A 143,806-nucleotide genomic window follows, 5' to 3' on the forward strand; every position below is an offset into this window, starting at 1 on the left:
CCAGAACACCAACTTCCTGGCATTGTTCAACAGCTAGTCACACTGTTAAGATGCCACCCTTTGGTCTTTTTGTATTCTACAGATTTTGGCTATTTAACGATAATCCCTCCCTCTTCATTAAAGGGTGGGAGGAAATGCTGTTTCATGCATACTGAGCTTTTTACACTGTTAAAGACTTGGATTCCCATCCTAGACATGGACAAAGTTTCAAACACTAAGTTGGACGTTTGATGGAGTATTTCTGTGTCAACAATACTCCTTCCAGTTTCTCACAAGTTTCGGAACGTTTTTTTTCAAGTATGGGTCCGCTTGACGTCAACAGGGCGGAATGTCCTTGTACGGGCTGCATGGGCTCTTCTCCCAGAAGGGTGCGCGTGCAACCAACCAGAGCGAGAGAGCAAATAAATCTGAATAAATAATAAATAGAGCCCATAAATGCTGCACTCATTGCAGTCACAGGACTTCACCAAATCAACAATGTCACCAAAGAAGTGTGTTTTTGACGGAGCGATAAAGGTTCACGGCTGTGCTTTGGAAGCAGGCGGTGAATAAAACTGCTTCAAATGTCTATGTTTTTGGCTATCGTCGTGTAAGAAAACATCAGTAAACAACATGATCATATATAGTTAATTTATCAATGGAGCATGCGATCTATGGTGTGTGTTTAAATACATTTGTTTAGCTGACCACTATAGGTGTCTGTTTGTTTATTAAACCACCCCAAACATAAACCTAGGGGATGTTCTCACAAAGCGTGCTTCGTCATTCAAATGCGCTACTCCATTGTTGTTCATTATGTATATTGTGACAAGTCTCCCAAGCTCTCATCAGCGTCGCCCTGGCAACTAACTAAAAACACCTGCACGCAATCAGCACGGGCCGGACCGTCACAGCTGCAGGCCATCACCATACTCTATAAAAGCCTTCACTCTGGGACACCAGTCTGAGCACGATCTCCATGCAGCACTACGCTAACGCTTGTCTCTCTCTCTCTCACCCAGACAGCAGCCTGTGACGCTCCAGCCACACCGCGCACCCACGTCACCACTAGCACCAGGGCACCCGGAAGGAGGACACCCACAGCGCACCTGCACCACTATCATATCCCGTTTGTTCACTGTTTCCCCAATAAATCCACCCTCTGGGGGTTTTGCACCAATTTCATTGTTGCGTGATCCTTCACCCTGCCAAAATATGTATAACATTACACTAGTCTGACGTGCAAAACTGTCTTGCTTGCTACTGCTAAGGTTTAGTCACATACAATAGTCCATAAACCAAATCATGTCCTCATAAACCACGAAGTAAACCCACACAAATGTTGACAAGCCACTAAATACAGTACATACCACAAAGATGGACGTCCTGCTTTTGCTGTTTCTCCTGTTTAATTTATTACAGCCTCCGGATCTGATTCTGGATCATATATGCATGGTTAAATCTGATTGATAGCCATGGTTTATTTGGGTAACTTTTTTCTTTTCCACAGTTTAGGATGTCACAGCTTTCAGACGCTCTCAATGCAACAGCTGCGCACGCTCAAGATTTTTTAGCTCCGCCCACACGATACGCCTCCAGCCACTCGTTTTTTCCGGAAAGATTCGGTACAGCCTATCTTTCTTTTATAAATATAATAAAACTAAAGACTTTTCGGAGATAACATCTATATACATATAGAATGCTGCATTAAACAATTTCGTAAAGGAAAACAATAAATAATGAATCAACTCCATAGTGGTTTCCAAGTGATCAAGGGCTTAGGACATTACAGTTTAGTCCATTGCAAATGTTCCACCAGTAGTGGGCACTCATGCAACGTAAGCAATGACACACATCCAAATGAACGAAACGGAGGGAAGTTAGCGTAGTGAAGGGGATAATAAAAACAAACTGGAACACAGGAAAAGTCCGATCTGCCCTAAACTTTACATGTTTTTATCTGCCCTAAACTTTTACATGTTACATGTCGTGGCAGGCGAATTAATCTTCACTGGAATACCGGTTTTGCTTTAGAAACATGGAACACGGGGTGAGTTCTCCCGTACACGGGATGAAGTTTGAGGCGGACTGCCACCGGACTAAGGATCTTGGTGACAGGGAATGGGCCAATGAATTTAGGAGCAAGTTTATTGGAAACGGAATGCAAAGGAATATTCTTAGATGAAAGCCATACTTTTTGACCTAGGACGTAGATAGGAGGCTTAGACCGGTGGCGACTGGCTTGCGCCTTGGTGCGCGCTCCCACCTGGAGCAGAGTCTCACGGGCTCTGGTCCATGTGCGATGACACCTCTGGACAAAGGTGTGAGCGGAGGGGACCGCGACCTCGGATTCCAGACTAGGAAGATATGGTGGCTGGTAACCTATACGAGGCCCGTTGACGACACTGGTAACGAGTTATGAGCGTACTCAACCCATGAGATCTGTTGGCTGCAGGAGGAAGGATTCTTGGACACCACACATCATAACGTTCTCTCAAGGTCCTGGTTGGCTCGCTCAGTTTGCTCATTGCTCTGAGGGATGGAAACCCGAGAAAAAACTGACCGTCGCCCCCAGTAATTTACAAAACTCTCGCCAAAATTTGGACAAATTGGGGCCCCCTGTCGGACACCACGTCTATCGGAAGGCCATGTAAGTGAAAGACGTGGTCTACGACAGTCACCGCTGTCTCCTTAGCAGAAGGTATTTTGGGTAAGGAAATAAAATGAGCCGCCTTCGAGATCCAGTCTACTACTGTCAAAACGACGGTTTTCAGAGGGCGGTAACAAAATCTAGTGCGATGTGAGACCAGGGTCTCGAAGGGACAGACAGCGGTAAGAGTAACCCATCTGGGGGACGATTGGAAGCTTTACCAGTGGCACAAACCGAACAAGCCAAAACAAAATCTTGAATGTCCCGAGCCATACCTGGCCACCAGAATCGTTGTTTGGTTCATAAAATTGGTTCGACTGACCCCTGGATGGAACAATGGCCCCATCTGATAATGTCTAGACCACCTGAACGCAGTTCTGGGGAAGGTCAAGGCTGTCAGAAGCACGGCTAGTTGGCTGTAGTTACGAATGAATCGTCGATAAAAATTACCGAATCCTAGAAACCTCTGCAGGGCCTTGCGGGAATCTGGGCTTGGCCAATCTATCATAGCCTTAACCTTGTCGGGGTCCATGCGCATTCCCTCGATTTGCCTACGATATACGATATACCCAAGAAACGGAACAGACTGTGCATGACGCGCATTTCTCCGCCTTGACAAAAAGCCCATTCTCTAGCAACCTCTGGAGCACTCGTCCGACGTGCTGGACATGTTCCTGGAGAGACGAAGAAAAAATCTATATGTCATCCAGGTAAACATATATGAACTGATCTATCATGTCTCCCAGCACATCATTGACGAGTGCCTGGAAAACAGCAAGTGAGTTGGACAGGCCGAAGGGCATGACCAAGTAGTCAAAGTGGCCTCTGGGGGTGTTAAATGCTGTTTTCCATTCATCGCCCTTCCTGATGCGAACCAAATGATATGCGTTACGCTAGTGCAACTTTGTGAAGATGGATGCTCCCTGTAACCTCTCGAAGGCTGAAGACATCAGTGGCAAAGGATAAGTATTCTTTACCGTGATGTTATTCAGCCCTCGCTAGTCAATGCAAGGTTGCAGAGATCCATCCTTCTTACCCACAAAAAAGAAACCCGCCCCCGCAGGAGAAGAGAAAGAACGGATGAATTTGGAGACTAGAGAATCAGAAATGTATTTCTCCATGGCCTCCCTCTCTGGTGAAGACAGTGAGTATAACTTGCCTTTAGGCAGAACCGTACCTGGTTGTAACTCTATAGCACAGTCATAGGGACGGTGTCGATCATATAGTCTGAGACGGATCGGTTATTGTGACGAAGATTCATGAGCCTGCGGGCCACCTCATCAAAAAAAAAGACCCATCTCAATTTTTTCGGAGAGTGAAAGGAACGAGAAACAGCAAGGATCTGTATTTTCCCACACCGCCGTTCCCCACAGAGCTGCGTGTCCCGAGAGCAGGGTGAGTACCAATGCCACTCTGGATTCCTCAGTGGCGAATGTACGTGGCTGCAATGAGAAGAACACAGAACATCGGGTAAGGAAAGATCTACATAGATCAAGCTCACCCGGATATCTCTCCGGTGTGGGAATGCGTGGCTCAAGCTGGAAGTTAGTGTTGATGGGTTCATGGAGAACGGCGGGTAGGGCTGGCGCAGTGGGTGAAGTCAGCTGGCGAACTTGAGTGGTGAGCTGTGTCACTAACGCCTGCACCGCTCGTGTAGTAGCATGAACCTGTTCCTCCTGTTGATCCATACGCTTGTGAGTACTGGAAAGGTATTCTTGTAACACTGATGCTTTTGCTGGATCCATGTTGGTCGATTGTTATGTCACAGCGGAATGAGAATGAAGACAGATGTGACGGATCCAACAGCGAATGCAAAAGGTCTCTTTTTTACTGATACTGGTAGGACAATAAATGACAGCAAAAGCTCATTCTTAGTAAATGACAGCAAAAGCTCAGTCTCTGGTGGTTCGTGGCAGGTAGATGTAGGAAGCTCTAGGAGACGGTGCAGCAATGTGACACAGGGATAAATTGGGCACAGACCAGGCAACGGGAAAATCCAGGACGGAAGAATCCACACAGACACAGGACACCGGGAAGACGACTGCACATGTAGAACACTCAGGGACAACTGCAATGATCGACAAACACACCCTGTGTCCCAATTCGCATACTATCCATACTAAATAGTATTCGAAAATAGAAATAGTCTCAAATCTTAGTATGTTGAAAAGAGTATTCCAAAGATACCTAGATGGTTTACTATTTCCGGTCCGAATTCGAAGTATGGAAGCTAAGAAAACAGCTGAAGCATTGAAAATTCCCATCCTCTGGGAGAAGTTAATTGAGAAGTAATTGAGAAGTTTCAATCAACTAAAGATGTTACAAATCTGCTTGGAAGATGGTGTATGTCTAAATTGGATCAAGGAGAATAGCTGGAGTGGCCAAAGACTCTCCAAGGATCACAGATGGAGAATTGAAGCGATTATTTGAGTCTTGTGATCAGAAAGCCTAAAAAAAACAAAAACAAAAACACACACATCGAACAGCCCCAACATCATCATCACCGAGGGTTTCAAGAAAAATCCTCACAACTCCAGAATATTCATTTGTCAGACCTGGTTAGCTTTTTGGCAGCAAACTCACCAGATGGCTTTGATGCAATCAGAGATTAATAAGAACCCCATGCCTGCTGCTAGATCTTTATTGTTGTGGGCCTATTTTTTAGGTGGAGGTCCTGGACTTCTTGTTCAGATAGATGCCATCATGGATTCTAGCAAATATCAACATTAAAAATCAAACCTTGACAGCCTCTGCTAGACACCTTATAATGGACCATGTTAGGATCTTCCATCAGAACAATGATTCAAAACAAACATTAAAATCAACAAAAAAATTAGTCATTGAGAAAGAAATTAAGCTTCTGCCATGATCATCCCAGTTCCCTGACCTGAACCCTATAGAAAATGAGTACAGTGAACTGAAGAGAAGCAGCAGCAACAAGGAGCTGGTAATCAGAAGGATATGGAGAGATTCTGTATGGAATGGGGTAACACTTTACAATACGGGTGCACTAATATGCATTAATTCATGCTTGGGGGGGGGGGGGGTACTCAATCTTGAGTACCTATAGAGTAGTATTGCATCCTTCATATCTCCGAAAAGTCTTTCGTTTTATTATATTTATAAAAGAAATGTAAGCTGTACCGAGTCTTTCCGGAAAAAAACTAGCGCCTGTAGGCATATCGTGTGGGCGGAGCTAAAGAATGACGAGCACACACAAAGCGGTGACATCCTCAAGCGTGGAAAAGAAAACGCTACCCTAAATAAACCATGGCTATCAATCAGATTCAACTAATACATATATGATCCAGAATCAGATCCGGAGGCTGAAATAAACTGAACAGGAGAAGCAGCAGCAGCAACAGCAGGACGTCTGTCTCTGTGGTATGTGACTAGTGGCCTGTCAACATCTGTGGGTGTTTACTCGCAGTTTATGAGGACATGATTCGGTTTATGGACTATTTTTATGCGACTAAACCTTAGCAGTAGCAAGCAAGACAGTTTTGCACATCAGACTACTGTAACGTTATACATAGAACAATGGAGTAACGTTAGCGCATTTGAATGACGAAGCACGTTTTGTGAGAACATCCCCTAGGTTTATGTTTGGGTGGTTTTACAATAAACAAACTGACACCTATATTGGTCAGCTAAACAAATGTATTTAAACACACCATAGATCGCATGCTCCATTGATAAATTCACTAACGTTATACACGATCGTGTTGTTTACTGATGTTTACTTATGCGACGATAGCCAACAGCATAGACATTTGAAGCAGTTTTACTCACCGCCTGCTTCCAATGCAGGACTGTGAGCCTTTATCGCTGGGACCGCTCCGTCAAAAACACACTTCTTTGGTAAGTTAACTGTTGATTTCGTGAAGTCCTGACAGCAGTGACCGTGGAGATCCTCTTTTGCGACACGACTGAAGCGATGTTGTGACGCTTCCCATCATTTCTGCGTTCAGATAGGTTCAAATGCAGCGCTGCCTTCCCGGAATGCTATGCAGCTGCGTTAAAGTCGTTTGAATGACACCCATAGGAATAAAGTGGAGCGTGGCGTGACTGAAGTGTTCACAGACGAGTAGGGATGGGTACCGAAAACCGGTATTAAACGGGCCCCGGGGGTGAATTTTGAAAGACCGTAGTATCGATAAGCTCGGACGTTATCGGTTCTGCTGTCGGTACTTTTGATAATACACGTGACGAGAGAGAGAGAGAGAGAGAGAGAGAGAGAGAGAGAGAGAGAGAGAGAGAGAGAGAGAGAGAGAGAGAGACTAATAAATGTGCGGAGCCGCAAGAGATTTAGATTTTGTCTTCCAAAGATTATAATAATAATATTTATGTCTAGCGCAACTTAATTCCCTTTGTAGCCTACGCCGCCATTTCTCCCTAAAACTCAAACGTAAGACAGAATCAGCACGATCAGTGATTGTTGTAAAATACAGTCTAGCTACTGTTGGTAAATTGTGGGATGCGTTTAATAATAAAAAGAGCGATTAAATGCACAAAAATGGGCGCAAGAGATTGTTCCCAAGTCGGCGCGCGCTCTGAAACAGCCGCAACGAGACGAGCAAATTACACTTTCGGTTTCACACTCGCGTCTAAACGATCAAATGTACACAAACATCTATCTCAAAATGACCGGCTTGGAGAGTCTCTTAAACACAACACAGTTTGTGTCTAAAATGGACGTAGTTATATGGATATAGTCAGGAGAAAATATAGTGCATCTGCCTATTATCAGTCGCCTATAGAGCTGCACATCTGTCTTAAAGAGGCAGCGGTGTAAATAAACATGCTGACGAATTACTGCGAATTAAACAACCAAATGCAAAGAGAAAATCTCTCACAGCTCTTGATTGAATAACGTCAGCTTTAACAAGCATTATTTTGGCTATTTATGATGAACTATGCAGTGTTATTTTACTAGAATTCTTCCTGAAATTAAAGCACTGCATGTGTAGGCTGTGTATTTTTGTTAATTGTTCGTGTTTGTATATGTATGTATGTATGTATGTATGTATGTATATGTATATATATATATATATATATATATATATATATATATATATATAAAATCTCAAAAAGTACCGATAAGAATACCGTTAAAGTACCGGACCGATAAGCAGTATCAGTAAGAGTAGTAATACCGTTAAAACCTTAACGATACCCATCCCTACAGACGAGTGGATCTGCAGCTGAGAGTGTTTATGGGCGCCGTGCATTTGCTCTCTCGTCTCTAGTCACGCGTGCACGCACCCTTCCGGGAGAAGAGCCTGTACAGCCCATACAAGGACCTTCCACTCTATCGACGTCAAGTGGAGCCATTCTCGAAAAAAACTCTCCGAAACTTGTGAGAAACCGGAAGGAGTATTTTTGACACAGAAATACTCCATCAAACGTCCAACATTAGTTTTTGAATCTTTGTCTATGTTTAGGATGGGAATCCAAGTCTTTAACAGTGTAAAAAGCTCAGTATGCATGAAACAGCATTTCACCCCCCCTTAAATTAATGCAGATAATCATGAGTTAATGTATTACTAATGGTGAACACCCATTTATTAATGATTACTGCATCAGCAACTAATGAAGATTCTACATGATTAATAAATAATCATTAAATAGTTATTAGTTAAATGTGTCATAATGTATTATTCCTTAATAATGTATTATATTAATTAATAATTTAAATGAATCCCACCCAGCAAAAACTCGTTGAAAAGACGTCGAAAAGACGACATTGCCAGACGTTTAAACAACGTTAAAATTTGGTTGAAAAGTGAAAGGTGAAAAGACGTCTTTTTCAGGTCGTTGAAAAGACGTCTATACAAAGACGTCCCACTTGCGTCTAAATCTGGTTGTAAAGTGAAAGTTGAAAAGACGTCTTTTTCAGGCCTAATTTCAACCGCATATTCACGGTTGAAATTAGGCCTGAAAAAGACGATTATATAATATTTTAATTAATGTCAAAATAAGACAATACACAAGAGTGCACAAACTATGTGTTTATTGACATATCAAAAACAATTTTCATCAAACAGTGTAAAAACAATAATTGTGTGAACTATTATTACAAAAAATAACTTTTCTATATGTAAAATCAAATTTATACCTGTTATCAAAGCTGAACTCTTCAGTGTCACATGATCCTTCGAAAATCATTCTTGATTTGATGCCTTAAGAACAATTTATGATTAGTATCAATGCTGAAAACAGTTGTGCTTCTTCATATTTTTGTGGAAACCATGATAGTTTTTCAGCATTCTTTAAATAAAACTTTCAAAAGAGCAGCATTTATACACACACACACACACACACACACACACACACACACACACACACACACACACACACAGTTTAAGCATTTACTGTAACTTTTGATCAAATTAATCCATCTTTTCGGAATATTTTTTTCTTCAAAATATTAAAACTTTATAAAACAGAACAATGACCAATTATAAACACAAAGAACTCATTAAAGATTGTTCACCCAACAATTAAGATTGTCATTAATTACCCCTGTGTAGCTCCAAACCCATAAGACTTTTTTGCAGAACACAAATGAAGTTTTAGCATATGCCTTCTGTGCACAAAAAACAAAACATTTTTGTTCACAAATGATGTATCTCTGAAGCATGTTCACAAGCATGCCTCAAGCCAACACAACACGGATGCAATTGTGGTGCTCTCATGAACATGCATCGGATATATATATTTTGTGAAAAAATATGCTGATTATTTTTGCACACACAAAGCATTCACGTTGCTTTATAAAATCGAGGTTAAACCAATGAAGGCATGTGGATTACTTTGATGTCTTTACTACCTTTCTGGGATAAACTGAAATGGAAGGACAGAAATCTCTCAGATTTAATTAAAAAGAAGATGAATAAAATTCTCACAGTTTGGAACAACATAAAGGTGGGTGATGAAATGTTTTGGTTAAATGTTTTACATTAGGTAAATCAGTCAACATATCAATAAACCGCTTGTTCTTCTGCTCCTTTCACCATCCCAATCTGGATTATTGAACCACGACAGAAGCTTCCACTTTGAATACTTTAGCCTGGCTGTTTTTCTCCAGCATCTAAAGAGAGAAAGAAAACAATAACCCAAATGTAAATGTTAACACAAAACAAAACAATGGTTGTCTGTTAGTTTCCACCTGAGGGCACAAAAGACTGAACATGATTAATAGCATGAGAATAATTTACTAAAATTTTCAACACAGTTTTGTTACTTTCTCTACATTGCAAATGTTGTACAATTAAAATAACTATGCAAGTACTACAAAAAAGTAAACTACTGAAAAGGATGGTACACTGGAAATATGGTCATCTTGTACTCACCCTCATGTCATCATCAAAAATTGAAACTGGGAACCTGCACACACTGTAAAAAGATGCAGTGGCCTGTGGTTTTATTTAGCTGTACAAACAAAAGGGAAACAATATGACAACATCACTGATTATTCCAAAATATTTCATATTTCTGTGCAAATTAAAGTGTACTCATTCTTCATCAGTGATTATTGACTAATTAGTATGTGAGGGGTTCTCAACTCTTGACCCTCAAGGTCCAGTGTCATAAAGGATGCGTCTCAATCAGCTTCATAGTTTCCTAGGTTGTGAATTAGTATATTGTGTTTATGAATTCGGGCACTGGTAAGAACAGTGGCTCACTACAGATCGTTGACTATATATACACACTACTGATATTAATGAACTAGATAGATAGATAGATAGATAGATAGATAGATAGATAGATAGATAGATAGATAGATATTAATATACATATATACATAGATATTAATTATGTATTTCTAATGCTATTTACAGTACATAATAATAAATACTGTTACATAAAAACCTTCCCTTTATTCAAAGAGATAGGAGCTGCTCTTGCATACCCGAGTAGCATTTTAAAGATGACCACTGTGCGAAAGGACTTGTCTTAAAGGGACTTTGGTATAACTTACCAGTCATATGGAACATAATGTCTAAAGATGTTCTTCGACAGGAGTATGCTCCAACCTTAGTGCACGGCCATCAGCAAGGAAGAATCTACGAACATCTGTCACAGAGACAAAAATATTTAGTAGCCTATTCAATGTAAGGTTTATTATAAATAAATTATAGCAGCACAAACGCAGAATAGAAAAAGTAATTTACAGATATATATAAAAAAAAAAATAGAATGAAATTTTTTTGGTTTACTTATTTAATAATACTAACACAGTGTCACTTATGTTTGTACATTAATGCCTTTTTTTAAATAACTATATATATATTTGCAAAAGAAATTTACAGATGCATGGTGATATAGATGAAATATGATGTATATTCATATTTGATATAACGTTATATTGTGAAAAAATGCATATGAAGTTCAAAGTGCTTTCTCAGATCACCTGTTTCCTTCTGTCTGTACTTCCCATTGGAAATTATAAAATATATGCGGTAGGTAGAGGGTTTTTTCTTCTTCTGGAATCACAGAACAAATTGTATCAGTATTAGTGTACAACGTAAGATCATAACGTGTATGAAATCAGCTTATTTTCATGCTGTTTAAATGACGTCACCGATTAACCGTACAGTTCATATTTTAGGTTAAATTAATTAGCTTACTTCCAAACAAAACTATCAAAATATCTCATCTACACATAAGATGTGATTTTAAAAGCCCCAACTTCCATTAACAAGAGCTTTAACCTGCCTGTAGTTAACGTTAGCCTAACGGTTAAGATGCTAACGGACTTTTTCCAAAGATACTAACGTTAACTTAAACCATTTCTATAACGTAATATTCAACGGAAGCGTGTCATACACATGAAAAGTGTAAGGAACATTTGTATGTACTATTTGTGTAATTATAGGCACTAAACTTACCTGAAATTATGCAAACAACAATGAGAGACGGAGTTTTGCTGCTTGTCAGTTGAGTTGCGTAGCTCCGTTTCTATGGTAACGCCCTCTGCTCCAGTTCAAATGTGACGCGAATGTTCAGCGCGCGCGCCCATTAAAACACGCAGAAGTCACGAAGCATTTACATAAATGCATAAATGTCGAATTAATAAAGTTAATAATTTGATAACCAGATAAAATGTCCTGAAACTTGATACATTATTAAGTGGATAGCAGGCCTAATTCTAGCATCAACCTGTAAATGGAAAGAGAATAAAGCTGTATTGAGAATGAAAAACGATCAGTTTATAATATAAGTCAGTTTATAATATAGCTAATATAATATAGCTTTTGAAATGTATAGGCTACGTGTAGAAATAAAATGCTAAATGCTGATTAAAATCTATACATAAGACATACAGCCTACTGTTGCAGATGTAGCCTAGTAGAACAACGTTTATGTATTTTTAATTATATATTTTGAAATGGATTTCAATATATTTAACAGTGCACTTCAAATATAACCTATGTGAATAAATTACGGGTGCAATTAAAATTAATTTATTAATAGGCTATAAGTGTGGTTTATTGCAGTCTAAACTGTGATATGTAGGCTAATATGTTTTTAAGGATGCATTAAAGGCTGAATGTAGTGATTGTTAACAAAAGTTCAGAAATAGATGTAGCCTATAATATACAACAGTCTATTTTTTCACTTGCTTTAGTAGACTGATTAATTATGTTTATGTTTATGTGGTCGAAACAGACGCATTTACTTGGGCTAAATTTGGACCAAACAGAGCCCATGTTCAACGTCTTTTTTTGGGCTAAATTTGGAGCAAATCAGACGGACCAAACAGAGCCCAATGTGCAACGTCTTTTTTGGGCTAAATTTGGAGCAAATCCGACGGACCAAACAGAGCCCAATTTTCAACGTCTTTTTTTGGGCTAAATTTGGACCAAATCCGACGGACCAAACAGAGCCTAATTTTCAACGTCTTTTTTGGGCTAAATTTGGACCAACTCCGACGGACCAAACAGAGCCCAATTTTCAACGTCTTTTTTTGGGCTAAATTTGGACCAAATCCGACGGACCAAACAGAGCCCAATTTTCAACGTCTTTTTTGGGGCCAAATGAAGGCCATGACGGGCCGACTTGAATTAGCCCAAAAAACAACGTCTAAAAGACGTCTGGTGCTGGGTGGGATGTGTTAATTACCACAAGGGGTCAAAGCCATGCATTTCAACTTCCGGTTGTCTGTTTTAATTAATCCTTAACTAATGATTTATAAAGGTATCATTATGTTATGACTTTACTTGTTGGGGCACATGACTATTAACTAATTCAAAATTAATTCAAAACCCATAACCACAATTACATATTACTTAATCAATGAATAGTCATCATTAACTCATGATTATCTGTTCATTAGTTAAGCATGAATTAATGCATATTAGTGCACCTGTACTGTAAAGTGTTACCAGGCAACCCGATCACACATAAATGCGTATAAATAGTACGAGTGTGCAATGTCGTGGAATGTATACGCCAAAACTCATTTTGGCGTGCATATGATACGCTGTTTTTCGCGTGCATATGATACGCACTTTATGGCGTATATATGACACGCGCTTGGGTAGGTTTAGGGTAGCGGGGCGTATATATGATCTCTTGTCCAAACTTAGGCATTATAATATGATGACGATATATATATATATATATATATATATATATATATATATATATATATATATATATATATATATATATATATATATAACATATACACACACACACACACACACACACACACACACAATAAAAAAAATATTTAAATGAATTAAAGATGTTTGCTCATGTTGAAACCTTTTTTAAAGTGTTTGAAATGAAGATCAAGTGAGTTTTAATAGCTTAGCATAATGCAGTACCCTGTAACAGCTTTTGAATCAAATTAATTCTTGATCAGATGAATTTATGTGTTAAGAGGGCCTCTCGTGAATAAAAATCAGCTAATGATACTTACAAGTTTTTTTTTTAAAGGGGACTAAATCTCTTCTTAATTGGCTCTGTCCTAATAGTGAGAACTCAGATTCATTTCACTGGTTAAATAGTCTACATTTTTCTGAAGTGTGTTTGTCTGAAATGTTTTTTTCTTTTCTTTCTTTTCTCATGTGTACCATAAATAATCAGCCTGGATGAATGTGTGTGTATAAACATACACATACAAGTATTTTAGCCATGTTTAAAAATGAAGAAAAAGTGCTTCAGGTTTTTAATAATGCATTTGATGATGCTGTATATGATGCTGTATATGATAGATAGATAGATAGATAGATAGATAGATAGATAGATAGATAGATAGATAGATAGATAGATAGATAGATAGATAGATAGATAGATAGATAGATAGATAGATAGATAGATAGATAGATAGATAGATATAGATTCTTTTGAACTGATTGTAGCAATGGAAGATAATTGTATGGGAATGCTTCTTATGGGAACCACCTAATTGTTTTGGCAAATGGTGATAAATAAATGCTTACGTACCCGCGGTGCGTTAAACCGCATCCGACATGGTGCACTAATTAAAATCCGCACCCGACCCACTTAAAATAGAACCGGCACCCTACCCGCAACCGAAATAAAATCAGTTTAGCATATAACATTATATAGGCTTACACATTTATTGCCAGGACATACAAAAGTAAATACAGCACCGTGCCACTTCTTTAAAATTCGAACACATTATTTTCAATGAGTGCACGCACACCGGCAGCGGCATTCGGTGCCTGTCCGCGGCGACTCAGGAAGTTGTTCAAAATCCTGCTGCGCCACAGAGCGCCAATGTATTCTACTGATTTCACCTTGTGCTACAAGATACACACATCGGGCAGCTCTTCTGTCAGAAGATGTAGGCCTATATAAAAAAGACATTTTTGTAGATGTGTTCCTAAAAAAATGAACACATTTTTACATTTGCATGTGACTGTTTTAAACCTGTGTTAGACCCGTGTTTCTCCCTTGTCCGACCCGACCTGCACCCATATCCAACACAGTTGAATGTTTTTCACCCGTTTCCACAAAATTTGCGTGTTCACCCGTCGGGTACCCGACGTGCAGGACTCTAAGCCACGGTGTGGCCTACCCTAGTGTGGAACTCATTTGCATAGCATAAAGTGGCATGTTAAAACAGTGTCTTAAATGTTTTACCTATGCATTATTTATTTACCAAACCTCTTTTAAAATATAAAAAGCATTGTATGGAACAGATAGAGACCAAACATGAAAAGAAACGTTTAAGTCATCGTTCACGTATTCGTTTATCTGTTAATGGATCTGTCCCATGAACTGTTGTGTTTACAGTCAATAACCATTGACATTAACTGTACTTTGTGTGAAGATGAAGTAGATGAGTTGCAGTTCATATACATTTAAGATCTCCAAACATGTTTATGAATGGATTTAGATAGACCTCTGTGGCCTCTCTTTTGCTGCTGCTTCCAGGAGGTCCTGAAGGAATTTTTATGGCAGCCACTCGCCTAAACCTTAGGAATGAATTTGGTGGTTAAAATCAACTTTTAGACCAATGAGAAGTCCTCTCCTTGGTGGTGGTGGGTGCAGAAGTAAGACCCCTTCCTGCCATGTAAGAGGTGTCTGGCAGTTGTCTTGGCATCTTATCTGATGTTGCTGAACATTTGTTTATGTTCATTCATTGATTATGTTCATTCAAGGGTCCAATCACAGTATATGAAGGTAAAGTAATGCCTTAAAGAATCGCAAGCGCAGGGTAAGATTTGTGAAAGTGTACATAAGATTGCAAGCGTGTATTAAATTTGCATGCGCAAGATAAGTTTTGTAAAGGTGTAAATTGCCTTTCAAGTGTAAGAAAAAAATATTTGCAGCATTTTACTGTTATTCATAAGTTTAATTAATGTATTGTTAAACTGCAGCTTCATGTTAACGCAAAATAAATACCTTTTGACACGTTTCTTTTGCCAAAATACGGCCAAAAGCATTGCACGCCTGGAACTGCGAAATAGATTGACCATGTAAAACCAACCTTTGTGTAAAAAAAATAAACTGTTGCAAATGTCTAAATGACTTGTTGTGTGCGTATAGGGCAAAAAAGGCTCACGAAATAAACCAATTTGTACAGTTCCGTCTTTCTTTTAGCTGCGCTTACAGTTTTGGCACGATTCTGTCACTGACTGAGTTTTTCAAGCCCGAGGCGGAAGGCGGGTCCACCTTCTTCTGGTGCCAATCAAATTAGCTGCTCGATTTACTGTATCTGATTGATTCAAGAAAAACCTCAGGCCAGAACACATCTTTATCTTCATTTGGCTCAGCATTGTTCTCGCTGCCAAAATGTTACTTTTAATGCACACATACATGTTAATAAATAAATAAATAAAGCACAATTGCTTAATAATCTGTGCACCATTAGGTTTAAGACTTATATGTTTCCATCCTGAATTCCAAACTGGTGTGTTAAGAAAGAAAATGTATGTGAATTCAGTGCATTTATCATACAAGTCATTCTTTAAAAGGAAAGATGTGTTTTGAGTTTTGCCGACCGGATATGGCGAAAGTTTATTCTGTCACCTAGCTCCGCTTCACCTTCATTTCTCTGGTTGGTTGTAGTGCTATTGTTGGCTATATATCCTATTGTGTGCAGAGGGAGTTTAAAGGCGACCGTTTATCCCGCCCCTCGGATTGAGCCCTGCCAATGGTGAGTTTCCAGACCAAACATCTTGATGTGGGTCTGACTTGTCAGGCTAAGAAAAGGATAGATTCTGTCATATTTCCATCTGACTAATGGAGGCATATAACCGGATATTATCTGGATATGAATGTAAATGGGCACAGAGCTTACTTATTGCAAAATTGAAAACACTTTTAATAAAATATCTGTTGGATCTTGTGCTGTCCTATATAGAACAAAAAAAATATAGAAATATGCTGCAAAATATAATGCAATATATTACATACATTTCCATATATGGGGAACTAGTGCTTATATTTTTCAGTATATGCAGTGCCATTAACCATGTGTAACTATGTATATAAAATATTTAGAAATTAGACAAAAATAGCATTACATGTTATGTTTATAAACCAGCAGGGTCACAGGTCCAGTTCTAAGCTGGACGGGACCAGCTGGGGACAGACACAGGAAGTTCTGGATGGGGACCATGGAGGTCAGGGGTGACTGTGGCTGAGCGGTGGTGCTGTCCTCAACCTCAAAAAAAAGTCAGGGAAGAACTATTTAGCAATAGCACAGTATTTTAGAGTACCTTGTGAACCACATGCTGGTACATGGAGAAATAGCAGGTCTTCCAAACCACTCCAAAATCACTCCAGTTTTCAACATCCCATCGTTCCATGGAACCTGGTGGGTGAGCTGAAGGAACTCCTTAGCATAACTTATTGGCTGGTGGTCCTGGGAGATGGAGAGTAGTACATCAGCTGGGTCTTGTGTGATAAAAAGAAGGCCCATAATTCTGCAGTCTGAATATGCAGTTCAACAGGGGACTCAATAATATATATAGGTGCACTGGAATGGCAGTCATACCAGTCACTTCCCACCCGTGAACTCGTACTAGATCAATGTACTCCCAGTTACTAGTGTTTATTTTGACAATTATATATTTAGACAATATGCAGTTTAACAGGTGACTCAATAATAAAATGTACAATGGCTGAGGGAGTGATAGAAAATTCGACATCTTTCTCTCTGCTGTCCAACATAATCTATCTATCTATCTATCTATCTATCTATCTATCTATCTATCTATCTATCTATCTATCTATCTATCTATCTATCTATCTATCTATCTATCTATCTATCTATCTATCTATCTATCTATCTATCTATCTATCTATCTATCTATCTATCTATCTATCCATCTAAGTGCACTGGAACGGCAGTCAAAGCTGTGACTTCCCACCCGTGAACTCGTACCAGATCAATGTACTCACAGTTATGAGCTCTGACGTCACAAAGTCTGCGAAACAACAATGGCAGCCCATACAGATGTGGTGTTTATGAAAGTCGCACATTAAAAACCAAATCGTTTATTAAAATAAGGTATCACTACTGCTTCTCTTGCTTAATGCGCCATTTTTTCCTCCTCCGTTTCCCTCAATTAAGCAAGGAGTGTAGCCTGACAAGCCAGACCCATATCAAGATGTTTGGTCTGGAAACTCACCATTGACAGGGCTCAATCCGAGGGGCGGGATAAACGGTCGCCTTTAAACTCCCTCTGCACGACATGCATGCAGTTGGATAGCGGTACAACCAACCAGAGCAACGAAGGTGAAGCGAAGCTAGTTGAAAGATTAAACTTTCGCCGGATCCGGTCGGCAAAACTCAGAACACATCTTCCCTTCTTAAAAATGACTTCAGTGCCGTTCTTTGTTCTTTTCTCAGAGAAAAGCTTAACTCCAAGTCTTCCAGAGTCGTGGTCAAAGCTGATTCGAAAGACCGCCATTCGCTAGTTTCAGTGTTTACTAGAAGCATGCAAGCGCATCTCGGCCGTCAATATGTTAAGCCCCGCCCACCTACACTATACATGATTTGATTGGCCTGACCAGAGTTTGGCGTTTACAGGTCAGAAGTGTATTAAGAGTTGCTAGACGACATTCGCGGCAAATTAGATTTGCTGCTGCTAGGGTGCACCTAGATTTCTAGGCTACAACGAGTGAGCACCTTTGGCGATAGAAATGATTGTAAATGAGCATAAGCCCTGTACGGTCTGGCATGCTTTTAGCTTTTATCTAGCGGTCACAATTGCTGGCGCTCAGGCAGTTTGGCGCAACTTTGCCTGGAACACTACAAAGTCGTGAGTCATCGTTTGAAGTTGTAAGTTACAGGCTCAAAAACCTACCTGGAAAGCAGCATTAGTTCCTGCCTGTTTCCTGTTCATTGTCAGTTCGTATACACGTGTTGGTGTGTTGCATGTTATGTATTTGCCTGCTATTCCTTAAAAACCTTGTTTCTATTTGTGAATCCGCCTTCGTCTACCTTCATCCGTGACACCCGTAAATATGAAAAAGACCCATATTAGAGAGTTTATTTTTTTACAATCATTTCAGTCCAACCTTCACAGTTCACGTGGCACATCTTAACATAATTTAAATCATAATTTAAAGTAGGCGTTGCAAAGTAAATGAAACTGAAGTTAGCACTCATATTTAATGTTTTTGTGAATACTGTCTGAATCTGTTTTTAAGTTGTCACTCTCTTGCTTCAGCCTCTAAAACCATCTTACCCACAATGTTTTATCCTCTACAGTCTAAAATCGTGCATGGTTTTGTGTGACTTCTGTTTCTCTGTCTCCCACAGTGCTCACTGTCGCTAGAATAATCACATTAACCACAGAGTGCCATGTGCACAGATGCGGCATACTCACAGAGCATGTGGCTGTGCAGCTGAGCTTGACATTTGACTCAACTCAACTCCACAACAGTGCATTTACATTTGCCACATTCCATCCATCCCCACTGGGCATGAGGAGACAACAAATTAACATAGATTCCCAGTGGTGAGCCAATGAGGCGCGAAGAGAGCAACATTATTGTGAAATGACACTGGGGCAACTAGGGTATCTGTATCTGCCTTTCTGTTTTTCTATTTATAATGAGGAGATAAAGATGGAACACATGGCTTAGCTAAATGCTGAAGTAAACTAATAAATTGGGAGCAACAGTGCAAGGGATTAAAAATAGCAAAGACATCCTAACAGAACTGGGTATTTGGTGGACGAGGGAAGGGAAATGTGTAATAACCTTTAATCATGTGCTTTGGATTCGATTTGAAAGCCTTACTTTGATCAGCTCACTCATAATCCCTTGGCCACTGGTTTCTGTGAAGGAGCTTCATAATCTACAGCTCAGCTGTGCTTAACCACTAGAAGGAAGTGCCACTGAAAGGCACAGCTTAGTGACATGAACTTGGTAAAAGTAAAAGTGTGTATAATGTATTATGCAGTTTGTGCATCTCAGTGATGATTCTTTTTTTGTCCTGTCTACTAATATATTAAAAAATGCAATTGTACTGTATATATACAATGAATCTTGAATGTGTCACAGGTAGTTGCAGCCAACAGATGAATAAAGTTCCAAAAAGTTGTAATCACTTTAACATTCTCTACAGGACAGGCAGGAAAACACATAAACAGACTGTAACTCACACAATACATGGACGATGGAGATATCGTAAGGGAAACAATGAGGGAGAACATAATCAGGAAAATCAGAAACAGGTGTAAATAGTTAACTAATCAGACAAACTCAATGAGGGCAAATTAACCAAATAAGACAAAATACAAACAAGACAATAGTTCATAGGTGTTACATTACACCCCTCCCCGGAAGGTGCGGCTGTCACGGAGTGACTTAATGCGGCGGAACCTAAAATGGCGGAACCTAAAATGGCAGAAATTTTGCTGTCCATGAGACACACAAACAGTTCCGGTAACTCCGGGCAACTGAAATGGGGGATTATTGAGAACAGGTGTGCGAATGGACGTGGCGATTGGTGGTTGGGCAATTCAGAGAAAAGGAGGCATATAAATAAGGTATCCGGAGAACAGCAAAGCGTGAAGTTGATTCTGGCAAAATGGGGGGGGGGGGGGGGGGGGGTGAAGTTGATACCGGCAAACGCTGTGGGTGAGATGGAGCGGTCGGTGTTGGAGGGACGTAATGAGGCGGATGGTACAGACTGGGCGAAGTCAAAACAGAGTACTGGGCTGAAGGAAACACAGAGTTAAGTGTTTGAAGAATTCCCTTTGGAGTGATTGTCTTGATATGTATTATTACTGCCTTGAAGAGATTGTTTACACTGAGAAACATATTGAAAACATATTGAAAAGAGGAAGGAGTGTGCTGAAAGGTCGTGGTCTTGACGTTCTCATATGGTCATCCTCTGCACTGACCCTTCCTACTATCCAGGATCTATTTCCCGGCCCAATGTGGTGATTCTGACCCTAATTCACCGTGAGTGTGTGGAGTACAGTGGGTGAGTCTTTTTGATGTGTGTACACCTGAAGAATTGTAGTGTTGTGCTGTGCAAATGCTGTCAGTGATCCCTCTCCAGGCCGAAGAGAAAGCCCTGCATTAGAGGAAGTGAATTGGTGACGATGGGCGATTGTTGCATATGTATATACACCCGACTGTGACTCGTCAACCTCTTTCCCCCACCTGGTGGTGGTGTGGCAACTACATGAAGTAAGAGCTTGCGGTGAATAGTGTGTGGAGTATAACAGGAAGGGAAGTTGAATTGGCTGCTGTGTAGATGGAGCTTATGTGCTGTCTCTGTATGATCCGATGTCTGTGAAGTGCTTTCAGGACTGAGCCAAGGGCTCTGCGTCATCGTGGGACTGTTCTACTACATGTGGGAAGTCAACGTTAACGTGTTCCTTAGAAGTCTGTCCTAGTGAGGAAGGCTAGAAGTCCACTGTGTGTAAATACGCACTCTCCGGCCATCTGAGACTTGAAGCGCTAAAGCCGACGTCTGTCTACCTACGGAGCCGTGAGCAAAGCTAAGAGCCCAGTTACTGTCCTGTATACTCACCTGCACGTCCAAAGCCAAGAGCCCAGTGTACTGCACTGTATTCTCACCTGTACGCCCAAAGCTAAGAGCCCAGTGCACTGTCCTGTATACTCGCCTGCACGTCTAAAGCTAAGTGCCCAGTGCACCGCCTGTATACTCACCTGTACACCCAAAGCTAAGAGCCCAGGGTACCGCCTGTATACTCACCTGTACGCCCAAAGCTAAGAGCCCAGTGTACTGTCCTGTATACTCACCTGTGCGCCCAAAGCTAAGAGCCCAGTGTACTGTCTTGTATACTCACCTGTATGCCCAAAGCTAAGAGCCCAGTGTACTGTCCTGTATACTCACCTGTACGTCCAAAGCTAAGAGCCCAGTGTACTGTCCTGTATACTCACCTGCACGTCCAAAGCTAAGAGCCAAGTGTACCGTCTGTATACTCACCTGTACGTCCAAAGCTAAGAGCCCAGTGTACTGTCCTGTATACTCACCTGCACGTCCAAAGCTAAGAGCCCAGTGTACCGTCTGTATACTTACCTGTACGCCCAAAGCTAAGAGCCCAGTGTACTGTCTCTGTATGATCCTATGTCTGTGAAGTGCTTTCAGGACTGAGCCAAGGGCTCTGCGTCATCGTGGGACTGTTCTACTACGTGTGGGAAGTCAACGTTAACGTGTTCCTTAGAAGTCTGTCCTAGTGAGGAAGGCTGGAAGTCCGCTGTGTGTAAATACGCCCTCTCCAGCCACCAGAGACTTGAAGTGCTAAAGCCGACGTCTGTCTACCTACGGTGCTGTGAGTAAAGCTAAGAGCCCAGTGTACTGTCCTGTATACTCGCCTGCACGTCTAAAGCTAAGAGCCAGTGTACCGCCTGTATACTCACCTGTACATCCAAACCTAAGAGCCCAGTGTACTGTCCTGTATACTCACCTGTACGTCCAAAGCTAAGAGCCCAGTGTACCGCCTGTATACTCACCTGTAAGCCCAGGCTCGTACGAGGAAGAGAGAGAGCGGGGAAGATCCGTTGAGAGTCAGAAGCGACTCAGATCCCAAGGCCACAGTCCTAGAGGGCCGGTTCCCCCCCTTTTTTAGTATCCCTTTCTCCCCTTTCCAATAACCTTTTAAATCAATAAACATTGTTTTAACCTACCCGTCCTTGTATGTCTGGTCATTGGGGTGTTTTTGGGACCTCCTCGGGGTGGAAACTTAGGGAGGAGCGAGACCCGCGCTGGAGGTGGTCCGCTCCGACCTGTGACACGGCCTCGTGCCATTAATGGACCAACTGTGGGGAGAGGCAGGGGGCAAAGGTACGGGACGAGGAGTGGGGGAACGGTAGGCGGAACGACAGGCAGACAAGGCCGTCCAGCAGGTGGAACCTGGTCGAAGCAGACAGTTGGAGGAGCCCTGGTGTTTGAAGGGCTGATGACTCCAGGGCACCGACTGATGGAGGTGGAACAAGCGACCCGGGTGGGGCCGGAATGCCGACAAGCCCAGGCAATGCTGAGGATCCGGCGAGGTGCCGCCGGCTCTTATTCAAGTGGGATTGACAGAGGACCAAGGTGGAGTTGATAGAAGTGAGGAGTCAGAGGGACAAATGGACGAGGTGAAGCCAGAGGAGTGTAGTCCCGAGGCGAGGAAAGGTAGATAAATGACCAAGGTAGAGCCGGTGAGAAGAGGGAGCCCAGCAGAACTGGTGGACTGATGGGCCACAGTAGAGATGAAGGAGGTAGGAGCCAAGGTGGAGCTAATGGCTCGACGGGCCGAGGAAGAGTCCTGGTTACGGAGGTTGGAGGTGGAGACTAGGAATCCACAGGCCGCGATGGAGCTGGAAACTGGCCGACCCAAGGTGAGCACACATCATGATGGTGGGCTGAGGGTGAGCAGAGAGGCTGACAGGACACAGCGGAGTTGAGGACGAAGCCATGATGATAGGAGGAGGTGGGAGAGGGAGACTGGGTGGAAGTCAAGAGGTTATGTGTGCCGCCCACACACACAATAGCAACTCCCAACACCGGGAGAGCCACAGACAGGGGAACAGTCTCTGCAATTGTGATGGGACAGATGGAAAGTACAGAACAGGCAGTCAGTTCATATGATGGAAGGCAGGTTACTTCAGATTATAAGTAATTCAGGTCAGTTTCCTCAGAGCATGGCCCCTGCACAGCCTCAGCAGTGATACAGTGGGCGGGGCTTCCTTGGAGCCAGCTCACGCACTTCCAGATGGACCCAGAGCCTGACCAGCAGCCATCAGGTGGCACGGAATGCCCACACAAGCCTTCGGCTAGCGGAGGTTCACCACAGAGTCAAACCTTCCTGGTCAGTTGTATCAGGAATGTCTGACTCTGTGGTGAACCTCCACTCGGCGATGGCTCGTGTGGGCATTCCGTGCCGCCGGATGGCTGCTGGTCAGGCAGGCAGGCACATGAACAGACAGCAACTCACACAATACATGGACAAGATCCAGCAAGAACTGAACAGAACAGGGAGATTATATAAGGGAACCAATGAGGGAGAACGTATTTAGGGAGCTCAGGAACTGGAGTAAATAGTTAACTAATCAGACACACACGATGAGAGCAAATGAACTGAATAAGTAATGACAAAAATAAAATAAAAAATACACACAAGACAAGAGTCCATGGGTGTTACAGAATGAACCCCCTTTACGATCATGTTTTCAATGTCTTAATTTATAACTCAGTAACACTTTAATAACTACACAGGAACAAACAAGTTACACTATCAACATAGTTATTACAATTTACAAGTTATTAACAATTACTTCTAAAGGCTCTTGTAACACTCAAGTCATTACTAGTGGGTTACCATTACCTTTACTTTAGAATTAATTATACATTATGCATTATTTATATTAGTTATGAATCTGTATGTAGTGTTTTTTGGTAATCCTCTTGGTGTCAGGGTTCTGTCACTCCGGTCCAGCTTTCTCTTGGTTTTGTGACAGAGCCCTGTCTTCAGAGCTGTTTTGTGTTTGGGAGTGTGGTGTTCAGATCCCGGCACTTCAGTCTGGTCTTGTTTGTTTTTGTGTCGGGATTTGACATTCATGCTCTGAGTGTTTGTCTTGTTTTGAGCGCACGGGATAAGCATTTGCTTGTTCTCGTGCACTCTGTCACGTGAGCATGCGCTCTTCTGTCTGTGCTTTCATGTTGTCATGTTTTGTGTGAACATGCAGCTTATGAGTTTTCATTAGCTGCATGTTCATGTCACGTTTGGTGTGAGCAAATGTTTGTTCATGTGCTTCTCTGTCCCATGTGTTCTCATGTGGATTGTCTAACCCCGCCCACCTTGTTTCCTGATTATTGGTTAATTTGCCCCAACTGTCTCTCGTTACTCTCTTTTGTTTGGTCTCTATTCACGAAGACGAGTTTAGCTGTATACGTATACAATTTGTACCATATCAGTGTTTCATCCACACGGATCCGGCGTTTTGGAAACATAAATCTGATATTTTCTGAGTGGATAAATTGAATGTGTACAGCCAATCCGTATATTTTGTGAAACAGTGATGTCATCACACTATGTCCGGCATGGTGAAAGACTAAAGGGATTACAACTACAGGCACTGGGTATGCACACATCAATATTGCGTCATTAAATTACCGTATTTGCATTATAGTAAGGGTAGGTTTAGGGTTGGGGTAGGTATAGACGCTAATAAAACGCATCCGTTAAAGGGGTACTTCAGTGCTGGGAACATGAATCTGTATTTAAACTGGGTCATTAATGTAGTAGAAATGTGAAATTATTATTTAATTTGGTGCTTTCTAGACTGAGAAAAGACAGAAAATGTATTTTTGTCTCATGGGGATGAAATACTACAATTCCCAGAATGCTTCGCTGCCCTGTGAGGCCACTCCCAAAGCCACCGCTACTGAATCATTTTTACTTTCCCACCACCGCGTTCATCTTCATAAAATCAGTTCAGTTAGAGAACAGACACTACAATTAAAAACTAAAAGTGTCTGTTCAATATATTGTGATTTAGTCGCTAAGGAAGTGTCAGCACAAAGGCAACAGGAGTCAGATTACACGCATTGTGATAAGCTGAATGAGCTCTCGTGATGAGAGCTGAGGTAAACGCGTCCATGCTCGCGGCCGTAGTTCTCAGCGCGTGGTCAGTCTGTCGCATTTCAGTTCATGCCTTTGGAAGATTAACTTTCATAAGAACTTGAGAAGATAAAATACTCACTTTGTTCCGCGGGCCGCACCATTTCCATGAATGCGTGAGCCGAGCTGATCTGTGAGTGCGACCCCATCCCCCATGTGTGAGTTAAAAACATGCGGAAATAGCTCCCTCTGCTGGCTGTAGTCTTTAGCGTCTGGCCAAACATTTTACCGATGACGCAAATCGACGATATTTGCATCACCTGAGTAATTATTCCAGAAATAAAATGCATAAATCTCTCATCTCAGGGAGATATGAGAGTGTATGCATAAATCAGTTTCAAGCATCAGCTCACAAAATGTGTCCGACAAGTAAGATACTATACTCCTAATGTTTGTTCCTCTTTTCCTGATCTATATAACCCTAATCCGGTCATAATTGTAATATTTCGTTATCTGGACTGTTGTGCTTGTGTAGCTACTATAGAGCTGTCATGAGAATGGTTTGTGTTTTTGTGATCGCTATAACTCTCTAATCTGGTCATAATTGTAATATGTTCGTTAGTTAGACTGTCATGCTCGTGTACTATCGAGCTGTTCATGAGAATGGTTGTTGTTTTAGTGATGGGATGACTTTTTCATTGAGTATTTGACCTGGATTCGTAACACACAGATTCTGCCATAGTCGTTGCGTTAGGTATGTGTGGGGCGGCGCTATCAAAATAGGGCCAAGACCCTTTTGGGGATAGGGGCGTGTTTGTTTTAGTGATTTGAAATATCAACAACAGTTACCAGAAAACACTTAGCCCCCCTTTAAACGTTTCAAGGTGTAATGAAATATTTAAAAATGTTTCATTTTACATTTACACCACATCGATCATTAAACCTTTCTTGAAAATGTCATGAAAGCTTTTATAAAAGCATAAGAAGCAGATATGAATGAGTTAAATTATTGACCCGCGCCACGTGTATAATCGACTCACTCACCAAATAAATAAATTAATTGGATTATAATTAAAATGTGCTTATTTTGAGTGTGACTCCACTGCAGGATTTAAACGCATAGATATATTGAAATTTATTAATAGGATTAACCCCTTGAGATGTACCATCTCGTTTTTGAGGGGGTCCTAATGTACAATCAAGACATAGTTACAAGATGCACAATCACAGAGGAAAACTGTGGGGGCTAAAGCTTATACACAGGCTTTTGTTGGTAGGTAGACATTTAAATGCTTTTATTACTTGTTCTAAAGCAACAGACAGCTTAGGTTTCTATCCCATGATGCACAATGCAGGAGGCCACATAGTATGTTGGAAGGCAGGATGTTTTTGTGTCCTGTTCTCTGCACACATACTACTTTTTGTTCCCTTTTTTTGCCCTGCAGGAGGTCTGTAATACCTGGAGAAAATGATATGTTAGCATTCCCATTAATCTCAGTTGCAATTGCTCAACTGCTGCAATATGGAACCTGCTTCAAGCATTTTGCTCAAGGGCACTCAGTTCTAGATACCATTTTTTAGAGTCATAATTTAGATGTAATTAATTACACTGGCTCCACAGTGAAATGATGTCATGGCAACACTGATGGTACCACAAGAAAGTGTCCAGAACAGTCTCCAGCCCTTCCCAAACAACTTGTTACATGTTGAGTTTTCATTCATGTTTGTATTTCTGGGGAGTATTCCAGAAAGCAAGGTTAACTTACCGTCACATATACCTTGAACTATTTTTTGATTAACCTAAACCTTGCTTATTCAAGGCATGCTGGTTCCAAAAAAAAAACAAGCCTGGGAGTAAGTTCCACCAACCCTGAGTATGTTACCGGTTAACACACAAGACATTCTCAACAGAGCAATGAAATAATGTTTTACTATGGAAGCAGATGAAAAAGTGCACAACACAAAGTGTTTTTTTAACCTTTTCATTTAAAAAAACTTATCTTTTGTCACAGAGAATAATTATTATATTGTTTGTTTGATGCTAGTTCATTGAATGCAGATCTATGTGTGAGATGACAACAAAATAAATAATACATTTGAATTGAATTAACATTTAAACATTAACTTGTTATAATAATGCTTTAGAATTAATTTATTACATGGCATATTATTTAACTGTAACTATATAACAAATGTATTTATATTAATATAACTATATTAATTATATAACATGCATCTGAATACCTCTGAAGCAAACTAACCCTGAAACATATATATGTTTCCCTGAATAGGTTCAGAGAGTGCATTGCTATGGCTACTTACATATCCTGAAAGTTACCTCAATTTTTGGAATCGAATGTTGAGGTTACTTGCTTTCTGGAACCTCCCTATTGCTTTGTGGTCAGTGTGTTATTTAGTTCAGTCTTCCTCCATCCCCTGCCGGTTTGTATTCATGGTTATTAATAGTTTTTTCTGTTCAGGTGTCTCTAGTTAATTTACCCCCTCTTGTTTGCTGTATTTAAGCTCTGCGTTTAGTCTTGTCCAGTTGTTGTCATTACTGTGTACTGGGGGGGGGGGGGGGGGGGGGGGATTCCAGAAAGCAGGTTATGTGACATAACTGGCTATTTTTAAGAGTAAGTTAGCGGATAACCTAAACTTTCAGTTCCTAAAACAGAGGTAACTTTCAGGGTATGTAAGAAACCATGGCAACTCACTCTCTGAACATAACCTGCTCTGAAACAAGTTATGTTCCAGGGTTAGTTTGCCTAAGAGGTATTCAAATGTGTGTTATATAATTAATATAGTTATTAATATAACCAAATTTGTAATATATAATACAACATTATATAGTAATTCTAAAGTAATTCTATTTTTATTAAAAAAATAAAAATAAGATTTAATGTTAATGCAATTGAAATATATTATTTATTTTATTGTCAACTCTGAATTAGCATCAAGAAAACAATATAATCGTTATTCTCAGTGAATAAAGATTACTTATTAAAAGAAAACATGGGAAAAAATGATAATTTTTAGGTGGCGATGTATGTTATGTAAATCGACATTAAAAAAAAGAAGAAGCGGAAATAGAATGGGGTACTCTTTTTTAACGTCTGTTTCCATGGTGAATAATCCTTTCGTCACTCACACATTCGTTGAGAATGTCTTGTAAGTTAACCAGGAACATACTATGAGTTGTCTGAACTTACACCCGGACACGTTTTTGGAACCAGCATACCTTGAATAAGGGTTTATCAACCGAGAGTTCAAGGTATATACAAGGTAAGTTAACCTTGCTTTCTGGAATACACCCCTGGTTTCTGTTCTGTTTGTGGTCCTGAGTATTATGTTAGTTTGAGTTTATCAATAATAACTGCAGCACTTGGATCCAGTTTCATCTCTGCTACAACCAGCCTATGACACAACAATGGTGCGTTTCCCAAAGCCAACTATAATCGCAAGTTTTGTCATTACCAACACAATTCAACGTAACAATTTATGTGACCATAATTATGTGACCGTAAACAATAACGATGCTTTTGGGAAATGCAACCCTGAGCTGTAACACAGAAGACAACAGACATTTAATGCATTTAAATCTGCAGTAGGTAACTTTTGTAAAAAAAATATTTTTTACATATTTGTTAAACCTGTCATTATGTCCTGAAAGTAGAATATGAGACAGATAATCTGTGAAGAAATCAAGCTCCTCTGGCTCCTCCCAGTGGCCCTATTGCCATTTGCAGAAATACACTGCTCCCGGTAAGAAACAACCAATCAGAGCCAGGAGGAGTGTCTTAGCATTGTCAATCAAGCTTGTGGTGCTGATCACAACACCCTCTCATGCACATCGCTCGTACAGGCGGTCAAATTCAAGATTACCGGTATGCCACAGCTTTGCTTATGGCGGACAAACAATCCAAACTGCCAATTCCTCGAGTGGCACCTGGTCATAAAATAAAGATGGGTTTATGATTTATGTTAAAGATGGGCATTGACTCAAAACTGTAGCCTCATAGCATATAGATAAACTCTCATAATGTACTCACCTCTTTATTGTTTTCAAGTTACTAAACTTAAGTCTTATTATAAATAATGTTTTTTTTTTTATCTGCATGGCATCCCATGGCACACAAATTGTTATTAAAAAAGTAAATTCCCCTGTTTGTCAGAGAGAAGGTTAGTTGTAGTCAGGTTACTTTCTGTTAAGGGAGATCTGTGAGAATTGTCATAAGATAAAATCAGACGATAAAGAAAGAGATCAAGGATCAAAAAAATCAAACACATCCTTGCCCATTGTCCAAAGTTGTTCCTATTGAGTAATTACTACTATAGTCAATTTTAAAGTAAAGCAGTGCCTAAGCTGGCATTTCTATGACAGATTGCGTGTGTGTATGACATACGTTCTCAGAGACAGTCCCAGTTAACCTCTCCTCACCTCTAGATTGCTTTGCACTGCCTGTGAAATGGACTTTGACCTTTGGTAGAGCAGAGGTCAGGGCTAAAGCTTTCCACTGTCCATGACCTTGCGTTTTTGCTGCCACTTTCTTTGAAATAATACAGCTGAACAAGCAGAATCGCATTCAACAAGGGAAAAACACGCTATCATGAAATTACTTGATGGCTGCCTTTAAAAATAAAAGTGTGTGGTTTCTGCAACACTATTGCACCAAACAAAATAGCAAAGCTTGTTTTTGAACTGGTTTTAATTAATGCTGCCTCAAAATCAGGCACGTTTTTGAGCAAAGGATGTGAATTCTTAATCACAAAAGTTACCTCAAATTAGTCAGGCTGATCAATATACACTCACGATCATAAATCCCTCAGCTAAGATGGCAACCATAAAAATATTGTATTGTTAAAATAATAAGCAACTGGTTATCAGATCCAGATGCTAATAAAACAAACAGATTACAATTCAGACTACAAGTTTGCTGCTGCTAATGGCACAAAAATACAGTTCATCTTAAGTGTTACACATTTAAAAATAAAGGTGCAAAGAAGACCCAAAAATGGGTTTTTCACAGTGATGTCATAGAAACATTTTTGGTTCCCCAAATAACTGTTTTGTTGAAGGTTCTTTAAAGAAATTTTTTTTTCTAACCATTTTACACCCTATATAACCTTTTTTGCACTACAAAGTACCTTTTGTGCAATAGAAAGTTTCTTTGGATATTAAAGGTTCTTCATGGAACCATACACCCTGCCAAAGAACCATTTAGGAACCTTTATTCTTAAGAGTGTATGCCCTTTCAATCACCCATCTTTCAAACAAACACTCAAGCAATCAAATGAAACACTTTTAAATCACTGAAAATCACTAATACACTCCAAATACTAAGTAACGAAATTTGAAGGCAAACAGCAAGCAACAAATTTGACAAGAGAAGTGATGACAGGATGTTTTATAGGACTGCAGTTGTCAGCTGACCAATCAGGGTGTAGAAGTAATCAGTCTGCCCTTCTGAAAAATCCAGCATACACCAGCATAAATTCCATGTTGGTCCAGGCTGATTTACGCTGGTTAGAGCTTAGTGTTGGCATAGTGCTGACCTGGTGGACCAGCAGAGTCATGATGTTCTTAAGCTAAACTGAGCCGGTGGTCGTCTTAGCTCCATCCCCTTAGTGGTGCCTCAACTGGTTCCCTTTCAGCCCTGTGACTTGTGTGGATCTTCCTTGGGTGTTCTGGTCTCCAGCTAGAAGAGAACTAGTCCCTGGACTGAGCCTGGTTTCTCTTAAGGTTTTTTTCTCTCTCCATTCTGTCATCTATAGAGTTTGGGTTTCTTGCCATTGTCACCACTGGCTTGCTTAGTTTGGGACATGTAATATTCAACAATATTATTGATTTGACTGTACTGACACTATTGGATGAGTACTACTAAACTGAGCTGAGTTTAGTAGTACTCTATGTTTCCCTCCAAAGTTGCACATTTTAACTTGTGCCCAAAATTGCAAAATTGCATAAAACATTTATGATTTATGAATTAAAAAACCTTTCCATCCAGTTAGAATATAATCGTCACCTTCTGATAAACTGCCACTAAAAATCACTAAGAAACATAGGAGAAACCACCATATATAATGATTTTCATATATAATCAATTATTTGCGTCTCAGAGCATGCAGACGAAATGCAATAAGCGTGTAGTCTTGCTTTCAGAGGCAGATGCTGCTGTTTGGGAATGCAGTCATGTAAGACAGTTCTAAGAGGGAAATATCTTTGACAGCAGAATTCTGAATGATCAAAACAGCATTTCAAATGCTTTTTCAGCATAGTTATGCTGTAAAGTCACATGTTTTTTTTTAATGCACATTGAGGAATTTATTCACTAAATGCATTTCCATCATTATGCATTATGTGCATGTTTTCGTATCGAATAGAAAATCTATCCAACTCAAATGAGCGCACACGTTTTTTTATGCGCATTTTTAGAATTTATCCGCATCTTGGCGTTTCCATTCAGCAGGTTTTGATGCAATATCTCAAAATGCGCATAAAAATAGGTGGACGGAAACATAGCTAATGACGTCACCGTTTTCTACAGAGCCGCTTTATAGGTCAAATCAAACTTATTCCATAATTTATGTTCTTTACACAGTTATTGAACGGAACTGACCTTGAACACAACACAATACAGACTTTTATCAATGGCAGCTGTAGAAATGTTGTGAGACGTGTGGTTGCCAAAGGGGTTGAATGTAGACGATCATGGATCAAAACTGTAATCTCACCTCTTTTAGATAACAGGTGTTTGTCTTCCGAAAAAGGATAATATGAATCTAAAGGATCTAATGAATCGCCCTTGGCCCTGATTCAAAATCTGTACCCATCCCGAGATATTACAGAAATCTGTCTCTCACACACCTTTATAATGCCCGTCAATCTCTTTTACTGTGGGCCACACAAGGCGAGAGGTGATCCAAGTCCATTACGACAGATTGGAATCTCCATCATCCTGTAAATGAGAGGTGTGTGTCTGAGCACAATTTACGCAACACTACACTGTCATAAACCACCCGTACACCTAATATGGCATCCAGGCCATGCGAAACATGTGTTTTTAAAGTTACAGGTGATCAATGGATAATTACAGTACACAAGGTGCAGTGCAATGAGGATGTTTAGAGGTGTCATGAACTGGCTTTTTAAACGTTTTTACTGTTGTCTGATGTCAACTAATAACGTTTGTGTGGTTTTTACATTCAGCTAATAAGAAATAGGCTATTTTCTACACTGGTTTTGAGGCTCTCTCCAAAACGCTGGGTTTTGATGGGTGTGCCACACTGGGGACTTGGAAGTAAACGCCCACGGCTAGGATTGGATAAGATTTGCATATTTAATGAGTGTGTTGGGACAAGCAGCGGGGTGAGGGACCGCGAGAGCGGGCCGGTGATGAGTAGTGATGGGAAGTTCGGTTCTTTTCCGCGAACCGGTTCTTTCGGACAGTTCGTTTCAATGATCCGGTTAAAAAAAACGCATCACCGGTTCTTTTACGTCTTTACGTAATGACGTCATTTCTATCATCCCGGTGGATGAAAATACATTCAAACACATCCCTATAAAGTATTTGTAATCAAAACTAAGTATAGTAATAATTATTATTGACATCATCATCATCTTGGATACATTTTTTCATTTATGTTTTGCAACAGCACTCAATACAGTTCACCAAATCGAACTGAATCGATTGTTACAACATCTACTTCAAGATATTAGTTTTATTTCTAGTTTGAGAGACTGTCACTGTCACTGTCGTGCAAACACTGAAGTTTCACACGGATTCAATAAACTTACATTGACATAATAGGCCTACTTACACAAATCCTCAGTTCACCCGTGCTCATGTATTATCAGCATCAGCTGTCCCAGTCCGAGAGAAACAGTTCGGTTACGACGCTCTCACGCATGCTCAGTATCTCCGCTTACCGGTTCTCAGAATCGAACATGTCCGAAAGATCGAACGTATAATAGTAATACAGTGATGAGACAGCTTTGTTATGATGTTTCCAAACGTGATTAGTTTTATACACTTAACCTGTATTTCGTTCTTTGGAACAAATAACACGCATGCGCAGCTCATCGGCTCACCGGTTCTCAGTATCGAACGTGTCCGACAGTTTTTGATTCTGTACTGCTGATCCGAGGATCCGAGAACCGCTACGTTCGGTTACATGCGCATGCTCAGTATCAGCTGCTCGTGAGTTCATCAGATCTCTCAGCAAAACATGTCTCACTTCAGCTAACGATTGGAGTTACAACTTCTACTTCAAGATATTAGATTATTTCTAGTTTGAGAGACTGTCACTCATGTCAGAAAGTTAATAACTATAGTAACTTGTGGGATCAGCCCTGATTTGAGACGTGAACCGTTTAGAACGATTCAGTTCGATTTGGTGAACTGGTTCGACCGGTTCACTATAGACCCTTTTACAGCCCACGTGATCAAAGAGTTGCGTGCGCATTTTGGCAACGGAAGTTGTGTTGTTCCCTATTGGTTCTAACGTGTTAGCTACTCCGAAAGTTTATCAAAACGGTTTCCCAGCATCAAAATGTCTGGCTGTTGCGTTTTCGGTTGCACTAATCACTATTCCACCAATGGGCTTAAGTTTTATAGGATTCCGACAGGATCACGGCCGTTTCAGAAGAACCGGCGGTACCTGTGGCTGCAGGCGATTAAATGCATTAATTGGAACGAGGACATAAAAATGTAAAAAAAATTACATTTGTAAAACATTTACTGCACTTGCAACTTAATGCTTTATAATAAACCTCCCAACATTGGCTGCCACTGGTGTGTAATGTACCCCCCCCCCCCCCATCCACAGATTATCATATCAATAATCACAGTACTTATCAATTTCATTTGTAATGATTTTATTAATAGTTTAATTGCAAAATAACCATCTGAGAAATGTATGCAAGCAACATAGTTGCTATTAAAGTACTATAGCATTACAAAATTAAACTTTAAACAAAGTGTGTTGACGTATATGAATCAATAACAACATAAAATGTCTGTGTGAAGAATAAGAATAAATGTAGAAAATTGTATTGGACATTCTGTACATGCCCACAGACAACGTATTCATAAGCATCCGGTGATTTATATGCTTGTCTCCAGTGTACACGCTCGGTTTCTCAACTAAATACGTATATATCCGACCACCTGGCCATCTGCTGACTTCTTCTATCCACTCCACTATAGTACACGGATCTGGTAGCCGAATACCATTTGATAAAGTCAACTTTTTAAAATAACTTTCTCGGTTTGTGTTGCTTAATCCGCTCACGTAGCTTGACATGCTGCTGATTCTCGCCACAGTTTGTTGCCAAAATGCGCACGCATACGTTGCTACGTCATCATTGTATACAAACAGTAAAAGGGTCTATAAAGATCCGGTTAAAAAAAACGATTCGTTCGCGAACCGGACATCACTAGTGATGAGTGTTAATGAGTGCCAGCTGCATGACACACCGGTCTCGTCTCGCGGCCATGTGACGGGAGCATAAAGGGAGGAGCAGGGGCTTCGGAAGACGAGAGAGGACCAGGCCTGGATTTTATGTTGAGTTTTGTTTATGGTTTATTATGTTTGTGTGGGCAGTCGTCCGTGAGGGGCTGCCCACGTTTTATTTTGTGGGTATTTGGGTTTTACTTTCGTTTTGTTTATTTATTGTGAATTAAAGTGTTGAACGTTCGCCGGTTCCCGCCTCCTTCCTTCCCATCCACGAACATTCGTTACAATGAGCTTCTGCTCCCCTGTTCAGTTCAGTTCACATGAAGAAAATATTATTTCTGCCGAAAGCGTACGCCTGTCTGAAAAACACACAGCCCCAGGAATACTATTACATATAAAAAAGACGTTTTACTCACATAAGTTTGTTGCACCATTCCTGTCGGATCCAATATAGAAGGCCCAACATTGCGTCTGCAAATCCAGCACCACCTGAGACTGTAGACTCCGCATGAAATGAAGCAAACACACAAACGTTTTTACCCATGTGAGATGCTTTTAGTTTATTGCTGCTTGCTAGTGATTCGAAAAGCTTCATGACTCGGTGGGTGGGGCAAGTGAAGTAATTAAACATCATTTTGGGAGGAGTACGCCTATTTAATCATTCAATTAATACCAAACCAGCAGCTGACCTCTTCCCATTGTTAGTTCTTGCAGCATCCCTTTTTTGTAAACAAATTTTTCTGTTATGGGTGGCTATCGGAGCTTGGGTAGAATTTCCTCTCCTAGCCAATGCTGCCAATGCTGTTTACTACTTCCACTAAAATGATATGGGCACACAAACTCGTGAATGAAACATAATGAATCTGTATTTATTGTACATGTAAAAGTGTGTATGTGTGCAATGTGGAGATTTTCTATGCTGTGAACATGATTCTGCTTTTAACAGTTGGCAGGTAACCTACTGCAGTAGAAAGAAGAAGCTGGCCTTTTAAAGCCCAAACCCTACTGTATTTTAGTATGTGTGCGTGTGAGAGGGAAAGAGCAGGCATCTGCAGAAATATGCAGTCATGCTCATTCAAACGGATGATATCTGAGACATGCCCCTCAGATTCAAATGGATTTTGAATTCAACTACCTAAAAGAAAGCCATCTTTGTATCTAAAATGCTGAAGCAGAAATCACCATTCAAGTATTTTTGGTGAGTCAAATCGAGTTACAAATTCCTCAGATCATTTTTCTTTGAACTTTATATTCTGTCATCTATCAATCCTCATGTAATGTGATTTTTTCCCCCCGGGTATGCAAAACAAGTAATAAAAAATGTTGCTCTTTTACAGCACATTGTAAGCACTTTGTAACGATATATTATGAAGGAATTTGCACCCTTATGTCATTGTTTGATAACTGAAAACTATACCACTAGACCACTGGCCATGCTATCTCTCATATAGAGAAGTGAGCCAGAACCATAATTCGTGTCACAGAAAGGATTTCGGTGTTCGCATCCCCTGACAAAGTTTTTTCTATTTTTCTGAGAAGAATCTTTCAGTAGATAATGAAAGATTTGGTTTAATTTCTTTCAGTGATTTCTCTGCAAACAGAGAATGTCCGAAAGAGAAAGGGAGCACATTTTGTGAGAGGTATGTGTAAGTCAGCAGCTAATGGAAGATAGAAGGATAATACTTTTAAAAAAATTCTTCAAAATTAGTTCACCCCAAAAAGGAAAGATTTGAATTAGACCTCTTGATTCATAATTTATGTTTATAATGATGTTGTGAATGTTTTGAAGCATCAAAGTTTTAGTGAAAAGTACTTTTAAAGGAGGGACACAACCCTGGTCTGCAGCATGCACAACGAGCCAGAGTAAGAACTCAGAATATTATTTATTTAAACTTGTAACACTCAGGAACTCACAGGAAAGCGTACGAGACACACACCTGACTAGACATACGAGAATCGTCCAGGGACTGAACATAACAGCGAGTTTAAGTACAAGGAGAACATAATGACTGACAGATGATAACGATATACCATAGAAACAAACGAGGAGATAATGAGTAACCAAGGAAACCAAAACTAGCAGAGAAACAGGAACAAAAGGAAACATCTTCATTGGTGTTTCAAAGATGAATGAAAGTCTTACTCAGCATAAATGATAATAATTCAGAGATAAATCTTTTTATTATTGCAGCTGCTAATAATCATAATTGATTAAAAAAAATGTCTCAGTCGCTTTGGTGCATTTCTGATTCTGAGATGAGAAACGGAAATTCTCAAAAACCTGTTCAACCTCCACATCATCGTCACTTGTGCACACCATAAAAGCAGTTCCTCATTATTTTAAACAAACTGCAGATGTTTTGGTTCATTCATGCAATTGATAATGTACAACTGTCTGCTATTTCCTGCATTTTCAATTGCTTAAGTCATGTTGATCAAAATGTATTATACTGGTTTCCTGTTTAACAGTCTTACCCCTCCAAATATCTATAGGCATTTGTTTCTTGCATAAGAAAAGGGGGGTCAGGGAGGCTTGTCCACGGACCCCATGGACATCTCTGTGCCCCGAGGGAAAGGGACTTGATAATAGCTTGTGTAATTTTCTCACTCAGACCACTGCCGTCTGCTGCTTCTGCTGATTGCTTTTGAAGGGAAAAGCTCCCCAACACTGCCGGTCTAAGATCTGTAAATCTCTAAAAGAATCCATGATAATAGCATATTATTAGTGAAAAGATGCTGGCAAAAGATCCAGTGCGTATCTATACTCTTCAAATTATTACATTTCCAACTGGTTTTTGCTGGAGTAATCCAATCACAGACATGTTTCTACAACGCAATGGCCAATCACAGGAATTTAACCCCTTGCCTGTCACCTCCCGATTTGGCAAATGGAGCATTTAGACATACGACATACGAGCAGTGAATGTTGAACCATAGTAATCTGAGGCCGTATACGATCTTTGAAAGGCATGGGGTTAAGTACAAACACAGCTTGAGTTTTTGTCCAGTGCTGAGTTCTACATGTATGCTAATCCTCTCTAAATGTAGACATTATGTAAATTAGAGATTCATTAGATGTCATTAGATTCAAGAGATGTCATTAGCTTTACCGATTACAGTTTTTCTTAGTCGCTTTGGTACATTTATTGAATCATCCTCGACATTTGCAAATCACTAATCAAAATCCTTAGTTCATCTCTCATAAGTAAATATCTGTGGCAATGAACATGTCAGTGCCATCAGAATGACAAGTCCTTGTGTCATTCGGATAAGACAGTCAAATTGCTTAGTCATAGTTGTACTCTGGAGGGATGTTCTGATGTAAACTTGATGACAATTATTGTAAATTATAGGTCACACCATGTGGGAGTTTGATTGCAAGAGACTGACAAGAGTTGCTTTTACGATTTTACTGTTTGTACTGTAATTTGTTGACAGACCATTTCATCGACAGACCATGGAAAAGACAGCACTTCATAGTACAAGAAAAAAAAACTTAAAGTACAAATGTGAACATAGGACATTCGCAACCCAGGCTCATTGGAAATACGTGACTCTGCCTACATTTCTGCAACAACCGAAATACAGTGCCTTTGAACCCCTTGACCCCCCTTGAACTTTGCGACCTTTTGTCACATTTCAGGCTTCAAACATAATGATATGAAACTGTAATTTTTTGTGAAGAATCAACAACAAGTGGGACACAATCATGAAGTGGAACGAAATTTATTGGATATTTCAAACTTTTTTAAAAAATCAAAAACTGAAAAATTGGGCGTGCAAAATTATTCTGCCCCCTTAAATTAATACTTTGTAGCGCCACCTTTTGCTGCGATTACAGCTGTAAGTCGCTTGGGGTATGTCTCTATCAGTTTTGCACATCGAGAGACTGAAATGTTTGCCCATTCCTCCTTGTAGAACAGCTCGAGCTCAGTGAGGTTGGATGGAGAGCGTTTGTGAACAGCAGTTTTCAGTTCTTTCCACAGATTCTCGATTGGATTCAGATCTGGACTTTGACTTGGCCATTCTAACACCTGGATATGTTTATTTTTGAACCATTCCATTTTAGATTTTGCTTTATGTTTTGGATCATTGTCTTGTTGGAAGACAAATCTCAGTCCCAGTCTCAGGTCTTTTGCAGACTCCATCAGGTTTTCTTCCAGAATGGTCCTGTATTTGGCTCCATCCATCTTCCCATCAATTTAAACCATCTTCCCTTCCCTGTCCCTGCTGAAGAAAAGCAGGCCCAAACCATGATGCTGCCACCACCATGTTTGACAGTGGGGATGGTGTGTTCAGGGTAATGAGCTGTATTGCTTTTACGCCAAACAAAACGTTTTGCATTGTTGCCAAAAAGTTCAATTTTGTTTTTTTTTATCTGACTAGAGCACCTTCTTCCACATGTTTGGTGTGTCTCCCAGGTGGCTTGTGGCAAACTTTAAACCACACTTTTTATGGATATCTTTAAGAAATGGCTTTCTTCTTTCCACTCTTCCATAAAGGCCAGATTTGTGCACTATATGATACTATACCTATAGCTCCCTATGACACTATACCTCAGCTGTAGATCTCTGCAGTTCATCCAGAGTGATCATGGGTCTCTTGGCTGCATCTCTGATCAGTCTTCTCCTTGTATGAGCTGAAAGTTCAGAGGGACGGCCAGGTCTTGGTAGATTTGCAGTGGTCTGATACTCCTTCCATTTCAATATTATCACTTGCACAGTGCTCCTTGGGATGTTTAAAGCTTGGGAAATTTCCTTTAAACTTCTCCACAACAGTATCCTGGACCTGCCTGGTGTGCTCCTTGTTCTTCATGATGCTCTCTGCGCTTTAAACGGACCTCTGAGATTATCACAGTGCAGGTGCATTTATACAGAGACTTGATTACACACAGGTGGATTCTATTTATCATTGTTAGTCATTTAGGTCAAAATTGGATCATTCAGATATCCTCATTGAACTTCTGGAAAGAGTTTGCTGCACTGAAAGTAAAGAGGCCGAATAATTTTGCACGCCCAATTTTTCAGTTTTTGATTTGTTAAAAAAGTTTGAAATATCCAATAAATTTCATTCCACTTCATGATTGAGTCCCACTTGTTGTTGATTCTTCACAAAAAATTACAGTTTTATATCTTTATGTTTGAAGCCTAAAATGTGGCAAAAGGTCGCAAAGTTCAAGGGGAAAATAAGTTTTTGAACACCCTGCTATTTTGCAAGTTCTCCTACTTAGAAATCATGGAGGGGTCTGAAATTGTCATCGTAGGTGCAGGTCCACTGTGAGAGACCTAAGAAAGGTGAGAAATGAGCCCAGAACTACACGGGAAGAGTTGGTCAATGACCTGAAAAGAGCTGGGACCACTGTTTTCAATGTTACTGTTGGTAAGACGTCATGGTCTGAAATCATGAATGGCACGGAAAGTTCCCCTGCTTACACCAGCACATGTCCAGGCCCATCTTATGTTTGCCAATAACCATTTGGATGATCCAGAGAAGTCATGGGAAAAAATCATGAGGTCAGATGAGACCAAAATAGAACTTTTTCATCATAATTCCATTAAACGTGTTTGGAGGAAGAAGAATGATGAGTACCATCCTAAGAACACCATCCCTACTGTGAAGCATGGGGGTGGTAGCATCATGCTTTGGGGGTGTTTTTCTGCACATGGGACAGGGCGACTGCACTGTATTAAGGAGAGGATGACCAGGGCCATGTATTGCGAGATTTTGGGGAACAACCTCTTTCCTTCAATTAGAGCATTGAAGATGGGTCGAGGCTGGGTCTTCCAACATGACAATTACACTAAGCACACAGCCAGGATAACCAAGGAGTGGCTCTGTAAGAAGCATATCAAGGTTCTGGTGTGGCCTAACCAGTCTCCAGACCTCAACCCAATAGAGAATGTTTGGAGGGAGCTCAAACTCCGTGTTTCTCAGTGGCAGGCCAGAAACCTGACTGATCTAGAGAAGCTCTGTGTGTAGGAGTGGGCCAAAATCCCTCCTGCAGTGTGTGCAAACCTAGTGAAAAACTACAGGAAACGTTTGACCTCTGTAATTGCAAACAAAGGCAACTGTACCAAATATTAACATTGATTTTCTCAGGTGTTCAAATACTTATTTGCAGTTGTAACATACAAATAAATAGGTAAAAAAATCATACATTGTGATTTCTGGATTTACATTTTTTTTTTAGATTATGTCTCTCACAGTGGACGTGTAGCCTGGTTTTACCAGACTCTCGTACATTTCATTTGTACATAGAGTTTGGCCACTCTCCATTGACAAGGGTTTATTTCCGCGAAGGCAGGTACTCTGTTGAAGTTTAAAACTATTGGATCTGCCCTGAGCCACTCTGGATCTGCCATAACCAATCGCTATCGTTTGGTCGTGACGTATGTCATGCGCCCTTCGCCTGTTTCACTCATGGAAATCCGACAAAATAAATGTGCACATGACATGTGCATGCCAACTCAGTAATAAAACTATAGGATAAAACCTAAAACTCGTGCATTCGGATTGTGGTTTGTTCACGCCACGGTGGAGAGGAGAGTTTTGTGATCGGGAACGCGGCGCTCACGCGGTCTGTAACATCATTGTATGCTGTAAATAAAATGTCATATGCTTGGTATGATAATAAATGCTGCTATAAATAACGGACCAATTCAAATGTTTAAGTGCTTTTATTTTGATTTGTTTGATCGGTGATGAAATATATTACTCTTAAATACTTGCCAGCATTTTAAGGAAATACAAGTCTATAAACGCATCCTAATAACCGCAAAGCAACCGTATGGTGTTCTGCAGTGGTCAAAAATGATTACAAACAGTGAATTTTGAAGTGATATATTGTTGAAAACTCAGAGATGTGGATTCGGACAGCTGTTACATCAACACGACCTTGCGTTTGTCAAAAGCAGTAGGTAACTCGGCTGGGGATTTTTACGCGGGTGGTAAGAGACGGACGGCAATAAAATAACTGACCAGTCCCAGTAACTTAAATGATGGCAATACCTTCCGACCCCACGAGAAACAGCTACCGTCTGAATAGGGCTTCAGTCCCTGTAACTTAAATGATGGCAATACCTTCCGACCCCACGAGAAAAAGCTACCGTCTGAATAGGGCTTCAGCCAACTCCTTCATCACTAACGAAGCGATCTGGAAAATCAAACTTTTCCCAAATTTACCCTGTTGGAGGGCCACAACATCATGGCCACCAACAAACCCCAGCAAAGACTTTTATTGCTCCGGCTTTAACTTCTGGATATTCGGCAGCGGTGCCACAATGCAATGAATGGTTTAGTTTGCATCTTTCTCCGCCGTCATTACTGAACTACATCTCAAACTAGCGCATGATATCAACGTCATCGTTCTCAGCCACTCCCTCTGTTTGCTGATTGGACCGGTAAAAATTTGTTCGGAGAAAACCTAAGACTACACAGCAGTCCCAGACGTAGTACTGAAGGAAAATGAAAATTGAGCGGAAGTACGTAGGAGGGCAGAGCCAGGCTAGTGGACGTGCACCTACGATGACAATTTCAGACCCCTCCAAGATTTTATAGTGGGAGAACTTGCAAAATAGCAGGGTGTTCAAATACTTATTTTCCTCACTGTAAAGATAAAGTGCAGTCTTGTGCATTTTCAATCAATGGCATCTGGAAATACTGACAGTAGCTAAAATGGCAGCATGACTAAGCATTTTGACATCTTGTTTGTGAACAATATAAAAATATAAAAACATACTTTTGAGAGACAAACTAAGGATTTTGAGCAAGTTACAGGATTTTGCAGTTCATCCATTGTGTTGTGCTGTTGAAATGTAGCCTACCAAAGTCATTAAGAAAAACTGTAATATGGACTAAGTTTACATTGCCTTTGTGAATGTTTATAAGCATCAGAGTTTTAGTACAGTGGGCTTAAAGGTAGGATAAGTGTTATTTCAAAACTGTTTTAGAAAAAGACTATGCTCGTGTGTCATGTTCGCTTGTTTGTCCATTTGCGATCGTATTGTGGCTCTCTTCAATGATGATAAAGACCCGTTCATTTCCACACCGTATGGAGCATCTAAATCCCCTCAGTGTTTCAAGGTTTCAAGCGTCAGCTCACAAAATGTGTCCGACAGGTAAGATACTATACTCCTAATATACCGGTATGTTAGTTTCCTCTTTACATCTATATTACCCATCCGTCATAATTGTAATATATGTCGTTAGCTGGACTATCGAGCTTGTATAGCATACTAACTTTATTGAGTTGTTCATGATAACTTTTTGTGTTTTGTGATCCCTATAACTCTAATCGTGACATAATTGTAATATGTCATTAGCTGGACTGTCGGCTCGTGTTCTATCGAGTGGTTTATGAGAACAGTTTGTGTTTTGCGATCGCTAAAACTCTAATCGTGTCATAATTGTAATATGTCATTAGCTGGACTGTCGGCTCGTGTACTATTTGTTCATGAGAACGGTTTGTGTTTTTGTGACAGAAGGGGTGACTTTTTCATTGAATATTCAAACTGGATTAGTAACGCACAGATTCTGCCATAGTCGTTGCCTGGGTTACGTATGTGTGGGGCGGAGCTATCAAAATAGGGCCGAGACCCTTTTTGGGGGTAGGGGCGTTTGTTTTTGTGATTTGAAATAACAACAATGGTTACCAGATATCACTTATCCCTCCTTTAATATCAACAGAGGGACATAAACCTATCAGGCTTCATTTATGATTTAAAGATGAACAAAAGTCTTATGTGTTTGGAACAACATTAATGAAAATGTAAGATATCGGGTGAACTGACAGGCAGAGTAAAATAATCTAATAGGCCCATATATTATTGCATTTGCAGCTGTGCCTACTTTTGATCTGCTGATGATTTGTTCATTTCTGTTAGACTGAGATGAAAGATGACCTATAAATACTGTCATAACTTTAATAATGTGGTATATCCCGTCAAAAAATAAATAAAAAATAATAGCTAGGCAACAAAAGTAGAGCTAGTTATCCTAAAATAAATGTAGGAATGTGAGAAAGTGATTTTTGAAGATAGATCGATAGATAGAGGGACAAGTGAAATATATTTAAATTAATATATAAACTGTTCTACAAATTACCAGTTATCAACCGTTTCCTGCTGCACCTCGCACGGGGTCCGCGCTCCGTCACGTGGTTCTCCCGGAGCGATGATTCCCCATATGAGAATGTATCGTTATTCTCACAGATCCTTGCACTGCACCCGAAGATCACTCAGCCAGGAATACATCAAATATACGCTTGGTGCAATAGTATAAAAACACACTAACGCTACCGAAGTTTGTGAGCTAAAAAGCAGAAAAAAAGCAGACGTTCCTGGGAGATTGCCATTCTCATCGTATCAGTTCTCGCGCTTCATCGCTTATAAAAGTTGGAGCCCTTGTCTATACCGCCATTTATTTTCGTGCTTTCGGGAAACGTGTTTGCAAATGCAACAACAGTCTTTCTTTCTTGTTAAGACATGCGTACTGACTTGATGAATGGCTTTAGCGTGCTTCAAATGTAAGCGCGCGTAATCTCTGACTGGAGTCTGCGGACGGGCTCGCGCATCTCTCGGCGGACTGGAATACATTTTATTAACGCGAGCAAAACATCTGTCGATGATTGGGAGACGGCTGCTGAATACTGAAAGAGGAAGAGCAAAGTCTTTAGCACAAAGAACAAGCCTCGTATAGCGTTAAACACACGACAGCACCCGTCCTGGAGAGGACGGAGGACTCTGGAGGGTGATCGTGGACGTGGCGAGGACTGGACATCACTGTGAACCTTCACCCGGGACAGAAAAAGAAAGAGAGAGCGCAATGGGCTCCGTGATGGCATCAAAGTGGTTTTTATGTCCCTGTCTGTTTTGGCTGTGCTTGACAAGTAAGAAGCTCTGGTATATTTGATTTTAAATAACACCTTTTGTATTATTAGCCTATGGTTTATCATTTATAAATTCAGGATATTAGTATTGAAATAAAGGAACTAAGCATGCAGTACTTTTTATTGCAGTCATTGGTAACATGGCGTCTCTCTCTCTCTCTCTCTCTCTCTCTCTCTCTCTCTCTCTCTCTCTCTCTCTCTCTCTCTCTCTCTCTCTCCCTAATGGATGCATAAGTTCATGTGGGACACGTGCGTGTGGAAGACTTGTTGATTATTAAGTTTATTTGTGTTAATTGTTTAGTAGGTCAAATATTATTATTTTAGTTTCCACGTTTCTGACACTTCACAGAGGTGATGCGTAGTTTTTATACTGCTTCAGAAGACCTTGAATATAGTGCTTTGAGGTATGCTTTAATGTGGCTTTTTGTCATTTTTGGAGCTTGAGGGCCTTGGTCCCTTATTCTCTTTCATTGCTCGGAAGAGAGCAGCATGAACAATATTTTACTTCTCTGTTCCATAAAAGAAAGAAAATAATATAGGTTTGATTTTTTTAAATGTAATTATAATTTAACTTTTGAATCACAAGTTTTCACACAAACAGACGCACATAGACACACACATACAGACAGACACACAGACAGATTTGTCATTGTATACACAACAGTCCATTTTGACCCTAAGTGGAAGTAAATTAAGTAAAAAATAGAAGTAAATAGAAATGCAAATGTTATCACAGCCTTTCCTTTTTCTCAAACTGCAAAAGATACAATGTGCAATTAATGGATTACTATAAGCAGGCTAGATGAAATAAAACATTGCTACATTTTTTAAAAGAGTCCATAGATTTAGACTTGTCCACTGCAGTTCTGTAGCGATACATTTGATAACAACAAGCATTTATTTTATTTTACATAAAATTATGGTCAAAGTCTATGTGACTGTTAGTGCTCACAACAATTCTGTGCAACCTCCATATTTTCAAATGATCAACCATATGTTACTGTTATATGTAACAGATCAGAAGTTACAAGATTAAGATCGATGTGCATATATAACTTAATAAAGGTAGCATGTAATTTGGATTTATTTGCTATCTTCATTCAATTACATCTGCACATTAGCCCCCCCCCAAAAAACAAACAAACAAACAAACAAACAAACAAAACAAAAAAACACACAAGATAAAATTAATATGTAATATGAACCAAAAAGCAAGGGTACAGAACAGTAAACATGATGTCAATTAATTTGTCATGGAATTACTGCTAAGACTTAGCTTTGTGTATGTGAATTCACACATCAGGCATAACATTATGACAGGTAAAGTGAATAAAACTGATTATCTCTTTATCATGGCACCTGTTAGTGGGTGGGATATATTAGGCAGCAAGTGAAAATTCTGTCATCAAAGTTGATGTGTTAAAAGCAAGCGTAAGGATTTGAGTAAGTATGACAAGGGCCAATTTGTGATGGCTAGACACCGAAAGTGCCAAAAGTGGGCATGTGAGCATCAAAACTGGACCATCTAGCAATGGAAGAAGGTGACGTGGTCCGATTAATCACATTTTCTTTTACATCACATGGATGGGCCAGTGCGTCACATACATGGGGAACACATGGCACCAGGATGCACTATGGGAAGAAGGCAAGTGTGGAGGCAGTGTGATGCTTCGGGCAATGTTCTGCTGGGAAACCTTGGGTCCTGAGGGGTGGGGGGGGGGGGGGAATGCTGTTTCATGCATACTGAGCTTTTTACACTGTTAAAGACTTGGATTCCCATCCTAAACATAGACAAAGTTTCAAAAACTAAGTTGGACGTTTGATGGAGTATTTCTGTGTCAAAAATACTCCTTCCGGTTTCTCACAAGTTTCGGAGAGTTTTTTCCGAGTATGGGTCCGCTTGACGTCGATAGAGCGGAAGGTCCTTGTATGGGCCGTACGGGCTCTTCTCCCGGAAGGGTGCGCGCGCGCGTGACTAGATGCACGGCGCCCATAAACACTGCTCTCAGGTGCAGCAGATCCACTATCCGTGCACTATCCTGTTGCACCGCGCTCCACTTTATTCCTATGGGTGACATCAAGCGACTTCAACGCTTCAGCACAGCATTCCGGGAAGGCAGCGCTGCATTTGAACCGATTTGAACGCAGGAAATGACGGGAAGCTTCACAACATACGCTTCGGTCGTGTCGCAAAAGTGGATCTCCACGGCCACTGCTGTCAGGACTTCATGAAATCAACAGTTAACTTACCAAAGAAGTGTGTTTTTGTCAGAGTGGTCCCAGCGATAAAGGCTCACGGCCCTGCTGTGGAAGCAGGCGGTGAGTAAAACTGCTTCAAATGTCTATGTCGTCGTGTACGTAAACATCAGTAAACAACACGATCGTGTATAACTTTAGTGAATTTATCAATGGAGCATGCGATCTATGGTGTGTGTTTAAATACATTTGTTTAGCTGACCAATATAGGTGTCAGTTTGATTATTGTAAAACCACCCAAACATAAACCTAGCGTTCCACAAAGCATGCTTCGTCTTCAAATGCACTAACGGTTACTCCATTGTTGTTCTATTAATAACGTTACACTAGTCTGACGTGCAAAAACGTTTTGTTTGCTACTGCTAAAGTTTAGTCGCATACAATAGTCCATAAACCAAATCATGTCCTCATAAACTGCGAGAAAACACACACAGATGTTGACAGGCCACTAAATACAGTACATACCACAGAACGGACGTCCTGCTGTTGATGCTTCCCCTGTTAAATTTCTTTTAGCCTCCGGATCTGATTCTGGATCATATCTGTATTAGTTGAATCTGATTGATAGCCATGCTTTATTTAGGGTAGCGTTTTCTTCTCCACGCTTGAGGACGTCACCGCTTTGTGTGCGCACGTCATTCTTTAGCTCCGCCCACACGATACGCCTCCGGGCGCTCGTTTTTTTTTTGGAAAGACTCGGTACAGCCTATATTTCTTTTATGAAAATAATAAAACTAAAGAGTTTTCGGAGATATGAAGGATGCAATACTACTCTATAGGTACTCAAGATTGACATGAGATTGACTGAAACTGAGTCCCCCTCCTTAAAGGATCTGCTGCTAACATTCTTGTTTCAAAAACCACAGCACACTTTCAGGGGAGTCCATGTCTGAGCTGTTTTGGCATAATGTTATGCCTGATTGGTGTATATGTCAGTATACATCTCCCACAGTATAGTAATAATATTACACAGGCATAACCATGAAACACACACACACTTACAGTATGCATATATATATCATATATATACATACTGTGTGTGTGTTATGGTTATGCCTGAGTAATAATATTACTATACTGTGGGAGATGACCCATAATGTGAGGGATGTGAGCACTTAACCCCAACATCCATTAACACCAGAGCAAGCATGACAAAAACACACCACTTCTTCACAGGCAGACATAAATTACATCTAATCCAAACAGACACAAACACACACATAAAGTGTAAGGTACATCTATGATTTATTTAATCTTTAATCATAAGCTCTTTCATGAGTTGTTTCTTATGTTGATGTATAAATAGCTTTTCTGTAATTCTACACTTTAAAGTATAAATCTACCTGGCTGGAGTGAAAGACATTACACTTGGATTCTAAGAACTAGATCCGTGTTTTACAGGAAATTAGCTGCACCCGAGTGTGCATTTAAAATATTTACTTGAAGTGAGGAAGCAGAAAAGAGACAAGCAAAGAGGGCAATCTTATAAATATAAGAATAGCACAATTTGGGAAAATAAAATTATCTACAGGGTACATAAGTAAATATGAGATCACAGATGGGATCAAGACTCGTCAGTCTATCTGTAGTCTGCTGGTGAACAGTAACAAAGTCAGTGCTAAAATTGACCCAAGTCTTGTGTTTTAAATTAAAGGCAAAGATACATAACAATAGAGCAATATCTATTATGTACTAACATTAAAATAATTTGACACAATTCACTTATTGTGTATATACTAGGGCTGTCAAAATCAAAGTGTTAATTTTGTGTTTTTAAATAATATTCATAATATTAAATTTCTCATAATATCATTTTATAACATAACATCCATTTTTTATGCCATCCTTTGGCTGCACAATCACGCTATACTATAATTTATTTAACTGCAATTAAATCATTCAAGCGCGATAAAACACAACAACAGAAATCAAATCTTTACTGGCACGCATTCTGTGTGCGTGTTTGGGGTGTTTGACGGCACGCCAGTACAGATTTGACAAAAATGCACAACACTTTCCAGTATCCTTGTGAGCACATTAAATAAGTTAAGTGTTAAATGACCAGAATGAGTTGTGAGACAATAGGATGCGTCAGATCCGCATTACGTGCGTCAGAGCTTAAAGTGACAGCAGCCTAATAAACTATTGCTGTTTAACATTAATCAAATAACAAAAGAAAAAGAGAAAATCACTGCTCTTGACTGAATAACTGTTGTAGCTTGAGTGTACTTGTAGCTTTAATAAGGATGAATCTACAGCTCTGGAAAAAAAATAAGAGACCACTTAAAATTGATTTCTCATTGTTAAGTGGTCTCTTAATTTTTTTCAGAGCTGTATATTCATCAGCATTATAGCTTTATTGAGGCTGGTAACACTTTGGAATAATGTTCCGTCATTAATTAATAACTACACAGGAACAGATAAGTAATGCAATATTAACATTCTAGTTACTGATGTTAACTAAGAAGAAACTCTGATTAACAAATTAGTAATAGTGCTCAGCTGATGGAGGTAGTTCACTATTAGCTAATCGATAACCACTATTTTTTCATACCTCAGAAAACTACTAAAACTATTATATTCAGGTTCATAATTAATGTGAATAATGCATAATGTAATTAATTCTAAAGTGAAGTTTAACCCACTTGTGTTACTAGTCTACATTAGTGTTGTCAAAAATATCAATATTTCGATATGTATCGATTCTGGAATATCTGAAACGATACGATTCTCAGTTTTTACAGTATCGATACCAGCTGCGCTCTCCTCTCCGACCAAAAGCGAGTTGACACACACCGGCATATTCTCACTCAGCCCGGTTAACCTCTGAGCACGGCGAGTGCGTTCTGCTGGACTTTTTGCTCATGACAGTGTGTTAGTGTTAGTGTGTGATCGGTCTGAATTTCACGCGGGATTGCACATAAATTAATTCTACTAATCCCTCAAGATTTCGTGCTCATATCTGAAGCGCACACACATAGCCTACCGTAATAAAGCCGCCTCTTTCATGATACAAGTGCAAACATTTGCTTTTTTCCCCAGCTTATTATTGGTCAAATACACTCAAAGAATTATCAGTGCACATCTGGAAGAGTGTTAACGTAAACACAGTCGCAAACCGTTCAGGAAGAACGAGTAACAGGAACCATGTGTTTAGGATCCATGCGTCCGTTAGTCTTAAAGGGACCGCAGTCATTTGTTATTCAAACTACAAAAAGACAAACGATCAACTGCTCTTGACTGATCAACTTGTGTAACTTTAATAGTTTTATCTGTACGCTATTGAATTTTTTACAAAGAACATTATCCAATGTTGTTTTAAATGTAATTACTATGCATTTTTTAATTCAGTTTCTTATCTGAATGTTAGACCTACCTGAAAAAATAAAGCAGTCTATTTAATTTGTATCTTCTATTCTATTGCATTTATTTGTGCTATTGTTTGTAACCAGTTTATTTGTTCTTATTTTATTACTGTTTACTCGCCTTTTTAAATTCAATTTACCATTCGAAATCAAGCTTTCTTGTGCTTGATTGTAAAAAATACATTAAGATGGCAAAAATTTGTGAGATAATTTTAATAGTAATTGATCAATTGATCAATAATTGTTCAAATCAAAACGATGCCCAACCCTAAGGAACATGCTGGCCACATGACTTTTTAGTAAAAAATAACAATGAATAATAACAAGTTCTGTTGTCATATTAAGCATCTTATATATATATATATATATATATATATATATATATATATATATATATATATATATATATATATATATATATATATATATATATATATATATTATTATTATTATTTTTTTTTTAACTGTGGTATTGATTTAGTATCGATATATCGATATTTCAGTCTGGTATCGTATCGAAGTCATAATTTTGGTATTGTGACAACACTAGTCTACATCATTCTAAAGGAATTGTTAATTATTTGGATCAGTATTCTAAGGAAAGGCATAATTACTCTCTAGTAATGACTGAAGTCATTGTAAGCTTTTAAAGGTTTTTGTAAGGTTTTGGAAAATAATAACTACTACATTCTTCTAAGGGAATTACTGGCCATTTGGATCAGTATTCTAAAGTCTGGTAACCCACCACCAGTAATGACTCAAGTGTTACCAAATCTGTCAGAAGCAATATCCAAAACCTTACAAAAATTGTAGTTACTAGAATGTTAATATCGTATTACTCAGATTTAGTGTAGTTATTAACTAATGATGTAGCGCATTTTAAAGGCTTAATCTGTTCATTTTATAATTTATGCAGTAAAGACAGCAGTGTTTGATTATTAAATTTCATTTACCTTTTAGACCTACCTGGAAATCTTAAAGCACTGTTTACAATGCTACATGGTTCAACAATAATACCATCTTTATGTTGTTTCTACATTATTTTGGTGATTCAATATGAAAAAATTACAATATAACATTTAAAACTTGAATGTTTTGTTTGTTAAAAGCGATTAATTTAAAAAAAAAAAATTTTTTATTATCAATTGACTGCAAACTGTTTTTACATTGTTTTACATCCTCACAAAGGAATGGCGTCCAGGCTTGTTTATGTAAGGGTATGATTCCAGCTTTGGGTGCAGGAGGTCTTGGCTTCAAAACCTGGACAAGCCCTGCGGTTTTAGAATGAGCAGCAGGAGCAGCCAATCAGATCCGTCCTTTGCAGCACTGAGTGTGAAATCCCTAGAGCTGGTTGTGTTCAGCTGTACTTCAATGCTGCCAATTAAGATTTGGCCAGATGACAAGAGTATTATATGTTGAAAATGGTTGTGCAGGTTTTCTGGATTTTCTGGATTTTCTAATTAATGGAAAGCTCAGCATATTTGAAATATAAATCTTTTGTGTGCTTATAAATGTCTTAACTGGCACTTTTATTTAATTGAATGCTTAATAATTTAATTGAATGCTTAATAAAATGCTGAACAACTTTTGACTGGAATTTTACATGGAACAGTTTGATTCTACCTTGGTTTTGTTTGGAGTAGTGTTGTCACAATACCAAAATTATGACTTTGATACGATATCAGACTAAAATACCTCGATACCGATACTAAATCGGTACCACGGTAAAAAAAACAACCAAAAAACAGATAATATGATTAATATGACAAAAGAACGTCTCAGGTTACGTATGTAACCATGGTTCCCTGAGAGGGAACGAGACGCTGCGTCGAAACGCTAGGGGACGCCTCTGCGTGCCATGTCATGAAGCACTTGTGTAATCAGTCCAATAGCGGGACGATACGTCACGGGCGGGTGACGTCATCGACCAGGAAGCTATAAAGCATGCCCGGACCAAACAGTCACTAGCTTCTGGAAAAGTCGAACAAATCGATCACAGGCATGCCGGGAGTATGGCATCTCGACGCAGCGTCTCGTTCCCTCTCAGGGAACCATGGTTACATACGTAACCTGAGACGTTCCCTATCTCGAGGGAACTTCGAGCTGCGTCGAAACGCTAGGGGACCTCAATACCCACGCCGCCAGAGTCCCAAATGTCTGTATGTGTGAATCAACCCAGAAACACCCGGGACCCCGGTGTAGAGGCTACATCTAGATTGTAAAACCTCACAAATGTATGCGGAGAGGACCACCCAGCCGCATCACATACCTCTGACAATGAAACTCCCGAAATAAGAGCCATAGAGGCAGCCATACTCCTAGTGGAGTGGGCGCGGACCCTCATTGGTGAAGGATGTCCGGCCGACTCATAAGCGAGCGAAATAGCCTCGACTATCCACTTGCTAAGCATCTGCTTTGAAGCCGGTTTTCCCTTGCTCGGGTACCCAAAAACACACAAACAACTGTTCTGAGTTTCGCCACAGGGCAGCCCTGTGGACATATGCATCTAGGGCCCTGACCGGACATAGCAGATTTAGCTTCTCTTGGTCTTGACTAGTGAACGGAGGCGGACAGAAAGCCTGCAGCATTACTGGTCCCGGCACATTAGTCGGGACCTTGGGAGCATATCCTTCCCTCGGGAAGAGAAATGCTTTTACCATTCCTGGTGCAAACTCCAGACAAGAGGGTGCCACTGCCTAAGTAGGCACCCTCAAGCGTGCCGCAGGTCTGTGCCTCAAAGTACCACGAAGGAAACGCATGACCCAAGGGTGTTTCCCCAATGATGCATTATCTAATGGAATATGATAAGCAGATATCGCCGACACATATACTTTCAGTGTTGACGGAGATAACCCTGCGGAGAATTTTTCTTGTAGGAACTCAAGAACTGAACCGAACGGGCAGTTAACAGGGTCCAAAGCCTGGTGCGTACACCAGGCGACAAAAACTCTCCATTTGAGTGCGTAAAGTCTCCTTGTGGATGGTGCTCTGGGGTGCAACATGGTCTCTATCACCTCAGTAGATAGACCCGTGTTTATGAACTGGGCCCCCTCAGGGGCCAAGCCCACCGTTTCCACAGTTCCGGGCGCGGGTGCAGTACTGCCCCCCCCCCCCCCCCCCCCCCCCGGCCTGCGAAAGAAGATCTCTCCTGACTAGGATTTCCCAGGGAGGACCTTCTAGGAGAGACATAATGTCGGCAAACCATACTTGGCCCGGCAAGAGCGGGGCTACCAATAAAAGCTGAACCCCGTCCCGGCGGATGCTCTCCAGCACTCCTGGGAGCAATGCCAGAGGGGGGGAAGGCGTACAGACGCAGCCTCGGCCACGTCTGTACCATTGCGTCCAGCCCCAGCAGGGCTGGATGCGTGAGGGAGAAATATGCTGGACAGTGTGTCGTCTCTCGAGACGCAAACAGATCCACCTGGGCTCGCCCAAAGCGGATCCACAGCTCCTCCACCACCTCGGGTGGAGTCTCCATTCTCCCGGCATCACTCCCTGCCTCGACAGGGAGTCTGCCGCTACATTCAGGACCCCCGGGATGTACATCGCCCTGAGCGAGAGCATCTTGCCTTGGGCCCATGTTAGCATATGATGCGTCAGCTTCCACACCCGACGCGATCTCAACCCTCCCTGGTGATTTATATACGAGACCACCGAAGTGTTGTCTGACCGAACTAACACATGGCGGCCCGCAGGTCTGAGAAGAAGTGTTTGATTTTATATGATTGAAACACAGCCATCAGCTCCAGCTGGTTTATGTGCCAGGAGAGCTGACGGCCGCTCAGACCTTGGGCCGAGCGGCCACTCATGACCGCTCCCCAGCCAGTTAGGGAGGCATCCGTCGTTAGCGTTACGCGACGACAAGGAGCCCCCAGAACTGGACCTTGGAACAGGAACCAAGGATCTTTTCACTTCACTAAGGCACGTAGGCAGCGCCGCGTGACCTTGATCAAGCGAAAAAGGGTTTCCCCTCAGGGAGAACCCCTTGGTCCTGAGCCACCACTGTAAGGGTCTCATGTACCACAGGCCAAAAGGTACCCCGTTGGACGCTGCTGTCATCAGCCCTAACACTCTCTGAAAGTGTTTCACAGTGAGTGACTGACCTAGCTTTATCTGGTTCACGGTATCCAGGATCGTTTTTATCCTGGGAGGGGATAGCCGAGCCGACATTATTTTCGTGTCCCAGACTACCGCCAGAAAAGTAGTGCTCTGCAGCTTATAGGTGCCAGCACACATTTCTTTCCGTTCAACCTTAGCCCCAACACTCTCATATGGGCGAGAACAGCATCTCGATGCTGAACGCCCACTGTTTCGACTATGCTAACACCAGTTCCAATCGTCGATATAGTTGAGCACGCGAATGCCCTGGAGTCGCACCTGAGCCAGAGCTCCATTCACGCACTTGGTGAAAGTGTGGGGTGATTAAGCTAGGCCGAATGGCAGCACTCAATACTGGTAAGCTTCGCCCCCGAAAGCAAACCTGAAGACCTGTCTGTGCTGCGGAAGGATGGAGATGTGGAAGTATACATTTTTTAGGTCTATTGTGACACACCAGTCCTCGGACCTGACATGACACACGATCTGTTTTATCGTGAGCATTTTGTTTAGCTGATGCAGATCTAAAAATAGGCCTTAACCCTCCATCCTTCTTTGGAACTATGAAGTACCGGCCTGGGGAGGGACCCATGTATAGCCTCTTTTCGCAGAAGAGTCTGTACCTCTCGTTCCATGACCAGAGGCTGCTCGGGGGTTACTACCGTAGGAGTAACACTGCTGAACACGGGTGGGTGTGACCCGAACCCTTTTTATAATGTGAGCAGGACCCATTCTGAGATATTCGGCAGAAGTTTCCACGCTGCCAGAAAATCTACTAAGGGAACCAGCCTCTCGAGGCTGGTCTCTGGATTTTCCTGGGTGGTCAGCCCGGTGTCCTGTAACGGATAACCGGCAGGTAGCAACCGAACTGACCGCCCCGGGGCCCTCACGAGAGGGCGCTAACATCCCCAAGCCGCTACGTTTCCGGGCGGACAAGGAGATATATGTTCGCCGGGGACCGCCGCGCCCTGAAGCACCAACGGTGGCAGGCTGAGCGCGTCGCCCGGACCCCCGATCTCTCTGCGGGGGGGGCCCCGAGCAGCCACGCTCTCTCTTTGTTTTGCTCGGTGTAGGTTTGAGAAAGGATGTACTCGGCTGAGGCTGCCCCGCCCGACAGCCCCAGAGGGACATTTTGATTTATTTATTTATTTATTTATTATATATATATATTTTTTTATATTTCACATCTCAATATCAATATCCCCCAGCAGGTCTGCTTGTTTTATATGCTTGCAGGGCAACCGCCGTATACAAACCGGCGGCCGCCTGATCTGCTGCCGAATATGCCCTACCCCCAAAGCCGACTTTTTTTTTTTTTCTTTTTTTTACCGGCTTGTTGTGGGCAGCTGTGGGGCTGTGTGACGATGTGGACTCGGGGGAGAGATAGCTCGCAAGCGTCTCTTCCCCGCGAGACATCGTCGCCCTTTCTGAATGATAGATGCAGACCCATAATCTACGCGATGCCTCGGCAAACACGCGATCTGAGCCACTAAACTCAACCCCGTAATCTACACGCTGCCTCGGCAAGCGCGAGACTCGCGATCGAGTCATAGAATCTATATTGTAGACCCGTGATCTACACGCTGCCTCGGCAAACGCGAGATCCGAGCCACTAGATTCAGCCCCTCATAATCTCAAACATGCTGTCTGCTCGCCATTATATTGTTCTTTCTCTTTCTTATTTTATTTACATATTTATTTATTTTTTGGCGAACTTCTTGACACTCGGCCGGCCAGTCTAAACTTAACCTGGACACAGCGCGAGTTACACCAATAGCACCTCTTTTTATGAGTGTGTGTGTGTCGTTTTCTTTTGGCAGATCATCATCAGCGCTAACAACATCCAGTTCCTCGGAGCTGGAGTGCTGTTGCGTTTGTGCCTCAGCGCGAGCGGAAGAAAACCGCAGAGCGTGCTTCCAACTCGCTAACTGAGGCATGAGATCCAGCGGGTAAAGGCAGAGATAGGGGATCACCCGTCTCTAACCCCGCCACTAGATCCAACTGCGATCCCCAGGACGCGAGCCTTCGCTGCGCATCGGCAACAGCGGGACCCGAGCCCTGAGGACCGCGAGCCAAAGCACTCTCCTCGAAGAGTGCCCGGCGTGATCTTAATATGCGCATTGGGAGTCTCTCGCAATGCTCGCAGCCGACCCCCTCGAGAGCTGACTGGGCATGCTCGAGCCCCAAACACATCACACATTAGGACGTGTGTATACCCACCCGAGATGTAACGTGGGCAGGGAGGAACACAACACCTATATTTCTTTCTTTTTCTTTTTTTTTTTTCTTTTTTTTGAACACACACACAATAAATGAACATACAATTCACACAGAGCACTTGTGAAGACACAGAAGCTAGTGACTGTCTGGCCCGGGCATGCTTTATAGCTTCCTGGTCGATGACGTCACCCGCCCGTGACGTATCGTCCCGCTATTGGACTGATTACACAAGTGCTTCATGACATGGCACGCAGAGGCGTCCCCTAGCGTTTCGACGCAGCTCGAAGTTCCCTCGAGATAGGGAACTTATTATTCATTGTTTTATTTTTTTAAACTAAAAATTCACTTGATGCCCTGGTTTTTGACCTTTCCCTCCTCTTATTGCTATAATAACTACATGCCAGTGTCATGTTATCATTCACTAACCTTTCACTTCTGAACGGTTTGGGATGACCAAAATCTTATTTTATGATTTGAGTAATTTAATATTTTTAAAAATGTAATCTTATAATTATAATATAGATTTTTAATTGTATCTGTTTTTAAAAATAAGCAAAAAAAATTGCAAATTATAAACAATATGACAAAAACAGTTCTTTATTTATAGCAAGTCAAGAAAGAAATTAAATAATCAAATATAAAACTGCTTACTTAGTCTACACTCTATAATTAAACTATACACTGATTCTTAATAAATATATTTTAGTTATTTAGCCAAGCATTTGGTGGTTTTCTATTTTTCATTGTTTGCTTAACATTAATCACAGAATGGTCTGGCATAAGACCTGCACTGATCTAATTACCTAAGCTGTAGGCTACACGTTCACTAAAGACATATCCGACCGTGTTTACCTGAATACTCGTCAGACCATGCATTTTTACATATTTTTGACCATTCAAATCCCAAATAATATTTTGTGAAAGAACTGAAGGGCGATCGCATGTTTGTTGTCTGAAGAGCGTGTGCGCACGCTTCAGGTCAGAGTCCGACAGCGCGAGCATGTCCCGCGCCGTGCTTTTTCTTCTCATGCGCGCATTTTTCTGTTGCTTTCTTTGTCATGCGTTGCTCGTATATATTTAACTCTTCTGCTTCTAATGTTTATTGAACGGCTGAAGCAGAGCTCTGCACACACGTCCTGACACCTGCTGTGTCACGTACATCCACGCAAATGAAGAAATACAGCTAATATTAGCGCTGTCCTCCTTAAAGTACCGGTACTAACAATAGTCAATATCGTACAGTTTGTAATAGCAGGGTATCGCAATACTTTTTTAGTACCGGTATATCGTGCAACACTAGTTTGGAGCAATCATTGTTGTTTCTAAAATGTAAATTGTAAAATTCTTGTTTATTTGTAAACATGCTCATACTTTATACGTAAATTTGTGTACTGCTTACTGCATTTGAATCTACTGCAGTCATATAAACATTGTGTGCATTTGCATGCACGTTCTTAAGGCGAATATGCCGAATAAGCCGACAATGAACATGGTCATGTAAACGCGGTAACCTGTTTTCTTTTATCGGAGTCAGGTCATAAACGGCGTAAGCATAAACCGGTCGGAACAGGGAGTTTCCTTTCAGTCGGTCACGTTCGAGGTACGTCGGACTGACCAACGAATTGGGATCACTTCTGGGAGCCCCTATCAGCTTCGAGATTAAAGAGAACAGGCCAATGGCCATTCATAGACCTACTTTGACAGATGCCCGGGGTGATCTGAGGATTACGGTCAGGGCTAACCCGCCGAGTGAGCCTCCGCGGACCCCTGACCCCTCACAAGCTCCGCAGCCGGTGGTGCTGCCGAGAGATCTTCTGGCCCCTCCCATGGGCGTCCGGTTGTGACTTTCGGGGCACCCGCGGATGAGCAGATGTCGATCGCTGCATCGGAGGGGGAGTTTAAGTCCTCGGAGGATGAAGACTCGGCTGAATGCCTCCCTCTGGGAGAGTGGCAACGGTCGAGTCGGACCCCGAGTTGGCCGCTATGCTTTCCCGGGCCGCCAAAAAGGTCAGGCTTGAGTGTAACCCTCCACCACGTCTCGAACCTTCTAGGCTGGACGATTGGTTTCTCGGGGCAGGTCGCACTGGTTCTTAGCGTCCCGCCTCGGTGCCATTCTTCCCGGAGGTGCATGAGGAGCTGACTAGGTCGTGACCTAGGGGCTCCTCCCTCCTCACTACCCTCGACGGCAGGCAGGCCAAGGGTTACGTGGGAATCACGCCAGTGGAGCGGGCCGTTGCGATGCAGCTGTGTCCGGCGACCACTTTCAACTGGCGTGGGGACTCGCGCCTCCCGTCCAAGGCCTGTCAGTTTACTTCCAACCTAGTTTCGAAGGCTTACAGGTCTTCGTCTGGCCGCGTCCGCTCTGCATGCAATGAGTCTGCTCCAGGTGCTCCAGGCCCAGGCACTCATGGACATGCACAAGGGTAGGCCTGACCCAGAGCTCCTCCGGGACCTCCGGATGGTGACCGACCTCGCCCTCCGGGGGACAAAAGTCACCGCCCGTTCCATTGGCCAGGCGATGTCCACCTTGGTGATCCAGGAACGACATCTCTGGCTCAACCTGGCCGACATGAGGGAGACCGATAAGTATCGTAGCCCTAGCCCTGTCGCCCTGCATCTTCATGAAGGTTGCGGAGGCGGCCATTGCTCCCATGAGGGAGCGTGGCGTTTGCATTCTCAACTACCTCGACGACTGGCTGATTTTGGTGCAGTCGTAAGGTCAGTTGTGTGAACACAGGGACATGTTGCTCAGATACCTCAGCCAGTTGGGGTTTCGGGTCAACTGGGAGAAGAGCAAACTCTGCCCCATGCAGAGGATCTCTTTTCTCGGAACGGAGCTGGACTCGGTCGCTCAGACAGCGCACCTCACCGAGGAGCACGTTGAGTCGGTGCTGAACTGCTTGAATTAGTTCAAACAGTGGTGGAGCTGAAACATTTTCAGAGGCTCCTTGGGCATATGGCATCTGCAGCCATGGTAACGCCACTCGGATTGCTTCATATGAGACTGCTTCAACGCTGGCTACACGATCGAGTTCCGAGATGGGCGTGGCACAGCGGCTCCCTCCGTGTCCAAGTGACACCAAGCTGTCGCCAAACTTTCAGCCCGTGGTCGGACCCTTCATTCCTACGGGCAGGAGTGCCTCTAGAACAGGTGTCCAGGAATGCTGTTGTCTCCACGGATGCTTCATCCACCGGCTGAGGTGCCACGTACAACGGACTTGCAGTCTCGGGTCTATGGACGGGACCTCATCTGCAATGGCATATCAATTGGCTAGAGTTGTTAGCAGTTCATCTTGCACTCAGCCTCCTCAAGGGGCCGCTCAGAGGCAAGCACGTTCTGGTCCGTACGTGCAGCACTGCGGCCGCTGCTTACATCAACAAACAAGGTGGTCTACGCTCCCGTCGCATGTCACAACTCGCCCGCCATCTCCTTCTCTGGAGTCAGAAGCTCCCACAGTGAGCCTTCTTGCACAGACTCTGTGCAAAGTCAGGGAGGATGGGGAGCAGGTCCTGTTAGTGGTGCCGTATTGGCCCAACAGGACTTGGTTCCCTGAACAAACGCTTCTCCCGACAGCACCTCCTTGGTTCATTCCTCTGAGGAAGGACCTCCTGACTCAGAGACGTGGTACACTCTGGCACCCACGTCCGGACCTCTGGAAACTCCATGTCTGGTCCCTGGACAGGACGCGGAGGTACTAGGTGGACTAATACAGGCTGTGATGGACACCATCACTTCTGCTAGAGCACCCTCTACGGGACATCTATGCGTTGAAGTGGAACCTGTTCGTTGACTGTTGCTTGACTGGTGCGACTGGTGTTCGCCGACTGGTGGAGAAGACCCCGAAAGTGTTCAGTCAGGCTAGTGCTTTCCTTTCTACAACAGGGGTTGGAGCGAAGGCTGCCTCCCTCCTCCCTCAAGGTGTATGTTGCCACTATTGCTGCAAATCACGACATGGTAGATTTTAAGTCCTTAGGGAAGCACGACCTGATCGTCAGGTCCCTGAGGGGGGCGAGGAGACTAAATCCTCATTGCCCTAACTCTTTACCCTCTTGGGACTTGACTCTGGTGCTTAACGCACCGCAGAGGGCGCCCTTTGAGCCTTTGCAGTCAGCAGAGCTAAAGGTACTATCTTTAAAGACGATACTCCTGACTGCATTGGCCTCCATCAAGAGTTTAGGGGACCTGCAGGCATTTTCAGTCGACGAATCGTGCCTGGAATTCGGGCCAGGTAACTCTAATGTAATCCTGAGACCCCGACCTGGATACGTGCCCAAGGTTCCCACCACCCCCTTTGGGGATCAGGTGGTGAACCTGCTAGCGCTGCCTTCGGAGGAGGCAGACCCAGCCCTGGCTTTTCTCTGTCCTGTTCGTGCCCTGCGGACCTATGTAGACAGTACGCAAAGCTTTAGGCCCTCAGAGCAGCTCTTCATCTGTAATGTAGGGCAGCAGAAAGGGATGGACCAAGCAGAGGATGGCCCAATGGATAGTGGATGCTGCGCCACTCCCTTCATAATGGAACGGATACGTGCGCTGGTATGCTCCAGTCGAGTTCCCCTCGGCGAATCCTGTTGAGCCCTCCGCAACCCACGGCGATCGGACATGACAGAGCGTCCGATGCCAGGTCTATCACTTGTAGGCGTTGGTGTAATTTGTGGTAGGCTGGGTTCCATATGTTGTGACTCCTACGGTGGTCCCATATGTGTATTCTTCATGGTAGCACTCCCTACAGCGAGCCCGTGTCCTCAGTCGGTGATGCTCCCCTGCCTGCAGATGTATGTGTTCAGTCCATATGTATGTTCCCACGTGGTAACTCCCTTTAGGCATGATGTGGCTTCTGCAGCGCCCCCCTGGGGCATGCTTTCCCAGCGTTATCCAATAGTCTGCTGATTGGGGCTTGCGGAAACGCAGTGTTACTCCCTGGTTTAAATAATGATTAAATAAACTGACTACACCAGGCAGGCTGCATTTTTTGGGCCCCCCTCCATCGATGTTATTTATGAATTGAAATCTGAAACTTACCAAAGTTACTAATAAAAGTTAATTCACATTTTACATAGCCCAGTCTTTGGTTACAAATTGGTTATGTTGTATATTAAACAGTCTATCAGACTATTTTTAGATATTCATTATTTGGCTCTATTAAATGCTAGTAATTATTCCTCATCCATTGGGAGTGTCATTGTTAAGGCAGTAGTTCCAGTAAATAACCAATAGGTGTCAGTAAACTACGTAAACAGCAAATAAGTTTATTTGCTCTGTTTACATTTAATCAACGCATTTAATTAAGATTATCTGCAAAATGCAATAGCTTACAACATTTTTTTAAATGTCAGAAAAAAAACATCTATTCAAATTAAAGTACAATTAATGTGTCTTGAAAATAAAGAACTCAAGAATTGTTAATGTACAACCTTTTTATTATTGATATTAACCGCAAGAAAACCTCTACAGAATGGTTGTCATAAATGTTACCAGATTATTGGTTGCTTTCTCAAATGGCTGTACTTTTAGTGCTAGCAGTAAAATAAAAATATATAGTCTTTTTTTATTTTTAAATAGGCTACTGTTGGTGATCTCAGGCTTTTTGATCTTATTTAGAATCATCCATAAAAGTCTAAGTTAAATTTTTAATTAGGTGGGTAGAAGGTGGAATAAGATTCATAGCATACTCACTACTCACTACTCTTTAGTACTTTTAAAACAGCTACTTTTTACTCCTACTTTGAGTAGTATTTTAGGAGAGGTACTTTTACTATACTTGAACTACATTTTTTTTGACAAGTAACAGTAATTCTACTTCAGTATGCTTTTTCAGTACTCTTTCCACCACTGTCTAACAATAAATAATAATAAATATAAGGATGGAGGATTGAAACTATGGAAAACTAAAGGTATTCAGACTATTAAAGACTTGTATATGGATGGAATACTTCTTACATTTCAAGAATTTTGTGATAAACACCAGATTCCCTCAAAACATTTTTTTTTTTTAAAATATTCACAGCTTAAAAGTTTTATGTCTTCCAGGTCTACAGATATTATGTACATTCCCAAACTGTCATTAATTGAGGAAATAATTGGAAAAAAGAGGTGAAAAGGGCCAATTGTCAAAATATTGTAATTTTATAATGTCTAAAGAGTCTGCTGTAGACAAATTAAATGCATGGAGGAAAGACATTCAAGAAGAAATATAGGAATTTGAATAGACTGAAGCATGTTTAAAGGCGCTAAAACAAATCATAAACACGCAGCTTAAATTATTACAGTATAAATGGTTGACAAGGGTTTATATAACACCTGAAAAACTCAATCATATGTCTAACAATATTCCTGATATGTACAAAATGCCAAAATGATAAAGGAATTCTAATTCACTGTCTATGGGAATGTTCTGTTATACAGAAGTTCTGGATGGATGTCATAAACTGTTTGTCAGAACGGTTCAATCTTACGGCTCTGTCTGTAACTGCATGAGGGATAATATGAGCCGTTACTCTCCGGCTGACATGCTTTATTTAACATTACAACTGACGTAACATATGGGATACTCCGAGTCAGATACGGACATTATTATGTTTGACGTTGCTACAAAGAAATAACCCGGTTTATTAATAAAGTCGCGTAAACGCGGTTTACTTGCGTTGTCAGTTGCATGTTGTCTGGTTTGCATGTAAACGTAGAAAACTGGTTACTTCAATAAGCTGATATTTGTGAGTTATCAGCTTACTCTGGTGTGCATGTAAACACACTTATTGAAAGACAGATAGAAACAATACAATGGATATTGAGCCTTGAATCATATGTTGCTTCAGATGTTTTGTATGAAGCATCATTTTGGAAAAGGTGGTCAGATGACTCTGAGAGTAGAGGTAATAGGTCATATACACATATATTCACTCACTGATTGTCTTTCCAGAGTTTGCATGGGGATATCATCCTTGAAGACTGAGTTAGACTCAAACACACACATAAACTGATATGAAGTGGATCTGGACCTTGTGTTGCCTAAGGGGACAAGCCATCCAAAATGACTAAGCCTCAGCATACACACAAAAGCTCAAAGGTGTGTGTGTGTGTGTGTGTGTGTGTGTGTGTGTGTGTGTGTGTGTGTGTGTGTGTGTGTGTGTGTGTGTGTGTGTGTGTCTTCCTGTGTGGAATGGATCATACCAATTGAGTCTGACACTATCTTGGATTCATGACTGAGTCTGGGTGTGTGTGTGTGCTTGTGTGTCAGTGTTCTGTTTTGGGAGGAGCGGAGTCACTGGAGATCTGATCCCACATGCAGCAGGGAGGAAATGGCGTGTTTGTGTGTGTGTATGTTTTTGCTACAGTCTTGGCAAGTCATTGTTTTGCCATGTCATTGGCACACTCCCTACGCAACATTGGTGGGCTTATGAGTTATGATAGGATAAGATGCATATAAAAATTATTCTGACATGTTTGTGTTTTTGCTCTGCAGTGAAAGCAGATTACATACAGCTTAGCAGACATTTTTGGCCTTTATATATATATATATATATATATATATATATATATATATATATATATATATATATAAATATTATTTTTGAAAAGCAGTCATCGTTTTAGTCTATTTATAGTAATAATAATTGTAATATAGTAATTTCTAAATAGTCAATTTAACACAGTGGGCTGTTCTCTTAAAGTCAGATGTCAGAAATCAAAGGATTTCAGAATAAGCTGTTTTGGCTGTTTATTTTCAGTAAATGTCTTACAATCTTTAATCAAGGAAAGTTTGATTTGTCATGAAATAATCCATTTGCCATATATTGATCTTCAACCTATTTTTTTCTCTCATGTTGATCTGTTTGTGTGTGTGTGTGGTGTCTGTTAGTGTCTCTTGCTGCTGATGCGGAGGAGAGGCTGGTAGATTTTCTGCTTGGTCCTGAGCGCTACAATAAACTTATCCGGCCTGCGGTCAATAAGAGTCAGCAGGTCACTATTGGCATCAAAGTCTCTCTTGCACAGCTCATTAGTGTGGTAAGTGTTTCTCATACACAGACAGCAACCTTAAAACATTAGAGCAAAAAACGACTGACTCCAAACTTTTAACTGGTAGTGTATGTAATATTTATATTTAAGGGTGCATTCACACTTGTCATGTTTTGTTTGATTAAAATGAACCCTGGTGCGATTGCCTGGCTAGTGCTGTTCATTTGAACATATGTGAACGCTGCCATCCAAACCCTGGTGCACACAAAACAAGCGGGCCGAGACCACTAAAAAGATGAGTCTCGGTCCGCTTCCAAAAGAACTCTGGTGTGGTTCAATTGATATACTAACGCAACACGGACCAAAGACATGTAAATGAACCAAAAACAGGAAGTAATATCACAAGATGCGACGCTACAAGTTAGCTGATTTGACGACGCGGAAAGATTGGTGTATTCAAAATGAGTAGAGGGCAAACGTGGAGCAAAGAGGAGGTAAAGTACCTCATCAATATTTGGTCTGACGAGCATGTTTCGAAAATGCTAGAAAAATTGCACAAAAAGCATATGGTTCTTCTCATCAACGGACCTGATGTGTTGCCCACCCAGATGACAGAACTGTTGTCTCTTTTGCAGCAGATCTTCGTTTCTGCAACGGAGGAAATTCTGGTGCTGTTTTGAATGTTTTGAACATTTTATTAGCTCTTTGTGAGTTCTCAGCATGTAAAAATAAAACCATATACAAAACCACATGAAATAGTCGCATTTAATCCAGCACACAGCATTTATTTTTATTTTTATGTGCAGTAAGCAAGCTCCGTCACGAAATATTCATCATAAAAGTCAACCAATCAGATTGTGATCGTATCCCTATGCCTTTGGTTCGGTAACCTTAGGTTCGCTGTTAAAAATGCCAGTGTAAATGCTAAGCCGACCAGGGCAATTTTTTTTCTTTTTTCGGACCATATAAAGCAAACAAACCAAACTACAAGTGTGAACATCTAAGCAATCTTAAATAAAAAAAATATTTCTGTCCCCAGATTTTTTAATGGTATCCAGAGCAACTTAAAAAAGTTTTATCTGTGTTTTTTTCACAGACATTTTTTTATATTGTAATTGATATATATATATATATATATATAAGTTACAATATAAAAAATGTCTGTGCTAGTGCATTTAATGTTCATGTTAGGCATATGCATTAAAGCTGTGGGGCAGCAGTAGGATGCCCTTGACACATTAGAGACCTAAAGTACATTTAGACTGACAGGTAAATTCACTTTGACACTCTGTTCTAACCAGGCATAATGCCACAAAGTGACAAGCAACAAAACAATTTGTTTCTATATTTGTCTTGTTACACTGTGTATTCCCACCCACTGCAAAATCTAATTTGTTGAACTCTGTGCTTTAGACAGCTGTATATTATACAGCAAATATATTCTGACTTTCACTCTCTGTGAGGACGCTGGAACCCTGCCGCATCATGTCTGGTTAGGACAGTGTTAGTGCTCACACGGGTAATGCAAATTTGAATGTGGTTTGTGTCATATCGTGATTCCAACGTATCCTTATCACTCCACCCAATAATAGTTTTTTTTTATTGTAATTAATTACATGATGTACAGATTACTTAATTTATCAAACACATAAACTGTAGAAAATTATGGACGTAGTGTCCGTGACATCACCCATAGTATTCTGAAGACAGTTTTGAAGCGGGTCGAGCTGGCCGTTGCCATCTTGGCAGCATGTCATCGTGCGTCATGCCTGGATAACTTAAAATAGGCAAAGAGGCGGGACCTGGGTGAAGCTGAGGTGACGTGATGACTGCAGACAAACGACAATCCACCTGTCACTCAAAGTGGCCACACCCTTCATTATGCAGAAATTTAAGGCTTTATATAATATAAACAAATGAGTTATAAAAAACATTCACCCCCTATCAGTTGTCATGAAGGACAAAATTAGCCATATAAACCAAAACCACAATTTGTACCAGGTTGTAAACATGTTTTTTTTTCTGCTGTAAAGTTGGTCATTTTAACATGGGGCTCAATGAGGCTCCCTTCTGAAGCCTGTCCCTAGTGGCCATTCGATGAATTGCAGTTAAAGTCACTTCCAAATTGGCTTTAAGAGAAATTGGGGGAGGTTGTCGCTTGATCAAACATCTAATTTGGCTCAGAAATGACCTCAAAAGATAATGTAAAGTCATTATTGTTAAATGAGAAAAGCATCATATAGACATTACAAAAAGTAGCTTTAGAAAGAAATATGTTATTTTAAATCAACAGAAATTCAAATGTTTGAGGTCAGTAAAAGAAAAGAGAAATTTAGTAATGTATCATTATTTTATTATTTCATAGAATGAAAGTCAATGGTAATCAAAACATTTTGGCTACCAATATTCTCGAAAATATGCAGAAAAGAAAGTCTTTGTGTAAGGGTTAGTTCACCCAAAAATGAAAATTCTTTCATTAATTAATTACCCTCATGTTGTTCGACACCCGTAAGACTTCCGTTCATCTTCGGAACACAAATGTGCACAAAGGTGAAACAAAGGTCTTGCAGGTCTCGAATGACATGAAGGTAAGTCATTAATGACAGAATTTGCATATTTGGGTGAACTAACCTTTTAACTATATGAATATAAGACATAAACTCATACGCATTTTTACAACACAATATCTTGAATTTTAGGGGCATCCTGAATTCTGTATTATAGGCTACATCAAGCAGAGTTGTTGCCCTGCATGTTCGTCACCAATCAACTGTATAAAGATTCCAGCCCTAATTCAAACACATGCAATGTTCTTTGTTTTACAGAATGAAAGGGAACAAATCATGACAACGAATGTGTGGCTGACTCAGGTAAGCTCACCTGCTATGTCTGTGCACTCATCTAGATAGTGTTATAAAACACAGTCAAATGAGCTGTCCCATACATGAGTGCACACACAGCATGTAGCAGATTTGAGTCGAAATTTAACCGTAGTTCACTTTTAGGTCATTTCTGTTGTGTGATGGAAAATTTCAGTTTCCAAGTGAATGCATTTAGCCTATTTTTTCAATAGGATTTACAACCACATGTACTTTTTCTGTAGGAATGGAATGACTACAGACTGGTGTGGGATCCGAATGAGTACGAGGGTATCAAAAAACTACGAATACCATCGCAGCACATCTGGCTCCCTGATATAGTACTCTATAACAAGTATGCCTACCTGTGACTATATATAAAAATGCAACAATATATATCGTAGATAGTGACAATCTGTATTGTGCATAGTTTACCCAAAATGATTACTGTGTGAGAAAAAATCCAAGTTTACAGAGTTATAGGTTCAGTACTAAATTAACTATATAATGTTGAATATAATGTATAATATTGCAATGGGGGAATGTTTGTGGGTCCTGATGATGCCAAATGTCTTATGTTACTAGTAAAATAGTTGGATTATACATACAGTAATATGGCAAAATATTATTCAATTTAAAATATATTTTAAAAAATGGCTAAGCAGCCATTACTTAATTCTTTAGTGTCACATTATACTTCAGAAATTATTCTAATATGCTGATTTGGTGCTTAAGAAACATTTCTTAGCATTATCAACAAAGAAAACAATTGTGGTTCTTAATATTTTTGTAAAAACCACAAAACAGTTTCTTTGATAAATAGAAAGTTTAAAATTTGTAATAGATTTTTTTGTAACAATGTCTTTACTGTGACTTTTCCTCAATTTTAAAGCATCCTTACTGAATAAAGAAAAATATTGCTGACCCCAAACTTTTGAACAATAGTATCAGCATTGATACTTGAGGATTTCTTTCTATTAGATGAGTAGTTTAGAAAATGTTTACTAACCCTGCCCACATTTCATTGACCACATTTATTTTATTTATATTTGGCCCCACTTTATATTAGGCGGCCTTAACTACTGTGTACTTTCATCAAAAAAAACATACAATGTACTTATTGCGCTATTATTGTATTGAAAAACCCTTTGGCTGATATTGAGGTGGGGTAAGGGTAGAGTTAAGGACAGGTGTGGTGGTATGAGTAAGTTTGGGTATTACTCAAGGGTGTTATGAGTAAGGGTGGGGTTAGGTGTAAGGGAAGTGCCAACTGTGTAATTACAAATGTAACTACAGAAATTAATTACATATGTAGTTACATGTATGTCATTTAACAAATGTTAGTACAATGTAAAAACAGGTATGTACAAGTGCATTGTATCAAATTATTAATTTAAATGTAAGTACATAGTTTAGGCCACCTAATATAAAGTGGGTCCATACATTTTTCTCTTTACAATAAAAACATGCAAGCTGAAGATCTGGTAATTATATTATAATTCCATAAGTAAAACACTTTCGCTGGAAAATGAATACATATACAATGTGGTCCATCTTTATTGTTAAGCACTGACATACTATACTTAGATTTAGTATAGCTATATGATAGTCAAGTCTCTGATGCGTATCACAACATCTGACGAATTAAAGTTTAATTAGGAATTGCTTGGAGCAGGAGCTTTGGAAACAGTTATTAGTACCTCACTAATGTGTGTTCGCAGTTGTTCTCAGCCATAAGCCATGTAAACTTTTGGGATGTTTAGAGGCTTTGATGCAGTCATTGTTTAGTGACAAACTCAGTACAACAAGCAAGCTGTCACTGTTCCAAGAGACTGGCTAATTATGCTAAAGAGTTGCCAAAAGCAAAAGCAGTCGCCTCCCTTGTTTCTGTTCTTTCAGGTCGTTTACATCTTCGCTCTTGACAAAGTTTCACAAGAATGAAGAAAAAAAATAAGATGAATGACAAACAAAAATGTTTAAACTATTTGATCTAGGTCAGATGTTCCTAGTGGAAGCATTGTGTGTTGTATAATCCCTATTTTAGCTGATAAAAATGGAGGATGCACTTGCACATGTTCATTGCTTAAATGGATAAATTGGGTAGGATGAGACTTTAATTTGCTTAAGAGGCATTTCCTCATGTAAAGAGACACTGGTGCATGTAATCCTTTGCTAAAATAAGCATTGTATTTCTATGCTAATTTTAATTAAAAAGCTGTACACTAATAATTTTCAAAGGGCACAGAAAAAGAGAGAGATCCTGGATTAAATATCTGTTAATTAATGCATATTAATCGGGAACTGTGTGTGAGGAGGCGTTCTCAATGTCTCATATACAGGTTTTTTTTTTTTTTTTTTTTTTACTGGGGGCTACAAGGAAGTGAATTCGAAGTGAAAAAAGGAAGCGAAAAAATATAAAGATGCTTACTAAATGCTTGGCAAACAAGGTTTTTGTTATTATACACATTACATTTTCTATTTAAATGTTAAGAATAATATTTTTTAACATATTCACAAAATTTTATATTTTCATCAATTGCTTTGTTTGATTGACTGTCATAATAAAAAAGAAAGAACATAAATGTATTCTTAGCAAAGCTACTAAAGTTATTCAATCAAAAGCAGTGAGTGATTTTCAGTTTTTCTTTTGTTTGATTCATATTCCCAGCATATTTAGCAGTAGCTACTGTATATTACGCTGCTTTCGCTTTAATACACATATCAATCTGTGTATTAATACACATATCTGGGCACATACCCATGTGCCTCCAAAAAGAATCAAAAGGTTAATGAATCAGTGAATCAGTCAATGTCACGGTCGCCAATGTCACGTGATTTCAGCAGTTTGGCACTTCAGAACTGCTGAAATTCTTATTATATTTATAAGATAAATTCTTATCTTAAATTGAAATTTAATTCTTTTTGGAGTCACATGGAGGAGAAGACAATGCTGAATAAAATCGTAGGTTTTTTATATTTTTGGACCAAAATGTATTTTCGATGCTTCAAGAGACTCTAATTAACCAACTGATGTCACATATGGACTACTTTGATGATGTTTTTATTAGCTTTCTGGACATGGAGGGTAAAGTGGGCATTGACTGCATTATGCTCTGGGACTAAAATATAAAATATCTTAAACTGTGTTCCGATGATGAGCGAAAGTCTTACGGGTGTGGAACGACATTAGGGTGAGTCATTAATGACATCAATTTCATTTTTGGGTGAACTAACCCTTTAAGAAGGGTGACCCTCGTAAAGGGATATTCACATTTGTCAATGGTTGGCATCAAAAAGTTACAAAAAACCCATTGCTGGTGAATGCATTTTGCGACTTTATCATACATTATACTTTTTTTTACAGTATACACTTGATCTATATTTATAATATATATTCTGTTTTTTACAGTGCAGATGGTGTGTATGAAGTATCATTTTACTGCAATGCAGTTGTCTCCAACACCGGTGACATTTTCTGGCTCCCTCCTGCCATCTACAAGAGCGCCTGTGCTATTGAAGTCCGTAACTTCCCCTTTGATCAACAGAACTGCACACTTAAATTTCGTTCCTGGACCTATGACCGCACAGAACTCGATCTTGTCTTGACGTCCGATTTTGCCAGTCGTGATGACTACACACCCAGTGGCGAATGGGATATTGTGTCTCTCCCTGGCAGAAAAAATGAAGACCCCAATGACATCACATACCTTGATATCACATATGACTTTGTGATCAGGCGCAAGCCTCTCTTCTACACAATTAACCTCATCATTCCATGCATCCTCATCACTTCGCTTGCAATTCTGGTTTTCTACCTTCCTTCAGACTGTGGGGAGAAGATGACACTTTGCATTTCAGTTCTTCTTGCTCTTACTGTGTTTCTGCTCCTGATTTCGAAGATCGTTCCACCAACATCACTGGCTGTTCCATTAATAGGGAAGTATCTGATGTTTACGATGGTGCTGGTCACATTTTCTATTGTGACGAGTGTGTGTGTGCTCAATGTGCACCACCGGTCTCCATCGACCCACCATATGCCCGAGTGGGTCAAGCGTGTATTCCTGCATAAGCTTCCCACTTTCCTTCTAATGCGACGACCAGGAAGGTCTAATGTACGGGAGAGGTTTCGAAGGAAACACCAGCAGAAATCGTTTTCCTCTGATGCAAAGAGCATAAGGTTGGATGGAGACTCGTTCTTCTTAGGTGATGACCCTGGACGTGTGTGCGGGGCTTGGAGGGTCGGCGACCTTCCAGAGGGGTCAGACTTCAGGCAGAGAGTTAAAGTCAGACATGACCCAGATGTGGATGAGGCCATCGAAGGTGTGAGGTTCATTGCTGAACATATGAGGATTGAGGATGATGATGAAGGGGTGAGAAGTGTTTTTGAATTTTATTGCTTGATTTACTTATTGAGGGTGCTACAAACACTCTGCCTTGCAAAATGTAATGTGTAATTGCATTATCATAATTTTTTTACTGGAATAAAGAGTACATATAGGGCCTACTTATTAAAATTTGTAGTCAAGTAGAGAGTAAAAGTTGACATATTTGATACTCAATAGTCAATCGTCAAAAAGATACGCAAGTACACTAACTAATCTATATTTACTCAAGTTAGTCATTCAAACCATTAATTAGTTAATAATTACTGTCGTTAATGATGTCACACAGCTAATAATACCTTCTGCTTATACACTCACCTAAAGAATTATTAAGAACACCTGTTGAATTTCTTAATGCAATTATCTAATCAACCAATCACATGGCAATTGCTTCAAGGCATTTAGGGGTGTGGTCCTGGTCAAGACAATCTCCTGAACTCCAAACTAATTGTCAGAATGGGAAATTAAGGTGATTTAAGCAATTTTGAGCGTAGCATGGTTGTTGGTGCCAGACGGACCGGTCTGAGTATTTCACAATCTGCTCAGTTACTGTGATTTTCACACACAACCAGTTCTAGGGTTTACAAAGAATGGTGTAAAACATTAGTAAACATCAGTAAACATCAGTAAAACATGAAGCCACAACACACACAACCTTGAGGTGGATGGGCTACAACAGCAGAAGACCCCACCGGGTACCACTCATATCCACTACAAATAGGAAAAGGAGGCTACAATTTGCACAAGCTCACCAAAATTGGACAGTTAAGGACTGGAAAATGTTGCCTGGTCTGATGAGTCTCGATTTCTGTTGAGATATTCAGATGGTAGAGTCAGAATTTGGCGTAAACAGAATGAGAACATGGATCCATCATGCCTTGCTACCACTGTGCAGACTGATGGTGGTGGTGTAATGGTGTGGGGGATGTTTTCTTGGCACACTTTAGGCCCTTTATTGCCAATTGGGCATTGTTTAAAAGTCCACATCATTTCTAGCAAGAAGCTATTCTTCTAACCACAGGTCAAGAGATGTTATTCTGACTACATAACTTGCTGTTTGCAATTGTTTGTTAGCTTTATGGATTGGGGATAGACAGAATCTTTGTAATGTGCAAAAATTACTTGTCACCATAGTTGGTAATGATGCTTTTGGTAAATACAGCCAGTTTTTACCAAAAGCATAATTTTGTGGAGTCCAAATAGAAAATTAACGACTCTTCCTTTTTAGTGAAACAAAAACATACAACACAACCATTGCATGTCAGTTATTTTTAGTAAATCAAAAACATGCTGCTGAACCAGCATAGTCTGATTCCCGAACAAATCACTCTAATGAGTCTCTAATTTTGTTGAATCAAACACAAACAGCTTACAACTAACCATAGGATTTAATGAATTAATTCAGTATAGTTACTGTCTAGCTGTTCATATGACAAAGTAGTAAAAGATGCACATTTTGTCAGTAGATTTTTATGATAATAATTAATGAAAACTGTTTTCACATTTTGCTTCTTTAGTATTGTTGTGTACAATAATGTATTTATAAATATTTATTACTGAAATTACCTCATTAATTGTTAACTCATTAAAAGTTGATCCCAACTATTTATCCCTTACAAATACCGAAAATGATAATTAATGGAACCATTAAAAAAGTGCAGTTGTAATTAATGTGTTTTTTATTTTATTTGATTGTATGTGTCATGCAGATCATTGAGGACTGGAAGTATGTAGCCATGGTGATCGACCGGCTCTTTCTCTGGATTTTTATCCTGGTGTGTGTCGTCGGCACACTCGGACTCTTTGTTCAGCCTCTCTTTCAGAGCTACAACACCCCCGTGGCAGAGGAAGTGTGAGTCACCTCTTTCTTTCTCTGCTTCTTCTCTTTAATTCATGATAGAGGAGTATTTGGAGGCCAGTGCCTTCCTCAGTTTTGTAAACTTCATATGCATTTAACAATAGCGTCACCTTCAGTTTGGAAAAGTTTTCTGACTTTTACTTATGCTTCTTTCTTTTCCTCCCTGCCTTTCCTATGGTGTTCTTCTCTTTCCTTTGTCCTCCTTTTGCAGATTTGGGGATTTCTAAAATATTTGCTGAATGATCCTGTGATTTTTGGACATACCAGTTGACTGAGATTTGACATATCACAAACACAAATCCTTACCATTGATTAGCAGATCATAACCATTGTGGGGCAAATTCACTAAACTGATGCACCATTAGCTTTGGTGTTTCAGCGCAAACATGAATTGTATTCACCAACCACCCTCAATCCAGTTTAAGCTGGTACAAAGTAGCATTTTGCATTTAAATTCATTATTAAATTCACAACCTTTCTATGCAATTTATTAGGCTTCTTATAGAATGTGTATTAAAAAATGAGTGCTGTGTGCCTGGTACAATTAGCATTGTGCTATATCAACCTATCAACCTATTATCAAAGCTGTAAACACAATTTTATGTAAACCAGATTCACATTTTATTGAACGTGATAGCAGTAAATTATCAAATGATGACTAATTGGAGTAGAGTGTTATAATAAGCCATAAAATCAGACTTGATTTTAATAATTCCTTTAGATTCAAATGAACACATCAGCCCGTTTAATTCCTTGTTAGTGTGTCACATGACAAACTACACTTCCCATTTCACTCTCAAAGCTATAAACCAATGAGCCTGTTTCTTTAGATAATATTTTCTCATTTGAACAATAATAGCATCATATGACAGCTGTCAGTGCCACAGTGTTGACATCTTTGCAGCCAAATTGTTGTATAACTATAGTATTGATATGTTTTATGTAGTGTTCACTTTTATATTTTTTCAAGGCACACAGTCACTTCTATCAAAGAAGGTTTACAGGGTTTCAAGAGCAGGATGATTATCAGAGACCTTGATAAAAGGACAAATTTTCTAAGATGTTTTTGTCCTTCTTGCTTGACCTCACACAAATGCATTGACACAAAAACTGTAGTTCACTCAATGTTGTTTGATATGAACATTTGATTAAAGGGTGTGGGTGGTATTCTGGATTTGAATTGCCTTAAAAGAAAGTTTCATGCTGTGATTGAAAAACACTTCACCACCACATTATGATCAATAGAGTTTTCAATCTAAGCATTGTAATTATAAAAATAATACAATAAAACTTTTTTCCTTCATTTCTTTTAGTGTGGCTCTTTATGTGACTGCAGGGTTTTTTTTAAATCTCGCTTCTGTTCCTTTCTTTCTCTTGTTCGGACATATTCGACCACATGAGCATCTACACAATGAAAGCAAGCTGGTCTAATGAGTTTTTGACTACTTCTGGAAGTGGTCGAAGGTTGACAAGCTCAAAATGTTTTAGACCCTGTTACACCTATATTTAACGTCAACCAATTGTTATCCGATAGCTAAGTGGGGGCTCTGGGCATTTTCCAGGAATCACAGGAGTAAACAAAGGCAGTGTAACGGAAACCAAAACTAAACAGAGCAGGGAAACAGAAACAAAGGCAAACAAAACAGAACATCAAAAAATGAGTCCATAACCATGACAAATATATGTCTTAGTAACATATTAAAATGCTTGGTTTTATGATCAAAGATCTGTAGTTTCATTTTGAGGGGTACAAAATAATTCAATGCAATACAAGAATGATTGAGAGAAAAAATTTAACATTTAAACAAACAACCATTCCTCAGAAGCCTGATGTAGCACATTTAATATAGACATTTTAACGGGGTTGTTTTTTTGTTTGTTTTTTTACTATTTATGAATAATCAAGTAAACCTACGTTGCTTCAGTCCAGTAAGTGTTCATTTAGAATATTACTCATAATATTATTCCTGTGTTTAAATGATAAAAATCATTAAACATTTCACAGCAAAAACACATTTACCATGGCCTTGTTTTTTTTTTCTTCAGCAAAGTGATGGGGCCTTATAATTTTGCATATTAAATATGAAATAATTGGCTTTATGGGGTTAATTATGGGATACTGTCATGGTCTGGCTTCCAGGAATAGCTGATGTTCTAACTGAAAGGCGAATGGCGGTTGATGAGCCCTGAGCAGTGATGCTATCTGAAATGTAGCCTTTGTTACAGAAAACAGCGCTATGAAAATGCCTAAATGTATTTCTAATGATCATTGAATTTGCGAGAAAGCAAGACTGGGATCCCTGCCAACAGGCAGCATGCTAGACAAATTAACCATCTAAGTGAAAATTGGTACCAGAGTTTGACCCAATGAGACAAAATCCAAAACTGGAATGCATCAAATCTGTCCTCACATCCATTAAAAGCAGAAAGGATCTATTATTTTCCTTTGTCGGTCTTGCAATGTGTGTTTATAAATGACTTCAATTGTTTACACGTCTTTTTCTATCTTTAAAATCCACAAAGTATTCCTGTAAATGAACACGAGTAAGCCTTTATGTACTGTATGTTGTGTGTCTGCACAACAGAGACAGTGTCTTCATTAAAGGTCTGTTCTGATGCCTGCGAGGTCTGTTCTGATGCCTGCATTCATCTTTCCATTGCTTCTCTCATTGTGAGTTGTTGAATGACAACATAAAACATAAAAGACATAATGGAATGTCCTCTTCTCGACTCATCTGTATGCTCCCGCAGTCACGTCAACAAATTACACCCACTTCCCAAAGTGGACATAAAACATTGTATTGTTATAATCTCTGTCAGGTATTTATAACATCCAGAGAAGACTCACAAGAAGCTGCTCATGTGGTAAATATGCACTTAAGCTGGCTGACTAAAAATAAATTGAAATAAGGTGAAAATTAGATCTATAAAAAAAAATTATTATGGCTGTAAGAATGAAAAAAATCCATGAAATATGCTCTTTGTTGAGAGACCGTATTTTGTATATACCTATCTATTTATATATTTTATTTGCACATATATTTTCAGCTGTCCATAGCAATGATGTCGGGGGAAGATTTAACATGGTGGAAACTTCATTGCCTCAGCAGAGACAGCCGTTGTTGTCAGCAATGCTGCTGATCAGCAGAAATGCTCTTCAATTGCTTATAGTGTGCTGAGATATCGACGTCGGTCATATTTACTGTCAGACTCTCACATATGCACTGGTGCACTCTGAAGTGTGGAGAAAGGAGGGATGTGTTTGTTGGTTACAGTGAATCTTGAAATAAATATATACCATGTGCAACATTATTATTATTAAGTATGTGATCCAAATATAGTAGTAATTGTGTGTGTATGGGGGCTGACCTTTGAATGAGGTTGTATTGTTTTAGGGAAAATTTTATTTTATTATTTATTCATATTTCTATGCTCACTTAGATTTTTAGCACTACTATTTTGATTGATTGATTGGTTGGTTAGTTGATTGATTAATTACTGATTACTGGATTTTTAGGAATTAAATATTCTCACTAAAAAAGTGTATAAAAGTTCACAAAGCCTCCGGAGCTCTTAGATTATTCTAGAATGTTTGCTTTAGTTTAGAATGTGGCATTTCTGGGCTTGTTTTGACATAATTTTCAGTGCAAACTGCTTGGCCCTTCAGCCAAACCAGTCTTCTGCAGCATTGCCAGACGGCTCTTTACCTGTTGTTTTGCTCCGATTTTACTACTGGAATACTGCCTATCTTAAAATGTTGATGGAGTGAAAGAGAGAATGAGAAAGAGAGGAAAAATTAAGAAACCACTGTGACAAAGTAAACTATAAATATCATTAGATTGGGGTAATCTGAGGAGGGAATGCCACACAGAGACAGACAGACACACACACACACACACACACACACACACACACACACACACAGAAATATACACATAATTTCATTAGCTTGTGAGCCTCTCCCAGATATCTCTCATTAAATATTGTCTTAAGGTCGCACGTCCCCAGAGGCTTATGGAGAGACTAGCTGTGCTTGCGTTTGATCACTCTTGCTGCCATTGAAGATTAAAAATAAGAGAGTGCAGTGACGTTTACTGCTAACACTAACCACACACCACTGTCATTTTCAAAACAAATACATAAGGACTCCTTAACAGTCTGTTAGGACTCTAGTCTAGACACAATGTCAAATTTACAGGCATGCCTAGGATTAGATAATTTCTGCCTTTTTGCTGTACTTTTGCTTGATTTAAAAAAAAAAAAAAAAATATATATATATATATATATATATATATATATATATATATATATATATATATATATATATATATATATCAAGAATAATTACATTCTTACATTCTCTCAAATTTAAGAAATCTCCATTTAAATGTCACATATTTATTATGACATTTAGAAAATAATCACTTTAGTTTATTCAACTTAGTAAACAATATTTTTAAAAATGTTTCACACATTTTTCAGACATTTCCACAATGTCATTTCCAGCACAAACTCTGTGGCTGACTTTGACTTGCTAAGGCTAACTTCATATCTATAATTTTATAAATTATAAATAAACATGCATTTATGTTTCATAAATGACAATTGTCACAGGTTGTGTATTTTTTGACAATTACATTTTGACTGGAATAATGCATTTTTTATTTTTTTATTGTAAGCACCATAAAATGTAATATATTATAGAAAGTATTTTGAAGCATGTTGGTAACCAAACAGTTTTGGATTCCATTGACCTCAGATATGGATGAAAAACACTAATATATCTCAAAATATTTTGTTTCACAGAAAAAAGAAATCAATATGTAGGAATGACATGAGGGTAAAAAATGATCTTATTGGCATTAATTATCCCAACTATCCCTAAATATCCTGAAATTAACTGCCATTGATATATCATTTCAGAAAAGACGAACTCATGTCACAAGTAAGTAAGTCACTGCCAGTATATCTCTTTACACATTCTTCACTATAAGACGTTTATGGTGAGGTTCACTCTAGTAGCCCATGGCAATACAAAATGTGAGTGAGAGGTAGAAAAAGGGGACAGAAAGAGGAAATCCACTTTACCCCTGGACTGTCACAGCCAGTAAAAGTCATGGTAGCCTCTGCGCTTCCTGTAAGCTGGTTAAAGACTTGCTATACTTGGGGCAATAGACTCTGAGTCACTTTATTATGTAGCTGCAAGATTGTATTTGTCTTTCTGTGTCTCAGTATGTGTTTGTAGTGTAATGTTGTTCTAACAACGATTCAGCATGTTAAATCGGTGAAAACAAGCTCTGACAGACACCAACAGACTCCGACAGGGGTAACCAACTGACCCGACAAAACGTGATGAGGTGTCTTTGCCGCCTGTCTGTGCACTGTAAATTGGCCTTTAGAGGAGAATAACGGCATGGCTTCTCTCATTACTAAGCTGACCTATAAGAATGGATATTCAAATGATGTAACATTTATACTGTATATCGATTGTATAATTATACATTCAGTCCATTACTCAAGCTACATACAGAATACAACATAGATGACATATCAAATGTTGAAACTGAAATTTTTTATTATTTTAAGGGAAAAATAAGTTGATTTTAAATTTCATGGCATCAACACATTTCAAAAGTTAGGACAAGGCCATGTTTACCACTGTGTGGCATCCCCTCTTCTTTTTAAAGCAGTCTACAGTACAAACGTCCGGGGACTGAGGAGACAAGTTGCTTAAGTTTAGGAATAGGAATGTTGCCCCATTCTTGTCTAATACAGGCTTCTAGTTGCTCAACTTAGGTCTTCTTTGTCGCATCTTCCTCTTTATGATGCGCCAAATGTTTTCTATGGGTGAAAGGCTGGATCTAGACTGCAGGCTGGCCATTTCAGTAGCCAGATCCTTATTCTATGAGGCCATGATGTTGTAATTGATGCAGTTTGTTGGAAAATGCAAGGTCTTCTCTTCACTGAAAGAGACGACGTCTGGATGGGAGCATATGTTGTTTTAGAACTTGGATATGCCTTTCAGCATTGATGGTGCCTTTCCAGATGTGTAAGCTGCCCATTCCACACGCACTCATGCAACCCCATACATTCAGAGATGCAGGCTTCTGAACTTAACGTTGATAACAACTTGGGTTGTCCTTGTCCTCTTTAGTCTAGATGACATGCGTCCCAGTTTTCCAAAAAGAAATTTTGATTCGTCTGATCACAGAACAGTTTTTCCACTTTGCCACAGTCCATTTCAAAAGAACCTTGGCCTAGAGAAAACGCCTGCGCTTCTGGATCATGTTTAGATATGGCATATTTTTTGACCTGTAGTTTTAGCCAGCAACGGCGAATGGCATGGTGGATTGTGTTCACCAACAATGTTTTCTGGAAGTATTCCTAAGCCCATGTTGTGATTTCCATTACAGTAGCATTCCTGTAAGTGATGCAGTGCCGTCTAAAGGCCCAAATATTACATGTATCCAGTATGGTTTTCTGGCCTTGTTCCTTACACACAGAGATTGTGGCCTGCAGTACAAGGAGCCATGAAGCCTGGCCTTATCCAGGTACCTAATAGGAACCTTTTATATCATGTTCGTTTTGCAATCTCACTAGTTCTGAAAAGTTCTGATAAAACTTCCATTAGTTGGCGGAATTATGAGTTTGTGTTGTTCCAGAGAGGTGTGTTAAGGGCGGGCTTTAGTGAAGCAATGCAGAGCTTCTAGTCTGACAGTGGAAATGCAGTGTGGTTTTGGGCTCAGTGCTACAGGACCAAGGCTATTAGCACGGCTCGTTGAAAGCCCTGACTCACACTGGCCCGACAGTGGAAACGTGGCTAATGATAAAAATAGGACTGGACTAGGAAGGACACAGGGGTGCTGTCCTATGAACATCATAGGAAACACCATACTTCAGTTCACAAAAATATAAATATATATCTTATATTTTTACAAAATTAATAGCCTTGTAAAATGACTATCGTTTTAACTTATATGGTCCAAAATGCCCTGATGGAGTTTTGGTTCCTTGCCACTGTCGCCTTTGGCTTGGCTTGCTTAGTTGGGGACACTAAAATTATGATCAAAGTTATTCAACTAATTATACAAATAAAATGTATGAATTAGTTTTTAATTAATTCTATAAACTATAATACAGATCTGCCAACATTTTCGCTATATAAATTAAAATAAGCTGATAACATCACTGTTTTCTCGAGAACGACACTACAGACAAATCTAATTTTGTTGCAATATTATCCTGTTTGACACTGTGAAGCTGCTTTGATACAATTGTGATTGTAAAAGTGCTATATAAATAAAGTTGATTGATTGATTGATTGATTGATTGATTGATTGATTGATTGATTGATTGATTGATTGATTGATTGATTGATTGATTGATTGATTGATTGATTGATTGATTGGTGACGTTTGCTAGAAGGATCGAGTGAACGATCTAAGCAAAGTATCTACGGATGTATTTTGTAATACACTATTTAGTTTGGTATGGTTCTTGGAGTTTCCTATTGTTACTGTACTAGCATCTTGCGTTATCTAGACAATGCTGTCTCTCTAAGAAACTTTCATTTTAATCAGAAATTGTTTAAACAGTCAATAAGTGGATAAATCGCTACTTACTGCTTGCAGGAATACAGTTGTGATTGCCCCTTTCTTCAGTTTAAGACGCTGAGTGAAGCTTGCTTGAAATGGGCCGAACAAACGAACAATCTTGAATTCAATTGTTGTGGTATCAGAATATAAACATCAACCATGACTGTTGACATTTTTTATCTGTGGGAAGGATATGTAAAGTCCTCAGGTCTCCTGAACAGCCTGGAACATGAAGTGTGTCCATGAGAGCAGCCTGATGTACCTGATGATTCGCTCCATTTCCGCCTGACAATGAACATGTTTGGACAGATGCAAATGTTGGGGGCGTGCATATAAATAATCCCCAATGCTTGCGTCACGGTTGGCGTTATGTTCAGAAGCACTTTTTTTTCCGTGGAGTTTTGGATTCACGAGATTTACATAAGATGTAGGAGGCAATGATGTTTGAGACCTACAGTATGTGATGTCCATGTACTGAACTCTTATTATTTCACCATGGCAGGGTTAATTAAATATTTCATTCTTGGGCACCTTTAAGTCTTAGGGTCAGAAAAAAAGCCAACAGCACCATAAGTTCGGGAAGGTTCCAAGAAAAATCCTTCTCGCTCATCCAAAAACAAACTCCAATATATTCAGTTGTCAGACACGACTGGAACTTTAAACGGGTCTGGCTTCTGTGGTCAGATGAAACTAAAAAAAAATTTTTTTTTGGCTGCAAACCCACTAGAAGGCTTTGGTTCTAACGAGGATAAAAAGTACCCCATGCCCACAGTTAAAAATACTGCTGAATCTTTAATGTTGTGGGCCTATTTTTTTCAGTTTTTTTGCTGGAGGTCCTGGACTTTTTGTTCAGATACATTGCATCATGGATTCTATCAAATACCAACAGGTAAAAAATCGAACCTGACTGCTCTGCTAGAAATCTTATAATGGGCTGTGGTTGGATCTTCAGTCATGACAATCGTGGCGAGGTGGATGAGCGAGAGACATGGGAGGATCAAAGTAGACCTGCAGGCCTCTCATGCAGGAGCTCGGAGGCATATGAGGACGAGCAACACTGGTGCCGGAGGAGAGGACCAGTCCTGTACGTTATGTTTCATTTATCTGTGTACACGGCAGTCGTCTGTGAGGGGCTGCCCGCGTTACTCTCATTTTGTTTATTTATTTATTAAAGTCATTGTTGAACGTTCGCTGTTTCTGCCTCCTTCTTCCCATATCTAAGAACTAACTATTTTTTCAAAATCTGAAAAAATCTGTTTTTGATTTGTATGATGCCTCCTGCAATTTAAAGGCCGTTTAGTAAAACAATGCTGTTCTGATAGCCTGACAAGTCAGACCCACATCAAGATGTTGGTCTGGAGACTCACCATTTGCAGGGTTTAATCCAAGGGGCGGGATAAACGGTTGTCTTTTAAACTCCCTTGTGCGCAATAGGATAGCGCTTCAACCAACCAGAACTATGTGAAGTGGAGCTCATTGATAGATTAAACATTCGCTGTATTCAGCAATACTCCGAACACATCTTCCCTTTTTAAGAATGACTTCAGGTCTGTTCTTTGTTCTTTTCTCAGAGAAAAACTTAACTCCAAGTCTTCCAGTCGCGGTCACAGCTGATTCGAAAGGCCTCCGTTCGCCAGCTTCTGTGTTTTCTAGTAGCACACAAGCGCAACTCTGCAGTCACTATGTTAAGCCCTGCCCGCCGACTCTATACACGATGTGATTGGCCCGACCAGAGTTTGGTTTTTACAGCTCAGAAGGGTATTGAGAGTTGCTAGACGACACTCGTTGCAGATTAGATTTGCTGCTGCTAGGGTGCGTCTAGATTTCTAGGCTACTATTCTGATGCTTTTCCTTGAATTTGCAGTGCACCGTATCTGACAATTACATCACTCCACACTGCTACTGAGAGCTTTAGACTACCTCATGTCTGAGAGTTGTCGTCCGTTTTCAGTATTGTAATGAGCTATTTTAAGAATGGTAACTGTAATGTTATTATTGCTAATCTTACACTACTAGCTACAGTAGTAAAACTAGTTATATCATAACTGCAATGTGTTTACTGCCAACACTGTTTGAGAGTCCCAACTGTTATTACATGGCTATTAATTCCAAACACTCACAGTGTGAACGTATAGCCTTGAAAAAGCCAACCCGGACAATATCAGTCAGTAACTGGTTACAATGCTAGTTCTGAGTCACCCAAAAGATTTTTGTATTTACCAAGATCTTGACATGAGCCGTTGGTTTAGGGTTGTCTGAGGCTGTGATGGCGGTCTCTGCTTTTTCTGGATTTCTACCCAACACCGTGCCAGCGATGCACCCATAATGGATGATTGTGATTCCAGATATTCCTGCTAGTATAGTGAAGAATAAAAGCACTCAGGTATATTCATCTAGGTAATGCAGATGTGTCAGGTGAATAATTTACAAGGTCATAAAAGTTATATTGGGGAATGCAACTTTATTTTTCTATTTTTAATATGCGCTTGAAGATGACAATCCTGTTCCAGAGAGAGAAGAAGCTTTTAAAAGAGTGTTTGGGATACGGCGGGGTGGGTGAAGACTGGAGGTACAGGAAAAGCAGACACACAGATTTGAGAGGGAAGGATAGAGAGAGACGAGAAAAGAGTGAGACGTTCATGGCTCTGTGAGTCACTACGTCTTGCTTTTAGGAAGCCATGAATTAAAGATGGAGAAAAGATGAAAGGAAAAGAGAGAGAAAAAATCCACAGCTGATTTATGATGGACACATCACCCATGACCTATTCTTTTCGATCTTCTTCTGAATCCTGAAGGTGAAGGATGTAAATGTTACGTTTAGTAAAATTTAACACTCAATAAAAAATAAAACAATTTTCATACAGATATTAAATCAACTCCTTTAATTGTTATTGTTGTCCAGTGTTAATATAGTATTATTTATAGTGTTGTTAAATTGATTAGAAAAGTCATAGAAAAAAGGTGTATACTTTATATATATAATATATAATACTATTTTAATTTTATATGCTTTTCTTGTTTTTATTTAATTAAATATTTTTATATTTATACTTAGCTTTATTTTTAGTTCAATTTAGTTTTAATAATTTTTGAACTTCAACTTTAGTTTTTGATTTAATATTTCACTTTTATTTCAGATTTTTACATTTTTAATTAATGAACCTTTTTGGGTTACACTAGTCCACTTAAACATTCTGGTAACTATAAGTAACTTTGCAACTACATGTCAACTAACTCTAACTAACTTAGGTGTTAGGGTTCAGGTTAATAGAATAAGTTGAATTGTAGTTGCAAAGTTACTTATAGTCAGTACAATTTCTGTTGAGGGACCAACAAAATAAAGTTTTAGTAAATATTAATCAGACAGTCCACAAATACTCTAAAGACAGTTAGTTGACGTGTAGTTGCAAAGTTACTTATAGTTAGTAGAATGTCTAAAGTGGACTATCAAAATAAAGTGTTACCCATTTTTGATACTTTTAGTTTCAGTTTTAGTTATTGTAAACTAAACAGAAAAACCGCAGAAGTGTTCTCAGATCAACATACAAAAGTTAGCTTCCACATAATAAAATACACAATAAAACAATAAAGTACATTGAAAGTGTGTCCTTAAGTGGCAAAATGCCTCTGGATGTCTGTTAAGCAACCGTAACAGGATTAAAAGTTTCAGATTTAAACACTATACACATGGTAAACTATACTGCTTTTGCATTATGTAACTCAATTTGTGTTGTCATTATTTTGCAGTTAGAGATGCAGTGCTCATGGGGATGCAGGCTGGAGTCATGTTTCCATTCTCTCTCTCTCTCTCTCTCTCTCTCTCTCTCTCTCTCTCTCTCTCTCTCTCTCTCTCTCTCTCTCTCTCTCTCTCTCTCTCTCTCTCTCTCTCTCTCTCTCTCCAATAGTTGCCTGTCACCACTCACTTTCTTGTCTAATTGAAGTCAAAGATCTACAAATAATGTATTACAAAGGCAAAAAGCTACAAAGTATCAACATTACTTGCCAACCCTAAAGTAACACAGGTCTGATTAGTCAATTTATGTTAACAGACAGATACACTTCCCTTTAAAAACAGGGAAAGCTTAATAGACATTGCTTTGACCACAAATCATTGTTTAGCACCATGGACAGCGACAGTGCTGTAGCATAAATTCTCCCATAGTATAGAAAAAACTATCCTGGATGCATACACACAATAATTCTGTGCTGCACACACTTTTAATATCCCATTATCTAATTTCAAAACCATGGAAAGGGATTTTGCTGCTAAATTGTGGGTTAACAGAAATTAGTAGAATTTTATATAAAGACTGTAGTCTTGATATTAGCTCATTTAAATCATAATAAATATATCCATCCATCCATCCATCCATCCATCCATTTGTCTATCCAATCTCTTTGAAATAAATTATCTTTATTGGCATTAATGGTTTCATTAACATGCATGGAAATCCAAGTATTCCACAAAAAGTTATTCATAATGAAAAAGTTCTTTAGATTTTTAAATTGTTCTTCATATTTAAAAAAAAAGGGTTCTTTTAAAAACTGTTCACTGAGGGGAAATTTTTTTCTTCTTCTTCTTCTTTTCTACAGCATCGCTACAAACTCCACATTTTAGAACCTTTATTTCAAAGACTGTATGCTGATCATATGTTGGAAAGTATATGTTCTGTATTGTGCTAACATAAAGATGGGTCCAAAATAATGTGATATACGAATACTGCAGATTTGTTATAAATTATGAAATAAAATATCATGCATAGAATGTTTTGTCAATGAATATGACTGGTTTTTATTTATGGGGATGGGGGAAAGATAGAATATTGTATTTAATTAAATATCTGTTTACTAGTCCTATACATTTTGATGAAATAATTACCTGAATTTAAGCTGATTTATTTAACTGAAATGAAAATAACTGTGTGAGAAAATAAAAAATAAAAAAATAAAACCCTGATTGAACTAACAATTATGTAAAAACTGATACATGGCTTAGGCTCTAAATTGTTGCACCTGCTCCCTCTAGTGTATGCACACTGAGAGAGAGAGAGAGAGAGAGAGAGAGAGAGAGAGAGAGAGAGAGAGAGAGAGAGAGAGAGAGAGAGAGAGAGAGAGAGAGAGAGAGAGAGAGAGAGAGAGAATCAAGACAGATTGTTCCCATACTGCACATAAAATGAGTCAGAAATAGAATTACACATTTTAACCTTGTTCCCAAATTGTAAACAAATTAGGAATATCTTTTTTCAATAAAGAATTTCACTGCAAATCTAACATAAACAATCTCTTATACCTGTGGAAAAACAGAATGTGGAAAGGTAAATCCAAAAGGAAAGGGCAACGTATGGGACATGCAATAAATAAATATCTTTATTGTACATTAACATATTTAATGTTCATTAATGTTATTACACCAATTAAGCTAAAATAGAGAGCATTACCCAATAAACTGAAACAACTACCAACAATAAAATAAATACTACAACCTGAATAATACAGATAAGCATTATTTTTGACAAGGGTACATAACATGCACAACATATTTCTGTTTATCTTGTTATTATACAAAGACTTTAAATAAGGTCAAATGCTCTCACATGTGTAGAAACATCAGAATGCCCCTCTCCTCTCCCATTATCATCACAGCTCACATCAACTCAGCCATTTGTTGGGAAAACAATAATAGCACAACAACAGCTGCTGAGCCATGTGCGTCCCTCTGGCCTTTACATGCGTGTATATGCTTAAAAGTTAAATATTAGCTCACACAGATGAAAGACCTTTATCTTTCAGCTCTCTGGGATGCGTTTGTGTTTACTCTGTATAATGAAAGTGAGATTTAAACCACCTTTTCATAAACACTCCAGGCTTTTTTATAATGGGGGCTAAATTTAAACCATATTCTGGAGGCTTTTCCCACGGCACTTTGTTATTCACCTGCTGTAACCTGGAACTCTATATCAACAGCTCTTCTTTTAAAACTTGACACAAAACTTGATGTTACTCAGAAAGCCTCTTCAATGTGTGCAGAAGGGAAGTAAACCTCCTAAATAGAGGACACGTTTCTCTCTGATTTCCTGTGGTGTCTAGGGGATATGACAGTATGTTGTAAGAGTTATATTGTATACGTAAGTATGAGTATGTGTAACATGGAAATAGTTAAACTTTTTTTTTGTTGCTTTTCTTCGCAAAGATGTAACTGAATACTTTGGATTTGCTTATGATGAAGTAAAACAACTTTTAAAATCATCCTATCATTTCTACACTCATGTTTAAATAGTGTTTTACTTGTTTTATGCGGAACACATATTGAAGAATGTACTGTCATGTATTTTTTTGTGCATTAACAATGAATGATCACTCAAAAAAGACACAGAATACAGTAGGCTATTATAAGTGGTCCAAATGAGTTTTTCTAAAGCAATAATAGCTCAAATTTAAGTTATTTGTTGAGAATTTTGGGTGTGTGGACAGGAAAAAAGAGTGATTTCTGAACGAAATGATTTATGGAAGGGTTAATTTGATTTGTATCTTATCAATAAATGGGTACATGGACTGCTTACACACAGAAAAAAAAGGGTGTCAAAATTGTACCTTTAGGGGTACAACAGCTTGTTGCTGGGGCAGTACCCTTAAAAGGACATCTTTGTACATGTTTTACTCCTAAAAGGTGCATATTAGTACTTTTGAGTACAAATGCGTACCTTAAGGTACTACTTTGAACTTTTTTGTGGTAAAAATGGTACAAAGTTGTCCTTATATGGGTACTGCCCCAGCGACAAGCTGTTATTTTTCTTTGTACTTTTAAGGTGATTTTGTCTTCACTCACCATTCATTAGTAGTAGGACATGGAAACAAACGAATAGTAGGCCTATCTTTTCCCCCATTGTTTTTTATATCATCTTGTAGGACGTGAACGACGTCGCGATAAGTAAACGATGAAAGAAACAATTGTCATATTTGCGTGAATTACCGCTTTAAATTGCTGTGTAAAAGACTGAGTGATTGTGCGTCTCATGACACTTCGCGCGCTTGGGAAGGATGCACGCGCCCAGGGGGAGGGACGAAATGAAATCAACCTCACGCGCTTTCTGCTCACGAAAAGCACAACTCAGCCACACAACCGGGATCCGCAAACATCCTTTCTACAGTTTTTCCTTCTCGATTCATTCACAAATTTGTTGCTTTCTTTTGGAAAGGGAGACGGACTCCCTAACTGCGAAGCTCGATGAATTCTGCGGGGAGAGTGACTTTGTTTTTTCTTTTAATTGCCCTCATTACGCAAGGTAAGTTTCACTATATTCGGTTTATTAATACATTATATGAATACAATAACTTTGAAAAGTATACTTGCTCTGTTTCTTTTGTGCCCATCGACCTCATGGTATTGTGATCAAGCGTAAAAACTATTAGTCTTAAGCTGTCACTCGTGAACTAATAAACAATCATGTTCTAGCCTGCTGTCTCACCAAGTTGATTTAAGGACATTTTCTCCGTTCCCGTATTTTTTTAAAAGAATGGTTCGCCCAAAATAAAATAAACCTCGTGTTTTTTTTTTCTAAACCTGTATGACTTTCTTCCGTGGAAAACAAAAAGGGGCATGACAGTCCCATCCGTCATTTACTTTCATTGTGTAGAAAGATGCAATGAAAGTGACAGGTATTGTTTGCTTCTAGTCATTAACCCTTTTTTTAGGCTAATGACACCCCCTTTCCCTTTTCATTCCACGGAAGAAAACAAAATAAGTGAATAAGTTATGATAGATTTTTTTTGGTAAATCATCATCATGGTTTCGTTAATGCAAAAAAATAACCATATCCATTCATTAAGTCGTTTGAGCATTTTAATTTATAATCAGTTTCACATGGATACTTCGTATTTGTCCAAAGGTTAGGTATTTTGGTTTTGATAATAATCTTAAAGATTTGTGCCAAAGCGTAACATTTTAATTTAGTCAAATCCATTCTTCACGCTGTTGGCGTGCGCGCGGAATGCGGAGTTTCGGGCACATTTTCGTCTCGCACTAACTGCGGGGAATCCCACGGCTATGTTAGACAACAATGATAGCACGATTTTGTTTAATCGTTTTAAAGCCTTCTATCGGCAGAATGAAACCGGTAGGTGAGCCCAGTGGCATTGTTGTAATGAAATGCTGGTTAATCAGTTCGTTTTTCACTTTCGTCATCATCCGCATGTGCGTCAGAGCTTTGAAATATTTAAGATCCTCTCGACTCAGAGAAAGCTGTTTATCTAAAGTTTGCAACATGCTCACTTATGGTCGTGTTCATCAGTTTGATACAGGATTAAGTGTCTGCTGTGAGTTTTCCTCGAATTTGGTATGGTTTTGGTAAATCTGGATCTATATTGTAAGAAACAAGAGGCTACACTTTTTGTCACTGCCATTAATCCATGTCACTCAAGAGTGAGTCACACACTGAGGGGATAAACTTAGAAACAGGCAAACATTCAGAGGACACATAACACTGCTTTCATTCTGTTGAGTTTTCACATCGCTAAATTCTTGGCTTAGAAGAGAAGAGCTGTCTCAGGATGAACTTGTGTTCAACTCCAGCTGTATGTCATTCTCGCTGCAAGCATCCCCTCCATGCTGGATTGGTTACAAGGCCACTGTATGAATTGAGGAGGAGGGAAGAGATGGACTGAGAGATAGATTGATGTTTGGAGAAAGACACAAGGGAGGCTATATTTCTTAGGAGATATTAAAAAATATAATCCGTTTTGGAGAGTGCTATAGCTGGAGTAAGGGAGTTACACAGCATTGTGTTCCAAAGATCTTCTGTGAAATTATTCACTCATTGTCATCATTTTTTTTCATAATTTTTATTGTATTATTTTATAACTTTATTAGTATTATTTGTATTTTATTGGTAATATATTATTTTATTAAATGTAGAGTCAGGCAAGATCAACGCAACTAGTTTTGCGAAGTAAGCTAATGTATATTTGTAGTTTTAAAGCAAAAAATATGTAATTTTAAATGATTTTAGTCCTCATGAAATCAAAATTGATCGTATTTACTTTGTTAGCACATCTTACAACCTGTAAAACACAGGATAGGATGAATAGGATTAACAATTAATTTGAAAATAAATGAAATTAAACATTTCAAGTTAATATGCTGAAAATAGTTTATCGCGGTAATCTTTAATCAAAGTCTTAAAAGTTAGATTGCTTCTCAGATGACAGCAGTTTGACGGCTTAGGTTTGAAAATGCTTAACCACACCCCTCCAACCAATAGTCTGCTATGAGAGCGAGATGGACAGGAGGAGCACTGAAGTAAAAACCTGCCCTCTATTCAATATTCCATTTCACTTGGAAATACGTCACAGCACTGAAGAAAACAGACTTCGGTCTCGGCTCTTGTGGGCAAAGCTTATATATATTTAAAAAAATAAAATTATATATATATATATATATATATATATATATATATATATATATATATATATATATATATATATATATATATATATATATATATATATATATATAAAGAGGTCCAGGCTGACCTCCTGGAGGGTTTGAGTGGTTTACTTGGTGATTCAGTTAACTCTGTAGTGGACAAATTTAGATAAGTGTAAGAAACATCAGGAAGTGTTTACTTATTTTCTTCCTTGAAATACTCAATGGGAGGGGCTGTCTGCCACACAACCTCTCTTTGGTCCTTCAAGATTTAGGGAGGTGAAAAAGCAGAGTATGGTGATTCACACTCTCCCTCTTAAAGACTGGGGACTGGCTCGTCACCATCAGCAACTTCCCAGAAGCGGAAATCAGGACTGTACAGTTATAGCACTCAAGGTCAAGATGTTAACCTTAAAGACAGCTGTGTCGCAAATTCTACATCGCGATTGGTCATTAGGATTCCGGGGCATTCACATTTTGAAATACACAGGCGATTGCTAATATTAGCTCAATCGTGAGAGATGGCACTTCTCTTGCCCAGAGAACGACTTATCTAGGATTTGTTTGGTTTTTGGTCACAAGGTGGGCACAACTGTTGCCCGCTTGAACTGAGACCATTCTGCATATCCTGAGCAAAGTAAGGCTAGACCAAGGTCTCACTGATCACCATCACCAAAGAGTGTTAGTTCTCATGGGATCAGCATCCACTGGTTTCCCTTTGAGGTTGTTGCACAAAAGACCGTTTTTAGTTGTGGCTCAAAGCCAGAGAATTTTAGGGCCAATCCTCAAGGCAATAAAAGTGGTGCACCATGTTGCTTCATACATTAACTATGTGGTACAGACCCCAGTTCCTTGCCTTGGGTTCCACTCTAGGCATACCTTGTCGTCACAAATTGCTAACGACGGACGCTTCCCTGATGGGCTGGGGTGCAGCCTTAAGTGGTCGTCCAGCCCAAGGGGAATGGAAGGGTCATCAGCTTGATCGGCACATCAACTGCCTCAAGCTGATGGCTGTATTTCTGGTCCTGAAATACTTTCTCCCCCAACTGAGGAGGTCATGTCCTAGTGTGGGTGGACAATGCAGCTACAGTCTCATATATAAATCACCAGGGAGGTCTGCGCTCATGGTATCTGAACAGAATAGAGAGACAGATTTTTCTCTGGGCCCAGGACAAATTCTGTTATTCAGAGCAGTGTACATTCAGGGGTGGTTGAATGTGGGAGCAGATATACTGTCCAGACAGAAATAACAGATGGGGAATGGAAACTCCACCCAGAAGTAGTCAAGCAGATCTGGACCAGATTTTGCAGAGCGTAAGTGGTCTTTCTTTGCCTCTTATCAGACAGCGCAATGTTCACTCTACTTCTCTCTTCATTGGGTCTGGATGGGATGGCTCATATATGGCCCAAAATGTGCCTGTATACCTTCCCTCCAGTTGTTCTGCTTCAAGAAGTTCTAGTCAGGGTTTGCCAACAAAGGTCTTGCCTCTTATCGATAGCACTGAGTTGGTTGAACAGAATATGGTTCTCGGATATAGTGTCTCTCCTCAACGGCTCGCCATTGGGGAATCTAGTGAGGAAGGACATTCTGTCTCAGGCAGAGGACCCGATATTCCATCCCAGGCCCGATCTGTGGAACCTTCATGTTTGGCTCCTGATGGGCACTAACGGGACACTGGGCTTTCGCCTGCAGTTATTGAGACAATTCTAAGTGCTAGGGCTTCCTCCACTCAGAAAGCTAATGCCAATAAATGGGGTGTCTTTGAAAGATGGTGTACGACACATGATGTAGATCAAGTTAACTGCCAGGTTGTTTCAGTTCTGAACTTTCTGCAAGCAAAGTTGTGAACAATCACTTGCCCTTCCACTCCCAGGGTTTATGTGGCCACTCTCTCTCGGCTTGCCAAGCCCTGGTGGATGGGGTGCCGCTTCGGAGGCATCCTCTCCTCGCTCGCTTTATTCGTGGGGCCAGGTGGTTGAGGCATTAGTAAGAACCATGATTCCTTAATGGAACTTAGCTATAGTCCTCGAGGGTCTGGTTGAGACCCTCTTTGAACCTCTAGAGTCAGCGTCTGACAAACTTTTGACAGTAAAGCTAGTTTTTCTTAAGGCAGTATTTTCTCTAAAAAGAAATGGGATTTGCAGGCTCTGTCAATATCGCCATCCTGCTTAGACTTTGCCCTGGAATGGTGAAAGTGATTTTGCATCCTCATTCTGAATACCTGCCTAAGGTTCCTTTCTCGACAGGGCATTCTGTCGCTCTTGAAACCTTCTGCCCTCTGCTTTTTGTAATGTTGGATCAGGAGAGACTTCATAGACTGTCCAGCTCATGGACTCATGGCCTACATCCACTGCACTACCCAGTGGCATAAGTCAGAGCAATTGTTTGTTTGCCATAACAGAGGTTCTGCCGACTCCAAACAAACCATGTCCGAACCAGTGAGAACCCTGGTTCCCTTTCGAATGGGAACTTGCATTACGTCCTAGGATGCTAATGGGGAATGCCTCTGTGTGACTGGACACATTAACCAAAAATGTTCCGTTATTGACGGTAGTGACGGAAAATATCTGAAAGCCATCTGTCATTTTGACAGATTACACGGAGGGTTATCTATTTTAACTTGTAACTGTAAATCTCACCCCTGTCCAGTGTGCTCTTGCTGACTATCAAGTTAATAGTCAGAGAATGGCTTTTCTGAGTTCCATGACATTATTTAGTTTTTTATGGATGTCTTTCTGCGGTTGAAACACTGATTGAGTGATTACATGAGAGACATGATACAGATTTTGGTAAGTTAGACTGTATCTTTTAACATATTTTCTCATGTTCATTCACATTTATTTAGTTTTGTAACGTAGTAAAGAGAAAGGGATAATCGCATTCATTCAAGCTCTTCTTAGTTGAACTGAGGTGCTATCGTGATTTCTTGCTTACATTTAAATGCCAAAAAGTTTTTATTGTTTGACTTTTCTGATAAAATGGAATTTAAAAGTTGAAATTTTAAAGGGAAGGGATGGGTAATAAAGCACAAAGCTTATTGCAATTTATTCAGTGTTGGGTAAGCTACTTGGAAAATGTAGTGAGCTAAGCTACCAGTTACTCTACATTAAATTAAGCTTCATTACACTGAAGCTACCCCCCTGGGAAATGTAGTAAGCTAAGCTACAGCAACTTGAAAAAGTGTATGTGTGTGTGTGTGTATGTTCATCTGTATGTGTATGATATGCATACACAACTGTTGTCAATTTAGACTTGGGCACTTTTGCAGGACAAACTATTAATTTACAACTCAACTTGTACAAAAAAAGTCCAGTCCAGAAAGTACAGTAGCAAAATAATTAAGACCTGCTCCAAACATTACCAACATGGCATAAAACAAAACATGTAGCGCGCGCGCGCGTGTGTGTGTGTGTGTGTGTGTGTGTGTGTGTGTGTGTGTGTGTGTGTGTGTGAGCCGTTTTATGTGGTTTATGAGGACACAAATTTGTATAACTACATGGGTATTACACTGGTATTACACTATAAATGTGGTTCATGAGGACATATCAAATGTCCTCATAATTCAAATGGCCTTAAAAACATACTAAATGATGTTTTTTTAAGAAAGTAAAAATGCAGAATGTTTAATGTGATGGGTAGGTTTAGGGGCAGGGGCAGTGTAAGGGGATAGAAAATAGGGTTTGTACAGTATAAAAACCATTACGCCTATGGAGAGTCCCTGTAAACCACATAGACCAACATGTGTGTGTGTGTGTGTGTGTGTGTGTGTGTGTGTGTGTGTGTGTGTGTGTGTGTGTGTGTGTGTGTGTGTGTGTGTGTGTGTGTGTGTGTGTGTGTGTGTGTGTGTGTGTGTGTGTGTGTGTGATCTATCTCCCACACACATGAAACAAGTTTCATTCATTCATTCATATCAAGAGGTGGCCAGGCTGGACCCCGATACTTTTAACAAGAGGTGTTTATTCAAGAAGATTTTAAAACTTTTAAAAGTTTCTCTTTTGTCCCCGCGCGGACGATGCGCGTGCAACAGCGAATTGAGTGCTAGGGAAAAAAAAAACGTCAACTAGTGCGAATGTGCACTTATCAGTTGTGTTTCCAATTTGAGCTTGATCCTCAGAAATGCTTGGGAAAACGTAACATTAGCTTGTTAATGCTACCGCACTACTTGATCAACAGAAGAGCTTCGCTACTGAAAAGCTATTTCATTGAGAAAACAGCAACGCTACCACCACGCTACTGAAAAATGTAATTTAAAATTATCATTAAAATGATGGGTTGTAATAGTTATGACTGAAGTTTTGACCCTGTCCGTTAAAATGGTGGACAATACGAAAGTCTAAAGCAACATCTGATGTATAGTTATGTAGAATTAATAAAGTATAAATGTTTACTACAAATATGAATTATGTAAAAAAAAAAAAGTATAAAGTATTTTAGTGATCTTTTAATTTTATTTGTCATTGTCTGCTAACAGAACACGAATTGTAGACAAATATTTAGTGTAGTTCTACAATATTAGATTCCCTGATCTCTGAAGAGGAACATCCTCTGGGGAGGATTGCTCTTTTATCCACTCAAACACTCTTTTTCTATAGCTTCACATCTGTGTTTTGGAACTGAGGAGAGAAATCAATGAGGTTCCAACAGAGAGGGAGATTGTGGGAGGTAAACCCCTCTGCTCCAAATGAGGAGAAAAGGCAAAAGAAAGTAAACAAAAGACAAGCGAAAATACCTCTCCTCACCTTGAGAATGGGTGTAAAGGCATTTTTCTTTCTCATCCCAGCTTTGCCACCTCTGTTCCTTCTGCCTTCCTGAGGCTGGTTTATATAGATGATGTCAAGGGTCTTGAAGCCCCAGGACTTGCACAATTTGATATGTTTCTGTGTGATCAGAGGTAATGCTTCAATTCATATGTAGGGTAAAATAAGAGAAGAAGAAGTTATAATAGAAGATGATCGTTCCAAGTTCCTCTTGAGACAGCAGAAAATGTTGCTTTTTAAAGAATGGATGACTGCTCGAAATGTGAAGATTTCAAGGTCGCTTAGTGTCATTCCTCTTGCGTTCGGAATTAGTCACAAAGTCACATATTCTTTGTTCCAGATAGAAACTACACAGACACACACATGCACCACAGTGACGCATGTCCTGACAGCACCTCACACACACATACAGAAACACGCAGTCTGCTGTGGGGAACAGGCATGTGTGTGCTGCTGCAGGCTCAAGTCTCTGGGCAGCAAGGACAGCTCACCTGTCTGATTCTATCTGTAATGCTTTTCTTCCACTGACAGAAAAACACACTTAGTGTCCTACTCACTTTGAGAGAGAGAGCAGAGAGGAGTGTTTCACTCTTTCGCTTTCCCTCACTCATTACTTCTAAATGAGGACATATGTGCTCAGCATCAGTTCACGAGTGACATGGCTTTATGTGATCACAGATGACTCTTTAGTCTTTCCATCCGATTGAACATCCTTCACTATCACTGCTTGTGTGTTTCTTTGATCTCCATAAAACCAGTTTCTGGAAAATTCATGTATTTTAGTTTGGCGATATTGGTAAAATCATATCAATATATTTTTTTTTTGCGTTTTTTATGATATGCAAGATATCTTGAAATGCATGTATCTGCTCTAAAATGGCTTAAGGGTAGTAAAACGTCTCAGGTTACTCACGTAACCTATGTTCTCTAAATAGGGAACGAGACGCTGCTTGATGACGCATATGGGGTACGCCCATGGGCGTGCCGATCGTCTGAAGCCCTTATAGAATCACGCCAATTAATTGGCTGATGGCGCAGCGCAGCACATCTAGCTCATCACCTTTGAGCTATACTGGCGTGCACGCCATCTTCTCCCCAGATTTCTTTGCCGAGCAAGACGGCTTGTCGGCAGTGCGGGGAGCTTGGCAGCATGCACAGCGTCTCGTTCCCTATTCAGAGAACATAGGTTATAGGTTATTTCATAGGTTCACTTCGACGCTGCGTAATGATGCAAATGGGGAACGTTATTCCACACACGCCAAGCTAAAGCGCTGCCGCATCTGACACGAACGTCAGGTTGACCTGAATGGCTGGATTAAGCTGACAGAACATGCGAACCTGGAGCCATGTCAAGATCTAAACTATAAAATTTAATAAAAGTGTGCGGTGAGGACCATCCTGCCGCAACGCAAATGTCCTCCAAGAGTGCCCCTTTGGAGAGTGCCTAAGAAGAGGCCGCACCTCTAGAAGAGTGTGCTTTAATGCCCAGAGGTGAAGGAACTCCGTGCACCTCATAAGCTAAAGAGATAGCCTTCGTCACCCAATGTGAAATGCACTGCTTCGACGCGGCAAGCCCACGGCGGCTGGCTATGAAACACACCAGCAACTGGTTAGACTTCCTCCAACCACCCGAACGATCAACATACAGCTTCAATGCCCTAACTGGGGAAAGAAAAATGTAACCTCTCGTCCTCCGAAGACGCAAAAGGCGGAGGGTGGAAAGAATGGAGGATGGTGACCTGCGAGCGGAAGGATGTGGACAAAACCTTGGGCACATAACCCAGCCTGGGTCTCAGAGAGACCTAACTAGGGCGGGAGCAAAACCCAAGCAAGCCTACCTAACAGAGAGGGCTTGCAAATCCCCCACTCGCTTAAAGAAGTTAGAGCCAATAAAAGAGCAACTTTTAAGAGTCAGAACCCGCTCGACTCAGCTCAACTCCACTGACTTGAGTTTCTGCCTCAAAAAGGAGTCTGCCGCGAGGTACAGAACTCCGGGGATATGGACTGCCCTGAGAGACAGGAATTTGCCCTGGGCCCACAGGAGGAGACTGCGCGCATACCTGTCCAGGGTGCGCGACCAAGAGCCCCCTTGGCTATTCACATGAGACACCACCGTCATGTTGTCTGTTCTGACAATGACAATGGCTCAGGGAGACCGCTCTCTGCTCTTGAGTCTTCTCCGTCCAGATGTTGCACGCTGGACGGCCTTCGAATACTGCACCCCAACCGGTGAGGGAGGCGTCCGTCGTGATCATCTGGCGACGGAAAACGACCCTGTGCCGACACCTCTTTGGAGAAAAGGAGGGTCTCGCCACACTGATAAGAATCGAAAGCAACCTTGCGACACCCTCAGAAGGCGGTAGGGGGATCCTGTAACCGGGATCCCCGCATGTTTCATCCACCAATGGAAGGGCCACATGTGGAGCGGCCCCAGAGGAACGACCTGGGAGGCTGCAGCCATGAGGCCTAAAAGCCTGTGGAAGGCGGTCTGTTGGGATGGTAAGAACACACTCTTAACGATGTTTACAGCCAGGCATGTACTAATACTGGAAATCCGGGCAGGAGCCAGACGGGCCTGCATTGACACGGAATCCAGACAGACCCCTAAAAAGGTGGTCTGTCGGGATGGTAAGGACACACTCTTAACGGTGTTCACTCTTAGGCCAAGGGAACGGACATGACGAAGCACAGAGTCTCTATGATCTTTCGCCATCTCTCTGGACTGGGCCAATAAGAGCCAAACGTCCAGGTAGTTGAGTAGGCGGATGCCCTGGAGCCACAGCGGGGCCAGAGCAGCATCCACACACTTAGTGAACGTCTTTGGCGCCAGAGCAAACGGAAGGGGAGCAGCCTGTATTGGAAAGCCTTCCCTTTGAAGGCAAACCTGAGGAACTTCCTGTGTCGTTGAATTACCTGAATATGGAAACACATCTTACAGGTCTATCAACACGAACCACTCCCCTGCACGAACCTGGGCAATTGTTTATAGACTTCAGTGTCCACATCCAAGCCGACTGCGTCCGTATGCGGCGAGGAGGCTGCAATGACCTGAGTGGGAAACGTAAGGTCCACTGACCGCTGGAGAGAACGATCCATGTCTCCTAGAAAACGGGTAGTGGAAATGTGATCCGACGGACTCAGCGGGAGAGTGGGAGTGGTGAGAGGTTGAGCCGACCCCGCCCCTCAAGACACACTGGCGGCGAGTGTGAAGTTGGGTGGACTTGGAGAGCGGCCAGGAGGCAGGCAGAAACGCTTGCGCAGTCTGACCCAGTCCTGAACCAGCGCAACTCTTTACCCTGCCCGAAGGGTCAGGAACGACTCAGCGGAGCAGGAGCGGAAAGCTACTGCCAGGCTGCTTCATCTGCACCAAAGAGGTCTTTGTCGTGGAAAGGGGCGACCACGAGTTCCCCAAACCGTGGCAGGTGGGGGATGACTTTGGTCACTCCTGAAATTCCTGAACGGAGGGTGCTCTCTAGGCTGGGAAGGAGAGGTGCTAGAAGAAACTCTAGTTCTCCAAGGCATGAAATGCCTTTTTCCCAATAAATCCCCCCGAGAAATGGAGCGCGTTGAGGAGGAAAAACCCTCTCCTTGTCGCAAATCCCAGTGAGGTTTAACCAAGACCACCAGACCAGCCATCGAGTGCCCTACCGCACGCGGTGTGCTTAGTAGCCCGTAAGGCCAAAATCCTTGGCTATGCGGAGCTCTAAACAGCTGAAGATGAGAGGCCCTCATCAGACAGCTGAAGATGAGAGGCCAGTGTGTCTTAGATCGCCGGAATGGCGGAATAACCGCGCTCCACAGAACCAACGAGGATGGTGAAGTGAGTGGCTACCGTATTAGAAGGCGGGCGGAAAACAGCTGCTTTCAGGATCTGGAGACCCAGTTGTGCAGATCGCTGAAAAAAAGCAGTTTCCTTATCAACGTGCGATACGCACTAGCACATTTATAAATCTCTCATCGAGCTTAGAAGATTGCGATTTGTGGGAACATAAGGCCAATTGATCGCAAGCTTCTCAGTTGCACGCGAGGCGCGTCGACGAGCAGCAAAGGCCACGCTTTTTCCTGGCCGCCAGGCGGGAAAGCGTAGTCAAACTAGACAGGCCCGAAATCCTCTGAGTTGGACGCTGTTTTAAGCAAAGTGTAAGCCAGGCCGAAAGAAACGGTCTCACGTGCTTCCGGGCTGGGGAACAAATAGTTTCGTGCGCGCATACAAGCGGAAAAACTTTGTAAATGCGCGTGCTTGGGAGAGGGAGTGAGAGAAGGGAAATAGCCCATTCACACTCAATGTCCTAGGGCTAAACATCCGAACCCCAGGCCACGGTCGAGGAAGGCCTAGCTGCCTCAGACGTGCGGCGGGGGAATCAAACGGTTTTAAAATACCTCTTCAAGAGGGAGTATGTAGCGATATTTGCATTTCGAAGTGCCCTGAGCCGCCTTACGCACGTGGGCAGGCCCATATACATAAATATATAAAATAATATATAATGTATCACTTACCATGCAGGTCATCACTCGAGTAGAGCAAGTGCACGGCGGGGCAACAACGAAACTCCATCATATAGTTCACCAGTTAGGAGAACAAAGTTCCGCCATCCGTGGCCGTTGAAGTATTGAAGGAGAAAGATGTTTAAATCCAGTTTTTAAGGGTCAAATAAATCGCACAAAGGGAGCGATGCTACTGCTTCGTGAAGGCAGAGAAATCTGGGGAGAAGATGTATAGCTTAAAGGTGATGAGCTAGAGGGGCGGCGCTGCGCATCAGGGCCCATGGGCGTACCCTATATGCGTCATTACGCAGCGTCCAAGTGAACCTATGAAAAAGAACAGCAATTATTGGTGTGCTAAAGTTTTTTTTTTAAGTCTCTAAAAAAATCTATCTTTCTAAGTAATTTAATTTGATTTTAATTTTAATTTATATTGCACCAATAGAACCTTCCAGGTACGCCACGATATGACTGAAAAGGGCACTTTCAGGACTCAGGGTTCAGCCTCCCCTGAGCACGCTTGAGGTTTCCAGAAAAAATAATCCTTATTATATTTCTCTGTTAGTGGAAGGCGGAAGTACACACACTGATCACAGAGAATGTCAGGTATTTTATTCTTTCCAAAAAAAAATATTTCAGTAAAGAGGGAATAAATTCCATGGTGACTCATGCTCATGGTGGCTTTTTTCTATGTAATTGCAATTTTAATGGGCTTCAGTGCAGAATCCAGTGGACCAAGTCAAATGTGTTGGGCTTAACTGTTATGAACTGTAATTTTAATGTAAGTACCGCAGCTATTTTTGATCATAGCCTCCATCCTCATTGTGGACACTGATGGCTTTCTTGCAATTATGATAATGTATGTAATTTCTGCTCCATTCTAACATTTCTGTCAGGACTACTATCGTCAAAAATGATTGATTGACTTTTAGCATACAGTTTGGATTGCCAGTTTGGTTTTGTTCTGGACAAGAGTTCCCTGTGCATCCATACAGCCTAGAATGGATAAGATCAGGGAGAGCATCAATAACCCCCCTTAGGGTAAACAGAACAGAACCAACATAATGTATTGCAGACCAATAATTTTGTCTGATTCAAGGGGAATCAGAATACCAAATCCTGACTGGACGAGAAGAGGAGCTAGGGATGAAGGAGGGTAAATGAGCTCTGGAGAAACGCAATAGCTGCTGATATTACGGGAGGAGCTTATATATGTATGCTGTGATAGGCGTCGCATTCCAATAGGTAGACATGATCAGCTGACAGTCAGCTGATCCGAGCTTAATTAATGTGACCTGCCAGAACAGACACTACGCTTGTTTTTAAATGTGAATTGGACTCTGAGATGGAATAAATGTGCTATAATTTCCAGATTTTGTAAATAGTCTCTTGGATTCATAACTGACAGTGTTTATACAAAACATTATCAATTAGCTAATAATTTCATTATTTGCAAGTTTTAGTAAATGCTCAGAATCCTCATTCACCAAGGGCACTGGACAATTGTATAAAGAGTGAATATTCTTAAAGAGATAGTTCACTCAGATAGTTCTCATCCTCAATTTTTTCCAACCCTGTATGCCTGTATTTTTATTTTATTTTATTTTATTTTATTTTATTTTTTGTGCAACAAAAAAAGGAGATATTTGAGAAAAATATCTTTGTCAATACGATGGAAGTCAATGGTAACCAAACCTGTTTGCATACCAACCTTCTTTGCAATATCTTCTCTTTTGTGTTCTTCAGAAGAAATACAGCCATACAGGTTTGGAATGGTATGAGGGTAAGTAAATCATGACAGCATTTTAATTTATTGGAGAACTATCCTTTTAAGTATCCCACTAGGGTCTGCATAAGAGTTCAACTTTGAGACTTTTTGGTCCTTGCGGACACTGCTCTACTTTAATTTAAAAGGGTTATCTTAAGCTTGATGGGGTTCAGAAAACTAACTCTAAACTCTGTTTTGTATCTTATTCATTTAAGTGAGGGTTAAGTCCGTTTAATTAATGGAAGCAAGGCCTTGCTATCCTTGGCTAACCCCATTAACAGAGGGTGCCATTGGAGAGTTAACTAGTTGAAGTAATTAGAAGAGAAAAGTTAAATGAGTGCCATACACACATGAGACAGCAGAACTGAAATCTTTAAGTGCCCATGAGTGTGTTTGGGGTGTTTAAAGTTCACAGTATTTGGCTTTTCTTTAAGGTTCACTGCACTCACTCCTATTCCATGTTTGCTAAAGGTTTTCAGAAGCTACTACTGCACAGGAGTGTTTGCAAAATGCAAAGTCAAATTATGTAGCAGTTATATCACTGCTATTTTGTTATTTCTTTAAACCGTTATTTCTTTAATGCAATTAGAAACACTACATGTTTCACATTTTTTCTTATTAGACCTGAATTGCACAAAACATAAATCTTAAAAGTTTATTTGTTGCAACAATACATGGGTGTTTTAAAAAAGGCGTTATGGGTATATTGAAAGGCTACAATTTAAAAAAAAAAGTAACAATTTACACACTATTGAATATTTGAACATTGTATTTTAGCTGAAATGTAGATAAAGTATTTATTAAAATAGTGATTGAATTACAACGGATGTTTGACAGGACAGACTTCGTTCACAGACAATATTATAATATTGACCTTCACACTCATTTATATTTTAAGAAAGATATTAATAACTTATGTTAATGTCTCTAAACAGTGCATTTTGCCCTTTGCACAAAAAGCTAATTAAATAAATGTATATAATAGAAATCTTATGTATAATTTATTATAATTTATACATTTATTTATTTCTAAAATTGATTTTATATGTTAAATATTTCTTTATTGCCTATTATCATTCGAGATATAGCTCTGTTATCTCATTAAATATTCAAATATAATTATTTAACTATCATTTATGTCATCTTTCAATATAGAAAAGGAAAAAGTTGAGGTGAAAGAAACATAAGCTTCTAAACATTGCTACAAAATTTGAAAGCCACATTTTGCATCAGTTCAGGCAAACCTTATATGCGAATGCACTACTTGACTACTATCATCATCTTTCAAGTTCAAAGTTACAATCTAACTATAGTAATCCTACAGTATGAAATTGTATATCCCATTTTTAGAAAATACCTATATTTAAGTGTGACCTTACCTTGTTCTTGACTCTTCTTGTTTTCCTTCAGACTTGTTTAGCTCCATCAGACTGGATTATTTTAAAGTGGTTCCATCTTCCACATGACTACACCTGGCCTCTTTGGTGATAGTTGACGATGACCGCTAACCTTGAGAGCTATGTTTGGAGCACTTATAGTGTTTAGCAGGACTTTGGCTCTGACCCTAAAGAACATGCTAAAAGCAAACAGAGTAAACACACTCGCTCATTATAAAAAAAATTAAATAAAAAAAAAAATAGAGTGAGGGGACAGTCAAACACAAAAATATCACAATTTTTCACTGGCATATACAAGTACAAAATGATTTGCCCATTTTGGATTACTGATGATTGCAGACAAATGTGCTTAGGCTCTTAACATAACCACTTTAAAGGGTTATAGTTAAATATCAGCCCATTATATACTCACCTTCAAGTCATTCTAGGTGTACATGACAGTCTTCTTTCAGACAAATAAAATCAGAGTTATATTAAAAATGTCCAGGCTAAACCAAGCTTTATAATAGCAGCTGTGACTGTTGCTCTGTAAATAAAAGTACCATAAAAGTGCATCTATCCATCATAAAACGGCTCCACACAGCTCTACATTCAGTAAAGGCCTTCTGAAGTGAATCGATGTGTTTGTGTAAGAAAAATATCCCTATTTAAAACTTTATAAAGTAGTCTATATAGTTTCCGGTGAATCATCTTCTGTATTCAACTTACAGTTAAAGTGTAATGCCTCACAGTTCAGAAGGCTTACGCTTTTTCAGTCTAGGGGGATAGAATATACAGTACAGTATTGGTAATAAATTGAGGTACCCATGAAGAAACAAGCTCATGAATAATACAGAATGAATTTTATTTTTTATGTAAAAATGCAGAAAGTTTTCTGTGATGGGTAGGTTTATATGGAGACATAATGTACAGTTTGTACAGTATAAGAAACATTATGTCTATGGAGAGTCTCCACAAAGATAGTGAAGATAGTGTGTGTGTGTGAATTGAGTAAATATTTTGTACAATAATTATCATTTATATTATTCATATAAATTCAACAAATTTGGCTTAAATCTCATTTGCTTTCCTTAAATTATAGATATCAACCGTGTTCTTTTGATTTGCTTTGTTTATTAAAAACTTATATCAGTCAATCACTTTTGCTAACATTAACAGATTGCATTCCCGATTACGAATATTATGCTGCATGTGTCTCGTTCTCTGTATTTGCTACTTCGCCATCCACTCTATAATGAATGAAGTCTATCCCTGGGTCCCTCCCAGTGCACTGCATGCTTAAGTAGATTTCTGTTCCTGTACAGTATGTGTGTGTTTATCTCTGTATGTGCGTGTTTGTGCAGATTGTTTATCATCTAAAGGAGAAGACAGGCTGTTTCGTCGTTTATTCAGGAGGTATAATCAGTTCATTCGGCCAGTGGAAAATGTGTCTGACCCTGTCACTGTGGAGTTTGAAGTCTCCATCTCACAGCTTGTTAAAGTGGTAAGAAAAAGTGTCCATGGTCTCATTTCTTTCATTTGTTTATCCAGACATTCGAGATGTAAATGTCTCTGTAAAAATGTTTCTAGGCCTGTGGCCAGTATTACTATCATTACATTATATATTGATTTGCTAGTATTAAGGTTTTTTTTTCTTATTCTTTTTTATATATATATATATATCAATATCAGTATGTATTGTATATGAGTTCAGATGCAAAAGCCTCTAAAAGCCACTTCGTTCAAAAATTTGAAAACAATACTGAGTGAATGCTCTCCACATATACAGTTGTGGTCAAAATTGTTGGTACCCCTGGTAAATATGATCAAATATGGCTGTAAAAAAGAAATCTGCATTGTTTATCCTTTTGAACTTTTATTTAAAAAAATCACAAAAATCTAACCTTTCATTGAAGTAAAAGAATTGAAAATGAGTGGTAAAACATATTATAAAATAAATGCTTTTCTCCAAAACATGTTGGCCACAATTATTGGTACCCTTTTATTAAATACTTTTTGCAACCCCCCTTTGCCAAGGTAACAGCTCTGAGTCTTCTTCTATAATGCCTGATGAGTTTGGAGAACACCTGAATAGAGATCAGAGACAATTCCTCCATACTGAATCTGTCCAGATCCTTCAGATTCTAAGATCCATGTTAGTGCTTCTTCTCTTCAGTTCAGCCACACATCTTCTATAGGGTTCAGGTCAGGAAACTGGGATGGTCATGGCAGAAGCTTCATTTTGTGCTCAGTGACACATTTGTGTGTTGATTTTGATGTTTGTTTTAGATCGTTGTCCTGATGGGAGATCCAACCATGGCCCATAATAAGATTGCTAGCAGAATCCATCAGGTTTAGATTTTTTATCTTTTGGTATTTGCTAGAATCCATGATACCATGTATCTGAACAAGATGTCCAGGACCTCCAGCTAAAAAATAGGCCCACAACATTAAAGATCCAGTGGTATTTTTAGCCGTGGGCATAGGGTACTTTTAATCCCTGTTTGCACCAAACCCATCAGGTAGATTTGCTGCCAAAAAGCTATTTTATAGTTTCACCTGACCATAAAACCAGGTCTGCTTTGACTTTCCAGTCGTGTCTGACCACTGAATATGCTGGTCTTAGTTTCTGGATGAGCGAGAAGGACAATTTCATGTTCCTTGTCACCCTGGTGTGCTAAAATTTTTAAATATTAATGTAAATATACTTCAGAGATATTTTACTCATTTAAAATTCTAGGGTTAACAACAATAATAGCAAACATTTTTTAGAGAAAAGCATTTATTTCATAATGTGATTTACTCCCCATTTTCAATTATTTGACTTAAATGAAAGGTTGGATTTAAAAAAAAAAAATTCATAAAAGATCAAAAGGATAAACAATGCAGATTATTTTTTTACAGCCATATTTGATCATATTTACCAGGGGTACCAACAATTTTGACCACGACTGTAGTATAAGTTCATAAAAAACTTTCACTTCAAACCCTCTAAATCCCAGCCTCAGCCCATTCAGAAGCACTGGTAATTAGGTTTGAAGCCTGACAAAAATGCTTATTTAAAGAAAAACATCAGAAGGATTTAGAGGCTTTTGCATCTGAAGTCTTCATATTTAATTGTGTATTGCCTATTTTTACATTTAGATTACATCTGCTAACACTCACTTACATTAAAACAATAATTTAATAAATTAAATAACATAAATGTAATGTGTTATCTTTAGCCAATCTTAATATGAATATCCATTTTTTAATAATGCATATTTGACTTTAGAAATCTTTTGTTATTATTTGTCTAAAAGATGGAAGCCTCTAAAACATCCATTACAAATCATCCTATTGTTAAGCATTATAAAAAAAGAAAATTCAAGCAAAGCTGAGACATGTTTGTCAAACAAGATTCAGAAAGGTCCAAATTAAACCTCCTAATAAAGCTCTATATACGTGTTTTTTTTGTTGTTGTTGTTTTTTGCTAGGATGTAGTATAAGATTATTTTCTCTGCAGGTAGCTTTCTGTGAGTGGAAGTCTGTGATGTTTTCAGTTGTTGTGAGGGCTTTTTGTTTCATTTACTGTGGTCAGAAAGAGCAATTGAGTTAAAAGCCTTTGCGCCCCACTGTTACAGGATGTAATGCAGACTCTGTGCTTTCCCTGGCGTCATACAAAATCAGCATGCCTCTTAAAACTCCTGGATTAAATTTCCACTTCACCAGGGGAAAGCGGCCAAGATTATCATCACACCTTTATTCTTGTTTCACAGAGACAGACACCTGAGAGATTAACAAGTCATAACCCACCACTCTAGGGAACAGAATCCTGGATTATAGATTATACTCACTCTCAGGATTAAGGATTATTGCTCAGCAAGCAATTATTTATTTTTTTTGCAGATTTTTTGTAGTTAAGATGCAGAAACGATTATCACTGTTGAGGGTAGTGTGATGAATGGCATACAGTGTGCATTTGAAGCTAGAAGATGAAATGACTAATGAAAGTACTTCTAAATGTTAGCCATCCAAACCCTTTTTCTAAGGTCTTGTCAGATCTCTCTTTCCCACTAGACAAGAACTGTACTGATTTTATTGCTAGAACATGTTCCATTCTAAATAATAGAGGATGGCTGTCTTTTTTCTTCATGATTGTTTCTGTATCTGCCCATGTCTTCCTCTCTAAAGGATGAAGTCAATCAGATCATGGAAACAAACCTTTGGCTGAGACATGTAAGTGATGTATGTGTGCAGCATGTTGGCCTTGTGGATGTGTTATTGTCAAGACAAGCATCTCATCTTCTTAATTTCTTCTTGTGTCATGAATGTACTGTGACAAGAAAATGTGTATAGCATAAACATTCAATAGGGTGGTGATGAGTAATGCAGGGAAAGAAGAATAAAGTAGATATATACATGGAACAGATGAGTAGGTAGAAACAGGATATTGTGGAAGAGAAAGGTTGTGTAAATAATGTAAAACGGAGAGTTACTTTAGCGCAGTTGCTATCTCCAAATCGAATGGAAAGAAAGAGGTTAAAAAGATGGTAATATATGTGCAAAAATAGTTTAGTCTAACTAGGTCAAACAAATTACATTGTTTTTAATAATCAGCAGAATAATAATAAACTAATGTTCTGAAAAATAATTTCACAGTCAGCAAAGATTTTTTAAAATTGTTTTGTTAACAACAAACAACACTCAATAGTCACCCTATTTTTCACCCTCTAAGTATGAAAAAATACATGCATCATATGAACTCATGAATATTACGGAGCCCCTCAAGGGACATTGTGGTGGAAAAAAATGTTGCAAAATGTTGCAAAACCTGCTGCGAGTTCGGAGTGTAAACACTTCCTGTTAAATGTTCCGCTGAAGTGTACAGTGCATTTCGGAGGTTAGCTGAATATTTTTCATAATGCAAATCATAAAAATTATGCAAAAGCACATCTTATCAAACTAAGTGTTGTAGTATGAGCAATTGGAGACGTTTGATGTGTGAACTGAATTTGGAGACACTCCAGTGTGTAACATTGAAGTTAATGATGTTCAGTTACTATTTTTGTAGTAACACTTTTCGGATTTTGACTTGTTTCTCATATTATAAGACTAACGCTCTCTACTGTCTAAAAAAGTGTAATTTATGTTTTAAAGGAACACTGCACCGTTTTTAGGAATAGGGTTTATTCAACTTCTTTCCTACATTTATATATGTGGGCAAATGCATTTTTGTCTCAGTGCATGCATTGTTTTAGTTTAGCATGCATGTCCCGAGTAAAAGTGATCCCCCCAAAAATCACTCACCCAATTACTTCTTGTGGCCTGCGTATTCACAACAAGTACAAATGGTGATGCAGATTAAGCCTAAGCAATTTCCTAGGCAGATATTGACTTATATTATGGGGAAGCAGAGGCGAAGCACTGCTACTTGGGCACAGAGATAGCATGCAACACATTGCCATCTCTCTACAGCTGGAGGACGTGAGGATGAAAGCCGTGATATCTCTGCGCCCAAGTAGCAGTGCTTCGCCTGTGGTTCACCATAATATAGTCCCAAGTAAATATCTGCCTAGGAAATCGCCTAGTCTTAATCTGCATCTCTATTTGTACTCGTTGTGAATACACAGGCCACAAGTAGTAATTAGGTGAGGGTTTTTTTTTGGTCAGTTTTACTCGGGACATGCTACCTGACAACATAGGATTCCATTCATTATGCTAATCTAGCAAGCGGCGACTCTGCCAGACTAAAACAATGCATGCACTGAGACAAAAAGGCATTTGCCCACATATCTGTTGGAAAAAAGTTGAATAAGCCTTATTTCTAAAAACTGTGCAGTGCTCCTTTAACAACATTTAGCTCACAAGTTATTAATACTAAACAGCTAGTGTTTACACTCTGAACTCAAAGCAGGAACGCAAAGTTACTTGGGGGAACGGAAAAGTTATGCAAAAGAACTCCATAGCTTTCGGGGCTCTATACATAGCTTTATGTCGAACTTTTTAATTTTATATAGAAAATAATATTGCACATTTATTAGTAATAGGGTTTATAATGTGTGGTTAGATATACGTTTCAATTCTACAGTAGTAAGTAAAAGATGTTCCTGCATAACTGCTGAACTTTCTGCTTAAATTAGCATTTTTGGATTATTGCAAATTTTTCTTGTGTTAAACCCTTTAGTATTGTACAATAAGCCTGTGCAATGCCTGATAACAGTATCTCGATACCATTGAACACAGAGAGATCAACAGTATCAGCAGTCTTAATAAGATAACTCTACACAGACATGCCAACCAGCCATGATATGCACACAAAATGGGCACAAATTCACAGCTCTGGAAACACACCACTGTACACATTTACAGCTCTGTATACACATTTGATAATAAACGGTAATAGACAACATACCTGCTTGAACAAAAAGGGTGCTTTTTTCCTCTTGCAGTTGTGCACACACAAAAAAACTCAAAGACTTTTAATGACAGGGTTTAGATGAAAGATGTACACACATCAGTGTAAATGCCAGATTTAACCTTTAGTGATTTTGTCATAGATATGGAATGACTACAAGCTGAAGTGGTTACCAGCAGAGTTTGATGGAATTGAGTTCATCAGAGTCCCATCAAATAAAATCTGGAGGCCTGACATTGTACTTTACAACAAGTGAGTTATGTATTCCAACTTAACATACAGATACTAGAAATTTTGTAATTAGGGGATATTTTCTGGTTCTTAAATTGTTTTGGAGCCAAACGAGCATCATTAAAGCTAATATTCTGAGGGGTTTAGTGTATTAATGCATCAGAGTTCATACAATTCAAATGTACTTTTTTCTGACAGTGCTGTTGGAGACTTCTTGGTGGAGGACAAAACCAAGGCTCTTTTGAAATATGATGGAACCATCACTTGGGTCCCTCCTGCAATCTTCAAATCATCCTGCCCTATGGACATCACTTACTTTCCCTTTGACTATCAGAACTGCTCAATGAAGTTTGGTTCCTGGACTTATGACAAGGCCAAGATTGACCTGGTTCTCATTGGCTCAAAGGTCAACCTTAAAGACTTTTGGGAGAGTGGAGAGTGGGAGATCATTGATGCACCCGGTTATAAGCATGACATCAAGTACAACTGCTGTGAAGAGATCTACCCTGACATAACCTACAGTTTTTACATACGTCGACTGCCCCTCTTCTACACTATCAACCTTATCATCCCCTGCCTCCTCATCTCCTTTCTGACAGTACTCGTCTTCTACCTTCCATCAGACTGTGGCGAGAAAGTGACATTGTGCATCTCTGTACTCCTCTCTCTCACTGTGTTCCTTCTTGTCATTACAGAAACCATCCCCTCCACCTCACTCGTGATTCCTCTGATAGGCGAATACCTTCTCTTCACCATGATTTTTGTCACCCTCTCCATTGTCATCACCGTCTTTGTATTAAATGTGCACTATCGCACCCCTATGACCCACACTATGCCTAGCTGGGTACGTACCGTCTTCCTCCGAGCTTTACCCCGCATCATGTTCATGCGCCGGCCTCTCGATCCATCAGAGTCCTCTGGAAAAGGAGGACTAGAAATCGGGAGCTCGTCTGCGACTGGAGCGGGACGAGGAGGAGAGGGAAAGAAGAGGAAAAATAGCGGATCTCAACAGGGAGCAATGAACTCTTTGGAATTTGGGGAAGGGAAAGCAGCATTAGAAGGAAAGAAAGGGGGATGCCCATGTCACCCAATGAAAGAGGCAACCGAGGGGGATTGTGGGAAAGTGAGTCGTCAGTTGAGTCCACAGGCTATTAACACAGTTGTGGCTTTCTCTGTGGTGTCACCAGAGATCAAACAGGCTATTGAGAGTGTGAAGTACATTGCTGAGAACATGAGGAGCCGCAACAAAGCCAAAGAGGTAAAGAGGTTCCTATTCAGTCAATCCACTCTGTACAACACATTGACTATGACTGTTTGGATAAACACACTGTCAAAATTTGATTCCCCTGCCAACAAATAACATTCATTGTCATGTAACTTGACTCCATTTGCAATAAGACCTTTTTCCTCACAGAGTAGGTTTGTTTCACAACTTTTGCAAAAGTGGAAGCTGGGCAGCAAACTACACTTTTGCGTCTGCTTGGGCTGATGGAACCTATGATAGTAGTAGTCAGATTAGTCTTCCTGTTCGTCAAGCTTTTCATGGCTTGGTTTTGTCCAGCCATCTGTGTATAACCTGGTGGAAGTGACATCTACAGCCACATGGAGGTAATCCCCTTCTTTTTACACAATGAGTTCCAGTGGGCATGATTCTGTTTTATCATGCAATGACAAAAGAAACTGGGATTGGGCACCATGTACAGTGTCTGTTAGAGGGATGTGGCTGGTTGCAAAAGCCATACTTACTAGAATTACTGCTGGTCTTTGTAGCCCTCATACATTTTTATCTAATACAGAATTCTTAGTATGTTCTGATCAGAACAGAAAATGCAACTACTGTGTCTTACATAAGTCAAGGAGTGCCTCTGTCGAAAGCAGGGATGGACCTCCTTTCCAGGAGCGGAACCTTTGTTATGGGACTAAAAACTTCAAAGGGCGAAACATAGATACCCTATACCAAATGCATGCCTCTTTGAATAGCACAAAATGTAAGGTGTCTTATGTTTTTATCCATAACAGATCAGTGGGCTTCACTCAGAAAAGATGCATCCATGCATCGGTGGCCCAAGACTGTTCATTAATGCATTATTCACTGTCAGCATAATGGTATGCTGACATCATTAACCTTCTAGTAGGACAGCCTTAGTGTTTCCTATTTGCTAAAATTCTGATTACCCAAGCATCCCTAGCTAAAGCGTGGGATTTGAAGTCAGTGTCGTGTGCTCAGTGTTGTTTTTTAGAGCTCATAATGGTGAAGCCTCTGCAAATAGTTTTTATTATTATTTTTCCTTCACTCTGGAAGTCTAGAAAACTTTCAGCATGTCATATGGAAATCTGTGGGGTTCCCCTTGAGAAATGCCAGGTGCCTCTAACTATTCAGACTAACTATTCAACTATATGTCTAAGACCTTTTCAATTGTTAAATCAACTTTTGCCAATCCGGCTCATTGTACAGCTCAGTCTAAGCGACGTCTTTCTCACTGAATTGTGGAAGCTATCTCTTGGCACATAACAGCCCGGGGGTTTGCACAGTCATTCAACTCGTGGGATGGCTGTTTCCAAGCTGTCGTATTTATTCCTGTTCTATATTTGCTAGGTTCATCAGGCGTGAGTATTTGTCGGAGTCAATGTATTGCACAGAGTAGAGCGACTATATATAACTATGAATACATAATGACTGTCTCAGAAGCAGGGGGACGATGTTCAACACATCACAGCATAGCTATGGTGAAGAGCCATGAATGTTGGGAATGATGTACGCAGCAGTATTTATATTCCTGTCAGGTAGATGCAGGCACCCTGTGTCACTGTGTGTTAGTGGCTTTTCAGGCATGTATTTCAAGTGTGATTTCCAATAGTCAACGTGTTGTACCTTGTTATAACAGTAATTATATGTTTAAAGGTGGGGTAAGTGCTTTCTGGTAACCATTGCTGATATTTCAAATCACTAAAACAAACAAGCCCCTATCCCCAAAAGGGTCTCGCCCCTATTTTGATAGCCCCAGAGATACATAACGTAGGCAACGATTATAGAAGATAATCCAGGCAGAACTAATCCAGGCCGAATATTCATTGAAAAAGTCACCCCTTCCATCACAAAACACAAACCATTCTCAACAACACCTACACATAGTACACAAGCACAACAGTCCAACTAACGACATATTACAATTATGACCAGATTAGAGAGTTATAGCGATCACAAAACACAAACCGTTCTCATGACAGCTCTATAGTAGCTACACGACAGTCCAGCTAACGACATATTACAATTATGACTGGATTAAGGTTATATAGATCATGAAAAGAGGAAACAAACATTAGTTGTATAGTATCTTACTTGTCGGACACATTTTGTGAGCTGATATTTGAAAAAGGAGATTTAGATGCTTTATACGGTGTGGAAATGAACAGGTCTTTATCATCGCTGAAGTGAGCCACAATACGATCGCAAATGGACAAACAAGCGAACATGACACACAAGCATATTTAAGCATAAGCCAGCATATATTAGTTCTCAGCTAATGTCCGTCCTGTGTGACTTGTGTGTTTTAAATAATGACGTGCACTGAGCGGGTACTCTCTTCTCACCATCATTAGTAGGCACGCCCCATACCTGCTGATTGGCTACAAGTTTGTTATTGGACTCGGCCCGAGTCCGTTTTGTAAAACGGTTTTGAAATAACACTTACCCCACCTTTAAATGTACCTTTACTCACATGACAATACATGCTGTGCCATTGTTCCATCCACTTGTCCATTTAGATATCATAATGCCTGCAAAATAAAGATCGTCATTGACCATGGGAAAGGTGCCCACTTAGTGTCTGACTCAAATTCCAATATCATGCCGCGTTTTGATTGTAATGTCCTCAGAAAGGCAGGTTATACATCACAGACATCAAGCATACAGAGAAGACTCCGCTACTCTCAGTGGAAATGTTTACTGAGTGCTTCACTGACAATAAGTGCTTTAGATCCCTCAACGGAGACATCACACTTTGATATGGAAAGTCTCACCACTTCATCCTTTATCTTCACTCTTGGCTGAGAGCTTCACTACTGAATAACATTAGCATTGTAAAGTGCCCAGTGCCTAAATATGTGGAGGGGAAAATGTTTCGTACAGCTTACTGTATAGTAGTAGCACAATTTAATTTTACTTACCCGTGTTTAGTGTTAGTAAAGCATTCTGGACAGACAACAGGCCTGCTTTTCACTCATTCCCATCCTCATTTTGCCATTTTCTCTTCAATTTACCTTGCCTTGACGTGCTCTCATTTTTCTTCTTTCTCTCATTTTCTGCCCTTGTTACCTCTAACCTCTCTTTTCTTTCATTTATTAACCTTCCATGTCTCTTCTTTCTTCTCTGTTTATTGTGTGCCCTTTCTCTCTTAGGTGGAGGATGATTGGAAGTATGTTGCCATGGTGATTGACCGCATCTTCCTCTGGGTCTTTGTGCTGGTGTGTGTGCTGGGAACTCTGGGACTTTTCCTACAACCTTTAATTGGCTTCTTCTCGTAATTAACTATGAAACGCAGATGCCAGCTTCCCCGTTCTAACCAACAGTTGTCTGAGTCAATGACATGCACCATATTTAATTGTGCTCCTTCACTACCACAAAGCTCTATCAAGACTATTTACTGGTTTCCTTACGCAAAGATAGCTAATCAGGTGTTCTGTTTTCTCCCTGCCACTAATCAGTTTAAGACTTAAAGACTGCCTTTCTAATCACCTTCCATCTTGAAGCACTGAAATGTCCGTAAGGAGACTGATTGATGATTCTGCGTCTACTACTCACAATTACATTACACTTACAATTTCTGATAACACACACACAAAAAATATGTGGTGTTTTATACCAAACAACATGTCCGTCTCCTATCAACCAACTACTCAACAGTCACTCAGGAAAATCTGCAACAGGCTGTGGTGGTGTTTTCCTCACCAGTGGGAATAGAGGAAATCCAGTTTAAGCACAAAGAAATGTGTTGTGTAGATTAGAAAAACGAAATCTTAGAGGATAAACAGTGAGCCGTGTGATTATGGGATGAAATTAGTCAAGAATATGGGTTACCTCTAAATAGCTTTGAGTTGTAACATGGCTGCATTCCAGAATAAAAATGACTAATCAGGTCCCATTTATGCCAAATAATTTGTTTAGAATGAGATTAATTAATCCTTTTTTTCCGCAGTGTCTCATCCCTATGCACGGTAAAGAGTTATTTTTTTTTCATTTGAAGCAGATGTATTGACCATGATGTCTAAATCCATAACTGTTTTAGTGCTGTGCAGGCTATTAAAATGGCTGCTTTCCCTCCCTCCTTTTCTTACTCTCTCTCTCTCTCTCTCTCTCTCTCTCTCTCTCTCTCTCTCTCTCTCTCTCTCTCTCTCTCTCTCTCTCTCTCTCTCTCTCTCTCTCGCTCGCTCCATCAGATACATAATCCCCTCTTTAATATCAGCATTTCAATTTTTTTCCACTTCCACTTGTCAGCGTCTGACACTTTTGTAAAACATTTTTTTAACTGATGTCTTTCAAATAAAAATAAGTTCTTTTTGTTGTACACTATCATCTCTGTCCGTGTGTTGAACTCAGCGAGCAATGAGTGTATACGTGGTGTATGACTGGGAAATGTAGCGTGCGTCTGTAAAACGCTCATGCTTATCTTGGCCCGGCTGCTACAGCAGAAGTTGAAACTGCCTCTGGTTTTATGATTGGTTTTAGTAGTATTAGGCCTTTTGAAGTAGCAGATTTTTATAATCATTTCTTAAGTGTAAAAGCCGTTTCAGAACTATCTGACTTAATTCTAGCACATAATAATCCTGTACCACTGTTTATGCTGTGTGAAAATTACAATTTTTGCTATTCAACTAGAACGACGTATAGATATGACTATAGAGCAGTAAGAGAAGCTCTAAACAAATTGTAAAAATATAGTATTAGATGAATCATAAATTCATTTTTTTGTGGTAATTGTATTTAAAGCAGCACTAGGTAACTTTTCAACCTTCATAATATATTTTCAAGACTCTTGTGATGATACATCGACTTACAATAGGTTGAATGACACGTCTGCCATAGCCTGATGGGGTCTGTATCGTTTTTAATCGAACTTTTAAACTTCAGGTTTCGGGTAGTAACCCAAGAACAAAAAGAACTACAAAATTCGACTGCTTTACGGCATATACGTCACTTCCACCACCTCCCCCACTTCCTTACATTCGTACGTTCGAGCCCAACTATCGTTTGTTTGTTGGATGTTATAGTCATGTCCGATGCAGCACAGAAAAATAACAAGGCAAAGGTTTTGTTGAAGGAAAGCAATAAGAGGAAATGAAAAAGTGATGGGATTAAAGGCAGGATGAGGATCAACATTGGGATCAAAATTGTAACCACTAGATAGACTAGGCTACTATAATGACGCTGGCTTGTAAACGTGAGCATCGTGATCATTTTGCGTTTGAAAAAAATAAAACCCATGAAATGATATTCATATTACATGCTGAAACATATGCCACGGTACCTGGGATGAAGACATTTCACACGCGACACAAGCAGAACACCTGCATGTGAACTCCTCCTGCAGTGTTCAGGGTAACTGTTAGTGATGCGCGGGTCGGCTTTTTTTCCAACCCGCGGGTCCCTCTTTTATGAAATTATTTGGCCCGCCCCGCACCACTGTATATATTTTTACAACCCGCACCGCAACCATTAAATAGACATACGGGGTCCGCGGGTTATGAGACGACCCACTCATTGCTAGTTCAGGGCTATCATGGTTGTCATGTCAACAAATGCAGGCATCCCCTGATGTAGGATGACAGCGTTTACGACAGTAGTAGAGGACAATATTTTTTCCCAACTGTAGGGGGACCCTGAGAGCAAAAGTTACCTAGTTCTGCTTTAATGTAGATATCCTAATCAGCAAATGTATTCGTAATTTAATTTTAAAATTACGAGAATAATAAAAAAGGTATGTGTTCCAACAGTGCATCTTTTGAGAGAGAACAAATAAATGACAAATGTAATAGGGCAGAAACACTATGGAGATACTGTGCTGTCTCTCTCTTGTTTTTTTTTTATGTTCAGGAATGTCTATTTTCTTCTTAATATCAGCAGAATGTCTTGAATCAATATCGACAATAAGCATACAGACTGCAATAGAATATTTGATATGTGGCTGTGCCTCTAAAGCTCATGTAATGCATTAATTCCAAAGAAAAAAATATTATACGCATTCAGATTGATGCAGAGGAAAAAGCTAATTACCTTTATTTTGCTAATTAGCTAATTATTATTGGCTGGAATTAGCATAACACTAAAACGGCAAGAGGCCTCTTCCTCTAATCTGCCATTTTTGCACAAAACTGCTCATTATTGATATGTTGGCTTCAGGGAGCAGATGCACTTTATCTTGGCTTTTATGAAAATCATAGAATAATGCAGGAAAATTACAAACTGGGCTTGTTTGTTTGTTTGTTTAAAGGGTTAGTTAACCCAAAAATGAAAATTCGGTCATTAATTACTCACCCTCATGTCGTTCGACTCCCATAAAACCTTTGGGTAATGTTTCAGATTACGGCCCGGAAAGTACTGTGTCATTAAAGCGAATTTACAGCATAAATTTCAGTAATTATAGTCATATAGTGTAACTAGTCAGTATGTGTAAGGGAACAATATGTAATTCAGTATTTAGTGAATAAAGGAAATTCACAAATGATTTATACTGTAAGTATTTTTTAATTAAGGGGTAATTATCCGTGTAGTTACAGGGTAAGTATAAATCTATGAGCTGTAAATTAAAGCGGTTCTTGTTCCCCTCTTCAAGAAATGTCATTGCTGCCAATGGAGACCATTCTGAGCCCTCGTATTTCAACAAAACATATCTTTGGGGTATCAAACAACGTGAGGGTAAGTAACTCATGACAGAATTAAAATTTTGGGGTGAACTAACTTGAGCATTAGAGGTCTATCAAGGGGAAAAGGCACCATATCTGCCCCGGTGTGTGCGTTTTGAAAATCATAGCTTTGAGTACACACAAAGCATAATATATAACACTTGCTGTGCAAGTGAAGTGCTTTGCCTGGGACTTGCTAACACTAAACAAAATTGAATACACTTTACAGGCTCGCTCAAAATAAAAATCACTGTTGCCGCCCTTCACATTAAGTCTGGGGTGGAATTTCGGAATGACATAATAGTCCAGGTTTTTATTCAGTGATCATAATAAATGCATTTATTCATTATATGCCTTTTGATAAAAAAGTGACACAGAAAATCTGATAATCGTTTACTTAAGCTGATAAACATTAAGTTTGAAAATAAGAGTGCTCATCAAAATCCCCTTTCACATTCACCCTCTTTTTTCCTATCTTTTCATCTGATTCATTATACAGATTACTGTGGATGTGCTGTAATATCTAAAATTAACATTTTTCTGTGCATCTGCATGTTTTTGCATTTGTATTACTCTCCTTTTGTCATTTGTTCCTTTGGTTGCTAACCAAACTGGATGTGTGTGGCTCAGCATGAGAGCACATATGCTCCTTAAATAAAATGCACCTTTACCTTCCTGCAATCCTCTCTCTTGAAAGATGGTAGTTTTTAATTTTTTGTAAAATATTATTATAATTTTTTTTGTCATGCTTGCCTCAAAATACTGCATTTCGATTCTTCCTGGATTTGTCGGGCAATATTGTGCTGTTGTCATATTATTGTTACCCTTATTATTGTAGTAGCGGTTTTTGAGCTCTTTGTTGTGGTGTGATTTGGTCTCCATGGTCCAGGCTATAGCATCCTTGTCACTATATATGGAACCTGAGGCTTTTGTCACTGTAACAGCAGCCAATAATCCAATAGCAAAGCCTCCTTCTTCAGAGCCTATTGTGTATCTAAAAAAAACACACCCGCTGGTGTAACTAGGCTGAGCCAGCAGGAACTGAGGTTCATCTAGTTTTTATTCTTTTCTTTTTTTCAGAGCTCAAATATTAGAGCATGATGAAGGTGATGTTTGCAGTAGAGATTGACTTTGTATGCTTTGTAGTGGAGCAAACATTTGAGTGAATTTTTTGAAGGCAGCCATTCAGAACCAAGGACAGCAGCTACTGATCACAAACAAATGACAATAGCAGAGCAGGACATGGCTGGCAGCAAAACACCTCGAGATTTATATATAGTAGGAGTACCCCTATATGAAGAGAAGGTTCTGTATATGACTGACCTGCTGTGCCTCTGCTGTGTTTGTACATAGTCCCAGGTCGAAATGATTAAATTGTGCCATCTCATAGTGAGAGACCTGGGATTCTTATTAATGCCAGACTCAAGGCTAGTGATCATAGTATGACATTCTACACCAGAGACCCCATCATAGTACTTCCTACAGCAACAGTGTACCTTCATAACTCAAACACTGATTCTTCTGCGGTCTTGGTTCATGGTGGACTGCTCTATTTGTATTATGTGTCTGCCAAGGAACTGCATGTTGCTCAGCTATGCATCAGAGACAAAATTGTCCCTAGAAATGAGCTAAATTTGACAAAATCCTGCTTAGGGGGATTTCCAGGGATGTCCTTAAAGGTTAAATGATTCATAAATAAAGTATTTTTTTCTAAATAGCGCTGAATGCTTCAAGTCTGTGGTATGTCCTCATTTAGATAGGTAAAAGTGTGTGTATTGTTTAAACCTAAATTGTGTTCCCCAAAAGAATTGTAAAATTAATTTTGAAATATCCAAATAATATTCTGCAAGGGTTAGGGGATAGAACAATATAAGTATCCTATTAAAACAATGGAAGTAAATAGAAAGCCCCACAAAGATATAAAAACACCTACTTAAACATGCACTTTGTTGTCAAAGGTTTTGGGACGCCTGCATGCACATGGATTTTAAATGACATCCTATTCTTAATCTATAGGTTTTAATATGGCGTTAGCACACTCTTTGCAGCTATAACAACTCTTCTGGGAAGGCTTTCCACAAGATTTATTAGGAGTGTGTTTATGGGAATTTTTGATCATTCTTCTAGAAGTGCATTTGTGAGGTCAGGCACTGATGTTGGATAAGAAGGCCTGGCTCGCAGTCTCCGCTCTAATTCATCCCAAAGGTGTTCTATCTGGTTTAGGCCAGGACTCTGTGCAGGCCAGTCAAGTTCATCAGCACCAAACTCGCTCATCTATGTCTTTAGGGTACTTGCTTTGTGCACTGGTGTGCAGTCATGTTGGGACTGGAAGGGGTCGTCCCAAAACTGTTCCCACAAAGATATATAAATAACACATCTCCACTGCTCTAGAGTCCAGTGGTGGCATGCTTTACACCACTGCATCTGACGCTTGCATTGCATTTGGTGATCTAAAGCTTGGAGGCAGCTGCTCGGCCATGGTAACCCATTCCATGAAGCTCTCTAGCACTTCTTCTTGAGCTAATCTGAAGGTCACACAAAGTTTGGTGGTCTGTAGCTATTGACTCTACAGAAAAATGGCGACTTCTGGAATCTGTGATTGTTGTTCAGTGTTTGTTTGTGAGTTGCTGTTGTTCCCAATTGCTTCCACTTTGTTATAATTCCATGAACAGTTGACCGTAGAATATTTAGCAGTGAGGAAATTTCACGAATGGACTTATTGCACAGGTGGCAACCTATCATGGTCCCACACTTGAAAACACTGAGCTCCTGAGAGCGACACATTCTTTCACAAATGTTTGAAGAAGCAGTCTGCATGCCTAGGTGCTTGATTTGACATACCTTTGGCCATGAAAGTGACTGGAATACTTGAATTCAGGGCCGGAGTGGGACCCATTTTCAGCCTGGGAGCCCAAGACCGAGATGCAACGAGCTGAGTACACCAACGCGCTAGAGTTTAGAGAGAGAGAGAGAGAGAGAGAGAGAGAGAGAGAGAGAGAGAGAGAGAGAGAGAGAGAGAGAGAGAGAGAGAGAGAGAGAGCGCTCGGACAACAGAAAGCAGCTTTTTTTAATGCACGGTCTGATGTTCATGCGCTGCTTTAAAGCTACACTTTGTAACTTTTTTAATTTATTCTTAGCTAAAAAACAATTAGTTCTTTCAAAAATATATGTGCTCATTAATGTATATTTACTTCTTTCAAGTAATTAAGTATTTTCGTAAGTTTATAATATGCCATTGAAAATACATACGGGTGAGGGGTTCGAATGCTGGTCGCCATGTTGCCCCTCCATCTTGAAAGTACATTAGCCAAAGAGGGACATACTCATAAATTCAAGCTTCGCCTTTCACATTTTAACACTCGATGGCACCGTGTCGAATGTGAAGAGGGGGATTGCCATAATCTTGGACTAAATCGGCCACCGTAGGAGTTAAAACGAAATCGGAATTGAGAGGAACAGAAACTATTATTCACTGGATGGTCGTATACCTTTACACCACTAAAAAAAATCAAATAAAATTCAAATCTAGTGTAATTAGGGGTGTTGTTATATCAGTCACACAGTAACTAAACACATATAGATATACAGAGAAAATTAAGAGAAAAGAAAAATGAAGCAGACGAGTCTGCCAGCCCAATTTATGAGCGGACAGAGCGGCCCACCGTGAATTCTCCCGATGGTCACTCCGGGCCTGCTTGAATTCAATGATTTGGAGAGGTGTCCCAATACTTTTGACAATAGTGTATTTTAGAGACAATATGACAACCTCCTTTTGGGATTTTTTTTTTTTCAATATACATATTATATTATATTGTTTAGAGCATAAGAAAAACATATCACTATTAAAAAAAAAATAAAGACATGAAATTACATCTATAGGCAAAACCCATGGGACCAATCCATTTTTTTTTTTACCAAACTATGTATAAAGATGATTATCAACTATGTTTTAAAATATATAATAGAAATAATTGATATATAATTTTTAACATATGCAATATGTGGGTAAAATGGCCATGAATGGGTAGTCCCATTCAGTACATGTATCTATACACCGTATCTAATTTGCATATTAATGTGTTTTTGTGGCGACATGTCATGAAAAGAAGTGTAATAATGGGAGTAATGAATAAAAAAACACATTGGCAACATTTTACTAATAATATCTAATATTTCATAGGAATACTAATATATAGTTTATTTTACTATTCACTTGTTGTATCCCCCAAAATGCCTGATAAACATGCTTTAAGTCCTGGTGTCTTCAGTGGACATGTATGAAATCAATGCCCTATTTTTTAACACAAAGTCATATTTTGATTTGAAACCCCTAATCTTTGATTTGAAGTGATACATTTTATCAGTCTTATGACATTTTAATTATGTTCACTTTACTTAGACATATCAAGTTTTGACACAACTTTATTTAATTGTGTTCAATCAACCTAATATATTTAAAACTGAAGTTTACTCAATTAATTTGTGTTAAAACTATGTGAAATATTTGTGTTGACATAACTAACTGGGCAGTGGATCTGCACTCAAAAATAACTTATTGGACAAACTCGATTTAATTGAGGGCAGGTTTTCCATTGAATAAATATGTGTAGCCCCAACTCATAAAAAACTAATTAATGCAGTGAAATGTAATTGAGTTGGTCCAACTCATTTTTGGACAATGTAATAGAGTTGTTCCAACTCAGTTTTATCAAATACAGTTTAAATTACATTTTTATACTTATAACATTACTTTTTTGAATGTGTCAAACTTGTTAACTGGGAAATCAATTATATGCGGTTTCATTCATCATCATGCACAATGTATATAACGAAAATAAGAAAAGGCTAGTGTTACTCCTGACATAGCATATCACTGAGGGCCCACAGGCACAGTTGACACAAGTTTACAGATGGTATCCATAGGTAGGCAATCGAGTAGATGCATTTTTTTTAAATAAATAAACACTTCTCCAAAAAATGAAGAAAGTTTTTATGAAAAAAAAAAAAACACTTATTTTTGCTAAGTAAGAACTTATTTATTTATTTATTTATTTATTTATTTATTTATTTATTTATTTATTTATTTATTTATTTATTTATTTATTTATTGTGATCATTTCCATTGATCACTAAACTTCCATTAAACTTTTGTTTGTCTGTGGAAGATTTTCAAGGAGTGGCACATGATAAGTCAGACATGAGTTTAGGGATCTCTAAGGACAGCCTGTCTTTAACATTAGCATTGAGGCGTTTCACTTCGTCACTCTCTCTTCAATATGTAATAAAATCATCTCTCTTTCCTGTTTTGATCAGGCATGCAGAATCATTTCCTAAGCCCTACTGACTGGCTTGGTTTTTATCTCGTCACTGTTGGTTTTTCAAGGACATCACCTCATTTTAACTCACAGAACACGAAATGCATTGATCTATGCCCTTGTGTAGGGTCATTCTTGAACAGTGAAAATGAAAACTCAAACTTTTTTATGTCCACTGTTCACCGGGTGTTCCTTGTACTCCTCCTGTCTTTTGTGTTTATGCTGTTATTTATTTCCTCTCTTTCTAACACACACACACACACACACACACACACACACACACACACACACACACACACACACACACACACACACACACACACACACACACACACAATATTGGACAAACTCAATTTAATTGAGGGCAGCTTTTCCATCTAATAAATATGTGTAACCCCAAGTCAAAAAAAACTAATCAATCCAATTAAATGTAATTGAGTTAGTCCAACTCAATTTTATCAAATACAGTTTAAATTATATGTATATTATAACGTGACAACATCTAATAAATTACAACATTTCATTTTGTTTAATTTATTATCATACAAAATGTATATAATGAAAATGTAAGAAGACTGGTGTCACTCCAGATATTCAGCATAAAGATAACCACAGATATAAAAAAGCATTACAGAAACTCCTCTAAATGTCCAAGATAACTTACCTTTAAACATTAACTAAGAACATTTTTCTTTTAAGAAAAAAATCATAAAATAACTTGATTTAATCTCTGATTTAAAGGGGGGGTGAAACACTCAGTTTCAGTCAGTGTCATGTCAATCTTGAGTACCTATAGAGTAGCATTGCATCCTGCATATCTCCGAAAAGTCTTTATTTTTTTTTATAATTATATAAGAAAGATGCGCTGTTCCGAGTCCTTCCGAAAAAAGCCGAGCGGGTGGGGGCCTATCGTGTGGGCGGAGCTAAATAATGACGAGTGCATGCCGCTGTTATTGTGTTGAGTGCGTCGTAAAGCTGTGTCATCCCTATAAGCGGGAAAAAACTTTATTCAAAATAAAAAAATGACTTTTAATCAGATACAGCCATACATCTATGATCCGGAATCAGACCCAGAGGCTGAAGTTGAACAGGAGCAGCAGCAAAAAACGATTAGAGCAGGACGTCTCTATGTCGTACAAGTTACACACACACACACACACGTGCACAACTGCACTTCCCACATGTACATCTTCAAAGACAAAAAATACGACGATATAATTCAAGTATAAATATGTAAATAACACGTCGCTAAGCATATTATATAGTTAGTGTATGTGTGTGTGTGTGTGTGTGTGTGTGTGTGTGTGTGTGTGTGTGTGTGTGTGTGTGTGTGTGTGTGTGTGTGTGTTTACGCGTGGTTTGTGTAGACAATTGTAGTAAGCGGACTGGTTTTGCACGGCAGGCTAGTGTTTACATAGAAAGACACGGAATAGTAGCGCATTTGAATGAAGAAGCGCGCTTATTTAGTTCAACATATTTCCCCTCTCTTTGTGTATTGTTGTTTGGAGTGCTTTTACAATACACAAACATAAAGTTACACATATAGTGGCCAGCTAAACAAATGTACACGCACTACACATCGCATGCTCCATTGATCAATTAACTATACGTGATCATGTTTGGGCTACTTGATGGGCATAGGCAAAAACACAGACATTTGAAGCAGTCTTACTCACCGCCTGCGGTTCTAACGTTGGGACCTTTATCGTTGGGACTGCTCCATCCTTCAGCATTAGGCGATCGGAAAATCTGGCGTCGAGCTGGGCCTTGTTTATGAAACAGTCGGCACCGAAATGCAGTGAACAGACATAAACCTTGGCGCAACTCAGTTGCTGATCCGGAAAAGCAAATTACATCCACTGTTGGGTGTACAGGACTGTCTTGGTCTGGCAACCAAAAACCCACTTTTTTGGTGACATTGTTCATTTCTTGAAGTCACATCACCTGTGCAGCGCAGCCTACGAGCCCCGCTTTGATGGGCGTAGCCTGTTGCTTTCGCTCTCTCCCTCTCTCTCCCTCTTTCTCTCTCACGCTCTTCCGGTAGAATTGTCCATACGGCCCATACAAGGAAATTCCGACCTTTTAACGTCAAGTGGACCCATGATGGAAAAAAACGTGCCGAAAATTATGATTAACCGGAAGTAGTATTTTTGACAAAGAAATACTCCCATCAAACGTCCACCTTAACTTTTGAAACTTTGTCTATGTTTAGTATGGGATTCCAAGTCTTTAACAGTGTAAAAAGATCAGTATGCATGAAACAGCATTTCAACCCCCCTTTAACTATATCTCTAAATGTATTCTCTGGTGGAGTCCCTTGAAATGCATGATGGGAACCACTGCCCAGTTAGTTATGTCAACAAAAATATTTCATGTACTTTTTTACACACAAATTAAGTAAACTTCAGTTTTAAATATATTAAGGTGACTGAACAAAGATAAATTAAGTTGTGACAAAATGAGATGTTTAAGTAAATTGAATAGAATTTAAATGTGTCTAATCTATTAAGATCCTGAATATTTTTTTAAGTGCAGGCATATAAAGAAACGCTGAGGAATGTTTGTTGTTTTACACTCACACGTAGAGGCAAGGAGGGATAGAGAGCTTTTTAATGTCTAATGGATCTCTTTAAGAAGGCTTTAACAGGGATGTGTTTTACAGCTAAATCAATAAGAGCACTCTTTCTAAAAGCAGTGTGCTCATCATTGAAGTAATTTCCAAAAATGACATGGTAAGAATATTAGCTATTGGCACACATGAAATATAAACAGACCCCAGGTGTGATTTTTGGATGGTTCATCTGCTGGAGCCTCTTGTGTGTTTAGTGTAAAGAGTTCACATCTAACACAAACAAGCACAAATCAGATACGTCATTCGTTCCCCTAAATATATCCACCTCTGTCTCTATTCAGGGTAGATAGGAAACGTAAAACAGTTTATACTGTATACATATCGGATGATGGTCACCGAGAATACATGAGGAAGAGAGAACATGCTCATGCAGACTCGTGCGCAAATTCCCTCACACGCATCTCGGTCAAGTCGACTGGAAGTAAAGGGAAGAGGCTATCACTCAATAATTCATTCTAGTGTGCAGAGCTTCTGTTAGATTACGCTTGTCCAAGCCACACAGCAACTTTTGTTTTACTAGAATGAAAACCTCTCATAAACCAGGTCTTTATCTTCATAAAGCTCTTTAATTATACTGCTTTTTACAGAGTATTTAAACAGCTGTGATGTTAGAGTTGTTACATCTATGTTTTTGTTCAAATTACAGGGTGATAAAGGACTACTGGGGGGATAATGTTGTCCTTTACCATACTTCCCAAACTGCCTCTATGTAATTATACACTGTTAAATTGCTGTGATTCATGAGGTCAAATTTGAGGTCATTTGAATAACATTTAATCATAAAAAAAATGTATATAGCAAATGAGAATCACAGAATCTATCACATATTTTGACACAAAAGACAAAAGTTGCTTTACCAATATTAAATACATGTAAATAAACATGTATGCCTTTTATTTTATTTATATATTTGAATTCATGTTTTATATGCATTTTGCATATCTGCCTTGAAATTTTCATGAATTTTTTAAAACTATTTTACATCTTTGTTTTTTGTTTTTCCAAATAACTTTAACAATATTTAATAAAAAAATAAATATGAGATAATTTATGTTTTATTATAATATGTAATTAATGTTTATTATGTTATATATTTTAAGCGTTTTGCCTCTAGCTGCCTTTATATTTACATTATTATAATATAAGTTTATGGAAACAAACTTTTTTACAACCTTTTTGCATAGACTAGACTGGGTAAACCCAGCCTGATCTGCCGGCAATTTGATTTCGCCCGGCAACTCAGTCTGGAAAGCCGTACATTAATTTCTACTGCTTCTGGAACACTTTTGCGGGAATCAATCACAGACTGGTTTATCCACCTGGCTGTCACAGAACGCTCAACTGCGCCTCCTCCTGGTTTCACCAGATCCCTCTCTCCTGCGTATTAGGACTGCATGCACTCATTATCCCTGTATCATTTACACCTGTGTACCCTCAGCTCACCTTTATATGGACTCCTATGTTCTTTGTTCAGTTGTGAAGTCTTGTTTTACCTACACGCTGTCTCTAGCTCATTTCTTGTGTTTGCTCTTGTACTTTTTGACTTGGACTTTGATATCGATTTTGAACCTTAGCCGCCTGCCTCTGACCTATGCCTGTTTGACCTACGCTTCTTGGATTGCCCTTGAATGTTGTATTAATAAATTACTGCAAATGGATCCGAACGCCTAAGTCTCTTTGTCACAGAAGACTTCACCACAACAGGATCCAGCAGATTTCCTTCGCCTGGTCTCTGAGGTTTCCGCTCAAGCTAAGGTACTGACTGCCCATCAACAGCAGCTGGTGAAAATAACCTCTCTCACGGAGGAGCTTGTGAGATCTGTCCGAGCCCTCTCCTCGCCGAGCGCAGCCGAGGATCGAGCTCCGAACCCTACCGCACCGGCTTCTGTGCCACCGGCCGTGAGTAACAATTCCAACCACCCTAAATTATCCCTTCCCGAAAAATTTGATGGCTCACCTTCCGCCTGTAAGGGATTTCTGTTGCAGTGCAGCTTGTATTTTGACCAGCAGACACAGTCCTACACCACGGATGCAAGCCGCGTATCCTTCATATGTTCCCTACTCACCGGCCGGGCTCTGGAGTGGGCTACTGCACTCTGGTATGGAGGTCAGCTCTCCTTTCCCTCTTACGATGAATTTCTAACTCAATTCCGAGAGGTGTTTGAACATTCTGCGGGAGGAAGGGATCCAGGAGAACTATTGCTCACGTTGCGTCAGGGAAACTCTACTGCAGCAGACTACACACTCTCGTTTCGGACCCTGGCAGCCCAGACTCGATGGGAGGAGGGACCTCTCAAACTGTTGTACCGCAAGGGATTGAACTCGAATCTCCAGGGAGAGCTGGCATGCCGCGACGACGGGAAATCCTTGAATCAACTAATGGAGCTCGCCATCCGCCTCGACAACTTGATTCGTTCCCGACGCACACTTCTCAGACCCAGCTCAGTCGAGAGTGCTTTCCCCAACGCGGAGCCGGAGCCCATGCAGATTGGCTACACACGTCTCTCCATGAGAGAGACCTGCCCGGTCAATCCTGCGCTCAAAAATTCTCCTGCGGTGAGTTCCAAGTACACTTCTAGATTGTTTGAGGTGAATTGTTCTTTGAAGATTAATGGACAAATTCTAAACGTAAAAGCTTTGATTGATTCTGGTGCCGCTGGAAACTTCATCGATCTTGCCTTCGCTAAAGCTCACCATGTTTCTCTCCTCGCATGTGACTCTGGGGTAACCGTGGAAGCGCTCGATGGACGCCCCCTGGGGTCAGGAGAGGTGCAATACACCACGCAACCTCTCACACTTAGTGTCGGGAGGCAGCATTCTGAGATCATCCAGTTATTCACGATTCACTCACCCATGCATCCAGTTATCTTGGGGCTCCCCTGGCTTGGGAGACATAACCCCCATATCTCCTGGTCTGAAGGGAGGATTTCCCAGTGGTCAACAGGCTGTCAGAGCAACTGCATGGTCGCTGTCCCAGTTACTGAACCCCATAACACTTCCCTCAAGGGAGTTGAGTTTCAGAAAATTCCCCCCGACTATCATGACCTAGCTCTGGCTTTCAGTGAGACCGAGGCTTCTCATTCCCGCTCACCGGGCTGGCGACTGTGCGATTGAGCTTTTGCCGGGAGCGGTGCCTCCACGCGGAAGGGTGTACCCGCTGTCACAACCTGAAACGGAGAGCATGAAGGCGTACATTGACGAACAGCTGGCTAAAGGTTTCATTACTCCCTCTACCTCTCCGGCCTCCGCCGGATTCTTTTTTGTCAAGAAGAAGGATGGGGGTCTTCGGCCGTGTATTGATTATCGTGGTCTGAACGAAGTGACGGTGAAGTATCGCTATCCTCTTCTGTTAGTTCCTGCAGCCCTGGAGATGCTCCGCACTGCCCGCTACTTCACCAAGCTGGACTTAAGGAACGCTTACAACTTGATTCGCATACGGAGGGGTGATGAGTGGAAAACCGCGTTCTCTACTACATCTGGGCACTATGAATATCAGGTAATGCCGTTCGGCCTTTCCAATAGTCCGTAAGTGTTTCAAGCTTTTATAAATGAGGTTTTCCGGGACATGTTACAGCGGAAAGTGATTGTCTATATTGATGATATTCTGATCTTTTCTGATTCCCTCGAGGAGCACATCCAGGACGTCCGGGCGGTCCTCACGCGCCTGATTGAGAACCAGCTTTATGCCAAGCTCTCCAAATGTGAGTTCCACCAGACAAGTATCTCCTTCCTGGGCTACATCATCAGTGCGGAGGGCGTCCTGATGGATGACAGCAAAGTCAAAGCCGTGGTGAATTGGCCCCAACCGACCTCGGTGAAAGAGCTGCAACGCTTTTTGGGCTTCGCCAATTTTTACCGCAGATTTATCTGCAACTTCAGCGTCATTGTAGCGCCTCTCACCTCTCTGCTTCGTGGAGGGGGAAAATATTTCAAGTGGACAGCGGATTGCACCGTGGCGTTTGCCCAGCTCAAGGAGAGATTCACTTCTGCTCCTATTCTCCATCACCCGGACCCAGAGAGGGAGTTCATCGTGGAGGTGGATGCGTCTAACACAGGAGTGGGGGCTGTCCTGTCGCAGCGGTGTGGTAAACCTGCAAAAATGTTCCCATGTGCCTTTTATTCTCGCAAGCTTACCTCTGCAGAACGCAACTATGATGTGGGGGATCGCGAATTGCTGGCAATGAAGACCGCCTTTGAGGAATGGAGGCACTGGCTAGAGGGAGCTCATCAGCCTTTTACGGTACTTACTGATCACCGAAATCTTGAATATATTCGGTCAGCCAAGCGCCTTAACGCTCGTCAGGCTCGTTGGTCTCTATTTTTCTCCAGATTCGACTTTAAGATCACCTACAGGCCAGGCTCTCAGAATGGCAAAGCGTACGCTCTGTCCCGACAGTTTGACGGTCCTGGTGAGGAATCCAAGCCCGAACCTATTGTGCCCACAACCCTTATCGTGGCCCCTGTGCAATGGGACATCATCACGGAGATTAACGCATCCCTTAAGCGTCATCCCGCTCCGCCCGAATGTCCCGCTGGTCGGCTTTTCGTTCCGCCTGGGCTCCGCCACCGTGTGCTTCAATGGGTTCACTGCACCCCCAGCGCTGGTCACCCAGGTATCGCAGCCACCCTACAATTAGTTGCCAATCGCTTTTGGTGGACTTCTATCCAGTCGGACGTCATAAAGTTCATTCATCAATGCTCTGTCTGTAACACAGTGAAATCCTCTCATCTCAAACCAGCTGGACTGTTACAACCCTTGCCAGTACCACAGCGTCCCTGGTCGCACATCGCAGTGGATTTTGTGACTGATCTCCCTCCGTCCCAGGGGTTTACCACCATCCTCTCCGTGGTGGATCGCTTCTCTAAGTCCTGCCGTTTTATACCCCTGACCGGTCTGCCCACGGCCTTACAGACAGCGGAGGCTCTTTTCAACCAGGTGTTCCGTCTCTTTGGTCTGCCCGAGGACATTGTCTCGGACCGTGGGCCTCAGTTTACCTCCCGTGTCTGGAGAGCGTTGTGTGGCAAGCTAAACATCAACGTCAGTTTAACGTCTGGTTACCATCCCCAGTCCAACGGGCAGGTCGAACGTCTCAACCAGTATTTGATTCGCTTTCTGAGAACGTACTGCCATCAGAATCAGCAGGACTGGAGTCGCTTTCTGGCCTGGGCGGAGTATGCCCAGAATTCGCTGGTAAAACCTGCCACGGGTCTAACCCCTTTTCAATGTGTCCTAGGGTTCCAGCCTCCCCTCTTCTCGTGGGCTGGTGAGCCATCCGACCTCCCCGCAGTAGATGCATGGCTGCGGCGCAGCGAAGCCACCTGGGATGCGGCGCACGTTCACTTACAGCGGGCCATACGCCGTTTTCAGCACCAGGCAGATCGGAGGAGGCGCGAGGGTCCCCGCTATAGACCCGGTCAGTGGGTGTGGCTCTCTGCACGAGATCTTCGGCTCAAGCTCCCGAGCAAGAAGCTGTCTCCTCGTTTCGTCGGACCATTCAAGATCCTCCGTCAGATAACACCTGTTTCTTTTCGTTTGGCACTCCCCGCTCATTACAAGATCTCACCCACATTTCATGTGTCCCTTTTCAGACCCGCTGTTGCCCCCAGGAGAGAGAGGAGTCGGGAGGAGGTCGCTCAGGTGCAGACTCCCCCCATTGAGGTGGACGGTTCGGAGGCTTTCCGGGTGCGAGAGATCCTGAACTCCAGGCGTCACGGCGGGGGGTTGCAATACCTCATCGATTGGGAGGGGTACGGCCCAGAGGAACGCTCCTGGGTCAGGTCCCAGGATATCCTGGATCCCACACTAACTGCTGCTTTTCACCGAGACCACCCCGATCGACCAGCACCAAGACCCCGTGGTAGACCCCGCCGCCGGCCAGGTCCTCGCTTCCGGAGCCGCTCGCAGGGGGGTGGGGGGTGGGGGGGGTGGCGTGGGCTCTGTCACAGAACGCTCAACTGCGCCTCCTCCTGGTTTCACCAGATCCCTCTCTCCTGCGTATTAGGACTGCATGCACTCATTATCCCTGTATCATTTTCACCTTTGTACCCTCAGCTCACCTTTATATGGACTCCTATGTTCTTTGTTCAGTTGTGAAGTCTTGTTTTACCTACACGCTGTCTCTAGCTTATTTCTTGTGTTTGCTCTTGTACTTTTTGACTTGGACTTTGATATCGATTTTGAACCTTAGCCGCCTGCCTCTGACCTATGCCTGTTTGACCTACGCTTCTTGGATTGCCCTTGATTGTTGTATTAATAAATTACTGCAAATGGATCCGAACGCCTCAGTCTCTTCGTCACACTGGCGTGCTATAGGCGGGTTTAACGCGAGGACAGGTAAAGAAGTGATGGGTCGTTGCCTGTTGATCACGCCTCTTGTGGTCTGATTAGTTGAAGGACTATCCAATTCCGTACAGAGTTATTAGAATAATGCCAGTTGATCACGCCTCTTTTGCAGTAGAATACAGAGCTACAGCTACAGAAAAAAAATCCCTGATGGGCATTTTTAGTCCTGACATATACTAAATGCCAGCTCTTTGTAAAATAAATAAATAAAGAAGAAGAAGAAGAAATAAAATCTCAGATATTTGATGTAAAAGCTATTAATCAGTCAGTTCACACTTGACCTGAAAGAAGCAAAAACAATCTGCTAACAGCTGAATTCACAATCTCCCGTACTGTTTCATTAGAGAAGGTCTGTATTTCTCTCTCTTTCAGTCTTTCGTTTTTATCCAGCCCTCCCCCTGCTGATAAACCAGTGTAGCTCAGCTCTGGCAATAAGCAATGTACTCATTGCTCTCTCACTGTCAGAGTGCTTTGATCTGGCCATTGAACACTTTGTTCATTAGCAGCATGTTAATGCTGAGTCACATGCCCCTTGCAACCCCTCTCACAGATAACAGCCTTTTAAATTTCACTTACACAGTGACCAAGGCTCTGCAGTGCGCCTCTATGATTATAGGGCTCTAAACTTACTGTGTACTGTTTTATGTCTGTCTGAATAACAGGTCAGTCTTTTATGTGACTATTGTGCACATGATTGGCATTTAAATAAAGCTTTCTAAGGTATAAAGGGGCCATCGTTTTGTTCTGGTAATATTAGTCAATGCTGCAGTCACCACCAGGCACAAGGTTGAGAACTTGATAGAAATATTGTGAATACAGCGATAGGCTATAGTCTCAGCGCTGTCACAGATAGTTAGAAGACGAATGCATTTAAAAACTGACCTAGAGTAAAATATTACTGCAGAAGAAATCAGGAAAGCAAAAAATAATAGTTGAGAATTAAAGGAATAGCTCACTCAAAAATGAAAATTCTGTCATCATTTACTCGCCTTCCAAACCTGTGGACCAAACCAAACCTTCCAAACCACCAAATTTATATGTAAGTCATTGTGGTCCATCAACTGTTTGGTTTCCGACAAACTGCGTCATGCTGTGGAATGATTGTCAAAAGGACGAAACTGGCCATTCAATTATATTACTACTATTTATATTACTACTACTATAAAAACCCAAAGTCCATACAATTCAAAGTAAAGAGGAACAAAATACAGTCCTCAGATTATTTTCAAAAATAGTATACCTGGATCTCTATTTAGGCCAGGGGTATCTCTAATGTCCTAATTCTGTCTTAGTGCTCTAAAACAGTCAAATATGAACAAGGGTGTATAGTGGCCAGTGTAATGTTGAAATGCATTTGCAGAGCACTAATTGAGACTTGTGGGTTTATAACTGTGGACACTGTAAAATCCAACAGTGAATACTAACACATTTTAGTTAACTTTACTTAATGTCTTTATTTAATTGTAAAAATATAGGAATCTGTACTATTAACACATGATTTACATACTATACCTTGCTAACTCAGATTGGTATGAGTGCCATTTTGTCAAGAAAAAAACAAATCACAAAACCTAACCATTATGGTGATCGATGTTCACTTTGGTTGTGCACTTGGAACATTCATATAATTATAACTCTCTTCCTAAGGAAGAGAAGTAATCTTTAGGTTGCTTTTAAAAGTTGATCTTTAGCTTCTGGCCCATGTAGTCAAGCACCGCTCAGCTGATTGGAAAATTACAAACCCGCCCATATGTGGTATAATGGCGGAGCGGAGAGTTGCCAATTGATTGAATATCAGCTGATATATTGGCAACTCTCAAACGTGGCGCCTTCCTTAAGTGTAGCTTCAGTTAAATTCAGCAGTAACTTCTGCTGCACGCTGCTTTGAAACCCATCTCCTCCCCAGCTCCTCCTTAAACTGTGTTTAACTTAATCAATGTTATTCTGTTGTCAATGTTGCATTTTGTTGCCCTCCCAGTTTAAAAATGGGAGATTGCCCCTAGAATCTGCTGCTGTTCCCTGTCTTGGCTTTTCATTGAGGAGAATTTGGAACAGATAATTTATCACCAAATGTAAATTTTAGTTACACTGAAAACCCTAATAAGTTGATTTAACTCAATTGATTTGAGTAAACTCGTTCCCTCAATTCAATTGAGTAATTGAGTCTCCCCCCAAAAAAATTTAATTAACTTTTTATTTAAACATTTTTTTTAAACTTTTTTAATTATATTTTTAAGTTCACTTAACTTGGTGCTCATGTTCACTGTACTTAAATTATGTTCACCAAACTGGCTACACCAGAATTTCAGTACATCAGGCTGGTACAAACAAAACTTCCCCATGGGTCCCAGCATGGATTGCGGCATCAATAAATTATGCATCTGAATTGTGACAAACATTTTTGTAGCTAGTTTTATGTTCAAAGTTGATCTGTTTATCAGAATTTTTTTTATTGTCACCATTGTAGAGATTGATACACGGATTCTTGATGTCTTTGTGTCGTAAGGCCCTTTGTGATTTTGACGCACGAATAATTTGCACTATTTATTTTTTGATCAACTGTTTGTATAATGAGAGCTTCCACACGGAACGTGAATGTGCTGTGGTGAAAAAAATACATTTATTTTTTATATTTCAATGTCGATTTTTTTTTACCTTAGCGGCAACAAAAGGCTTAAACCAATCACATACAAGGAAACAAAGGGGACGAAATGTCCAGTTGATGTGACGAGCTATTCAATCTTCACTAACCTTTGCCAGGTATGACATTTCTCAGTATGTGAGATTACAGCAGTATGGCATTTCCAGTTATGTGAGATTACAGCTGTAGGTCTAGTCAAAGCTGTACACCTGCAGATGTGTTTTCTACTGTGTTTACAGACAGCAATAACTTAACTTTTTATAAATCGTTTTTTTTTTCTTCTAAATCTTGTGTCCGCAATTATGGAAAGCGAATGTGTTGCCATCAGTATGTCTGTGGCACTTAAAAGTTTTCATTGTGACTCAAACAGCTGCTCCGGATCGATTGGTTCCTGAAGTGTGTTTGTCTCATCAGATGCACTGCTGTCCGGGAGGAGAACCTCAAATTGTCCCACAGACTTTAGAAAGTTAGTGGAGAACCGGCCATGATAAAGTTTTAGCTCCTGTAAAAGATTAGCATACTCCCATTCAGACTCTCTGTTGTTTTATGACGAGGCGCACCCAAAACCTTCTTTTAAATAAAATGAAAAGCTCGTCTTCACTAAATGATGAAGTGCCTGTGTTTTCTCAGCTGTCACCGCAAATGTTTTGGAATGTTGGAGCTCTGAAACGTTGCAAACGTTCGATTATTCGCTTCACTTTTACGTTACGCGTCCGGTGTGAAGGGGCCTTAACTGAGGCTGTAGATTTAAAAGTTTTGTGCACATAAAAAAATAATAACAAATTCTTCAATTACCACAACACCAAAGGATTTCATGGCCATTATTATTTCAAAACTATGAATAACCGCTTTGACAACCAGAGCATTAGACTGCGTGAGATCAATACATGATGATGCTATTATCATCATCATCTTAAGTTTATGTTGTAGGTTAATACTTTATACTTACTTATATTTTTGAGTTTCTGGACTAAACTAGTAATATTTAGTCAAGATTACTTGATTTGTTTAAGTAAAGACAACATTAGGGTTTACAAACTCTTGTGTAATTGAACTGTTAGGGGTTAACAGCTTAAGACCCAAGTCCAGTAGTGATAAATGAAGACCAAGAGTCATGATTGCAATTAATTAAAGAAAAATTTACTTTCCACTGAACCGGAGGTAGTGAGTGAGTTTTCTTCAACGCTGTGACGCATTTACAAGTGAAACGGAATATTGAGGGCAGGGTTTTTACTTTAGTGCTCCTCCTCTCCATCTCGCACTTATAGTAGACGAACGGTATAGGGGAGTGGTTACGCATTTTAAACCGCAAGCCGTCAAATTGACATCATTTGAGAAGGAACGCCGTTTCCAGACCGGAAGTAACTTTTCAGATTTTGATTAATGATTACAACAGCAAACATTTTTTCCTGTGTATTAACTTGTACTGATTAATTGTTCACCCTAAGACCTATAATATGTGCTAACAAAGTAAATAAGATTTAGATTTCATGAGGACTTTAAGAATAGTTTGCAGTTTCAAAAACAGAAGCCAGCTTTAAGTCTCAAGGATTTTGTAGGCCGTGCTCTCTCTTTCACCATCTTGTTGCTTCGCCCTATCGTACATACAATTGTCCCAACAGTTATACCGTTTTCAAGGTCTATCCACATCATTCTGAAAGGCTCATATAAAACGCAATGTAAGCAACTTTCCACACATAGACAGATAGGAGTACATATTATTGCCAAACTACGTAGACAAGTCGTCGCTCCATAACCAGAATTACATCACAATGACCTCATAGGCCACGGAAAAGCGTCTTCAAGTCTGGTGTCATCTGCAGAAATGTCCTTCTCCATCATTAGGCCTGCACAAATCTGGTACACACACACAACACTCCAGAGAATACCAGTTTCCTTTAAGGTTGAGAGCATCTTAACTAATTATAAACAAAACATTTCTCCAAAAACTTTTTATAACATGTACTTTCTCTCAGTGAGAGATACAGACAATAGTACAGGCAATATTCATATTTACTATTTAGTCTGACTATTTATGAATAAAATATAATCAATTAAATGAAAGACAAATCCATATTTCATATCCAGAAGAGTTTCTGCACTCCGGACATGTTAGGGGTGTGTGATGCCTCAAAAATCCAAACATACGACACCTTGTTGCACGTGTTATTCTTAATTATATATACGTGTGTGTGTGTGTGTGTGTGTGTGTGTGTGTGTGTGTGTGTGTGTGCGTGCGTGCGTGCGTGCGTGCGTGCGTGCGTGCGTGCGTGTGTGTGTGTGTCAAAAACCATATACAATATGCATCCCTGCATGTGTAAGTTTAAATGCAGAAAAAAAACATGGTGCAATGTTGTAATATGCAAAGGCATTCAGATTCTTTAGTCTTACATTACTGAATTACTTAATTATATATATATATTGAAGCGGCAGTGCATTTTAGAATCCCTGTTTCAGAACTATACTTAGCACAACATACTATTCTTATTTCACATTATTATTATTATTTTTTTGGCAATAGCTTTGTATGCTTTATGGTTTTACAGTGTATTTGTATGAAACACAAACTGTAAATATAGTCAAATTAGCATCAAATGAATATATAAGTTAAAAGGTGAATTTGAGAGTATCAGATTTTACTCCTTACTCTTACTCCTTTTAATTCAGCTATGGAATTTCACCTTAACAGTAAAATAACGATCAACGATGATTGTTTAGTACAAAAAAACAGAGGGAGTATTTCATCTCACCAATTATAGAGAAAAGTATAATAAATTGTATTAACAAAAAGATTAAAAAGAGTAATCAACAAAACTACTAAATGAATACCATGGATGATACAGGAATACGATGCATAAGTATAAAACAAAGATGATTAAGTTACATGGCTAGGGCAGAGTAAAATTATTTTATGGAAAGATAAAAAAAAATTCTCTAAAACAAACCTTATTATGCATCAAACAAATAACTGAAAGATCATTTGTTAACTGGAATCATCTATGTAACATAATGTAAATTAGAAAATCATATACTGATAATATAAAACAATGCCAAAGTTCATATTTATGTTCCTCATGTGTGAGTGATCAGTCTGATGGCAGTGATGTTTTTCGCTGGTTGAGCTGGGTAAAAATGCAGTGAGAAAAGAAGCCGGAATCCATTTCAGCAGCTTTAAACGTGAAGCTCTGTGGGACGCTGATCTCTTGGAACACCAAAGGGGTCCTAAAATCTGGAACACGCAGATGAGGCCCTGAAGTAGATACAGAGGATCCTTAACCGTTTCCCTGCCGGCATTTTTTTAAAAATCATTTTCACACATCTTTCATGGACCCCAGAAGTTGTAGAAATATCTGAATGTGCACTACAGTCCCTGACAAAAGTCTTGTCGCTTGTGTACAAATTGACCTAAAGTGCCGCTGAAATATATTTCTAATCAAGATATTTTTACAAGAAATGGCTCATTTTAATCCCACCAACTTTTGTGATAATGTTTCAGTGAAAAACTAAACTTTCAAAAAGTATTCTAATATTCACCGCTTAGTAAAGCCCATTGAGTCAATTTTTGCAAAGACATAAGTGTTGTCACCTTGTCATATGACAAGTCATATGACTTCACCTGTGACTAATAATGGATCAATTAGGTCTCAAGTGTGTATAAAAAGAACCCCAGTACCCTAGACCTTCACATCAACTGCAACTAGAACTCTGCAAACATGCCTAAGATTCACCCTGAGACTAAAGTTTTGATTATCAAGAGGCTGAAGACCAGATCCACTGCTGATGTGGCAGACACCTTCAATGTGTCTCAGCGTCAAGTACAGAGGATAAAAAAAAAAAAGATTTGAAGAGACTGGAGACGTTTTTGACAAGCCCAGGTCAGACAGACCCGGCAAGACAACTGCTCGAGAGGACCGTTTGTTGGCTCGAAAATCCAAGGCCAGCCCATTTTCCACTGCAGCAGAGCCTCACGAGACCTGGTCACCTGAAGTCCCTGTGTCAACCAGAACAGTTTGTAGGATTCTGCCTCGAAATAGCCTCCATGGTCGAATCAGTGCCCAGAAGCCAGCACTAAACAAAATACAATTGAAAAACCGTGTGGCATTTGCCAAGGCCCACAGCCTGCTAAAAGGATGGACGCAGGAAAAGTGGCAGAAGGTGGATTTTCAGATGAATCTTCTGTTGAATTACACCACAGTCGCCGCAAAAATTGCAGGAGACCTACTGGAGCCAGAATGGATCCGAGATTTACCCGGAAAACAGTGAAGTTTGGTGGCGGAAAAATCATGGTCTGGGGTTACATCCAGTATAGGGGTGTGCGAGAGATCTGCAGGGTGGAAGGGAACATCAATAGTCTAAAATACCAAGAAATCTTAGCTACCTCTTATATTCCCAACCATAAAAGAGGCCAAATTCTGCAGCAGGACAGTGCTCCATCGCATACTTCCATCTCCACATCAAAGTTCCTCAAGGCGAAGAAGATCAAGATGCTCCAGGATTGGCCAGCCCAGTCACCAGACATGAACATCATTGAGCATATGTGGGGTAGGATGAAAGAGGACGCATGGAAGACGAAACCAAAGAATATTGATGAACTCTGGGAGGCATACAAGACTGCTTTCTTAGCTATTCCTGATGACTTCATCAATAAATTGTATGCATCCTTGCCAAACCACATGGATGCAGTCCTTCAAGCTCATGGAAGTCATACAAGATATTAAATTTGGATCTCACAGCACCACAACTTAATTTGCTGACATATTTTTGTATTTGCAGTAAATTTGTTCAATTTCTGTATAGGCGACAAAACTTTTGTCTTGCCAAAATTTGACCTTTCTGTCTTGATTAAAAGATAAATATTTCTTCTGTGAAAATTATTTATTTCAGTGCATTAAACATCATTTGGGAGGGTTTTAGCTTTTCATATGAGCTATTTCTAACACCAATTGATTAATTAAAAGTCAGGTTAATATCAGGTATTTCTACAAAATAGATAAGCGACAAGACTTTTGTCAGGGACTGTATATCAAAAGAAAGAACAGAGGAAGAACAAACATTTTATTCACTTTTCTTTTCAGACTGCATGGAGGTAGCCAGCTTATATCCAATGAAATCAAGTGATCAGGCCAAATTACTAGATACAGATTGATGCATTTAAAATACACCCAAAATGATTTAATGACTCATCTTTTTAAATGAAGGAACATAAGGTCAAATTGTCATGTACTGTTATGTCTTCATTCTAACAGGTTATATATATATATATATATATATATATATATATATATATATATATATATATATATATATATATATATATATATATATATATAGGTAGCATTAATTTTTTCACAAGTCCTAAACAAAATTGAGCACATAAATTAATACTCAAAAGAAATCCTACATTACATTTTCTGTAGGCTAATTGTTAATCACATAAACGTCGCACACCTGTGTGTGATAGGTGCGTAGGAGAGCAGGAAAAATAAGTCCTATTATCATCAATTGAAAAGGAGAAGTCCCGCACATTATCAACTTGCAATTAAAAAAGATTTATTGTTTCATAGCAACGTTTCGATCTTGTGATCTTCCTCAGGCAAGCTAATTGTTGAAATATGATCCCCAGAACATGCCCCACCCCAGAACATTGCCCCACAAATTGAGTACGTAGAGGTATAGATAAATGTATTCTCTAAAGAAATTCTGGTTTAAAACATTTTCTGATGAAATATGATCCCGAGAACTTGCACCTCCATGCAAATATATGAGCCGACAAAGCATAGGCTATACTGGTGGTGTCATTATTTAATTACAAGTTCTCAAGAAAAACTCACCGTAGAAATATAGAGAAATAGAGAATTGTATTTTATAGATGGATGATGAAAGTTTTCGGCCCCCTGTTCAAATACACTGGCGGCTGCCGCAGGGCTGTAACGTCGATGAGGCTGCGTTTGTAATTTTGACTTTAATCTCGAAATAAAGTCAAAATGTATTTCGAGAATAAAGTCGAAATATTTTGAGAATAAAGAGGGTTTTTTTTGACTTTTTTTTAGAATTTTAGAATCTTAAAATTCTTTTTTTTTTCTTTTTTTTTTTTTTTTACTTTGCGGTTCAGGGCTTCCGTAGTTTATATAGTTTATATTGTGACATGTATTATTGTTAGAATACATTATCAGTAGTTTTATTTCGAAGATTAATATTGAAGTAAAAAAAAAAATCTATAGCCCCGTTTACCATATACAGTAAGTGTCTTCATCATTACATAACATTACATAACAAAGTATATATAATATATATATATATAAAAAATATATAATTTCTTGGTAACTACAAGATTAGCTTAGTTGATGAGGAGTTCTTCCAAGCTGCCTTTTTTATGATAGAGCTTTCCATGTCTATTTATACTGAACACGTCCCAATGCTATTGATAGCTAAATCAAAGAATTATTGACGTTCACAAAGTTCAGCCACAGAGGCCTTACTCAGCTCCCCCTACGCACACTAACACAATGACACAAACACCAAACTTCCATGAAGAGTTATGCAGCACAATTCATCTGCCCACAGGGTGAATCTAATGAAAGTAACTCCCTCAAACACCCTTTCTTTCTAGTCCTTTTTAACCTATCACTGTGCCCTGCAGCTGTGTGTGTGTGTGTAAAACTTTCTTAAATGCAGAAAAAAACATGGTGCAATGTTGTAACATGCAAAGGCATTCAGATTATTTAGTCTTACATTACTGAATTACAAATTCCCTTTCGAAAGGGAACTCGAGCTGCGTCAGCTGACGCTATGGGGAACGCCTCCAGCGTGACCGGTGTCTGAACTACTATCAAACCACAGCAATCCTATTGACCGGCGACAGCCTATGATGTCATCAAGGTGCGACCAGGAAGTATATAAGGGCGCCTTGCAAACATGACACCAGTATCTTCGTCTTCAGGGACTGTTTTTGTCTGAATGCTTCAAGTCAAAGGTAATCCAGATTAATTTATTTTCTGCCTGGGATTAAGAGCATGCACAGTCAAGCTCTTGTGGAGTCATTTGTTCGATTGTGTGTAATGTGAGCGAAGTTTTCAATCCGAAATCACTCCGTTCTCGTCTAGCGCTCTTCCTGAGGGAAGAGCGTTTTTGCATCTGAGATTAGTGATGTGATCCCCGCTCACGCTGAGGCTGAGCGCGTATGCGCGTCACAGTCCCTCGGATGGGGTCGCCGATCGCCGCGAGGGGATGTTTCCCTCCGGCGATCTAGCGACTGACGAGACTAATCACGAATGCTCGTAGGGATGGCTGGTGAGAAGGGAAATTAATTTCTCAGCCATCCTGACTGTGTATGCTGAGCCGATGGCTGTTATGAGCGCGCTGCATGCAGGCTGCGGCCGTCATGTGGGCGCATTAAAGGAGAGATCGCTCGTTTAAACGGAACGATCGATTTCTCCCCGGCCATAAAACCGTCGGCTCAGTTGAGCTTTTCCATTCCTTCCTGATCTCCTGACTGAGATCGTGAGGGTATGGAAGAACCCATGTTCAGTGTATTCACGGACATCAGCGGGTGTTAAATGCTGATGTTTGGAGGATGGGTGGATATGGGTATGTGTTCTAGCTCAAACCCTGCCATCTGAGCTTCTTTCAACTATGTTTCAGGGGGTTTAGATGGCGGGGCATACACGGCAGCGGGTCAGCCTGGTGCTACTTTTACGCCGTGTCGGTGTTGCAAGTGTACTGGGAAGACCTGCTGAGGGATCTCAATCAGGGAAAATACCCTGACCCGCGGCGCAGCTGTGCGCCATATCAGCGATAGCAGGGCCTGAGGGCCAGTGTCACAGAAGCGCGGGTGGTGGTGTCCGAGGACCCGCACACCGCTGAGATCCGGGTCCCAGGCAGGAGGGAGGCGTCACGGTATACGGACCAGTGACGGGGCCTGAGTGCCAACATCGCCTCTCATGCTCCCCGCGGTTAAGGGGCGGGGCGCAAAGAGGCGGACTCCCACATAAGAGGAATAGTATCACAACGCTGTTGGCGTGAATTAAATATCCCTCCCTTAGGTGGGTGAGTTAAGAATTACATCTCATTTACTGCTCTTCTTCATTTTCTCCCTAGGCGCTTCTTACATCCGGCCCTGAGGGGGGCCATGACGATGATACTCTAGACCCCGCCTGGCTGGGCTGTGAGAAGCGCACCCTCAGGCGGTTGCGCTCCTAAACATGCATACTGTGAGTAAAACTTATGTGTGGATATCGTCGCGCAGGAGGCGAGCTGGTAAGTCCCCCTTGCGAGGGAAACATTTATTATTTATGTTGTGTGAGACTTCATGCTCCCCGCCAAGGGTTTGGGGATCACGGTATCGATGGAGGACACCATAGGGCCCTGTAGTTCCCCTGTCCGGTGGCTAGAACGATTTTTTAGATGCCGTTATGTGGTATGTCTAGAGCTAGCTTTGCTAGGAGAGAATAGCCGCCATTGTATGTACAGCTGTGCGAACAGTTTTTTTTGCCTTCTCTCTGTGTGATGAAGCAGTATTGAGGCAACCGCTCATTCTTGTAGGAATGGGCTGTTGTTTTAGGCGAGTGTGCTCTCCTAGTCAAACAGGAAGCTCTTAGCCACCCCAGGGTAAAGCGGTCAACGTTGCCCCTCGTGGAATTTCATAGACGGGAGGGTGAGTTTAGGCTTACGCATGAACTACAGATTTATGTCTAGCCTCGCAGGGCTTGGACGGAGTATTATTGAGGTTTTTTCGCTCCCCCGAGCCGCGTATAATACTCTTATGTAGGCTGGCCCTCTCCGGGCCACTGCATCGGTTGGCCTAGGCTTTTGCGGGATGGGGGGCATTTCTTTCCAAAGAAGGAAAGTAATTATCGCCCGAGGCCCTCGGTTTGAATATTGCAGGGCATTTTCTTTCGCATCCCTAGTCAGCCTCCTCTTACATTAGAGTCGTCCGGCCAAGGCCCGCCCCCTTCTCTGCGTTTTGGGGTTTTTAGTAATGCAGGTTGGTGTGAAGCAGAATGAACAGCGACTTAGCCAGTGGTCGTGGGGCGGGGTTTGGCGTCCCACGCTTGTACGCAGGTGGGCTAGTTTTGCGAAAACCCCGCTTTCCAGAGCTTGTTGTGGCTGCCACCTTCTGGCGGCCCCTGGCCCCATCCTGGAGGATGTTGGGCCGGTGGGTAGCATATTTGTGAATATTTTTTGCCCTCTGCTCTGTGTCTTCTGCTCCACCTTTTAGGGCTCGGGTTGAGCTGCACTCGCAACCTGCGTGCTTCGTAACGGTTCGGTCGGATGCTCCCCTGGAAGCCGAAGCATTGCCATGGCTGACGCCCTAGCGTGAACGGTAGGCCGCTGCATGAAGGAAGAGCGGCCGCCCTGACGCAGGTGACATAAGTTGTACTCCCCTCGCTTTGAGGGTCTAGGTACTTTCTGCTGAGTACACTACTTTTGGCAATGTGTTTAGGCTATGTCTGTAGGCACTGCC

General features: G+C 40.1%; 2 protein-coding genes and 1 long non-coding RNA gene across 4 annotated transcripts; 2 read left to right on the forward strand and 1 right to left on the reverse strand.

Moving 5' to 3' along the window:
* Positions 1-8,625: 8,625 nt before the first annotated feature.
* Positions 8,626-11,809, reverse strand: LOC137074061 (uncharacterized). The gene is made up of 5 exons (XR_010904884.1): positions 11,524-11,809; positions 11,046-11,118; positions 10,614-10,708; positions 9,985-10,063; positions 8,626-9,722 (listed from the first exon to the last, which is right to left on the reverse strand). It is a non-coding gene; the product is annotated as an uncharacterized lncRNA (long non-coding RNA).
* Positions 11,810-43,835: 32,026 nt separating this feature from the next.
* chrnb5a (cholinergic receptor, nicotinic, beta 5a) lies at positions 43,836-74,788 on the forward strand. 2 transcript variants are annotated; one of them, XM_067441725.1, is made up of 6 exons: positions 43,836-44,497; positions 64,290-64,435; positions 67,213-67,257; positions 67,491-67,600; positions 70,655-71,615; positions 73,337-73,483. In XM_067441725.1, the coding sequence occupies exons 1-6, from the start codon at positions 44,434-44,436 to the stop codon at positions 73,481-73,483; spliced, it is 1,473 nt and encodes a 490-aa protein (XP_067297826.1). In that variant the 5' UTR covers positions 43,836-44,433. The 2 variants fall into 2 exon arrangements, with proteins under 2 accessions (XP_067297826.1, XP_067297825.1); XM_067441724.1 differs by lacking the exons at positions 43,836-44,497; positions 64,290-64,435 and adding an exon at positions 73,697-74,788 and having other exon boundaries at positions 67,216-67,257; positions 73,337-73,479.
* Positions 74,789-88,121: 13,333 nt separating this feature from the next.
* On the forward strand, positions 88,122-114,925 carry chrna6 (cholinergic receptor, nicotinic, alpha 6). Its single transcript, XM_067441726.1, has 6 exons — positions 88,122-88,363; positions 104,250-104,389; positions 107,059-107,103; positions 109,425-109,534; positions 109,712-110,771; positions 113,912-114,925. The coding sequence occupies exons 1-6, from the start codon at positions 88,306-88,308 to the stop codon at positions 114,035-114,037; spliced, it is 1,539 nt and encodes a 512-aa protein (XP_067297827.1). The 5' UTR covers positions 88,122-88,305; the 3' UTR covers positions 114,038-114,925.
* The last annotated feature ends 28,881 nt before the right edge of the window (positions 114,926-143,806 follow it).

This window comes from Pseudorasbora parva, chromosome 4 (assembly GCF_024679245.1).
Source record: "Pseudorasbora parva isolate DD20220531a chromosome 4, ASM2467924v1, whole genome shotgun sequence".
NCBI classification, from domain to species: domain Eukaryota; kingdom Metazoa; phylum Chordata; class Actinopteri; order Cypriniformes; family Gobionidae; genus Pseudorasbora; species Pseudorasbora parva.

Bases quoted from the DNA above. Each gene is read 5' to 3' on its own strand.
- chrnb5a (XM_067441725.1), top strand. From the start codon at position 44,434: ATGGGCTCCGTGATGGCATCAAAGTGGTTTTTATGTCCCTGTCTGTTT. The intron at 44,498-64,289 runs GTAAGAAGCTCT...GGTGTCTGTTAG, and splicing joins GTTTTGGCTGTGCTTGACAA to TGTCTCTTGCTGCTGATGCG. The intron at 64,436-67,212 runs GTAAGTGTTTCT...TTTGTTTTACAG, and splicing joins TTGCACAGCTCATTAGTGTG to AATGAAAGGGAACAAATCAT.
- chrna6 (XM_067441726.1), top strand. From the start codon at position 88,306: ATGAATTCTGCGGGGAGAGTGACTTTGTTTTTTCTTTTAATTGCCCTC. The intron at 88,364-104,249 runs GTAAGTTTCACT...GTGTTTGTGCAG, and splicing joins AATTGCCCTCATTACGCAAG to ATTGTTTATCATCTAAAGGA. The intron at 110,772-113,911 runs GTAAAGAGGTTC...TTTCTCTCTTAG, and splicing joins GCCGCAACAAAGCCAAAGAG to GTGGAGGATGATTGGAAGTA.